This window comes from Colias philodice, chromosome 1 (assembly GCF_061535455.1).
Source record: "Colias philodice isolate Cphi_HAF_F1 chromosome 1, ilColPhil1 Martin Lab GWU primary, whole genome shotgun sequence".
NCBI lineage: Eukaryota > Metazoa > Arthropoda > Insecta > Lepidoptera > Pieridae > Colias > Colias philodice.
Genome location: NC_143086.1, coordinates 12,135,143 through 12,260,000, shown reverse-complemented (window position 1 = coordinate 12,260,000; position 124,858 = coordinate 12,135,143). Strand labels below are relative to the sequence as shown.

The 124,858-nt window shown below is 33.6% G+C and overlaps 6 protein-coding genes, 1 long non-coding RNA gene and 1 pseudogene across 9 annotated transcripts; 4 read left to right on the top strand and 4 right to left on the bottom strand.

The window, feature by feature from the left end:
• Positions 1-20,154: 20,154 nt before the first annotated feature.
• Positions 20,155-21,162, bottom strand: LOC149491396 (lipase 3-like). The gene has a single exon (XM_089700272.1). It carries the CDS (start codon positions 21,160-21,162, stop codon positions 20,155-20,157), a length of 1,008 nt encoding a protein of 335 aa, XP_089556398.1.
• A 3,164-nt stretch (positions 21,163-24,326) lies between these two features.
• On the bottom strand, positions 24,327-25,751 carry LOC149491395 (lipase 3-like). The gene has a single exon (XM_089699575.1). The coding sequence runs from the start codon at positions 25,749-25,751 to the stop codon at positions 24,327-24,329; it is 1,425 nt and encodes a 474-aa protein (XP_089555701.1).
• A 6,127-nt stretch (positions 25,752-31,878) lies between these two features.
• LOC149491394 (ATP synthase subunit beta, mitochondrial pseudogene) lies at positions 31,879-33,125 on the top strand (annotated as a pseudogene).
• Positions 33,126-35,910: 2,785 nt separating this feature from the next.
• LOC149491392 (uncharacterized) lies at positions 35,911-54,787 on the top strand. Its single transcript, XM_089699573.1, has 7 exons — positions 35,911-36,075; positions 37,508-37,669; positions 50,064-50,244; positions 52,991-53,242; positions 53,493-53,567; positions 53,929-54,044; positions 54,593-54,787. The coding sequence occupies exons 1-7, from the start codon at positions 35,911-35,913 to the stop codon at positions 54,785-54,787; spliced, it is 1,146 nt and encodes a 381-aa protein (XP_089555699.1).
• On the bottom strand, positions 43,913-46,402 carry LOC149491393 (uncharacterized). Its single transcript, XR_016315524.1, has 2 exons — positions 44,768-46,402; positions 43,913-44,133 (listed from the first exon to the last, which is right to left on the bottom strand). It is a non-coding gene; the product is annotated as an uncharacterized LOC149491393 (long non-coding RNA).
• Positions 54,788-56,143: 1,356 nt separating the features above from the next.
• On the bottom strand, positions 56,144-79,033 carry LOC149491391 (V-type proton ATPase 116 kDa subunit a 1-like). The gene is made up of 15 exons (XM_089697511.1): positions 78,917-79,033; positions 72,213-72,389; positions 71,252-71,412; positions 69,731-69,896; positions 69,062-69,238; positions 67,723-67,935; positions 66,095-66,245; positions 64,209-64,370; positions 63,822-64,030; positions 62,982-63,091; positions 62,752-62,876; positions 59,765-60,000; positions 59,004-59,211; positions 57,470-57,644; positions 56,144-56,328 (listed from the first exon to the last, which is right to left on the bottom strand). Exons 1-15 carry the CDS (start codon positions 79,031-79,033, stop codon positions 56,190-56,192), a joined length of 2,526 nt encoding a protein of 841 aa, XP_089553637.1. The 3' UTR covers positions 56,144-56,189.
• A 13,483-nt stretch (positions 79,034-92,516) lies between these two features.
• LOC149491390 (uncharacterized) lies at positions 92,517-103,554 on the top strand. The gene is made up of 3 exons (XM_089699572.1): positions 92,517-92,622; positions 94,724-95,018; positions 102,865-103,554. The coding sequence occupies exons 2-3, from the start codon at positions 94,731-94,733 to the stop codon at positions 103,366-103,368; spliced, it is 792 nt and encodes a 263-aa protein (XP_089555698.1). The 5' UTR covers positions 92,517-92,622; positions 94,724-94,730; the 3' UTR covers positions 103,369-103,554.
• A 14,254-nt stretch (positions 103,555-117,808) lies between these two features.
• Positions 117,809-119,501, top strand: fln (flightin). Of its 3 annotated transcripts, XM_089699564.1 has the most exons (4): positions 117,810-117,949; positions 118,034-118,254; positions 118,992-119,260; positions 119,382-119,501. In XM_089699564.1, exons 2-4 carry the CDS (start codon positions 118,055-118,057, stop codon positions 119,393-119,395), a joined length of 483 nt encoding a protein of 160 aa, XP_089555690.1. In that variant the 5' UTR covers positions 117,810-117,949; positions 118,034-118,054; the 3' UTR covers positions 119,396-119,501. The 3 variants fall into 3 exon arrangements, with proteins under 3 accessions (XP_089555681.1, XP_089555690.1, XP_089555673.1); XM_089699555.1 differs by having other exon boundaries at positions 117,809-117,949; positions 118,024-118,254; positions 118,992-119,501; XM_089699547.1 differs by having other exon boundaries at positions 117,811-117,949; positions 118,992-119,501.
• Positions 119,502-124,858: the final 5,357 nt, after the last annotated feature.

Genomic DNA, 124,858 nt, shown 5'->3' with positions numbered 1-124,858 from the left:
AGTTTATGGAGTTAAGCAACGGCATCGTTTTTAACGGACTTCAAAAAAGGAGGTTCAACTTTGCTTAAGGTCTTTTAAGGCCAATAAATATATATTTTAATCGGTTTTTATCGGTTTTATTACTGATAAATTCTGACGTTTCTCCAAATGAGGACCCTTTAAATAAAGGGAGCTAAACAATTTCAGCGCAAGACTGTTTTGAATAGTGGTACTGACTACTGATCTTGTGCGTATATAATAAGTATATCAAACGTCTGGTGCCAACTAAGTAGGAGCGTACCTGCACTCCACTGCTACAAACAATCTACGTATGGGGGTTACTGTGATGTTTTAGAATAATATTATTTCCAGCGTGAGAAAGAATTGGCGCTAGACGATCTATATAGCGCTGTCATGTTTCCACCCTGGAAATAATACTGCTTTAAGATATCATGGTACGGGGGCAGATTAGCTTAGTATATTTTGTTGTTTTATCCAGGCGTTAACGTGAAATAAGTTTTACGAGTGGACAATGATTTAGCTGAATATAAAAAATGTAGGGATGTTCTGACTTTAATTATTATTAAATCATAGTTATCTCTGTTCAATACGATTTCATATTCTTGTTGTACAATCGAAGGCTTATACGTCCCAGGTTAGCATGATGAATAATAGCTATGAAGTATACGGCTTACTGTTTGGTTTCCATTTACTCGATTCAGACGACTTGTATACAAAACAAAACAGTAGGTACGTACTATGCAAACACGATACGAATGCAAAGTTATATTTTGTGCGGATGCTTTTAATGAAATAAATAAGTTTACAATTTGTTCACTGCCGCTTGCCATTTATTCGCGATTTTATGAAGATTCTTCCTCGATCATATTTCAGAACAGTTTACGGTTGTTACAATTCTAAGAGGTCTAAATTGAAACCCGTTTTACTTATTATGAATAGGTAAGTAACTAAAGGTAACTTTTTGTGTTCTTTCAGATGAGAAATGTAGCTGGTTGTGTTATAAACATATTCAAACGAGACAATTTTTTGTGAAAGTAGAGACTAGTTACTTTTACTATTTTGCGTTGAGTTCGGACTTTGAGATGTCGATATTTTAGAAGATTATCAAATTGGCAACGGATGATTATTAATTTTAACTGTTAATTTAATGCAGCGGATTTATACTCGTCGTTAAAGCAAATTCATCACTTAATTAAATTGTGTCTCGTGAAAATAAAAAATAATTAATATTTGATTTTTGAATTACCATTTAACTTTATATTTACACACTGTCATTAAAAAACGTGCTATCTAATATAATAAATAACTCCAATATGTTTATCAAGACATATTGGAGTTATTTATTATATTAGATAGCACGTTTTTTAATGACATTCAAAGCTGGAATTGCTAAATCTTGCAAAAGTTACCTGGACAGGCTCAATTATTTCAGGATAATGAGTTTAAAATCTCGTCGTACAGTGTTGGATGTTGTCTTCTTATTTAAAATACTCAATCACAGCATTGTTTCTCCTGAACTATTGAGTAGAATATGTATCAATGTCCCCGCTAGGATTCCTCGTTATCCCTGCGCTATACTTAGAACTCCTCCATTTCGTACAAACTTAGGGAAACATTCCCCAATGGACTTACCCATGAATACAACGTTATCGCAGCAAAGTCACGTGAAATCGATATATTTCACAATTCACTTGCGGTGTTCAAACGTATTGTTATCAATCATTTTAATAGTATATGTTAATTAAAACATTATAAACTTATATCAGTACCTACCTAGGTTCTAACCTAATATTAGTTTAGAATACATATTAGTAAATACGACCTTTCAAATTCTTTTAAATGTATTTTCAGCAAGACGTACACTAGTCATTTAGTCATTTTTTTCACTATATATACATTTATAAAAGTTCATGTACTTATGAGAAATTTATTATAATAAGAGATACAATCTTTTCTTTTTCTTATTACACTATAATGTCTTAAAATAATATTGTCATCCGTTCAAATAATATTTGTAATATGATCGTTGTAATTTCCTGTAAGTAAAGATACATAAATGATTTTTGTCGTAAGCAATCTTAGAATTAAGAGTTTTCAAACTATGTATTCTTTGTTGGAAATTCAAAATAAAAATAAAAATAAAAAAATAAAAGACACCCTTACTTTTATAGAATAAAATAAAAGCTAATTTACAACTACGATGATTAATAAACGTCGTCATAAGATCTTCATAGAAAATTAAAATGAAATCCAACACTGAATACATTAGATTTTTCGTTCGGAAAGTAAACTATCGTTTAACTGTTTTCTTATAGATTGTCATGCGAAAGGAACACATTCTTTTCCAAATTCCTTTCAAGATAAGTTCAGATCATCTCTGCACGATTTCACACTGATTACACCCTACAAAATGAATTCCTCTGAAGAAAGGGAAACACAAGTCATTTGTACGCCCCTTGACTTTTACACCTCGAGTTTTTATGTAAGGATTAAAAAGTAACTTTTATTTCTTCGTGTATAAAATTGTAATGACATGAATTCTATTATTATTATTCGTGCCAGCTACTGCTTATTGAGTTTATCTGGAGTTTTAAGATTTATTTAGGGCCGATTTTTCAATGCCCAGATAAACAGTTAGATAGACTTTATTCTTCAGTTAACAAAATATTCAATTTTTCAATAGACGAATAGGCCTTATCTATCGAATAACTACGTTATTTGAGGAATAAATCTATTTGCCGCTCCAACGGCCAGATAGCGCGCTATTCGACGGTTAGGCGTTTGAGTTGACAACTGACGCGTCAAATTTGGGATATTTTCGTATGTCATAACATAGAGCGTAGAATTATTAACAATTAAACCTCTTTCTATATAATTATTATCAATTAAAATCATATTTAAATTGATGTTTTTGATAGTACTGATGACCATGCCATTGAAAATTTGCCGAACGCTGCCTTTAAGTATGTCGTTTCTATCGTAAAATATATAAATTGAAACACAAATTTAACCAAACTCTTTACTCGAATCAAAACAACAATCAACAATCATAGAAGACAAGAGCAATACAAGACAAACTAAAATGCACTCCTGACGTGAGTCATAATGACGGTTGTTGACAAATTGCAAGAGTTGACTCTATCCCGCTCTAACCTGACTAATTTAATATTTTTGTTTCGCCACTCCGAGAGCAGAGCTGCCAATATGGAAATATTTGGTCAGATAGTTATTCATCAAATAAATCACGATTGAAAAATAGCCGAGCCGTTATGAGTTAGATAAATGATTGAATAAATCTATTCGAGCGGTAGTTATTAGACTGTTTATCTCGCGATTGAAAAATCGGCCCGTAAAGTAAAAGTAAAAAATTATTTATTCTTTAAGACACGTACATCAGTCATAATATTTGATATTATTGATTAAATTAATTGTATTTTTTAATTTGTAAATAATTATTATCGGACCTTCAATAAAAGAAATTTTGATGAGATAGCAAAAGAACCGCACCAACACGCGTAATAGCATCGATTAATGTACGTTTAGCCACATATATTCTTTGAGGAAGAAGAATTGCTTCGTCCTTAGGAATCGTAAGAATCATGAACAGTCTATGAGAAAAAGTCAATAACATTAATTTACATTACCTCTGACGATTGCGAATAGCGCTTAGAACTCTATGTGTTTACACCTATAAAATATATAAATATTTAATGTGCATTAAAATGGGCTAACAGCAATGTCTGTTATGTGTCCGACCACAAGTAATTAAGGTTAAACGCGACGAAACCTGTTCCATTACCGTCTCTCATTACTAAGTTTCCGTAATTTGACGAAGCTTGTTTACGCCGCAGTACAAATACAAAAAGGTGACCTAATATTATAAACTAGCTGCTCCCCGCGGTTTCACCCCCGTGGCTTCGCTCCTGTTGGTCGTAGCGTGATGAAATATAGCCTTCCTCGATAAATGAGCTTTCTAACACCGAAAGAATTTTAAATCGGACCAGTAGTTCCCGAGATTAGCGCGTTCAAACAAACAAACAAACAAACAAACAATCAATCAAACAAACAAACTCTTCAGCTTTATAATATTAGTATAGATATCTGTCAATAAATGTCGTTCTTATTGGTGTTTATTATAGTAAATTATTTATTTATTTATCAATTTAATACCTATACCACACCAAGTAAAATATTTACAATCATACAAAATGTATTAACATGGTAGGTACATAAGGCGGCCTTATCGCTTACTAGCGATTTCTTCCAGACTGCCCAAGGTAAGACATAAAGAAGGAAATAATATTATTAGCGTTGAACAAGTGGAAAGATATTTTTATTTTTATATGGATTAACTCAATGCGCGCTTAACAGATTCTGGGAATACTAATAATAGTAGAAAGTTCCTTTTGTTTTAAGTAGTTCCTACACGGTGGAGCGTAGTAGCGGAGGATTACCTGGAATATGGAGATTTATTCGATAATTCAGGTTTTGTGTAATACCTATAATGAATTTTATTAATTTCCGTGAAATTCTTGGATTGCACATCAACTAGACCATTAAGTATATCAACATTTCTAATTTAAATTCAATAATATTATAAGAATAAAATATAGTACTGCTGGAAAAAATCTTCTAATAAGAAAGTAAGTACATATATAGTGAAACAAAAATATATATTATGAACAAGAAACATCGTAAAAAATGTCGTCCAACATTTCAACGTCACTTTGGATTCATCGGTCAAAGCACTATGTTCCATGTGCCACAATTCATATAAAAATACACTTGTATGAAGTGTACTTCAATTGAAATAAATTGAATAAGAGATGCATGCAACACGTGCGCCCCTCAGTCATAGCGAGGGTACAAATAATGAACAGAGCCAACGGACATCACACTACTAGGGTGTAGCAATTTTTCACATACTTGCACACGGAAATCTCGACTCTACTGCCTAATCAGGACTGACGTTAATCCTTAAACATATTTGCATTTGGATTTTAAAGCTCATACACTGTATCATGAACGTAAACATTATTGATTTAGGTGGCTGAATAACACTTGATGTAATCTTTATTCGCAGCGGTAATGTAGTCATATTGTTTAAAGTTGATCAAAATTTATGATAAAAACTAAATTATTTTTATTGCGTGCTAAATTTAATTTCCATAATGGCAATGTTGATGGATATTAAAAACGTAATGGGACCGAAAAAAGTTATTCGTTGAATGTAATATTTAGATAGAATAATATAATTCTTAGAAAATAATACGTGATATTATTTATATTGGGTGGTGTTAATTGTGTGAAAGTATGCGTGTGTTGACGAGCCATTACGTATAATAACTAATGAGATAAAAACAACATTAATTATTTGTAATATTATATGAGAAAAGCGATTTCTACTATAAGGTAAAAACTAGAAATAGATGTAGATGGAATCCGTTTTAATTTCTTTTGTAATATGTTTTAAGAAAATTTTTATGATAATAGGTAGGTATATAGATATTGTTATAATTGGTTCATAGAATTTCGAACTTTTAATTCAAATAACATAATATTGTTCATTGTTCCATGGAAAAATGATAATGGCCGTTTCCAAAAACCAAATTAGACTAGTTTAAATATTAATTAGTAATTGACATGTTATTTTAAAATAATTATCTACGCTATATTGTGGCGTCTCTGGTTTGCGGGTTTCTTTGAAATCTCGTGGGTGGTTGATTCACATATGATATATAATATGTACCGTAATTATAATTTGTCGTTAAAATACAAAAACTAATTTTTGTGACTTTTGTTAAAATATACCTTTGTGAATGATGAAAATATTTTCTTCTATATTTACTATATAAAAATAAGTCGGGTTTTCCTTCCTGACGCTATAACTCCAGAACGCACGAACCGATTTCCACGGTTTTGCATTCGTTGGAAAGGTGTCAGGCTCCGTGAGGTTAATAGCAAAGAAAAGGTGTCTCTGGTGGCGAAACGGAATTCGCCGGGTTTGCTAGTTATATCTAAATACAACATCTAATCGAATAATCATCAACGAAAATACAATGTTCATTCAATATTCTCGAAGAAAATTATATCTACAAGATCAATTCCATCTTCAATTTAAAAACAACTGATGTTAAAAAAAACAGGGATATTAAACAGTCAATCACAAGAATTAAATGCGAGTCCAGTCTGTGAATTACTCGTATGTACCAAATTTACCCAACTCAATTCATTACGAGTCAATACTTACCGGTAACCCGTAACATGTCCGCGCTCCCTCTTGTAAAACAAAAATATCAATACGCAGTACCATCTAGCTATCTCCCATGTGTGCAATTCAAACATATTTTTGTTTATAAAACTCACCCTTACCGATATTGTTCAATCATTGGACTCCCCCACAGTCGTAATTGCAATATTTAATGCTTTAGTCCGCAATAAAAACACTGTATGCAGCTGTGTTGCATTATCCACGCTTGTTACATGCCGTACAATTATTATTTATTCATATTCATTTATTTTATTTTCAACAATAACATTACAGAGTTGGGCGGTAAGAGAGTTATGCTGCGATCGTCCGGAATTGTTAATTAACTGATGTAATCCCGCCTACTCTTGTCAATAAATAGATTTATACGTCTTTACCTTGTACTTAACCCGATATAAAGTTTAGTAATTGGTTGAAAGGTGGAGCGGACTATGATAAAGCACGGACGGATTATCAATGCATGGGGGAGATCAAGTTTAAAATTGTAGTGTAAAACTTAAGTTATCTAACAATAATCCATACTAATATTATAAATGCGAAAGTAACTCTGTCTGTCTGTCTGTTACTCAATCATGCCTTAACTACTGAACCAATTTGCATGAAATATATTTTGATACCCGAGAAAGGACATAGGATAGGTTTTATACCTACTTATAAAATACAGTACACAATATGTATTTTTAAGGGAAACAAATAATAAATTTTAAACTTCACATTTTTGTTTATGGCGAAAAGAATCATGGGTGTTAGTGTTAATTATCTCGCAGAGCAAATTACAGCCATAAAAATAACTGCACACAAATAGTACATGCCGTACAATTATTATTTATTCATATTCATTTATTTTATTTTCAACAATAACATTACAGAGTTGGGCGGTAAGAGAGTTATGCTGCGATCGTCCGGAATTGTTAATTAACTGATGTAATCCCGCCTACTCTTGTCAATAAATAGATTTATACGTCTTTACCTTGTACTTTACCCGCTACAAAGTTTAGTATTTGGTTGAAAGGTGGAGCGGACTATGATAAAGCACGGACGGATTATCAATGCATGGGGGAGATCAAGTTTAAAATTTTAGCGTAAAACTTAAGTTATCTAACAATAATATGAAATATAGGATCGATATCGAAATAATACCTGCTATCGAGATTTCTACTACGAGGACGAATTAAAAAACAATATTTGTTGCACTTTTTTTCTTAGATACGTATGTTTTTTTTTTTAACTTTTTAATAAATTTAAATTAGACTGTACCTACTTATAAAATACAGTACACAATATGTATTTTTAAGGGAAACAAATAATAAATTTTAAACTTCACATTTTTGTTTATGGCGAAAAGAATCATAGGTGTTAGTGTTAATTATCTCGCAGAGCAAATTACAGCCATAAAAATAACTGCACACAAATAGGTATGTTTTAATGTTCCACTAGAAGTAGACGTAAAAAATGCACCGGGCAAAGCCTTTCGCTGTATCGACCGGTCCAGTAAGGAATGTTCTACACTACGTTATTATTTGATGCGGTAATATACAGCTATGAAGGCCTGCAGGGGAAGCAGAGGGGACGTCAAAGGAAGCAATATATTGAATTTGGATGGCGGGAGCGCGAGCGTAAACGCTTTGCCAGATAAATGTTCGCGTTAAGATACACTATTATCCGTAACAAATTCGCAATTACGTTTTTCTGGACGTTTGTTATTTTTTGTCAGTTCAGGATTCATTAGGGGTTACTGTTTATTAATAGTCTGTCTGATATGGTTGTGTAAAGTGGCCCGTATCGCTATTTAAATAATCAGTATTTTCATTTAGTAGTTGTGTCTTAAAGTTCCTCAAATCTTTCGCCACCTCTCTCTACAGGACAATAGGTAAATATTTTTTCAAATTATCCAATAATTGTTAATTATACGCTTAAACAGCTTATAAGTATATATTCTGTACAACAGCTACGGAAATACTTGTTATAAGCAAGTGGGATTGATTGGCGAAGAACCGCACACATTAAGAACAATGGAAGTGTAGTCAGTGATGTATTAACTTATAGTTCTAACTTAACTTATGAAACTGGTTTATTTATTTATTGATCTCATTATACTTATACTTTGTTATAATTAAATTTCTTTTTATTTGCGGGAGCGCATAAAGTAAAGATATTAAAATCTTATGGAACAAATTTGTATCTGTTTTTCATGCCTGTCGTCTCCCAAAAGAAATATTTTTCCCATAATTGGATTTATCATAGTCGATTTCCACTTACAAAAAGTTTATTGGTAACAAGACATAATAAACTTTATACAATAACAGTTAAGCCTCTGTAAACTTAAGTTAAAAAAAAGTAATAAATCCACCCTACGTTCAGGCGTTTATCAATAACATTGAACACCTGATCTAAGTCACTTTCTAAGTAATGGCAGTCTTTAAGGGACCAACTATTTCTTTAGATTGAATGGGGAAGAAAAATAACGCCCTAAACGGTACCTACGCAATTCTATGTGGACCCAAATTTTTCTTTATCGATGGTAGCTTTTTAGGCAAGGAGTTTTTAATGCCTTACGTTTGTTTGAAGTTTTAACATTGCGATAAAGGAATTACATACTATATATAATAGAGAAATGCACAATTTCTGAAGCATTATGAACACTATATTGGAAATGAAATATTATATGTTGCCAATTATAAAAAATTAACCCAAAATAAAGTTGCTATTCTCAAGCAAGAAACGGGACAAGATCTAGAGTAGCTTTTAATTAAATTCAATAAGTGAAGCAATCGCAATTAATTCTCTTTCCTTGCCTTTCCTGCAATATCACTGTTCTAAATGAACGAAGTGTCTATTTAAGCTTATTTATTATGAAGGTATTTCAACGATAAAATGTCACCTTCATAGAAAAATGGCGGATGAAATTCTATATTTATCGTGGACATTTTTTAAACTGACTTGTTTGATAAGTTTTCATTTAAACGTTGGAGGAGGTGACGCTCCCGGTGACATGTCGCGCTAACGCCCGTCGCATGAAATGGCCACACGGGAAATCAACATCGTATGTCCAACACACAAAAGGCAACGCTCCTACACGATATGAAGTTATGAGCGAAACTATTCATACTAAACGTTCAGCGTTTATGCTGGAGTAATGCGTTTGATTGTCTAGTCTTGAGCATGGTAGCGGTTTGATAGTTTGAATTTCTGTGAACTCAAGACAATATGTATTGCTTTATATAAATATTGTGGATAGGAATCGGTTTAAGGTGATTGCAACGATCTGTTCCCAGCCAATATCCCGCTAGATGGCGCTGAATTCTACATTTCTAGTTTATTTGAGTTTTTGCGTAATTGGAATAGTCATCAAACCTAGGAATAGTCATGGCGGTTACTGCATATTATATTTTATTGAAATATGTTATATCATTGCCTTAAAATCCACCCAATTCGGTAAAATTATGCGTTTTAACATCTGTCATTGCATACAGGGTCGTTTACACACACAGACGTATACAAAAATGATAAAGATTTAACTCTAGATGGCGTGAATGTAAAGCGCGTCACACACGGTGAAGATATTACCTATAATATTTTATCTAATCTAGTAATATTTTATATTACAGTATCTTAAGGTATCCGGTATCAGCGTTCTGACCATCATTTTTCTTTTTTCGCTGTAGAACCGCCATCCTGTTACAAATGACCCACAAAGGAGAATGACCACGGGTGGTATCGGTAAAATTTTAGTTGTGCCACGTATTCGTTATATTGTTAATTCCTATTTGTATTTATAATGATCATATGTATCAATATTAAGTCTTAATTAAACCGGATAAATTGAAATAATAGTAAAAGTAAAAGTTTTTCTTTTGAAACATGTATGACTACGTATGGAATCGGTAAAATACTAGTTGTGTCACGTGTTCGTGATATTGTTAATTCCTATTTGTATTTATAATGATCATATTTATCACTATTAAGTTGTAATTATACCGAATAAATAGAAATAAAAGTAAAAGTTTTGTTTTGACACATACCTATATCTATCTCTCTTGCAAACGTCATATGTCATAGTTTCTATTTGAAATGTCAAATGAATGTGTTCGACGCATTGTTCGATGTTATTTTGAAATAATGTTTAAATTACGATTTACTTTTCACATTTGTCTTGTAAATTAAAATATTACCTATGTAATAAATGTAAAACTTAACGTTCATCGTTAGTTTAAACTCGATTAAGTAGTTTTTTGAAGTGTTGAATAAAACTATTGTTTTATTTTTATTGTCGCGAACTGCGGCTTATTTACATAAAAACTTTAATCATATCTAAAAGTACTAACATCAAGCTTTAAATTGAGCTATATTTCATCTTGACACAATAAGTTTGATTGCGATACCAAGTGCCATAGTCACTTGGGCAATCTCCTGTGGTTTTCATTTTTCTGTATGGGTAGACAACTTCAAAACGCCACCTGCTACGGTTTATATTATTATGAACGATTAGCTTTCCGCCCGCATTTTCAAAAAAAAACCCGTATAGTTCCCGTTCCCGTGGGGTTTCCGGGATAAAACCTATTCAATGTGTCCAAGTTACGTTCTATATGTGTGCTAAATTTCATTGTAATCGGTTCAGTAGTATTTGCGTGAAACACACACATACACATCCTCACAAACTTTCGCATTAGTAGGAAGTAGGATTGTTATAAAAATAAAAGTTATATTTGTTGGCGTAAACTATTTTATTGTAATTTTGGGAAATAAATAATGTCAAAATTGATTACCTACAATAAAACGCAGTTTTATTTTATTACCTACATTACACTATTGTTTTTTTTTTATCAAAACATGTATTTGAAGTAGCAAATATGATATTATGCTGATCCAAGCATTTTCACTCAAAACTAATATCACTAATGATTTGTAAAAGTAAATTATTTCAAAATACATTTCATAACCAACAAGTAAGAATAATTATTCATACAACAACAAATCAAAAACACTATTTACTATGGAAAAAAAACCAGGAAGGTGAAAAACATATTTACGATTTCGATGCACTCGACTTTTAGTAAAATAATAGGTAAAAATATTATTATGGTTTTGATCACAGACATATCTGTGGTTTTGATTTTAGCTACTAGTATCAGAAAGCTGCGTGTTCAATGTACGTCGGGGTCCCACAACTGTGGAGGAAGGAAGGTAGAATACCTCCATCGAATAAGTGAAGTTTCTCGACATACTCGATTTGCCGGCCGGCCTCAATGAAGATTGTCCGAAAGTTGTATATGTGCTCTGTAACGAAAAAATTTCGCTAGCGCGATTCAGAGTGAGGTGTCGTACAATATACCTAATGAAGTTTTTCATCTTTTTATTTTACTGCAAATACAAAATAAAAATTAAACAATGGTAATGTAAATTCTAAACAAACTACTACCAAAATACAATTAGAACAAAAATCATTTGACTGGTTGATTTCACCCAGAGGCCAGAGGCGGCTCGTGACAAAATTGTATGGGTGTTCACTTGAAATAAAACAACGAAAATACAATAGCGTAGCAGGATAATTTATTACAAAAAAAAATGAGCACCACCTTTTATAAAATGTCTATAACACTAAAAATTACAAAGTACAGGCTATTTCAAAACGAATTCAATGACTAGGTATCAATAATTAGTAAATCACCGAATTTGCATTCGCGAGCGTAGGTATCCATAGTGTTTGTCACTGACGGTCACTGACCTCTATAACTTATAGTTATAGAGGTCAGTGGTGTTTGTTGTGTAAACATGTATGTATTTGAGTAGTTAGTAGCATATTATATTCTGAATTTCTGATCCATGCCTATTCACTCAAAACTAATAACACTAATGATTTGTAACAGTAAATTATTTCAATAGGTAGGTATTTGAACATTTCCCAACAAGACGTAAGAATAATTATTCGTAGGTATACAAGATACAATAACAAATCTAATACACTATTTATTATTTTATTATTTACTAGCGGTCCGCCCCGGCTTCGCCCGTGGTACATGTTTACGTTTTCTCTCCATAAGAAGTAATAGCTAGAGAGCTAGCGCAAAGCTACCTGTATGTATTTGACCAGACCTGGATTTTTGTGTGTTGATTCCCCTATACCTACTATACATGAGATGAGGAGTCACTAAGCCCAGAGTGGTGGACGGGGCGCGCGCTTAGGTAAGACAGGTGGAAATTTTTGGCGAACTTTGAAACCATTTGACCACGTCTGCCATTTTGATATTTGAAAATAGATTATTATTACTATCGGAAAATAACAATGGCAGACCATTATCACGCGGATAACATTCTGGCAGACACTTATGAAAGTGCTGAAAAAAATACAATTTTGAAAGTATTTGACCAGATCTGCCATTCATATATTTTATTTATTAGGGTCTTAAAAACTTATTTTCGAAACGGCAGACATTTTCATTGCGTACAGACTTCAGCAGACAACAAAACTTTACAGACTTCAGCAGTCAACAAGACTTAGCTTCTACATGGTCAGATGTATATATGTATTACGTTCCCTGACCTTACATCAATGATTTACTTTATTAATGTTTTTATGGTCATTTACATTTAATTTTGAAAACTATGGAATAAAATTTATAAATTTGATGATACAAAACTAAATATACATTTGTAAAGAATCTCAAATATAAAGTTGTGTTGCAAATAACAAATCATCATTTAAATATTTAGTTTATTTCTTTATTTAAGAAACAATTAACAATTACAAAACAACATAAAAAAACACGCATGCATTTATTGAAATGTTCATTCATCATCACTATCGTATGGCGTTGTGTGACTCGTCTTCATAATCCATTGAATCGGATTCTGTAAAAGTAAAACGTAAATTATATAATAAAAGAAATGAGTCATTATAAACTTACCTAGTAAGGCAATGCCTTTGATGTCGCACGATGCCGCCGCGCCGCCAGTGTAGGTACTTCTGCTGCTACATGAAAATATGCTAGGGTTGCAACAAATGGGAAATAAAACAATTGTGATTATTACTATTATGATGTAATCATTTATTCATATTATGTACATTCAAAACAATTGCTATTATTAAATCTGATGTAATTATTTTTTCATAAATATATAATTATTATTAATTACATAATATATTGCACTGTGAAATATTTACGTATCACTTTATTTTTGATGTTCTTAATTGTCTTTTATAAAATTTAAGTGACGCATTCGCATTGGGATCAACAATCCGATAAGAAAAGAATGGAGACAACATATACATAGCTTTGATTTCAATTCTACAGATACAAAATATACAATCTATCTAAAATGATACAACGGATGTTTCCTGCGTTTTCTCGTCAAAATACCGAAACAACGTAATTATTGTATAGTAGTTGGGCGTGAAAGTAAAAAAACAAATGAAAAGTGTTTTCCATATGATTATTTATTAAATTTACGCGATTAAGAATAATTTCAACGATACAATTTAGTAACCGAGAATTCAGAGGATTAAAGAAAATACCTGCCTGATCATTTTATCAAACTCTAAAAGAATTATGGTTATTTCGCATCACTCGGTTTATTAGTTTGGTAATAATTATTAAAGGTAGTTACAACCCTAGCCATTGAGTCGAACGGTAGGCAACACAATATCGACTTTGTGCGGGTACATATGGTACATTTCTTCTTGCTGTGAAGCGTAATTATTATTATTAAGATTTTTTAGGCTATTTTGAATCAGCTGTTCTAATTTAATTCTAGAAATTTATTAAAACGTGATTTTTTTAAAAGTATATTATGAGTTTATAAATACCTCAACCAACAGTTATTGTGTCCTATCCTCATTTCTTTATATCTTGGTAGTTAACTAAAGTGTTAAATTTACATAACCTCAACAACAACATTTACACTGCCACTGCACTAAAACTAAACTAACTAGCTCTCTAGCTATAAGAACCATCCTCGTACTTCAAGGGATATAATAAAAAAAGAATTATCGAAATCGGTTCAGCCGTTCTCGAGTTATGCGCTTACCAACACATTTTGCGATTCATTTTTATATATAAGACTAGCGGTCCGCCCCGGCTTCGCCCGTGGTACATGTTTACGTTTTCTCTACATAAGAACCATCCTCGTACTTCAAGGAATATAATAAAAAAAGAATTATCGAAATCGGTTCAGCCGTTCTCGAGTTATGCGCTTACCAACACATTTTGCGATTCATTTATATATATATACTAGCGGTCCGCCCCGGCTTCGCCCGTGGTACATGTTAACGTTTTCTCTACATAAGTACCATCCTCGTTCTTCAAGGAATATAATAAAAAAAGAATTATCGAAATCGGTTCAGCCGTTCTCGAGTTATGCGCTTACCAACACATTTTGCGAATCATTTTTATATATAAGACTAGCGGTCCGCCCCGGCTTCGCCCGTGGTACATAATATTTACGTTTTCTCTACATAAAAACCATCCTCGTACTTCAAGGAATATAATAAAAAAAGAATGATCGAAATCGGTTCAGCCGTTCTCGAGTTATGCGCTTACCAACACATTTTACGATTCATTTTTATATATAAGATAAGATTATGTGAAAATAACCAGGAAGGTGAAAAACATATTTACGAAAACATAGTAAGTAACATAATATGGCTGTCGCTACAATAATTATATTTCAATTTTATCTTTTTATACCTAGTAGAACTGGCCGACGAATAAAAAAAATCGTATTAGAATAAATACAATAAATTACGGAACAAAAAAAGGATTGTAACTGAATTAGGTATGTTTGTTTCTGGGCGCACCGTTTTCGACGACGCGACGCGCGACGTAAGCGTATAGGTATAGGTACCTACTTTGCTAAAACAAACTAATAAAATTGTGTGTCTGTCTGAAAATTCGGAAAAGCATATTTTGCAAGTTTGTAATTACTTTGATAGTTTACCGATTTATAATAATTGTAATTGTAATTGTATAATATATAATTTGCAATGTGGTGAAATTTCATAAAAATCACGGGCCAATTTTTTGTTTTGAATCCCACCGAAAATATAATTGCGTTATTAGAATAATTAATTACTATACCTACCCACGATCAATTATTACAATATAGTCTCAAATGCATACTAGAGAAATATTGCAATTTGATTCAATTAAAATGCATAGCATACAAAAATAAATTCACAACACAAGAAATTCCGCGCGCAAATCATAGCGCGTGTCAATGAAATCAAGAATGTTTTATATCAAGCCGACGCGGACGACGACGCACAGTGGATCCAAATTCAAGTTTCATGGACCTAGGATTCAATATCGGTCTATCGCGCTGATTTTTTTTTTCAAGGCAGATAATTGAACACCGATCAACTTTTTCTAATGGTAAAAATCCCCTAGGCGTATAGTTTTTGAGAAAAAAAATTGTTGAGTTTTTTTTGTATGGAGAAAAATCTTTATTATTTTTTTTCTCGCGTTGCTTTAAATTACGAATGCTTAGATTCATATATTAAGTAAGTCCGGATGATATAGTATCCAGAAAAAAATAAAATACCTGCATCGACTTGCAGCCCCGCGCAGGAATGATCGATAAAAATTTTCCTATGCTCTTTTCTCTTGTATTACCTGCGTTTTGTTGCTCAATACTTGCTTATTCGTACTCCTTACATGACATTAATGAATATTGAGAACATTTCAGCCCACTAAATACGTTAAGTTATATTTTTATATCTTAAAAATTTTCAAAAACAGGCAATTATAAAATAAGTCACAGTACAACGTAACCCGTGCCTAGAAACCAATTAGGTAACGACAACAACCTATCTGGAATGCGGTGTTAGTCCCAGTTAGTTCCGAGTATATAAACAAACTCGTTAGTGCCCAATCGTTAACGAGGTCCAAGTACATAAACAACCTCGTTAGCTTTAACGAGGTTGTTTATATACTTGGAAAGATTAAGAGATGTTAAAACAGCCAAGGATTTGTCTTCAGGAAGGCTTCAGCCAAGGATTTGTCTTCAAATCTTGGAATGGAACTCTAGATATCTTTTCAGTGGATGTACTTGCTTCAGCAGTGGACGTTGATGGAACTGATTCAACTATAAAAGAAGAAAAGTTGGTCTGAGTTTCTTCATCTACATCCGCACAATCACCAAACAAAACATTTAAGTCCACCGAATCACAAGTAGGCCACTGGATGTCAGATTCCAACCACCTTTTATTGTTTTCCCGAGTCAGAAACGTCTTCAGAGATCGGCTTGACTCAGACCATTTTTTCGTTATAATGTGTATAACTACGAGAAAAATCTTTGTGTTTACTGCGATCTTCTTCAGACAGTTCATATGGGATTTTTGAGATGATAACTTCAAACAAATGGTTGAAATTCTTCAAATCACCAAATTTCCTCATAGGTAATCAGGAACATATCCAAATTAGTACTCAAGCCAGCCATTGTATAGTATTCGTAAATGTCGGAAATATAATGGAGCTCAGTTTAATGTGCGGCTTATTTATATAAATTAAGAGTACTCAGGTACTAAGGGCATGCAGGATTAAATGCGACCGAGTATATAAACAACATCGTTAAAGCTAACGAGGTTGTTTATGTACTTGGACCTCGTTAACGATTGGGCACTAACGAGGTTGTTTATATACTCGGAACTAACTGGGACTAACACCGCATTCCAGATAGGTTGTTGTCGTTACCTAAACCTAAACGGGTTACGTTGTACTGTGACTTATTTTATAATTGCCTGTTTTTGAAAATTTTTAAGATATAAAAATATAACTTAACGTATTTAGTGGGCTGAAATGTTCTCAATATTCATTAATGTCATGTAAGGAGTACGAATAAGCAAGTATTGAGCAACAAAACGCAGGTAATACAAGAGAAAAGAGCATAGGAAAATTGAAATTTTTATCGATCATTCCTGCGCGGGGCTGCAAGTCGATGCAGATATTTTATTTTTTTCTGGATACTATATCATCCGGACTTACTTAATATATGAATCTAAGCATTCGTAATTTAAAGCAACGCGAGAAAAAAAATAATAAAGATTTTTCTCCATACAAAAAAAACTCAACAATTTTTTTTTATCAAAAACTATACGCCTAGGGGATTTTTACCATTAGAAAAAGTTGATCGGTGTTCAATTATCTGCCTTGAAAAAAAAAATCAGCGCGATAGACCGATATTGAATCCTAGGTCCATGAAACTTGAATTTGGATCCACTGTGCGACGCGACGCCGAACAAAAGTACCTACGACGGACGACCACGCTTCGAGTTGCCAAACGCAAACAACATGAGTAATAAATTGTTTACAAAAAAAACAAGTTTTCCATTTTTCTGTATGAGTAGACAGAACTTCAAAACGCCACCTGCTACGGTTTATATTATGAACGATTGTTATAAAAATAAAAGTTATATTTGTTGGTGTAAACTATTTTATTGATCAATAATTTTGGAATTTAAAATTGTCAACATTGATTACAATAAAACGCAGTTTTCTTTTATTACACTATTGTTTTTTTTATCAAAACATGTATTTGAAGTACCATATAATATTATGCTGATCCAAGCATTTTCACTCAAAACTTATATCACTAATGATTTGTAAAAGTAAATTATTTCAATATACATTTCATAACCAACATGTAAGAATAATTATTATTATTCCTACCTACAACAACAAACCTAAAACACTATTTACTATGGGAAAATAACCAGGAAGGTGAAAAACATATTATTATTTACGATTTCGACGCACTCGACTTTTAGTAAAATATAGTAGGGAAACATAATATTATGGTTTTGATTTTTGCTACTAGTATAAGAAAACTGCGTGTTCAAACTACTTGTTTGTCTGTCTGAAAATTCGGAAGTACTTTGGTAGTTTACCGATTTATAATAATATTGTATATATCGTTGTTTAAAAAATATTCAAACACAATAAAATATGATATATGTACTGATTTATCACTGGTTTCAGTGATGAACTGATGAGTCAATTATAGCCACTATACTTTCGTCATACGTGTGTATGATTGATGTGATTTGCAACGTGGTGATATTTCAGAAAAATCACGGGTCAAATTGTCCCACCGAAAATATAACTGCGTTATAAGAATAACTATACCTACGATAAATTATACATAATACAATATAGTCTCAAATGCATACTAGTGAAATATTTTATTTGAATCAATAAAATAAAAAAAAAAATAAAAAATAATAATAATACAAAAATAAATTCACAACACAAGAAAATCCGCGCGCAAATCATAGCGCGTGACAATGAAATCAAGAACTTTCGAGCCGACGCGGACGACGAAGGAGCCTAACAAAAGTACCTACAATCATAGGCGGCTCGTGACAAAATTGTATGGCCGTGTTCACTTGAAATAAAACAACGAAAATAGGTACCTACAATAGCGTTAGCAGTACAAAAAAAATGAGCACCACATTATAAATGTCTATTTATACACTAAAAATTATAGAGTATTTCAAAACGAATTCAATTATTATTTAGCAATAATTAGAAAATCCCCGAATTTGCATTCGTGATCGTATTCATAGTGTTTGTCTACACTAATATTATAAAGAGGAAAACTTTGTTTGTTTGTTTGATTGTAATGAATAGGCTCATAAACTACTGGACATTTTACCAATGTTTGCAAGTTTGTGATTACTTTGATAGTTTACCGATTTATAATAATTGTATACTTATATCATTGTTTAAAAATATTCAAACACAATATGATATAGGTACTGATTTATCACTGGTTTCAGTGATGAACTGATGAGTCAATGTTAGCCACAATACTAATCACTTTCGTCATACATGTGTATGAACTATGATTGATGTGATTTGCAATGTGGTGAAATTTCATAAAAATCACGGGCCAATTTTTTGTTTTGAATCCCACCGAAAATACATATATTACTAATTGCGTTATTAGAATAATTAATTACTATACCCACGATCAATTATTACAATTTACAATATAGTCTCAAATGCATACTAGAGAAACATTGCAATTTGAATCAATTAAAATGCATAGCATACAAAAATAAATTCACAACACAAGAAATTCCGCGCGCAAATCATAGCGCGTGTCAATGAAATCAAGAATGTAATTTTATATCAAGCCGACGAGCGACGACGCCGAACTAAAGTAACTACAGTACCATTTACCTTCAGTGTACAATACAGTTTACAGACCTACGACGGACGAACAATAATGAGTAATAAATAAAAAAAAACATAGTTTCTAAGGTCATTAGTTTTATTTTATTTTATTGTTATTTTCTTTGAACGATTGGAAATGAAATTACTCAATTTTTACACAGAACTTTGATTTATTAGAATTATGCTCATTATGCATAAGATAACGAACGCGAATGCACGACATCTAGCGCGTCAATGTCTAAACATCGCCTTTCGTTTAGACATTGACGCGCTAGATCTGTAATAAGTATATAGTCTATGCGCTAGATGTCGTGCTTTATGTCGTGTTTCGCTTGGCAAAAGTCACGCACACTACTGTAGAAGTGTCAAATTTTTCCGGTATTTTACTGTTGTTTTTCTAAGTAAATATTGTAAATTATTGATTAAAAAGGTCGAACGCGCACACATTTCATTATAGAGAAGTGATAAAATGATTAGTTTTAAAGAAATAGTGTCTGTGTTAAGTGTTTAGAGGTAATCAAAAATGTATGGAGGGACGGTCGGAACATCAACCTTAATACAAAATATTCTCGACTATACTTACATAATATCACAAAACAGCTGTTTACGTTAGTACTTGAATAAAAAATGAACAAGGAATGACGCTATAATACTATCAACTAGCTTATCATTAACTTATATTTAATCGCATCATATGAAAAAAAAATTGTCATGTTAGTCTAAAAATTGATTTATTTTATCAAACACTAGTTGAGCTGCATAAGCATCGAAAAGAAAATGAATGTGGGAGAACTCTTTCTTCGTTATAATTGTATGATCAATAACATCAGATAATTTACTGCGTAGTAGAGACACATCTTCTGGTGCCGACAGGAAGTCTTCTGATGAAGAGACGACCACAATCGGAGTAGTGACATCCCTTAAATTGTACCCAGGTGGACGCTGTTGCCCATATTTCCTTAAATTATTTTCGCTTCCGTAATCAAAATTCCTAAAATGCCCGCTTTTCATCATTTGAAAATAGTGAATTAGAAATTTCTCTGATCCTCCCGAAGATGTAGCATCTAAAATAGTTGAAGTAAAATCTTCTTTCATTACGCGCTTTCCACCATACCGCAAACATGTTAAAATGTTACTGTTATTATTACAAAATATCCTCATTACTTGCTCATAAGCTGGACCTTTTGGCACAAGTTCTCTATTTCTGGCTTTGCTCAGTACAGCGGAATTTTTCGTACCGTCCAAATAATGCAAATACTTCAAAGATCCTTGTGCATTCGACACAAATACGAGTGGTGCTAAAAGAACACACAATTTTAACATATTATTGTAACGTAGTGTTGAAGCAAGTAAAACCAGTAATGCTGCACCACCTGAAGAGTGCCCAACTACTATTATCTCAGAGTTTTTTTCACTAATATTAAATATATAATCAATGGTAGCGGATAAATCGTACACTCCTATTTCATGCAGAGAATAATCCCAAAATTCAGAGGAATTAATAGATTTGGTTGCGTGGCTTTTGGAAAATACATTTCCTCTTGAATTAGCTAGCCATACTTCACAGCCAGCCTTTAAAATCATATACGGTAAAGATTTATCTGGGCCAACAAGAAACCAATCTGCTGAACTACCAAACAATCCGTGTTGCAATAAAACACTCGTTTTTCTTCTCTTGCCCAAATACGTTACATCTGGTTTTATTTTATGAACTGTTAACATATACCCATCTACAGACAGAACCGTATGAGTTTCAACATGATATCCATGGTAAAGGATTAGAGTTGATAAAGTCATTCCCACATTTGGAATATTGTTTGAAAATCTTCTTGTTTTACGGCATTCCACTTTTTTATCTCTAAATGCTACATCAATAAAATGATAGAATTCCTTTTTTATTTTGCGTCGTCTTGCTTCCAATTGGCTTATAGATATATTGAAAAATTTTATAATACTTTTAACAAGTTGATTAAATGAGTCGCGGACTTCACCGCGTACTTTGGGCAATTCCTTTAGTTGTTCGTAATTATTAGTATCATCAATATTAAAATCAACTTCGTTTGATTTTGCTTTGTTAATATGAAATATTACAATCAGAATAATCACTTTGTTCTTCATTGTCTGATTCTAGTTCATTAATAGAATTGTCACTAAGAACTACAATAGAAGACCTGTTACAGTTAATATAAATAGTTTCAAGCTATATTAAATATTTATATTGTACTATGTAAACTTCAATGTACTCCTTAACTATGATGGTCACAATATTAAAAATCAAACAATTTATGGGTCAGTGGTTAATCAATTATTATGTCAATAAAATAATATTATACAAACAAATATAGCTGGATTGTCTATGTCGTGATTATTGAAAATAGAAGGTACGAAAATTGCCTCATAAATTTTCTAAATCAAGTAATTTCAGAAAATAGTTAGTTATTTCCATGATATAATTAGAATTCAATGATACAGAACCACTTATCTTGCAACTGTCTGTTCTATAAGGTTCTATTCAAATGCCATTTAAGTTTAACTTGCGTAGGTATTTATCGTGAACTTGTAGGCAGTGGCTTCCTTTACACTTTCCTGTTTCCTTTCTTCTTGTCGTCTTCAATGGACATATTTATTTTATTTCCAATAGAAAAGTTTTATATACTGTATTATTAGATAAAATTTAATGTTGTGTTATACTTATTTTAAGTGAAACAATTCTTGCTTTAGCAAAACTCAAATAGATCTAATCTTGTTACATAAGTAGTTTTAGATTCGTTTTAACTACTATATACTACTAAATACCTATAAATCACTACATATAAAACAAAGTCGCTTTCTCTGTCCCTATGTATGCTTAAATCTTAAAAATTACGCAACGGATTTTGATGCGGTTTTTTTTTAATAGATAGAGTGATTCAAGAGAAAGGTTTTAGTATACAATGTATTATGTTTTAGACAAAGCGGGCGAAGCCGCGGGTGGAAAGATAGTATTATAATACATGCATTTTTTGGTTATTGTGTCAAAATATAAGAATTAATCCCAGGGTTTTGTTTCCCTCGCACGAATATATATATTTTGTAATAGAATGTACTTAAGAGCCGACATCACGTTGCAGACTTTGCACGAGGGATCTTGTATTCACAAACTGGATTATTCGTTAGATTATCATTTACTTCGTTACAAAATCACTTTTAATTTATGGCATGTAGGTACTAAATTGAATTTATTATACCGAACCGTTATCATTAATTACAATATTTTAAGACCCTTGTATTGTACATTGCATTATATTCGTCTACGTAAGTAATTGCTACGAAAATTAAGTATGAAAGAGAAAACATCGCTAACCGAATATTTAATTACAAAATGTAGGTACATTCAACTTTTTTAAACGTGAAGAGGGGATTTTTTACACATTTGCATTAAAATACGTACCTGTTACTATGCGCCGGCAAATAAAAAAAGTTTTCGGATAAACAATGTGGCTTGGTTAATGTGCCCAGACGAGAATAAAGACGAATTTGTTTTGCAAATTAGTTCTGTTTTTATTTGTTGACTTTTCTAAGCCTGTCTGGGCCTGTTCTGACATCGCCTTGCTTTTATTAAACTGCAAAAAATAAACACCCTTAGAGGTGACTGTAATATTTAATTAGATGAGGATGCAGGATGTGTTTCCATTTTATTATCAAGTAACATTAATTACGTGTTTATTTTTTTTTGACATACTTAAATATTTTCACTTATTCAAAATGTAACAGATAAGACTAGAAGGAATAAGTCACAATTACAATAACAATACGTAGTCAGTGAAGTAAATATAAAAATAACTTTGTCCTAAGGCCAGCTGTAGCGGAGGCGGCACTTCACATTTATCATCGAATGAAGTAGTCCACTTTCCCAGATGCCATTTAAAATATGCAAAAAGCTTCCGTTTCCTTTCTCTGTATTTGCTAACAAGAGACGTTAATTAATTTCTTAAAGTTCAATAGAATCAGATAATGTTGAGAACATGTCAACTCTGAAATCGGATCGGAAACTCCCCGAGTTTTAGTACAAAATTAACTAGAGCTCGGGCTGAAACATACGCATCGAAAAGTTTTCTCATCTGACGAGATTACTAATAAAAATGAGGACGTTTCCTTCATTTATAGTAACTGACATCTCAATTAAACTTGGGTGGTTATGCATAATAAGATAGTTGATCCACATTCAATACTATCTACTACGGTAACTATTATAATATTTATAATATAATATTCTAAAAAAAAACCGTATTGCACGCCTCATAAGCGAAGCGTTGAGGTGGGTACTACTGTCACTTCGCGCAAAACATCTGATTTTTCAAACTTAAAATGTCTTTATGTATCATACATTGCACTTGTAAGATAATACATACACACACATATTAAGAAAAAACACTATTTTTAACATTCATGATATTTTTGATGTCATTTTTGTTATTTAAACTAGTTAAAAAACAGTTTAAAAAAGTTCTGTCTTGGACGTCCGTGTGTCTGTATGTGCGGAGGATTTTCTTGTTAACACGATAGCGACCGAAATACTTTACTAATCGAGTCTTTTTTTTCTCTTACGCTTGAGTATGCTCAGGAATAGAACCCTTTCATTTTTCAGGGTCTGATTCGATGTGGTTTAATTGTTATTAAATAAACAAAAATAATAATTAATAAATAATTATTAAAAAAAATTATGAGGCGTGCACTTTTGGATTTTCCAAACTATTTTCAAATTTGAATGATGCATTGTGCGGACGTATAGCGAAATTATTAAATGGGTACCTTGCATTATCTTGATAACTTAGAGGAAAATATGAAATGTTTAAATAAAATATGACGTGCATTTAAATACCTTTATTGTACAATTATAATACCCATTATACTTCATTTGTTTTGAATTGATCTAAGCCATGTGATAAAAAATCAAGCACTTTATCATACACTACATTAGCATCTGTACCCCAAACAAAATCACCATGATGTAACTTCTTGTCACGTATGATATAATGATCAATAGCTCGAGGAATGCTAAAGAAAAGTCTCAAAACATCAGGTCCAGTGGACAGCCAATCGTCACTTGAAGATATCAACGCAATTGGAACAGTCACTTTATTCAATGGATATTCATGTTCTTCGTCACCGAACTTGTGAAACTTTCCGCTTTTTATTAATTGTGCATAATGTAATATGGTCCTCGTTGAACCTCCAGCTGGAACGTGGTAAAGTAACCTTGCAACAAAATCAGTATCCCAAATATCTTCTTCGGGTAACCCTCCAGAAAAAAATAAAAACGGATTTTCGCAATACATTAGAGCGCCTTTACAAAACTTCGTTGCAATCCAATGAGGCACTTTTCTGTTAGCCATAAACTCTCCTTGACCTATTAGTTTGATTAGTTGTTCAGGAGGATAATTACCCATACACTTGAGCATTCGCAAGGGCCCATCCACATTTGTTAAATATGCAAGAGGTGCTAAAAATATAGCCATTTTTATATACCTGTTATATTCTGGCAATGTGGATAAAAACACTAAAAATGTCGTTGCACCCATAGAATGCCCAATATAGTTCATAGGTTGAGTTGCATTTTTTACGCTGTTAATGTAATCAACAACGGCTGGCAAATCATATACACCCATTTCATGCCATGAAAATTTCCAGAAATCAAAATCTTCTACATTTCGTGATATATGGCCACGAGAGTAATAATTACCTCTTGCATTAGTCATCCAGACGTCGTAACCAACATTCGAGAGGATGTATGGTAGTGAGTTATCTGGTCCTGATAAAATCCAATCTGCTGAACTACCGAGAAAACCATGATGAAGCAGCACTGTTTCTTGGATACAATCGCCACTCGTATCATTTTTGAAACACGAACTAATCAGTCTATGTAGAGTAAGAAGATAGCCATCTTTGGTAAGAACAATATGAGATTCTATGCGTTTTACGTGTAAGGTTGCAAGTTGCGGTGTAGACATTAAAGCAGTAGGTTCCGATCTTAAAGTTAAATATTCAGGAGATTCTATTTCACTTTCAGCCGCCGTTTCCTCCACAAAATCACTAAACGCCTTCTTGGTTCTTGGCCTTACTCCGTATTTATCCATATAATCGAGTTCTCTATCAACATATTCACCCGGAAAAAGGAAGTCTCGCATTTTAATTTTAATGACTTTGAAAGCGTCTCTTACGAATTGTGCAAATTCGTTAATTTTATCAGAAAAAGTATCCAAGACTGTAGCAGAACTATCACAACAACTCTGATAAATTATTAAAATCGTAAAGAGACTTGACAACCTCATTATAAAATCGAAACGTTCTCTCTAGCAAGCCTCAAACCCCACTAGACTTCAATTGTTTTAATTGATGACACAATATTATGACAATATACATTTTGTATAATATTAAAGAACAATAGACTGCGCGTAATGTAGGATAGTGACATTATTTACTATTATTCTATTACTGAAACCAGTGTGTAAAAACAAACGATCCACAAGATTACACAATACTATATAGAATAACAATTATATTTAATAAACACAGGTAAAATTCCAGCAAGTAATTCCCAAGCTTACGTTTATTTCCACCTGTATTAATATTAACAATCACGAACATCCCTGATTCCAAAAACAATGTTTACATTCCCACTTCGAGCTTTCGCCTTAAAAGTAAAATTACATAAATTCGACAGTGGCTGAAATAAACAAAAACAAAAGATGTTACCTACTTTTTTCGTAAACATTTTCAGGTGTTCACAATTACGAAATATAAAATATCTGAACATCGCAGCGCGAAAGTTTCCCGCCTCTTCGCAGTTCAGCAAAGTTTCTTTCTTAACGACGTAAACAATTTAAATCTAATGCAATATGCAGACCAAGGTGACTACCCATTTCCTATCTCACGCTTCCTACCTGCGTTCTCATTAAAAATGTATAGAGAAAGCGAAGGAAAAACCTTTTCGAAGTGCTAATTATATCTAACGATTATTGTTTTATTTCGTTACTAATGTAACATGTGAGGTTAGTATGGGACTGTCTGGCTGTTTAATTACGCTAGTTTCATATAAGCACGTTATACCTATTATTAAATATTATTACTGCAATGTCCATACAAAAATGGTTAGCTTTATTAGTATTTCCAGGAAGCTTTAAAGAATTCATTGTGTCACTGTACACAAGTCACATTTTTAACACAATAGACTAACTAGGAACTTCATCCAACATTACTTCTGCACTGTTGAAGTAATTGCACAGTAAAAGCCTGGGGATCTTAATAGAAAGTCCTTTATGGAAATAAAAATTTAATTTTATTCTGAACCTCAAAACAATAAAGAAGGGGAACTCTTATAAGATCACTTCATAGTTAGAGCGTAGTAAAAGCTCTGTCTGTCTTTCCATTCTATGCCGTTATTCTTTTCGCAGAAACAACTAGTAATAAACTTCAATTATTCTCTCGTTAGTTTTCATTCTATTTTTTATGATAATATTCCGTCACCATACGCTTTAAACTCTTCTCAGAACCTAGACTTTATTACCTTTTACAAAATTAAGTACAATTAGTTTAACTTAAAATTAATATTGCAATTGTTGTAAATGAAAATTTCAGTATTAAACAGAGCGTTAGAATTATTTTCCATTATTTATAAAAATGAAAACGAAAAATATCTAATAGATAGGCGGTAATAATTCAATATTTACATCACAACCAAATACTGGATCTTGATTTTATGTAGAAGTATTCAGTCATATATAATTCATCTTTGGATTACTTGATGGAGAGACGAAGCCTCTTACACCAAAAGCCGACGTTTAATCCGCACGCGTTAAGTACAGAATGGAATAATAGACCAATAACACTACATACTATTGTTTGCTATAGAAACAGAGAAATTGGGTGGATTTACCTACGAACACTGCTCATGCAAAATGCAGCGCACACCTTCCCTCCTATTTCACTCCCCATTTTTCCCCCCATTTATAAATGATTCTGGCTCAATTCCGCCGACTCCCGACCTGCGATATTGTTTGACTTGTGGACCTGACTGACCTCACTTTAATTTTATTTATTTTGTACTTTTTTAATGCGTTAACACTGTTATTGATTTCTGTTTAATGCTTTAACGGAAGTAAACACTAAACAACGCAAATATACGTTTAATGAGAAATTCATTGTCCATATTTTTGCGTTTCAAGAATCCAGGACATGTAATCCACGTGCTTGTTAGCAATTTCTTATATAAATAATAGATATACAGTTATATAAATAATAGATATAAAGTATAATAAACTATAAAGTTTATTTTTATATTAACTTCGCCGACTATACAATGCGCCTATTATTCGACTTTTTTTTTAGAATTCCAATCCATAATTACTGTATTATTATAATAAGAATCGTAATGGAAAAGTCCTAACATTTTTAAAGGTTTCTTTCGTCTTTTGTCGTATAATTTTAAATAATATAATTATTTCAAATAACAGCCGGTAATATTTATTTTGTGTGTTAGCTTTGAAACGAGTCAATTCTGTGTTGTGAAGCTTTCCTTGGGGACGCGTGAACGCATATTGGAAAAATGGACCGTCCCGTTTGAAACAGGGCAGGTCATCACGTCGGCCAATATACTCGATAAAATATTAGAATACTGCATAATCTGTTGTGATTTAGTCTGCCTGCTTGTGAGCTGACTGAAAATGACAAAATAATCCAATTGAAAGGCAATTTCACACTTTGACACACTGGATAAACTTGAAGAATAATTTAAGTACGGATAGCATTAACAGTTTATATATTTCCAACATTAACCTGTAAATAATTATTTTAAGCGTATGTCTTTAATGTACACACAACAAGTACAAAGAGCAAAAAAAGCAGTTATAAAAAACACCCTATTCTCGCAAAATTAAACGCCGTGTAAAACACGGTAAATGAGCGTCAAAAATTGAATATAATTTTATATTGTGCATCCGGGGAGTCTATTAAGAATTTTTAATATCACATCTAACATCTCTTCACGTGGATCTTATTAAATACTCTATCGCCATATAGTCCATTATTAAAAACGTTGACGGTTAAAGACTTCCAACACGGTAAATAAAATTAAAATGCAAGATGTCTTTTATATATTGTTTTAATCATAGCCGGGCTTTCCGACGGACATCAAAATAGGTTTCCGACAACGCTGGATTTAATTAAAACGACACCTTTGAGAATCTAATTTAATTAGCGTAAGGCACAATTTTAGGGATCGCCGCTATTACTTCTCTCCATTTTATTTCCTATATACATATTAGGTACAGTTTTTGCTTTCGCGTCACATTATGCAGAAGCTAATGGAATGGTTCAATATAAATATAATTTAAGGTATCTTAATTCCATAACATTTTTTCAAATTTTAATTGGTATGAAGTAGGAACGATTATTTTTTTCTAATTATCATTTTTTAATTCAGAATTATAATAAGTAGGAGTTTTTAAACTAAGTTTAATACGTTATCATAATATCAACTTATATTAATAATTATTTAAAATAAGTATTCTAAAACTCTTCCTTGCAAGTCAAAATATCAACTCATTTTCCTGTTTAGGATCTTGATTTTACTCGTATTCTTATAAGATTCTTCCGAACTAAATACCTTACAATTAAATGACTTTTAATTGTATGTTTCATCGAGGTTTTAATGTCGAGAAAAACATTATAAGTCTGGTATAAAATAATAAATAACTCTAGCGTCCTCATTCTGCTTTCAATCAAAGTTCCGAAGTTCGTGGCGCAACAGCAAATATGCTAATTTGTGTCATAATAGGAATAAGTACGGCAGGGTTTTATAAATAGGTGATGATCATTATATTTACAGTATGAAAATAAGTGAATTGTAAGTCACTACTTGACGTCGTTTTTGTTTCTACATAATAATATTATGTACATAGTACAAAAAAGTCGCTTCCCGCTGCCTGCAGTCCCTAAGTATGCTTATTTCTTTAATTTTTTTTTGCGATTTTTTTCAATTATTAGAGTTGTTCAAGGAGACGGTTTTTGTTTATAATTTGTTAAGTTATTTGTTATTTCCAAAGCAGGTGAAGCCGAGAGCGGAAAGTTAGTACTAAAGAGTTGCGAAAAAATTCGGATACCTATATTGTCGCCAGAGCCTGGCGTAAGATGGCGAAAATCAGTATTTGAAAAAATTTCCTCTTGCTTTGTTTCGTCAAGAAAGTAAAAGCGATGGCCTAATTGGTATTTCCTATTGTTTGAAGAAGTCTGAGATTTCTTGCAATTTTGTAAGAGTTTTGGTTTTAACGAAATTTGAGGTGTTGTCACCTACATTAATCAATTCAGAGTTTATTTTTTTATTTATTACATTCAAAATTAAAATATAAAATACTGTTACTTTTATTTCATCTCATACTACTCTCATATTTATAAATATCTTATGATCTATGCTTATGATATACCTGAAGTGTTTTATTATTGAATAAAACCAACAATATGCAATCTGTTTGACGATATTAGAGATTTCTTTCATAAAGCTTATTTATAGTTTCCAATAAGTAACATAGAAATCATCCAATATAAAGCAATATTGTATCTGCATTTTGCATCTGAATGTATAAAACTACACAGTACAGAAGTTCTATGAAATCGAACTCGAGTTGAGTTCAATAGAAGTCTATTTTTGAACAACATATTAAATCAGATATGTTTATCCCAGGCATTTTTATAAAACGTTATTTTTTCCTATAGTAATTAGAATATACACCAAACAAATGATTAAATCTTGTATCCATATATCAATACGAACATTGGGATTTGGGGTGCATATTAAAAATGAAACTAAGTACAGGGCCGCACGCTGCAGGGCTATATTCGTATAATTGGATCGACACGACCAGCCAAATTAGTTAGTGAAATATGCATAACGTTATAAAGCTTTCTTCGACTTATTATTAGCAACTCTTAATTATTCAAAGGGCTTAGCAAGATTAAAGGGGAAGATTTTAATTCTAGCATAAAAAAGCAAAATTAAATTCATTCGATTAACAGTTTCATGTCCATGGTTCTTTACTGTTTTTGTAAGTGATTGATATCGTAAAATTAAAATCAATATTTGTGTACGATTATAAAAGTCATGCGTGGATGAGTTACACGCACACGGATTCTATGTGATACACCCCTCTCGTATACGCACTACGAAATAGTCCTCATCAAAAATTAAAGGTAAGAACGAACTATTGACCCATTTCGCCCTTCGTGGCTCCTATTGGTCAACAGTATATTGTATGGGACTCCTCTTAGACTTGATAGCTTTGAAAACTAATTTTAAAGGACTTTAATTACTTTAATAGTCTTATGATTCAATAAGTAGTTCTTTGAGTCTCGGTAATTTTTGTTACCAACTATTACGATATTGAATGTATCTTGGTTATTTAGAACACGCTCAGTAATTAATAATAATAATAATTCATTTATTGATAAGACATCATAGGTCCACTTGTTAGTAATTTCTTAATTACTATGTTAGTACATTACATTAATTATTAAACTGTTTTTACATTTAATATGATGACTGTATTTAAGTTGCATGATCTTATTTTTAATGAAACTAATTTTTATTTTACGCTGTGTGATATTATTTTCCGTCTATTATTTTAGGCTTCACTACAGATGAGTTAATATATAAAATTAATAATTTATAAATACCTTTTCAGTATTTTAGCTACCTACCAAAGTAATATTTTTATTTTAATATAATGGCAATTTATACTCGAACCTTATTTAAAATGTGTTAAAACTAGGCAACAATTAAAAAATAAAATGAATGACAGTTGTCATAAAATGATCTCAACTTCAGCTTGGACTAACAATTTATATTTTATACGTTAAAAAAATATGTCTTTACTATTATCTAAACCAATATTTGAGTGTTGTAAAGCGAAAGATGGAATTCAACTACTAAACAATATAAACAAGCGCTTTAAGACGAAATCAATTAAGCAAATTGACTCAGATCTTTCTTCTTCTAATTTGAATAAAGCGAATGCAAGTAAAGAGCTGAAAAAATTAAACTTAAATGGTATAAGTAACAAAAAGGCTACCAGTAACTCCAGAAAAACACTCGCAAAAATTGGCGCATGTGTATATTTAAATAATCCTTACGCAAAATATTCTACAAGCTCCAAAAAACCTGAAGATGATAAGGCCGAAAAACCACCCAAGAAATCATCAGATTCGGCATTTACTGGAATAGCACCCAAATCAGCCTCAGGTGGAGCGAAGGGAAAAATTATAGCAGTTATTGGTGCGGTTGTCGATGTACAATTTGATAAAGAATTGCCACCAATTTTAAACGCTCTTGAGGTTCCCGGTCGGAAACCACGTTTGATTCTTGAGGTGGCACAACATCTAGGAGAAAATTCATGTCGTACAATTGCTATGGATGGCACGGAAGGTTTAGTGCGAGGGCAATCTATCGTAGATACAGGAGCACCCATAACGATTCCCGTCGGTGAGCCTCTTTTAGGTAGAATAATTAACGTTATAGGTGAACCTATAGATGAACGTGGACCAATTCAAACAGATCAATTTGCACCAATTCATGCAGATGCACCACCGTTTGTAGAAATGTCAGTTGAACAAGAAATTCTTGTCACTGGTATAAAAGTAGTCGACTTATTAGCACCATATGTCAAAGGTGGTAAGATTGGACTATTTGGTGGTGCAGGTGTAGGTAAAACAGTGCTTATTATGGAACTTATTAACAACGTTGCCAAAGCACATGGTGGATTTTCTGTATTTGCTGGTGTAGGAGAACGCACGCGTGAAGGTAATGATTTGTATAATGAGATGAAAGTTGGTGGGGTAATTAAAGATGACTATAAACAATCTAAGGTAGCTTTAGTTTATGGGCAGATGAATGAACCGCCTGGAGCAAGGGCTCGTGTTGCTTTAACAGGGTTGACATTAGCTGAACATTTTAGAGACAAAGAGGGTCAAGATGTTTTGTTATTCGTGGACAATATCTTCAGATTTACCCAAGCTGGTTCTGAAGTATCAGCTTTACTTGGGCGTATTCCGTCAGCAGTAGGCTATCAACCAACGCTAGCTACTGATATGGGAACGATGCAAGAGCGAATTACAACTACAACAACGGGCTCTATTACAAGTGTACAGGCTGTTTATGTCCCAGCTGATGATTTAACTGATCCTGCTCCAGCGACTACATTCGCTCATCTGGACGCTACAACAGTACTATCGCGCGCCATTGCTGAATTAGGAGTATATCCAGCTGTTGACCCCTTGGATTCTACATCGAGAGTCATGGACCCGAATATAATCGGCCCTGAACACTATGGAGTTGCGAGAGGAGTCCAAAAAATATTACAAGATTACAAGTCGTTACAAGATATTATTGCTATATTAGGTATGGATGAATTATCTGAAGACGATAAGCTTACAGTAGCTCGTGCTCGTAAAATCCAACGATTTCTTTCTCAGCCTTTCCAAGTAGCTGAGGTTTTTACTGGCCACGTTGGCAAAATGGTTAAATTAGAAGAAACAATTAAAGGGTTTAAAAGAATTTTAGGTGGAGAACTGGATCACATTCCAGAAGCAGCTTTTTACATGGTGGGCACAATTGAAGATGTTATTGCGAAATCGCAATCCTTAGCGAAGTCCTAAAAATCGTGCATAAATTATAACTTTTTCCTATTAATTAATAATAATACAACAATTCCTGTGTGTTCTAATAAAACATTACTTCCTACTCTGATTTCGTTTTCATTTAGCTAACAACTAAAATAGTACGTTTATATGCCTTGTATCCTGTAAATTTAATTTAGTATGAAAGTGGGTTTGCTGATCGAGTTCTTGTTCAGAATGGCCTAAAACTGGCGTAGAATAAGTTACAATTGCTCCACAAAGTTTGAGTGAGGATAAATTTCAGACGCCATAATGAAACGCTCGCTCGAAATCCGGGCCAAGCAGAACTAGCAATAATTTGTTACATTTAACGCTTAGGTATCTTGATGTACTAAGCTTTTATTAAAAAAGAAAACAAATTGCTTCCTTAGAACAAACAAAAAAATATTTTATAAATTTTTGTGTGCAGTTTTATTTTGTTATTCAAGGCACGTCGCTTACCCATTGTGGTGGGTGCTTTTAGCGGACGTTTGTGCCTCACTGCTCGGATTTTTGGTGTTTGTTTGCACTTCAAAAATTATAAAAGTTTTACTTGTAAATATAATACAAAACCAGCTTTCGTCAATAATCCGGTTTTTTTCACATAAACATTAATTACTTTGTTGTTTTGTGTAAACTTTTTTAAAAGTTCAATTAAAAGCGTATGGTATTTGAACAAGATGTATCAAAAAACTAACCATAACTGATTGCAAACGAAATAAAAGTATCATAACAAGATCTAAACAAAACAGTACGTGATTCGGAAGTAAGAAGATAATTAATATCTTGCAACATCACGAGTATATTGATCTCTACAGCGGGGTCGGCCCCTAACCTGCATTATAGTATAAAATAGCAAAAGTATTGCGAAACCACGTTGTTTCTTTTTATTTGTGCAACCCTTATATTATTATATATAAACCTCAGGGACTTGTTACTTGGAATGCAAGCTTGTATGGAATAAATAATACTGACTTAATAAGCATGAACAAACTTTCTGTAAGTATTTCACTTAAATTATTTAATAGTTATATATTTTTTTCATCTAATTGTGGTGTGCATCGTAGCATTGTTGGGCGTAATGTAAAATTGTTATCAAGCTGTTAAGGTTACCTGTTGCAAAGGTCAATAATTAATGAGAAGCATAGAATATAGGTAGAGCTTGTAGATGTTCACGTATTGCACTTTTTTGAGTTTTGTAATTAATAGAACTAAGTAAAAAATCAACAACGTTCTTAAAAATTACAGATCATGCATCATTAAATATAATATTATAGTAACACAGACCGTAGTGTTGTAAAACCTCCTCCTCCTACTCAGAGAACTCGCCACACACCCCTATTCTATGTACCGGCTGTATCAACAAATTATTTTAAAAACACACCGTTTCTAAGACTTCCCAACGATTACAATAAAAAATTCTGTTGACATTTTCCACTTATCTCGCGCTAAATTTATAACTGCGATCCTTGATTTGAATAATTTAGAATATAAAAAATAATTTGCATACTTAGTTACACTATATTATCTACTGTCATAGCTACATTCAATATACTCTCTCATACACACTCTCATTCACCCACCCACACACACACACACACATTTTGGGTTGAAATTTGCTATATAATTTAATAACCAAATCAGATTTGTATAGTTTTAAGTACTTTAAACACTGTTTCTATAATTTCTTTGTTTTTGTCACTTACGTTGAACTGATAATGGTGTACCTTGTTATTGGCGTACTTAATTATTAATTTACTATTTATTGTATTATAAGCTGTAAGGTACCTTTTTATAAATAAAATAAATAAATAAATAAGTATAGGAAACAAGTATAGCCCAGGATACGACTATTATAAATGGCATAAAGGATTACATGTCACTTGTGCTCACACATCATACATTACCAGCGCACAATCAAACGACGATTAATTAAAAGAATTCAAGGGGAGCTGGGGTTGTATCCACAAAATGCAATATTGGATTAGAACTACAAATAATCGGCCAGGGGCTTGGACTGCCAGTATTATACGTTTGTTGGCTTATAAGCTATATTTTATTTGTCACGGTAACCGAATAAATGATCTGTGACTTTAATTAAATGTGTACATGTGCACGTGGGTAGAAGTTTGTTTGTATTTTGGGGTTGATGGTAAAAATGTACATGTGTGTAAACCACGGACTTTTTATTGAATTTTGGTTTATTGTGAACATTCCTTAATATTTCGCATTTGAAAAAGTCGAATTGTAGTTGGAAAACGATGTGATGATTTTAAAATGTGTTTGTTCCACAGTTTCTTCAGTACTACTATGAAATAAATAAATGCTAATCCATACTAATATTATAAATGCGAAAGTAACTCTGTCTGTCTGTCTGTTACTCAATCACGCCTAAACTACTGAACCAATTTTCGTGAAATTTGGTATGGAGATATTTTGATACCCGAGAAAGGACATAGGCTACTTTTTATCCCGGGAAAATGACGCAATCCCGGAAATCCCACGGGAACGGGAACTATGCGGTTTTTCTTTGACTGCGCGGGCGAAGCCGCGGGCGGAAACCTAGTTATATATAACTTCCACAACCTTTTTATATTTTTATGTGATCTGAGGTATAGATTAGAAATAAAATAAAGGATTACGACATCGATTGTCACATAACAATTCGTATTGACAAACATCATAAAGACATAATTCTTCAAAATATCAATTTATATTAACATAAATAAATCACATTATTATCTATATCCTACCTATTCATTTTATAAACACTTTCATATTTAAAAAATGCCGTTAAGGAAAGTGGTGAAAGGAACACCATTGGACTTATTGCCTGAAGGGCTACTGCATCATGACGAAGATGCACTCACGCCTTGTCAGAAGGAATGCACCGCGCGGCTGGGTGTGACAATGCAGCTCGAACAGGAGGCATATTTATCGCAACATCCAGAGGTAGTTCATAAAAGTTGTTTAGATTCAGGTGATAAAGGCTCTAGTACGGTAGAGTAAAGATAGAGATGTAAGTCGTTTATGTTTTGTTATTATATTATTATTTGCATCCAATTTCATAAGAGGAGGAGGTTTGCGATTCGACTTTATTTTTTGGCGGTTTCTTATCTCAGAATTTCGACTATGTGAACCGATTTTGAAGATTATTTTTTAATTTGAAAAAAAAAATTATATTGAAGCACATTATACTCTTACGTACCTAATATTGAAAGAAGAAATAATTTCGCATCCAATATAGCATTCAGAGGAACGCATCGAAGCAAGAGTGCTTCCTTCGATGCGTTCCTCTGAATGCTTTGTAATACTATTACAAGTAAGATGCTTTATGCTCCCGGGTACGAGAAGCTGCATAAAGTCGGATTCACAAGGATCGCAATTCGCAAGTAACTATAGACGGAATCATAGTTGATGGTAATTTGCTGTAGACTTTAAGGTTCAAATATTCTAGCGCTTTGTTCGGTACAATAATTTAATAATTTAAATAAATTTTAATGAATGTTATTTAATTAGAGGAATTTATATTTGAGTTTTTAAAAGTGGTCGATGTACCTACATAATTTGGCAATAAATAAGTACAATAAGTTTTGTACACAGAATTTTGATATTAATTTTAACATAAATAAATGTATTTTAACATAATAAACAAAATATTTTTACAGCCGAACATAAATAATGTTCGGCTGTAAAAGTATTTTGTTATTTGTAATTTTTATTTCCATGAATTAATTTAAATATACTTTCAAAAGACTGATAGGGAATTTTGGTATATATTTATTCTCATAAAAAAATGATTATTTTTTAATCACAAATTATCTGTATGTATAATATTATGTAACAGATAATTCTCTACTAATTGGGGGATCACACACGGCAGGTTTCTGCACCCTAACAAAGGTTCAATGTTAAATTAGTGGAACACTTATATTTTCCCAATTCGTTTAATTGGTAGGGTTCATGGTTCATGTTTCTAGCCCTCAGTTTCAAATTGATCAAAAATTTTGGATTCATACGTACGTACATTTTTACCTATATATTAGTTAAAAATGTAGGTACGTACATTAGTATGTAAATGTACGTAGTAGTTTAGTCATAATAGGTAAAAGATGTTTCGGTTCCAAATACACGCTTTCTCTTCATTTATAATATTAAAATTATAATAATATGAAACGTTCTATTGATCAAGCTTGGCCTTCCCTATAAAGTTTCTCTCAATGTCAGATAGAATCCGTTCTGTAGATACACGTGCCTTCATGGTATTGTGACTTTAAATGCTTACAAGGCAACAGCTGTTATACCAACGTGACAACAACATAAATAAATACCTGATAAAAATAAAATACAATAGATAGAAGTGACTAGAAATTTTCCTCTTCAGATCCGGGCATTGTTGGAAATATTCGTTGGGAAAATATCACGCTCGAATAAAAGAAAAGGTATTCTAAAAGAAGCCGCGGAATACTTCACGAGACCGGTCGAACAACTCGATGCAGAAATACGAAACCACCTCGGCTTGCCGCAAACGGATCAGTATATAAAGGTTAAAGGGTATTTTAATTGCTTATTTAATTTTTCTATTTCAGTACTAGTTGTAGAGCAGTGGGAGGTACGAGCTATCCGTTTTCCTTAAAATATTTTTAACTTCAACAATTTAGCAAACAAACAATGCATTTCTCATATTTCAATCAGAATTATTAATCAGTTTTTCAAGACCATTTATAAATAATAATAATTAATGAACTAATAGAGAAAATTTTATTAAAATAACTCAATAACTCATTTTACAAATCGTATGAGATTTGAAAAGAGCAACTGCAAAGTTTCTTGCCAACTCACCCGTCTAGAAACTGTTTTCCCGACCGTCGGTATCTAATTATTGTTTACATAATATGACGATTAGGAGCGCTTCTAAGAGAAATCTCATAATGAAGAGAAGTTTGAGTCCGAGTTTGAACTAAAAACTTTTGGGGTGCACAACATGATTGCAAGGCAGCGATTGGTAGAGTTTCACCTGAACTAAGTCTAATTCCTTACACTCTATATCTGTTCGGTTGCTAAGATACTAGAAGGGCCTGCGGCACATTCGCTATAGGGTAAAGAAATAATACTAAATGTGGTATTTATTTTTAAAGAAAACTATAAATATTAAATGACAACAAATCCAGAACATCATTACATAAAAGTGTATCCCAAAAAGGGAAAAATATAATATAATGAAACCAATGAGACGCACTCTGACTCGACGAATTTTTATGTTTGTTCTCAAAGGTTGAAACCTCAAAACTAAAATAAAAATATAGAATCAAACTGTCTATATTTCAAACTCCAACTCAAATATTCACTTATTCAATTAGACTACTATTTAGTAGCACTTTTTAATCGTCGTTACTTAAGTATTTTTAACATTTACCACCAATTCTCGGTCAACCAGCAAGTCGTACATGTAGCAAACAATTTAATCTCACATTCTAAGGTCAAACGTGAATACGTAACATAATAGGATGACTAAAATAGGTTTAACTGGAAATTCGAGCTCCCTTTAGCGAGTCCTTTAAGTTTAAAGTTCAAAAGCTGTCTCAAAGGCGCTAATTAACTAGACATCAAACGCTTACTGCTTCCTATTATATTCACTATTCACTCGGTTTCGAAATGCACTCCGTTTAATTATAATATTTTACAATGTAATACAAGCTTTAAAGGAAGTTTGTTTTTACGAACTTTCAAGGCGGAATAACTCGAACGTGCTCATTAATTTCCTTTGTCCATTGTGAATGCATATGTTCGGAATCCGGAGTATGTAATAAATGTATTCAAATAAAAATGGACATCGTCTACCCAATTATTTTTTCATTAGGCGTTTATAATACAAAGACTTTTTTAATAGTACAAAGAGAAAATATTCTTTTATAACTTTCAGTTGTTTTTAATAGAAAAATAATTTATTGTTTTTCTAGGATTATAAATTAACTATAAAAGCTTTAACTCTCCTATCATAGATATCCAATGGATACTTTCATCACTATCAGTCTATATTTTTTCGACTGCACAGTTCGAACCATATTCCATCGCGCTGCACAGTTGGCCAAGCGTATTGTTAGATTCCATGTTGAAGATAATAAACAATACACAAAACGGGACAAAAAAGAGGACATATTATTTACCTTAAAAATGCGTGTTTTTAGTGGTTTTATTTTTTTTTTTTTTTTTTTTTTTTATTCAAAAACTGTTCAGGCATTTGACCGCGATCTCGCCTGATGTTAAGCGCAGATGCGGTCCATTTGGTTAGCATGCCTGATCAGAGAGGTATAGCCTATTCACTCTTTTCTTAAATAAATCCAAATTGTACTCATTGGGAAACACAGCAGGAGGAAGGGAATTCCACTCCTTCGCAGTTTTGATCAGAAAAGTGTTTTGATAACGCTTGGTGCGCACTCGAGGGATGTCAACCACGAAGGGGTGGAAACCGGCCGTTCGTCGCGAAGTTCTTAAGTGGAAAGGAGAAGGCGGTACAAGGCTGTGCAGCTCGGATCCGCATTCGCCGAAGTGAAGCCTATAGAAGACCGATAGGCAAGCTATTTTTCTTCGGTGCTCAAGAGTAAGGAGCTTCTTCTTTAGCAGACTTGGATCTCCTATAAGTTTTTTCGCGCGCTTTTCCATCGAATCTAGGGCCCCTAGATGAGTTTTGGCAGCACCTGCCCATATATGACTGCAGTACTCGACACACGACCGCACTTGGGCTTGGTATAATCTGAGAAGTTGGTCAGGTGTGAAATATCGTCTTACTTTAGCCAAAATGCCGAGCTTTTTTGCAGCCAATTGGGCTTTTGACTCGATGAACTGCTTGAAGTTGAGGTCCGATGATACTGTGACACCAAGCAACTGCAGACTGTCGGACACTTCAATTGGCACACCGCGAAAAGTTGGAGTAAGATGGAGTGAACTCTTTTTCGCTGTGAATAAGCAAGCTTGTGTTTTGGACGCATTGAATTTTACTAGGTTGGCATCACCCCACTCTGATATAACCTGTAATGTATTGTTTAAGCGCTGAATCATCGCACCCCTTTCAGACGTTATCGAATCCTTCGTCGCTGCTGCACTAGATAGGTATCTTTCAACAACGGTACTGTCGTCAGCGTACCCAAAGATGTTAGGCCCAAGCATATCATTAATATGCAATAAGAAAAGCGTTGCAGAAAGAACAGACCCCTGAGGAACACCCGCGTTTATATCCAGGGGATCAGACTTGCATCCGTCGATAACCACTTGGATGTATCGCTCACTCAGGAAGTCGGCCATCCAAGTGCAGAGGGCGGGGGGTATTCCGTATGAAGGAAGCTTACTTAAGAGGCCAGCGTGCCAGACTTTATCGAAAGCCTTCGATATATCAAGGGAGACAGCAAGTGCCTCCCCGTGATTTTCGATGGCTTCTCCCCAAATATGTGTAGCGTGAACCAAGAGATCGCCAGTCGACCTGTTCCTTCGAAAGCCGTATTGCCGGTCATTAAGAACGTCATTGATCTCAAGGTACGCGAGGAGCCGATAATTCAATACACGCTCCATAATCTTGCAGAGTATGGAGGTTATTGAGATCGGTCGATAGTTTGTGGGGTCTGCACGGCTGCCTTTTTTAGGCACAGGTTGCACGTTTGCAAGCTTCCAGGACTTAGGAACTTTTCCTGATTCAAGAGACAGCCGAAATAAGCGCGTTAAAACAGGAGATAGTTCGGGTGCGCACGCCCTTAGGACCACTGCTGGAATACCATCCGGTCCACTTGCTTTGTTCACGTCAAGACCACGCATAACATTCAAAACATCCCTTTGCCTAATTCGTATAGCAGGCATATCTGAGCCACAGTGAGGAATTGAGGGAGGTGTTATATTCGAGGAATCAAGACGTGAATTCTCAGCAAAGAGCGTAGCAAATGTGTCAGCTTTCTCTTTAGCAGTATGAGCAAGTGATCCATCTGGTCTCAACAGTGGTGGGAGTGAGGAACGGGAAAAGTTTGACTCAACTACTTTCGCAAGCGACCAAAAAGCCTTACTACCAGCAGGATAAGATGAGAGTTTGTTTCCAATACTGCGAATGTGTTGGAACCTTGCCTTTCTGAGAGATTTTTTGCATGACTTGGCGGCTTTGTTAAATGCTTTCTTTTTTTCACCTAAATCTGAGGCTTTATGAATTCGAGCATCGACCCAGGCACGATATGCAGTTTGCTTACTCTTTTCAGCTGCGGCACATTCCGCGTTGAACCAGGGTCGAGCTTTTGCATCGATGTTAGCGTCATAAAAGGGGATAAAAAACTCCATACCTTGACGAATAACATCAGTGACACTATTCGCACAGTTTGAGGGATCTTTGGATGCAAAACAAACCTGCCGCCAAGGATAGGAAGAGAAAAAGTTACGCATCTCATCCCAGTCCGCTAATTTGTATCTCCAAACTCGTCTCTTTCCCTTAGTTGTGAAGTCTGGAGGAGAGTAAGTTGAGACAGTTTTTACTAAACAGTGGTCGGAGGTACCGAGCGGAGCTGAAACCTCTACCGTATAGCGGTCTGGGTCAGTAGTAAGTAGCAGATCCAAGCAGTTAGCTGTATGGCCTATAATATCCGGTATACGAGTTGCCTCTTTGACCAACTGGGAGAGGTTATAAGAAGTTGCGAAGTTAAAGGCCTCTCTCCCAGCATGATCTGTCTTCAGGAAGGGGAATAACCATTCGCTATGGCAAGCGTTAAAGTCCCCTAAAACGACGATTTGAGCGCTGGGAAACCGGAATTGGGCCTCGTCTATTGACTCACTCAGATAGTTGAAGAGCCTAGTAGTCTCCACATCACCGCTGTGCGACCGGTAAACACTGGCGTAAATAATTTTTTCCAATTTAGTTTCCACTATGAGCCAAAGAACGGAGAAGTTTGGATCTTCAAGATAAGGAAGACGTTGAGCACAGATATCGTCGCGAACATACACGCAGGTACCGGCTTTAGGTAGGAACTTATGTTCAAGAAGGTATCCAGGATACCCGAGGTATGACGCGTCTGCAGGACATCTAATCTGCGTCTCCGTAAGGAAAAATAAGTGGGGCTTTTCTGTCTCAAGGTGATGGTGGACTGGTAGGATATTAGAGTGCAGACCCCGGATATTAGAAAGGTGCACATTAAGCGAGAGGAAGTGCTGCCGCTGTAAATACTTGTTTCTTTTATGACTTTTTTTCATGGTTGCTATTTGAAGTGTGATTTGTGAATAGGCAGAAACAATTAGCAGATAGACGAGGCTAAGTGTCAAAAGCAACCTAAAAAACATCAGGTGCTACACTAGTGGATGCCTAGTTTGGAGACCGCGGGGACGCCCGAAACCCCCTGGATATCGCCAACGGGTCCTCTCGTCCGGTCGCCAACCGGCACGTTGGAGCCAATCCAGGATTATGCGCAGGCGGCGGGGCAGCCTTTCACGAGTGGCTAACCCGCTACTTGGGCCCCCTACAACCTGCGGTCGGCCAGCGGAGAACCGTTTCTTCGGATCCCGCTACCCTCCAAGACTAGGTGTCCGGTGCAGAAACACTAATGCATAGGGATCTGCTCATTGACACAGGGCAACTGTCTAGACCTAATTGCTTCAATATTTTTATTATTGATAAATTAATATTACTATTTAAAGAATTGTTCATATAGATAGAGTATACCGTAGATAGAATTAAATTCCACTATCCACCCAAAAAAAAATATTTTAGAGGTAAGTACAGTACTCCCAAACTGATAATGTGCATAGAAAAATTCGTCACTGTTCGGCAACTGTCACATTCCCCGAGCATCCGAAGACGATATGTAGTGGTTAAATGTATTTTCTTCATGCATAGTTTATTAGAATTATGAGTTTTATTGTGATTTTATGGTAAAAGAGATAAGTAACGAAATTTGTTTCGATAATTCAATGTAAGTTAATAGCGAGGATAAGCCGCACGATTGCGAATATATTATTATATTTGTTGTATTGATTTACTCGGAAAATTCTATACTTAGAACTATTAAAGTGTCTTACTGAAGCTGGTGTAATGATGGATGTATGGAAGGTTAAAATAAGGCAAAGTTAATATGTGTTTGTTGCCGCAACAAAATCGTGCAGAACGGAGCGTTGCGACTGCGTCATCGCGGCGTCACGTCGCGGCGCCGTGCGATTGGCCGCGGATTGACCCCACTGTCCTCTACGACATCGACTCGCCACGCAACCGCTGAGCAGGACACTCCCTCACTAAAATTAATTCTACCAAACGCATTCTGTAATTTTGATTATTAAACTACTTATATACGCACAAGTTTATTTTCATCTTCTTTCGCCACCTAAAATCTAGAACCAGTCGTCAACATTTTCTGGTCCTTTCTGACTCCGGGACAAGACCTTCGACACCGGATCACATCCTGGATTTTGGAGACGCAATCGGCGAAGAAGTCGCAAAATTACAGTGCAGTTTGGTAAGACGGCCAGCTAATTTATCCAACCCTGTAAAGCTTCATCTGAGTGATACTGTGCTTTGTATATTCCAGAGCTTTCGGTGTTGCTTGCCTCCTCACGTGCTTTTACGCTACCGAAGAATCTGCTTCACGTGGCACGTAAGTACTTGTAGCTTTTTACTTCAGTCATTATGTCTCTTTCTGAGCAAAAGGAGCTTAAGGATTTGAGGAAAAAAAGGGGGTTAATCAAATGCAGGTTAACGAATTTTAAGAAATATGTTTCGTCTTTTGAAAACGTGGATCTTGATACACATCAAAGGGCAGAACTAAAATTACGTATACCAGGTGCACAAAGTTTAATGAACGATTTCAACCAAGTACAAAGTAAAATCGAAGATCTTGTCCCGGAGTCAGAAACGGATAAACTCATAGAATCACGCGTAGAGTTTGAGAGGGAATATTATGTTGTCCTGGCGATGCTGGACTGCATGGTAAACCCAGATAATTCCGAGGATAGATCTAATAAATCCATTGACTGTTCCTTAGCGCACGACCATACGACCTGTAACAATTTTAATAACGATTCAGTAAAATTACCGACTATTTCTGTACCTAGCTTTGACGGTTCACATGAACACTGGGTAGAATTTCGCGATACGTTTTCATCCTTAATTCACAATTCGAAAACAATACCACCGGTTCAAAAATTTCATTATTTAAAGGCGAGTTTAAAAGGCGATGCCAAAATCGTTATAGAAAACGTTGAATTTTCATCCGAAAATTATCTGGTTGCATGGGAGCTTTTATTACACCGTTTTAATAACACGCGATTGATAGTGCAAAGTCACATTAAGGCAATATTTTCACTTCAAAACGTCTCAAGAGAATCGGCTATTCAATTACACAATTTAATTGATACAGTTTTAAAAAATTTACGTATTCTTAAAATCTTAGGAGAACCCACGGAATACTGGGACACTTTGATTATTTATATCGTAGTTTCAAAGTTAGATCCTACCACTGAACGCGAGTGGGAACAATATAAAAACACATTTTATAAATTACATAAGGACAAAATTATTAAACTAAACGATTTATTAGAATTCATTAAAGAAAAAGCCGATTTATTAACTACACTATCCGTAAATCACAATAAACCTAGTATGTCAAATAACTCAAATAAATTTTCTACTTACCAAAATAAAAATTCATCATCCAAAATTCATTGCAACATAGTTTCGGATAACAAACAATCTAAATCGCAATCCAATAAGTCGCGCAGCCATTACAAGTCATGTTTGCTATGTAACGAAAAGCATCAGCTGTATTCATGCCAGAAGTTTCTCGACTTATCCCCGCAACATAGGTTTAGTTTCATAAAGGATAAAGACTTATGCATTAATTGTATGCGTCCAGGTCATTTAGTTGGTACTTGTCTTTTTGGTCCGTGTAGAAAGTGTGAACAAAAGCACAATAGTTTACTTTGTGATGCAATTAAATTATCACCAATTCAACAAAATACAGTGACGTTAACTACGTACGAGCACCCCTCGCTTACTAATACGCATCCCGTTTCAGTGGTTTCAGTAGATAACGCACACATGCAACTTCAATGTATTAATCACGCACAAACCGTTATGCATACAAAGGATGACAATTCTTCGCAACAGATTGTCATATTGTCTACGGCGATAGTTGAAGTATATAATGAATCGGGTGAGTATTATTGCGCACGCGCAGTTCTAGATAGCGGAAGCGAGCGATCCTTTATAACGCAATCGTTTGCAAATAAATTAAATATACGAATATTACAGTCCACTCAACATATTCACGGTGTAGGTAATTCTATTACGCAATGTTCGCAATCTTGTAACATTGAAATTAAATCGCGCGACGGGAGCTTCACTGCCCGTTTTCAATGTTTGATTTTGCCCCAAATTACATCAAAATTGCCTACAACCACGGTTAATTTAAATCAATTTAATATTCCTCACAATTTATTGTTAGCTGATCCCAATTTTTACGAAAGTCAACCTATTGATTTACTGATCGGTGCTGATTTATTTTGGGAATTAATAACCGAAGGAAAAATGCGCCTGAAAAGTGGTCCTTTCCTTCAAAACACCAAATTAGGTTGGATAGTGTCAGGTGCAATTAAATCTTTTCCGTATACTAGTAATAAAAAATTATCACATATTAATTGTAATTATTCGACATTATCCACGGAAGATGATTCACTCGATAAGTTAGTTAGGAATTTCTGGGAATTAGAAGAATTATCCGCGCCTAGCAATAAATTACAGCAATTATCGAGCGAAGATAATATTGCTTGTGAGGAACATTTTATTCGCACAACACGTCGACTTTCCGATGGTCGTTTCTGTGTTTCAATTCCGTTGAAACAATCACCTGAGTTATTAGGTAATACACGCGCACAAGCTGAACGTCGTTTTTACGCGTTAGAGAAACGTCTTCAGCAAAATACTAATTATAAAAAGATGTATTCTGATTTTATACAGGAGTATATTAATTTAGGTCATATGAGTCTCGTCAATACGTATGGGAATCCGCACTATTTCCTACCGCATCATGGTGTGTTTAGGGAGCACGCCACCACAACTAAATTACGCGTAGTTTTTGATGCGAGTATGAAGTCTAGTTCCGGCGTATCATTAAACGACATACAAATGATTGGACCTGCTATTCAAGGTGACTTGATTTCTATTTTATTACGTTTTCGCGAGAATAGGTATGTTGCATGCGCTGACATTGAAAAATTTTACAGGCAATTGAATATTGCTGAAGATCAGCGTGACCTGCAGCTGATCTTGTGGCGGGATGATCCCTCAGAGCCGCCGAGGGTGTACCGACTCAACACCGTGACGTACGGAACGGCATCCGCACCGTATCTAAGTTGTAGATGTTTAAAGGAATTAGCCAAACACTCGAATATTCCGTATGTAGCCGATACTATTAATAATTGTTTTTACGTTGACGATCTCATAGTTTCATCGAATTCTATATCCGAATTAGAAAATATTTGTAAAGAAACTAGTAGTCTTTTAGATTCAGCATGTATTAAATTACGAAAATGGATTTTTAGTCATAATTTAAATTTAATTACGCCTAGCGTAAATGAATCGCAAACACACGATCTATGTTTACTGAATAAAACTTGTAACAATAAAACTTTAGGTATCGGATGGAATAGTCTCGATGATTATATTTATTATTTCACACAAATTATACAAAAGAGTGAAGTAGTGACAAAACGTATTATTTTATCGTGCGCTTCACAAATATACGATCCGCTAGGATTATTAAGTCCGTTTATTACTATCGCAAAGCATTTATTACAAAGATGTTGGTTGTTAAAATTGACGTGGGATGAATCGGTTCCTAACGAAATTTCGCAAATATGGGATACGTTTATAAATGGATTATCTTTTCTTAGCAGTTTACGAATACCGCGTCACGTTATGTGCATTGATCCAGTGCGAACCGAACTACATATATTTACCGATGCTTCACAGGTTGCGTACGGAGCTTGCGCATACGCTCGTACGATCAATGCAACAGCTGATGTCACAGTGCGCTTGATATGTTCGAAGGGTAAGATCGCGCCGACTAAACCTACAACTATACCTAGATTAGAGTTGTGTGGTGCGTTGTTAGGTGCACGATTATATTATAAGCTTATTGGATCACTACGTTCAAACTTTAATAAAATTGTATTTTGGACAGATTCAACTATCGTTTTAGGTTGGTTAGGTATGCCTATTAATTTATTAAAACCTTATGTTCAAAATAGGACGGCAGAGATTCACGAGCTGACCAAGGAACATCCATGGCGTCACGTCGCAGGCAAGGATAATCCAGCCGATTTAGTCTCACGCGGGCAAAGTCTAGAAGCGCTTAGCTCCTCATCTTTATGGTGGGAGGGTCCGTTATTTTTACATAATGTACATTTTGAATTGCCCGATTTAAAACATTCCAAATTAATTAATTCAGATTTACCGGAAATTAAATCTACAAATATTTGTTGTCACATAAGTAATAATTTAAACGATAATTTAATTATTTTTTCTCGATTTTCACAATATAATAGACTTAAACGCGCAGCTGCTTATGTATTACGTTTTATTAATAACGCGCGAAATAAAACTAATAAGTGGACAGGTTTATTATCAGTCGAGGAATTAAATCGTGCTGAATTAACGTTAGCAAAGTTGAGTCAACAGGAATCGTTTCCCGATATTTACTATGCGCTTAAAAATAATAAAAATATAACGAATATATCAGGCTACAATCAAATTTCTAAATTAAATGTATTCTTTGACGCAAATAATAATTTAATTCGTGTAGGTGGGCGTATTCAAAATTCGCCAAATTTTAGTTTTAATAAAAAATTTCCTATTTTAATCGCAGCTAATCATCATTTTTCACTTTTGCTTTTTCGGTTCGAGCATGAACGTTTACTCCACGCCGGGCCACAGCTTCTACTGTTTACGCTCAGAGAGATGTGGTGGCCGGTCGGCGGCAGAAACCTCGGTAGGAAGGTGGTACATTCGTGCATGCGCTGCGCACGACTACAACCGACTACGGTCGCGCCTATTATGGGAAATCTACCGCAGGAGCGTCTGGACCCAGGTTATCCGTTTATACGTTGTGGTGTCGACTACGCTGGCCCAGTGTTCACGTTGAATCGTAAAGGCAGAGGTGCTAAGTTACAAAAATCGTACATATGCTTATTTATATGTTTTGTTACACGCGCGGTTCACTTGGAACTTGTTAGCGATCTATCGTCGGAATCATATCTATTAGCTTTGAAACGTTTTATGTCGCGGCGAGGTAAACCCGTGACTATCTTTTCTGACAATGGGAAGAATTTTGTCGGTCTCATGAATGAGTTCAAAAAATTTTTAGCTACCTGTTCTGATGAAATTAAAGCATATGCAACTTCGCAAAATATTAATTTTAAAATGATACCTTTTTACGCTAGTCATTTCGGGGGATTGTGGGAAGCTGGGGTAAAAAGCTGCAAGCACCATCTCAAACGTGTAGTAGGTAACGCACATCTAACGTTCGAGGAGTTTAGCACAGTATTGACCCAGGTTGAAGCTGTCCTGAACTCCCGTCCTTTGACCCATCTTTCCACAGATCCCAATGATTTCCTTCCACTTAGCCCTGCACATTTCCTGGTTGGTCGTCCGCTGACTGCACCTGTAACGGCTGAGCTGCTATACGACGTGCCTGAGCTTCGTCTCCCGAGGTTCCAGAGGGTGGAACAAATACGCCAGCACTTTTGGAATCGTTGGTCCAAAGAGTATGTCTCCGAGATGCAAACGCGAACCAGATGGCACCAGCACAAGGGGGAGCTCAAGGAGAACACGCTCGTTCTCATTAAGGACGACCGATTGCCGCCGTTGAAGTGGAGCTTGGGGCGCATCCACGCGACATATCCGGGGAAGGATGGAGTAGCACGAGTGGCCGACATTCGTACTGCAGACGGCATCGTGCGTCGGGCGTTCACTAAAATTTGTCCGCTTCCTTCACCAGATAGCTGATTCTTCGCTTCGTGGTCGACAGTTCGTTGGAACCAGCACGTTCCAAGGCCGGGAGCATGTTGCCGCAACAAAATCGTGCAGAACGGAGCGTTGCGACTGCGTCATCGCGGCGTCACGTCGCGGCGCCGTGCGATTGGCCGCGGATTGACCCCACTGTCCTCTACGACATCGACTCGCCACGCAACCGCTGAGCAGGACACTCCCTCACTAAAATTAATTCTACCAAACGCATTCTGTAATTTTGATTATTAAACTACTTATATACGCACAAGTTTATTTTCATCTTCTTTCGCCACCTAAAATCTAGAACCAGTCGTCAACAGTGTTTAAAAAAATGATTTTCTAACACTGGTTTTTATTTAAATTGTAGAAATCTAATCATTAAAATCTCAGTCCAAAGGATTTACAGAATCAGGGATTATCTCTATTTCTGATATCGTAGAATGATCAGAACTTTCATTATGCTCTTTTTAACTTTCACTTTCCCCACTGCTATCTACTACCTGTGTAAATAATCATTTTATCGGAAAATTCAACTTTGAAACAAAACTAAGAAGGGTATGTAACAGCAGCTCTATATAATTCCATACAGAGATAATACGTGCTGTCACCACCAATATATAAAGACGACTGACGGATTTTTGAATTTTTTGACTGACAGGCTACCGTCACCTATCGCCTAAATTGTTTTCGATTGTGTATGACTCTGAATTGACTCCTATTTCTTTTAAACAAGGTGCAAGATGCAAGTGCATTGTTTAGGGCACTTACGATTCAATGATTCGGGGTGATTCGGGTGTTTTTGGAAATACGATAATTAGCGAAGATCTGCATGCGCATTATTAATTTTGGAGTACTGTAGTTCATTATTTATAGAAAATAGGATTACATAATATTAAAAATAATTTTGAATTACTTATTTCAGGACGGCAGTAATACATTTGTTTACAACGACACTTCCCTCATAAATGACTTAATTGGTATAATCAATACGAACTTCCCCCCTGAGCCAATACGAATACCAACGCCAGAAGCTTCGTCCGTCAACACTGCTTCGTCCTCGTTTATTTCAATTATGACTTCTGACACCACACTGCCTACTCCAGGTGAATTCTTATGGTCTAAGATCCGAATATAAGTCGAAATGCAACGGCGTGATAATAGAATGAGACCAATTTTATAATAAACTAGCGGTCCGCCCCGGCTTCGCCCGTGGTACATATTTACGTTTTCTCTACATAAGAACCATCCTCGTACTTCAAGGAATATAAAAAAAAAGAATTATCGAAATCGGTTCAGCCGTTCTCGAGTTATGCGCTTACCAACACATTTTGCGATTCATTTTTATATATAAAGATTTAGTGTATTAAAAAATGTATTAAAAATGGGTTGACTGGGAAAATCCTGGACAGGATATTTTTAATGAATTAAAAAAAAACATTTTTTTTAATTAATTGCAGTATCAACATAATAAAAAAAAATTAAAATAGACTTATAGTACCTACAGAATGTGCAGGCATAGTCGTTTTCTAATATTTACCGGGACAAACGACTAGGTTGAGAGGTTTAAACAGGTATGTCGGTATCAGTTACTTTCACTTGATAGGATGATGAAAAAAAAATTATGTCAGCGCTGTTTTATTAAGTACAAAATTGTTTTATTATCTCGAAACTGCAATTAATAAAAAATGAAAATAAAATATTTTTTAATAATTAATAAAAAAATATCCTGTCCAGGATTTGCCCAGTCAACCCATTTTTAATACATTTTTTAATACACTAAATTTATTATAAAATTGGTCCCATTCTTCTTTTATTTCAATGACCGGTATCTCCACGCCGTTGCATTTCGACTTATATTCGGATCTTAGACAATGGTAGACTGTACATTATAGATTTATAGTATATAACATATTAAACATAATATAACAAGCTGACGCAGCAAACTTTTTTCTGTCTTACCCTTTTCACTAACGGTGCATGCACAGTTAGAGCTATGAAAAATATTTATCTTTTACTGATATACACACAAAATGTCTTAAAAATTAGGACAGGGTTTGGTAACAAACATAGGTATAACCATGTATAACACTCATATGAGATGCCTATTACAGGCCAACAAAATCTACTCTCTATTATTTTAAAATCTGTATTAAAAATTTTCCCTTAATGTAAAACAAGTCGTCAACTTAATATAATAATATGATATCAACTGTTTCGAGTTCTTTAAAAATTATCTACTTATGTTCATTCTGTAAAACATCCTTACCTTCTCTCAATTGTCTGGATTTTTAATGTATCTAAGAACTGAGTCTATCGTATTCTGTTTCATCGAAACCTCTCAAATGGCTGAAGCGGAATAAGGCAATATATTGTTTTTCCTTGTACTTTATAATACTAGTATTGATTTAAGAGTTTTGAATAATATATTGAGCACTCCTGCAGAATATTCATGTACCAAGAACGAAAGGATAATATGTGATTTTCGTGGTAAAGCTCAGAGACATCAAGATGATAAAATACAATATGTATAATATAAATAGTTACGGGAATTTCTCGTTTATTATTACAAGACATAACGAGCTACAAGAAGCTCATTATAAAACGGATTAGTTTGAAAATATTCAATAACTTGAGTATAATAACGTACATTGTTAATGTTGGAGGTGTAACAACATATAGGTATCTACTTTTAATTGGGTGTTATATTTGTAACTTGTTAATTGATAATGATAGTATGAATACTGTATTTATTTATAAATCTTCTTTACTATAATATTATAAAGCTGAAGAGTTTGTTTGTTTCTTTGAATGCGCTAATCTCAGGATTTAATGGTCCGATTTGAAAAATTATTTCGGTGTTAGATAGCCTATTTATCGAGGAAGGCTATATAACATCACGCTAAGACCAACAGGAGGCGGTGCGAATCTTGTCCTATACAGGGTGTCCCACCGTTGGTATACTAAGCTCAAAGGAGGTTATAGTTTTGCATACGCTGAGTACGTAAAAAATACTTAAAAAATTCCAGATGCATTTTTTTTTTCAAATAAAAGAATTCTTAAAACAACTTAAACTTAATGTGTACACCCCTAATAAGCAACCCGCCCAAGTTTTCCACCCGCACGTGAGCTATCGTTTAAGATTATGTTTTCATAGACAAAATGCTCACATTAGCGAAGCGGTATATGCCTGCTGCGCGAAGCTAGAGAAGAAAACATGGATTTTCAGAAAAATTTAGCAAAAATTTTTTGATGTAATTTTGTTGTTACGTATTTTTTACGTGATCAGTGTACGCAAAACTACAAGTCCCTTCGTGCTTAGTATACCCATTGTGGGACACCCTGTATAAATATCTATTTATTAAAAAATGGTTACGTCTTTGCCAATAGATCGTTTGCTAATTGATTTTTTATATTCGTTATCGAAACACGTGTTTCGGATTACATGCTATGAATATTTGTCATCTCTTTTACGAATTATGTTACAATTCTGTTGGCTTCTTACCAATCATTTATACCAAAATATTTTTTATCCTACAAAATTACTTCCTATATTTCATTCATTAGCGTATTATATAATACTAGCTTCCGCCAACGACTTTGTACGTGCATCCACGTTTTTCCCCGTTCCCGCAAGAATTTTGAGAAATCCTTTCTTAGCGGATGCTTATGTCCTAACATCTACCTGCATACCAAATTTCAGCCCGATACGTCCAGTGGTTTGGGCTGCACTATATCAGTCAGAAGATTACATGTTTAAAAATATTCTCTACTTTTTTAATAACTTCTAGCCACCTCTAGCTCGAATCCGTGTATTTCTGCGTAATAACCAGTACATTTAAACCCTCACAGAGCCCATACCAACACCGGAGCCAACATTATCTGAACACTTATTCGGTTTGGTATCCAACACGGTGGACAAAGCTATATTCCTGCACGTGGACGACGGAGCCCTACGCTATGACACCGCTTATGTGGAACTTACCAAAGCAGTGGAAGAAGCCATGGAGATACCGGTCATTGAAATAAAAGAAGATATAGCGGAATTGTATTTTAACGCGTATAAAATGTTCGAAATGGATATTATGGAGAAGGAACGTATAGGTAATGGCGATAATATTTTATGCTTAATTATAAAGTTTAGGTTGCAATGGTATTTTTGAGTTCAATGTTGACGCTACACTGCAAAGCTTTGTGTTATTTATTTATTTATGTATTCTTTATTACAGACATAATAATTATTATATTGTTTTACAAAAGCATGCTTGCGACTTTATTGCTAAATAGCAAAGCCAACTGTGAATCTTGTAACATTACTTATATTATTACTAATTTATACTAATATTATTCGCAGCGGCTGAAATCGCTTGGGAAAAGCGAATGCGTAAGAAAATGAAGAGGACGCTAAGACGCCTGGATAATTTTAAAGGTTATTATTTATTCGTGCGAATCTCAATTTCATAATTATTATCGTATAATTATAAATTGTGTTTATTTGTTTGTTTGTCTTTCCTTCACATTCCATCGCAGCGCACACTTTTTTACCTCGGCTACTGATATAATACCACATAATACCACATACCACATAATTCCAGTACCTCGAAACGTTTTCTTTGAGCACGCGGGTAAGACCGCGGACGGAATGCTAGTATTTTATAACATAAATTTCATCGTATGCACTCTGCTCTGCTGTATAAAGCCCTTTACCCTGTTCCAAGATTTACTCTGAACCTTGTTTCACGATTTTTTTTATTTAAAATGCTAATATACAAATGCTCACGTTTCTATAGGGTATGCTACTCCTCCAACACCAAAAAGCGAGATTTCTTCACACGAGAGCTATAAGAAACCTCCGCCGAAACCGTGTGTGTGTCACCCACAAATCCATTATAATCGCTACCCTAAGGTACTGTGCCTTTATTTAGTGTAGGCTGTATTTAATAGTAAAAGGTTATTAATATTTTAAGTGGATCGCAGGCATAATCGAACATTTTTTTTGAAGTGAAAACTTCTTTAGCGGCGTTGGGTATAAAATCTTAAACTCGCGTCAGGACACGTGGCCTGATCGAAAAAGCGTAAGACGGATGTTTTTTTTTAGCCCTTATATTCCATGCGTAAGACGGATACCATTCCAAAATATCAAACATGCTGAACGTTAATAATCAAGTTTTCACTTCTGCCGGCACTCCCGGAGTGCAACCCGTCTTTTTTTTCTTTTTAATTTTATAATGTCTTCTTAATGTCTTTATATACTTATAGAAAGTAAATTAATTTATCAAAAAATATCCTTTTTGTCATTAATTTTAATTATAAGTATATTTTTAATGCGTATTGCTTTTGCGATTTGATTTTGGTAAAAGCGACTGTATAATTATGAGAATTTGCAATGTTTTTGAATACTCGATGATTTATAAATAAATGCAATGTGTGTTCTACATTAATGCATTTCAACAGGACCGCTTCGGTATATATCTACCACTTGAAACAGAATTCAGCGAAGGCAATGTGACAGTCACTCCAGCAATATCCCTGGAAAATGTGGCCGGCGAGCCAGCCGAAGAAAATGTTGACGCTAAGTCAGTAATGAGCAAAAGGTCCGCTACCTCTGCTAAAAGTGCTGTCAGCAAGAAGACCACTTTTAAGGAATAACGACGCCATTTTTATTTTTAAAGCTGCACTTACAATGTATTTAGGATATTAAAAGTTGTTATGGAGATTCTTATATTTTCAATAAGAGGCGATTTTTCAATCGCTGATTTAAAATTCGTCGAATAACGTATTAAACGACCAATTCAAAAATGCGTTCTATTAGCCGACTATATTATTTATTATTATTTTTTTTATTATTATTACTTTTAACTGAGAATTGAAAACCCGCCGGTAAACCCACTAAATAGTCCCCAAAATAACCACAAGATTACGTATCTTTATCCATCATCGTTAATCATAATAATAATTTATTCGGCTCATTATCTAAAACAGTGAGAGCAAATGTAAATATATTAACGCAGCAATATTCACCGTGACAAAGAGTAATGACAATAATTTATAAAAAAAATATCGCAAATGCGAAACAATGGAAGGGAAGAAATGAAAATAATAATCTGCTTAGCAAATCGTTTAGGATTTTTCTCTGTCTTTGCTAAGTCCCATTGTCTGATATAATTCTTGACTAGTGGAGTAAAATATACCCAAATATCTGTAAATTTATTTGAGGGTAGGTATATTTTTATTTGATTACCTATATGCAATTTCAGTGTTATCTCAAATACAACTAATATTGATAGGGATAAATCCTTTTTTTACAAAAGAAAAAGCACAGAAAACATGTTTTGACTCGAATAGCAGCAGATGCTTTTATACTCCAAAGGCTTTGAAAGAGAAATGGAACATAGGACATAAGATTAGTCGCCGAGTGTAAAATATCTTTGTATGCTTGTACGAAGAAATATATTTCAAAAATATAAAAGATAATAAAAATCATTAAATATTTTAAGTAGGTATAAACTTATTTGGATTAGATATAAATTACCTTTTTTTATCTCAGATTCTAATTTATAATTTTATCCTCAGTAGGTCTTATCAATTGTTAAAATAACAAGAAAAACAAACGTCTTGTTTAAGGATTATTTTTATTAAATAACAGACAAAACACATTTAGCTCTTTTCAATACAAGGAACACAGAAAAACAAAACAAAAATAACTAAGTACATATTTTATTTTGATGTCCTAGGAAACAAAACAAAAATAACTACATTTGATGTCGGACTAAGGAAAGAATAAAAAACAGATTTTAACACAAAGTAAATCATAAATAAAACTACATTTGATGTCGGACTAAGGAAAGAATAAAAAACAGATTTTAACACAAAGTAAATCATAAATAAAACTAACTTAATGTTTAAATTGAACTTACAATTATAAAGAAAAACCAACTAAAATTAAATACCGACAGTGTCGTTAAAACTATCATAAACTAACTGAAGACTCTAAAGAGATTTAAATGCTTAAAAAGTTATTAAGTGATATCTTTGCATCGAAGTATCTAGATTAGCGTTCACTTTTAACCCTTTTCTTGCAAATCGCATCAGGCTTGTCGTCCTTGCTGTCGCCGTAGAGCAAAGCTCTAAATGAGAACGGTTTAAAAGGATATCCGCTTCCAGTATAGAATTTACTCATAAACTCGACCCTGCAACGTGACATTTTCATATTTACACATAATTCCTGCATTGTAAGTACTTATTTTCTAAAGAGCAGCCTTATATCATAAAGCCTAGTATTCACGCTTAACATTTTTAGAGCAACTATTGCTCAACAATGTTGCTGAAACTTTAAGCGTTGACGCATGTCGGGTGAGAACATTTTGAAATGTTCAACATGCGTTATGAACTAACACGCAGTGTTGCCAGCAACATCTCAACGTGTTGATTCAGTGTTGCTAAGCAAACGTTTGCCATGAATACGGCTACACGGCTTAAGGCGGTTATCCATGTATCATGCGTTCATATTTGACAGGCATTAACTATGCCTGCATCTCGAAATACGAAACCATCAAAGTCACTCTATAGCCTATCTGTTAAAACCATCATATTTAGTATACTGTATTCCTCAGACGTACGCTATAGATTTATTGTATTATCAGTCAACATCGAAATTGATACTCAGACGTGACGGGTGATAGGATACATGCTAAAGTGCGTTTCACGAAAGAGTTCCCCTGCCGTTATGTTGGCTTACCTGACTGTCAAAAACGAAAACATTTTTTTTAATCAAAAATGACAGAGAAAATATTCTCCTTTCTAGGCAGCCGACCCCGCAAGATACGGGATAAGGCTAGGAAGAAAGGAGAATATTTTCTCTGTCATTTTTGATTAAAAAAAAAATTATTTTCGTTTTTGACAGTCAGGTATGCCAACATAACGGCAGGGGAACTCTATCGTGAAACGCACTCTACATGCTACGTCAAGATTCTCATAACTCTGGGCTTACAACTTGAGAATAGCTACCTACTGCTATAATATACGATACTCATTAAACATGCATAAATTTAATAATACGATGAAATTCATTAATACTTTCTTGCATTTCCTTTTACATGAGTGCTCTGTAAGGAAGAAAGAAATAAAGGCGAAAGAAAAAATCTATCGCTTTTTTATAAGTTGTGCTGATACGAAAGTATCAGAACAACGTTTGCCCATTAATTATAAAAACTAATAAAGAAATAAATAAATAAATATTAAAGGACATGTTTTTGTGTTTGAGCAAAAAAAAAACAATAAAGAACACATGATTCGTAAAGGTAAGGAAAATTACATCATAATATAACTTACCAATGCAATCGAAGAGTATGTAGGAAAGCCGATAGCCCTTCCATAACCACAAGTATAGAGAGGGTGAAAACCGCCCAGATTGCGAATATAAAGAAAAGTTTTATTCCACCACTGACTGATGTATCCCGTAGTGCCAATTTCGCCAAAATCATTATCCATAACATCTCTGACAACTCTGAAATAAAACATTTTCAATATGATCGTTTTATTTTATTGAATAGCTTCAAATGACGATAATAATATTCTTTCAGCCAAAAATTTGTCGGTAGCGTCTGTGTTAAACGGTTTGTCATCAACTCATCAATCTTATTTTTAAATGTGTTAATTAGTTCTTAGGGTTATTAAAACGTGTAAATTATAGTTGCATCAATAATAGTATAAACCAAATAAAAGTAAATTTTATTTATTTGAAATCATTGTCTCCTAATATCGTATTGGACACAATGTGTCTTTTTAATTAAGTTTTATAATTTACAAAAGGCACCATTAACAAAATTACCAAAGAATGTAGACTACATAGAGCCTAGCCTTACTGTGAAAGAATAATCCTTTTACAATCCTGTCCAATACGTCACAACTACGGCAAACGAAAACAATGCAGACGAGAAAACATGTCCATATTTTCATTTTGCCTTTCATCATAAAGCTCATTCGGACTTTGAGAGCCTCCGTAACGCCCGAAGGTGTAATAAAATCAGCAAAAATTTTGAAGCGATAATTAAATTTCATTTAGCGAGCTACGAACGTTACTGTATTACGATTCTGACGCATCGGAATCGGTCCACCTTTTTTCATAATAGATTTTGCAGAGATTATTCGAGTATTTACGAACTCACTTTGTTATAATCGATAAGTATGAGCTTATAGAACACGAAAATATAGAGGTGGCAACTGGCAACGTTTAAGAGATATAATATAAACTTCTATGATCACGCTATATTGTTTTATGCTTTTCATTATTTAAAATTAAAGGACGACTAAAATAATAAAAAAGTACGAAGATAAAGAGACTGCCGATAGAAGTGAAAATTTATAAGTTAGAATTTTAAGTATTAACTTTTACAACAATAGATCGTCGGCGACGAGAACCCATAAAATTCCTCTACCATAAAGCGCTCAACGAGACTAAATCATTTTGCACTTAAATATATTTATTGATCGCTATTTTTTCCCATCCCATTTCACAATGTTTACAGTTGTCAACTTAGGCTTATTCGGCTTATTAGACTTATTTTGCCTTCAATCGTCAAGCTCGATATGTGTATAAAGGCCCATAAACACTTGTAACACTTCTCCTTTGCTTGCTCTAACATAAAAAAAGCATATTATAATATTATGACATGTATAGCTAACGGATTTTCTTTCGAATTATTTTGAAGTAAACCATTTAAAAATTTTAAGTGTTCCAATATATTATTTAGGCAATACATAATATTATTCTGAATACGAAAAGTCACCAGGATAAATGGGTTTCATTTCACTCCAGCTTGAAAAGTGTCGCGGATTCTTTTTAGTAACGTGAAAAATTACTTACGTTCATGAGCCAACGACAATGCCCACAGTCTGAGGTATGAAGCTGTGTGAGAGATGGTACTGAGTACAAACTCAATTGTATGAACAGCTTGATGTATCATAAGTTCGCCAAACGAGTGTGAATATTTAGCTAATTCAGCTAGAATTAGCGCTTCTTCCTTTTTATCTGAATCCCTTCTTTGGTACCTGCGAAACTGGCTGATTTTTTTCTGCAATGAATGAAAAAAAGCTAGAAGCAGAGAAGACAGCGCAAATATCTTGTAAACATTCACTCAACCGGCTAAGTGGGGTATTACCACGTAAGTCTCAGTTTTACTCATACCGCCTGATCGCTCCCCGGTCGCGTGCGAAAGAGATATTATAGTGCATACAGTGTATAATTACTTTGGTGCAGTTATTTTTTATAACTGGATATGCACGATATTTATGCACGTATTTGGTGCGGATACGTGTAGCATTTCCTAAACATACTTAAATTAGTATAGGAGTTCTTAATCTTTATATTTTAAAGAATCGACATACCACCTATCAAAACGCAAGGCTTATTAAGGTAAATGCTTTAAGAATATTTATTTATTTTTAAATCATATAAGCAGCTGGTCTGTCTTGTTACTCTAATCTCTACAAACTATTGGTCTACTGCGTCATGTCCAACCGCTATCAAACATTCAATAAAAAACGAACATTATCATCAAAGATATTCCAGGTATCGTTCAGGATACTAAGAACTATCTATTCTTTACTTTTAATTGGAATAAATACCAGAGCCTCTTCCCTCTTCTTCTTATTAATTTTATTCAAGTATACAGGTGACCCAAACAGTATAATAGGGACACAGAGCAAGGATATAACAACAAGCATCCTCTGGAAGCCCTCTTGACCTTCAAACATGTAAGCATCACATTCTTCTTCAACTGGCTTCGAAGTGGATATGAGAACCATGTCAATGAATAGAATTAATATCAGTGGAGCGCAACCCGCACCTGTCTTTATGTCAGCTGAAATACATAATTAAGTTGCTAAATTACATGATACAACTCAGTTATATTTATCATTTGAACATGTGTATTTCATTTGCATTGTATTTCGATCATTCGTTATGCACATGACAGATTAAAAAGTATAATAGCCAAATGTCTACAATTAGTCTATTTGGTTATTTTTCGTATCTCACTTATTATAATCAATTGATCACATCTTTATTAAAATAGTTTAAAACTAGGGCAAGAAATATGTACATTGTACAATGCAAAATACATGTAATGTACAATATAGTAAGAAATAACAAATGCTTGACAATCACGCAACCTCAGATGAAATTAAAATCGAAACTAAACGTAGCAAAGTCGTCTAATTAATTATTAATACACGTAATGTTGGCTCACTGTTCTATTTAACGGAGACGTTAAACACAGCAGCACAGAGAAGTGTTCAAATATTACATTTCAATTCACCTCGTAACATTAAACAGTTCATTTCAAAACTAATGTGTCGTTAATTGCTCATTCCACTATTGCTACGTTAGTGATAGAAGCGTTTATGCAAATCAAAGGAAATAATACTACGAAAGCAATCATGTGAGCACAATGTAAAGCAAATCTTGCTCATTTCCTACACCGGCGTCTCGTGGAAATATAATCGACGTCTGCGAGTAAGGAGCGGCGCCCACTTGATACATTTAACGCCAACAAACTCGACGATGAATACTCAATCAAGAGGATAGAAGATAAACTCAATCTTGAGTGCAATCGAAATGAATTAATTACATAAACAAATAGCAAATACCTGGAATTCTTCGCAAACACTTGGAAATAGATATTTTGATTCTATTTTATTTATTAGGATTTGTTCAACTCAATACAGGAGTTATTAAAAAGCAAGGAATATTAGACATGTACAATCTCAAAGGAACAGAACAAGATTATTGGATAATAAATAAAATAACATAAACATATACCTCACAGATTATGCGTCCCTTGTAGGTAATATAATATTTTCCGCTAACCGTATTATAATTCTCAACATAAAATGCACAACATAGTCATGTCCATAATACGAACATTGTCACCACAATAGTGCATGTAATTCGTTTAAAACTGATGAAAGTAACAAAATAACTAATAGCAATAACCTAACCCTGCGCTTCCCGTGGAGGATAACCCAATTACCCGGCGCGCACGTGAAACAGACTTTTAAAAGGACTCATAAATTGACACGATTCTGCACCATTACTCTCATGTTTCACGTGGTAATATTTTTTTCAAAGCTTGCATTTGCATTTTAGAATATTGCTAATTGACTGAATGGAATGATATTTAATTACGACAAATTTAATAAAAATGTTTTTCATTAATACTGTTCTCTTTAATGATATTTATTAGCATGTACATATTATGATGGTTAAACACAAGCTGCATTAAATAAAAGATGGCAACTCCTATTCAGCCTCTATATAGTATCATGTTGGTTATCATGGCGCGAAATTTTGTATTCCGGTTCAAATCTTTCACGATAATATTATTGTAGCCATACACTTTTCTATCTGCTAGATTGGCAATTTAATCCACACTAATATTATAAATGCGAAAGTAACTCTGTCTGTCTGTCTGTCTGTTACTCAATCACGCCTAAACTACTGAACCAATTTGCATGAAATTTGGTATGAAGATAATATTTTGATTCACGAGAAAGGACATAGGCTACCTTTTATTGCGAAATATGTACCACGGGCGAAGCCGGGGCGGACCTCCAGTACTTTATAAATAATTTTACTAGGTATTAACTTAACAACATGCTGAATAATATGAAATCGTTATAAATTAATTGATTTCTCTTTTTTTAGGAGTTTTGTCAGTTATGTGACCGACGAGACAGAGAGATGTGTAATAAGTAAGATCATATTATATCGACGTAGAGATAAACTACGATAACTTGGCGCGCCCCTCCAAAATTCAAAACGTTTGAAAGTATTTGTGAAAGTATTTACAATGCACCACCAAGATTCACAACGCATGTGTGCGTAATGAGACGGCCGTCAAACAAAAACAAATCCACGGATTTGTTGCTCGACTAGTCACGCTCTAATCGCTCATTATTATTAGTAATGGCGCTGCACTGACGTATTCTATGAAAACGACACGTGCGTTGTCTTGGGCGCTCGGCTACTTATGATTAGTTGACCAACAAATCTGGACGTAAAGTACTAAAGACGAATACGTACAACTACATACAAACTCCTTCGTAAGGATGTCACTACACACATTGAAACAGTAATTTGGAGGGGCGCGCCATGTTATCGTAGTTTATCTCTAAATATTTTGACAGCAGCTAATAAACCCTTTACTTAACGAATCCTCATTTGAACCTTCTCGTTGGTGCAGTTTTTGTATGTGCGTGTAGATAATATAAATATAATTACACATAGAGATAAATGCATTCTAAAAAGCTTTTTTCGAATGAATGCGTTCTTAGCTATTTTAGTGCCACATAGTCATTCATTATTAGGTCTTTAGGGTACTTTTCCACCATAATAATGTGCGAGGATGTGTAATTGTGTGTGTGTATGTGTGTATCAATGTGTTTGTAAATAACCAATCATATTGCTGAATTTAGTTTGAAGTTTAAAGCAATACTATTTGTCATTTACTAACACATTCCTCCCTATACATCCTCACACATTATTGGTGGAAAAGTTACCCTAAAAATAAGGAAAGGTAAGAAGGTTGAAATAAATTTATGAATATACTAACTTGACTTTCCACTAAACATATACCACTTCATATACATTAGTACAACCAACCAGAAGAAGAGTCCACATAGAAACATCATTTGTGGTATAAATTGCAAATAAATAGCGTAGTGACGTTTAAAGTATCTAAAATAAAGAGAAAAATGTATAAAAAGCTCTACATAATGTTATATAGTAGGTATATAACAATAGGTATTATGTAAAAATTGTAATATTTAAAAGAAAGCTTACAAGTGATTAAACAGACTTAAAGATAATCCAAATATCATATGAATAATTCCGATAATAATCGACAGCTTCATTTTCAACGAATTCAAGTACATAATTTTATTTTTCGCCAGCTGCAAACAAAAATGACATTTTCATTAGGTACATATAAAAAAAATTTCGTAATGTTTACTCTTTATTATATTTTTTCTTATATAAACGATCCACCAGACAAACATACTAATTTATATATAGGAAAACTTCACTATCACTTCACTACATAATCTAAAACAAAGTCGCTTTCTCTGTCCCTATTTCCCTAAGTCCCTTTGTATGCTTAAATCTTTAAAACTACTTTTTTAATAGATAGAGTGATTCAAGAGGAAGGTTTTAGTATATAATTTATTAGGTTTTAAACAAAGCGGGCGAAGCCGCGGGCGGTAAGCTAGTTAGAATATAAATTACAACGTTGGAAGTAGATACATCGGCCTATCTATCGGCTTACCGGTGCAGGTTGCAAGTCTACAAAGTTTGGTATTCCTCCCAGATTGGTGGTTGCAAAATGCAAGTATTATCGTTGCAAATTATATAATATGACAAATTTCCACTCAATAACATCGGAATGCATTTCAGTTATACTTGCGTCTTTGGATTTGTGTGAACTAACATTATTATAGCTGTTAAAAATCAAAGCCTAGCAAAGAAACTGCGATGTCTGAACTTACCACAGGAACTAACATTAGTAGGTATAGATGTTAAAAATCAAGACCTAACAAAGAAACTGCGTCTAACCGGGCAGAGTCGTAGCGAGCGGCTTGTAAATAATAATTTGTCATTCTATGAAATATAATTTAAACATGTTACCGCCCAGAGGGGATCGACGCCGAAGATGTATGGATGGTTGGTTTCAAACACAGGGTTCAACGTTAAATATTGACTCTGCTCAATATCCTCTTTGCTAAAGGTGTTCTTCCAATATGGCGTCATTAACGTGATGGATTTGGAAAAATATACGTTGTATAGGAATCCCGTGAAAAGTGTAAACATGCCCATTAATAGGATTACATAACGTCCTGAAATTTAGATATAAATAGATAGTTTCTTGTAAAAATCTTTTGTACGCATTTATATATTTTTTGTAATGTGCTGTTAACTGACAAAATAACATATAATGTTACAGTAAAAAATTTATGATATTAATACAAACAACAATCACTAAATATTACCTTTACCAATAAATAATATACGTACCTCCAAAGAATATATTCCAAATTTCGTTAGAAGACGGCCGCCCCATATGCTTCTTCTCCACAGACACCATCCAACCAGCGAATGACAACAATATCACACCGTGGCACACGTCGCCAAACATCACAGAAAACAAGAAGGGGAACGTAACAACAGTGTATAAACCTAAAACATATAACCTCTTTAAGTACCTGTATCAGGAATATTTGCAAACAAAAATATCTTCAGGTAGGACCTGATAGGACCATTTTGTAAGGATCGTCTGATTTGAGGCGAGATGAGCATATAGCTAAGGATCCTTGTAATGAAAATATACTTAACAGCAGCTGTCTTCGTACGTCAGTTAGCAATGTTGCACCCTCAGAGATTGTTGGAAAATAAGGCTGTTAAAAACGTAGACCAACGTGCATCTTTTTGTGCGTTATATTACCTGTATCCTATCTAATTAGTAACGTGATGTTATTTGCAGCTCGAATGTTGCAAGATTTCTTTTGACTTTCTACGATAATGCTATGTTTAAAAATAAATTCCCAAATGAGATAAGTATATTTAATTGAACAAAAGTAAAGCTATTTTAACAGGAGCATGAAGCGAATGCTTTTTCGTGTTAATAGAGTGAAATAAGCATTCAGTAATAATGTGCTGAAAGCGACAATATTATGTTTAAAACAGGATATATAGCATTGTTACCACAATTTGAAGAAAAAAATAGATATCCCTTCTCACTTCATCTTGTCTAATTCATTATTTTATTTTTGGCATGCAAGTTATTTAAATTGTCTTCATAAACCAGACAACAACCGTTCAAGTCATAGCCTCTTATTTTTTACTAGCGGTCCGCCCCAGCTTCGCCCGTGGTACATATTTCACAATAAAAGGTAGCCTATGTTCTTTCTCAGTCTAAAGATTATCTGTGCCAAATTTCATCAAAATCGATCCAGTAGTTTATGCGTGAAAACCATACATACATACAAACCTTTCCTCTTTATAATATTAGTATAGATATCATAATCAGTCGCCGTTCAACAATGTTCGAAACAGACTCAAGTACACTCAGCAGCGGCTTAGAAGGGGAAAAGTTTCGATAGTTATAAAATCATCCCCTCTAAATACTAAACGTGCACCCTTCAATAGACCGGCCAATCCTTTGCCTTAAGCGTCAAATTATTTTCCGATCATTAATACCGTGAGCTTCATCAAAACAATGCTCAAAATTCTAATTAGGTATACACTGAACAACTCTTAACACTTTTTTTATTAGTAGGTACTATGGTTGATTTGAAAAAAAAATGAACAATTTAAAATTAATTACTAAAAAATCTAAAATCTGCGCATTCAATTAAATTATATAATTCAGTTAAACTTAAAATGGTTTAACGTATAACTAAAAACGTTAAAAATAAATTCCAATATTATCTTCCTATTAAATAAACGCGGTACAATATGTTCTAGACGTAACGGGGCGCTGGTTAAACTATTAGTTAACTAATTTAATAGTGGCATTTAGAGCTGATCGATTTCTCTACTAACTGAAGCGCTCTGGGTATTATTAAAGTATTCTCTTGGGAATCAATTAGTTTGCGCTTTGTTGTCATACCAGTGTTTTATTTTTAAACTGATTTTGTATAAAATAACCTTTAAAATAATAAGTTCAATAGACCAAATATTATGGCTGCTAATGTAGCACTTTAAGTATGTTTTTTTTCGTCACAACAGAGCTAATTTATCGCATGATTTTTATTTCATGTCTGGAGATAGTTACGGAATGAAATAGGCTGCTTTTTACCGGGGTCAAGCATCTAATTCCCATGGGAATTTCTTTTGACCACGCAGGAATAGCCAATTGCGAACCGCTAGTTTACCACAATTTTTTTAATCAATTTGGATACCTGGATTAAGTTCGCCATACGTAGAATCACCATATGCGTTAATTAACGCTTGAAAACCTTTAGTGAATTTATTAGTGCGATGAAATGTAGGCGGCTCTTCTTGAGTCTCAGCTACAGATATAAAGGATGACACATTACTCTCCATTTCTTCCTGCAATATTTTTTATCAATTATATTATATTATGTAAAAAATGTAAAAATAGCTTATAAACGCTCCAAGTGGCACGTCGAAATCTGACTAATTTGCCACAATTTACTTCAGTTGAATTATGCCTCATGCTTTGACAACTAATCGTGTTCTAATCGCATTAGTGTGCCGTTTTTGAAGATCTAAAGTTGTGTTGGTAGCCCTTTTCCATATCTTTATTTTTATAATATCATTGTGTATATATAATAACTTTTTTAAATCAGTTATGTAAGCAAAGCATGTTAATACATAAATGTTAATAATAGCATACGTAAAATTATATTTACATATGGTATTATTAATTACGATATTCGAATATGAATCGAGTCGCCCTCGCATTGGGCAGGCTGCACGACAAAAGAGCGTTGCTACGGTGCTAGCATATTTTATTGGTGTGTAATTGGGACTCGAAACATAGTTTCTGTTCTAAAATGTGAAATAACTAGTTTGAAAACAGTATTTCAATGACAAAATATATCCAACATTCACATTTATACCTGCAAGAGTTCCTACATAACGAGTGGACAACACAATTGAATTATGAGAAACACTCGTCCCGTCTCCGAGAAATTTACCTTGTTTGAAGAAATCATATAGTTCCACTTGTAGTTTATAGGTACTCACGTAAACGCAAGCAGATAAAAATTATTCCATGCAAATGATATTGGGTCCTTCATTCGCTTTCAAGTATAATGCGTATTAGAAAATATTTTTATTCTGATGCGATAAAGTTCAATCAAATGAAAACTTTCAAGCGTAGGAAGGTACTCCGGTTACATTTGTTAAGGAGCAATATTTATTTGTGAACTAAACAGTTTTTCCTGCATATGTCTCATGAGGATTATTCTCAGATAACTAGAATCCAACTTCAAAGCACAGCTTTTAATAAGGTGGATGTCATGCGTTAACTAATATAGGGAGATATAAGCGTATAGGTGAGTTTGATCCTTATTATGAGAATACGAGCGATGTTGCTGCCAATTGGAACTTTTAAATGAGCTTTTACAATATTTCCATATTTTACAAGCGTGTTATTCTATTCGAAGAACGATAAGTTTTAGAATTTAAACTACGCGATCGCGTCTATAATTTGTTGTAAATTTAAGTCTTGTTTTGAACATGTAAAATTCTCTTGTCGTGAGTTTGTTACTTGTAGCTCTCTCATAACCATTGTGCCGCGATATTCGTACAATTATTTGAATCACAATCAAGCTAGTCTCGCTTACAAAGTGACACAATAAATACCAATATGACCAATTTGTTATGCTTTCAACCGATAACCTCAGCAGTACATTTCAATGATATTCAATCGATTTTTACAACGATTTATGCTAACTAGCAAATCATCAACAGAACAATTCTTACTATAATCGTATAGGTAGTGAGTAAATAAAATTACCGTGAACGCAAAATTACTAAGAAAAAAACATTAAAATAATACCGAGCACGTTTCCAACATCTCTCGTATGCCAGGCAGATCCATATCGGGAACCCAACATTGACCGATGAGACACTTTCTAGTTATATCGAGGGAAAACATATTCATCGTGTGATAGATCGCTTTGGATTTTTTTATTTGGCACAACCACGCCTGCCATTGTCTGGCGACCGTGCGCAAGGCTTTGCATCTGTGATATTTCGTTTTCTTTATTACCTGCAATTATTTTTAATACACATATTATTGCTATAGGATCATTGTTTTCAGGTGGAACGCTGTTGAATCTGAAGAAATAATAAGAGGATCTATAAGTCGGAAAAATGCGTGTTGTTAGTGAAAAGTGTTTGTGCTGCTAATCTTTCATGGCTGACTTTATAATATTATAATTTATGTGACAAAGTGTACATCATCATTTTTTTCGTTGAATTATAATTAATCGATAGCATTTCAGTATTAAAGTAAAATTTAAGTTCCGTCGCTAAAAACGTAATATATGAAGCCATAAAATCCATATCCATCGAAACATGTTTTAATAAAAACAAGCATAATCTTATTTTGTTTACAAATGTATTTCACTTTGTGTTAAAATAAATAGGCACCTCGCAACACGGCAAAATTGTAACCGCTACCAAATAAACTCCATTTGAAATTACAAATAAAATAGTGATGGAAACCACGTTTTCACAAATAACCGCTAAAATACAAAAATACCTATTGAATATGTTTTCGTCGCCACATTGTGTATTTGTATTTATGCGTGCGTTAAGGGTGTTGAGTGGAAATATCAATATTTATTGAATATCACCATACTACAATTAAAAATATTCCACGTCGACAAATATTAGGGCTCTATTTCAATGGGATATTATTCGCTTTACAAATACGCTACAGGCTACAAATACGAAATGCCAATTAAGTATAAAAACATTATTTAGCCAATTAATTTATATCAATCAACATCATATACATTTAGGGTTTATCATTTATAAATTATCATTATATAAGGAAGAGTGTAATTTATATAATTTTTTTACGTATCATATAATATGCAAACATAACTATTCCTTTTACAATGGTCGACCTCAACAAAGACTAACCAAAGGCACCAAGATTGTATAGCATACGAAAATGTTAACACGCGCTTTTCAAACATCTCACGCTTGAATGGAATGGAAGATAGATCAAGGACAGCTTAACGTGAACTCCAAAGTGTAACATCCACAACTTCACGACTACTGCTATGAATTATCACAAATAATTATTTTTACCTACGAGTTCTTCTGACCTACTTTTTAGCTTAATCTATAGATCATCATTTCTAGCAGATTTATGACTTACGCACCTTCTCTAAATCCCCAATCCTGACATCTAGTTTGTGTAACATATCCAGTCTCTCATCCAGAGTTTCTGGACATGGGTAGATGTTGACTCTGAACCCGCTACAGACCTTTTCCATCCTTGCATTCAATGCTTCCCCTTGAAATATAGCCAGGAATGCAACTTTGCGGATCTCTTGTCCCTTTTGAAGAATATACGATATACATGGTTACATTTCATTAATTAAATGTAAAGTCAATGTGAAACAAAACTACATAATTTGCATTTTGTACCAATATTGTTACAAATGAACTAAACTAAAGTTACGTTTTTCGACGTAATAAAAGGCGTTGTCGATAGGCTTATCCAATACTATACCATTCCTGCCGATCCATTTTTGTTGCAGTGCAAATTTTCAATTACATAAGCCCACGTACGTTCTATTAGTGATGGATTTAATTAATCACAAAATTCAAAAACATTTTGTTCCCGGTGAAATCCTATGACTGCAAAATCCGTAATCCGGTGCATTAAAATAATGGACAAAAGCTTTCAAATTCGAGGCGAATCCCATCATTGGCAGACTATCCCTCAATATTTTTATACACGAGTCAGAGCACAGGTCGGAGTATAAGCCTGTTCGATTGGTCGGACACGTACAAAGCCATTTAAGCCTTGCTAGTACACAACTTACAGTTTGCGGATCGTGCAGGATAGCGTCCTCGGGCGCTTGACGGTAATATATGTTACCGCGCGAGACTCTCCAGAGCATGATTTCGAAAGGAAAACATCTGCTTCTCCGCACGACCCCACACATCACGGTCAATCGACCGGAGAGGACCGCGTCGCCGGCTGCCGCTCTGGTGAATGATACTCGATCTTAGAATAAATCTGTTCAACTATTTTATACTTTAAAATATACCGAGTCATCTGAACGCTGCCTTATATTTTCTATATAGTAGAAGATCCGAACATAGGTCGACCTTCACCAGCGTGATAATAGAATGAGACCAATTTTATAATAAATGTAGTCTATTAAAAATCTATTAAAGATGGGTTTGCTGAAAAAATCCTGGACAGGATATTTTTAGTTAATTATTAAAAAATCTTTTTATTTTTTTAATTATGCAGTGTTGAGACAATAAACAATTTTGTTATAAAACAGCGCTCATGCTGATATATATTTTTTTTCTATCATCCCATCAAGTGAAAGTAACTGGTACGGACATGCCTGTTTATACCTGCCAACCTAGCAGTTTGTCCAGATAAATATTAGAAAATCCTATGACTGCACATTCTGTAGGTTTCATACTTCAAGTCTATTATATCTTATTTATTATCTTGATAAGTACTGCAATTAATAAAAAAAAAATTAAAATTAATTAAAATGGATTTTTCCAGCAAACCCATTCTAATAGACTAAATTTATTATATAATTGGGCTCATTTTATTATCACGCCGGTGAAGGTCGACCTATATTCGGATCTTAGAGACTTAGACCAATAGCTATCTTACTTGGGTACCTATAAGGCTTTCCAATAAAGCAGTTTTACCATGCATTTTTATGGTTCCTCTAAGCAATACTATCACATTATGATACCTTTGATTTGTTGATTCGCAGAATAATGATTAGAGCGTCATAAAGGTCAAAGAAAAATTCATTTAAAGTTAGATATTCTGACATAGGTATTAATTATTATTTTCACTATTTTTGTCGTCTACATTGTCCTACATTGTTGTTGAAAATGATATCGGCGGACAATAATTACCCACAGTCGTATGTATGTAAACAAATTTCCCAGCATTAGATACGATACCGAATCCTATAGATACAATCGCGCATTGTTTAGGACAATTTTTAAATCGATACTATCTATAGGCAAATACAACAGTCAGTCCAACCGCGTACGGCGTAAGCTGACTGTGAATAAGAGATCATAATACGGTATCTGTGCGTTTTTCCATATCAAAGTTTTTACTGACCAAAACAGAAACATAACCAGGACTATTGAAAATTTATAATAATATGTCGGTGTATGGTATTTTCTTAATTCTGATTATTATGTAGGTAAATCTGTAATCGGAATCGATTTCTAAACAATCATCTTTGATTTCATGGCATTATGTATCGGAACAAAGTCACAACTTTCTAAATTGTATCTTCGTCTATAGGACTAGGAAATACCTACAGCATAATGTAGGAGAAAAAACTCACTTTCCAAACAAGGACTCGGTTGTCAGCTCCGCATCACCCAATAAGTTTCCGATATGGCTCAAAACGTAGTACATTTCAGTCAACTCCATATAGTTCTTTAAGAGACTAACTTGATTGTCGGACATATCTTGCACCTCACCTTCCCATTTTTCTAGCAAGTTCTGGAACATTCATGTTTAATAAAATATAACGATCATCATTGAAGTCTCGTGTCCCCAAATGGGATAAGGGGCAGATGCATTTTGCACACATCTGTTTTACTGATCGATTTGCTTTAGGAACATGTAGGTGATCACTTCAGCCTTCTGTGTCCTGCCAGACCGAGACATTTTTTTTTCACAGGGAATCGAACCTTTGGTTCTACGCTCAAGCGTTAACCACTGTACCAAAGAGGCGGTCATAAGGCTTCGGGATATACTATCAAAAGTAATATAATTTTTTATCAATATGCAATATTAATTAAAAAATGCACAGTGCTTAAAGCCTTAAAAAGCCTTAAGCTCACCATGTACGACCATTTCGATAACTCATTTTCCAAACGAAAATACGCGCTTTGTGTTCTTAAAACAATGATACAGCTTCATTTTTACTCTTATTCATTATTAATTTTATTTTACAAGTATTTTTGTTTCAATGAAATATTTTACAATAGGAGGTAAAATATTCCAGAACAGAGATCGATAATTCTAATGGAATCAGTGATTAATAATATATTACTTATTTTATTTATTAACCATTCAGCTCGTTCTTAAGCCTAATCACCTCTAAGTATATTTTTCTCTATCGTGTATTTTCAGCTAAACACCACTACTGAAACACCAAAAACATCCCCCAAAAATTGAGAACAACACAGAAAGTCACATGCGCGCTTTAAATAAACATTACATGCCATTTAATCATTCGAATGCTGTATCTAACAAATCTCAAAGCTATATATAATATCCACGTCTAATCAACGTACCTCCAACGACTTCATTTCATTGAGAGGCAAAGCTTTAGGCTCCCTCTCTATATCCGGTATATTTATCTCATCTTTGAGCATTTCGCCTTCCATATACATTAGTTTTCGTTCCATTTCGACGCATCTACACAGTTCCATTATATAAGATCGATTAAAGGGCTTCACGTCCGGAGTCATCTGAAATTATTGAGAATATTGAAACTGTAAGCTAAAAGCGCTTTGACTTCAATATCAGTGTATCGAAACGTTCTGTAGATATTTTAATTGAATTCCTACCGGTATACTTCAAATAGTTACGTTTTAATAAATACATGTTAATGATTATTTTCAGAATGCATAATTTATGGTAGGACATAATATCGACAACGACAACATATTAAAACATTATCAACAATAACTAAGATTTGAAAAAAATCAATATAAGGGATAAGATTAATATATAAATAATAGAGTAAGATCCCAGAGCGATAAGACATAACTTATTTTCTAAAAGATGAAACTTTAAGTTCTCAGTAGTGTCTCATGTACTTTGTATACCTGCGTGTTTGTGAAGTTTGCCCAGTGACACCTGGGCAGGTACCAGGTGAGAAAGGTGACTAAAAATAAGAGTTACTTTACTTAAATTTAGATGGCTGATTTTTAGATATATTATATAGAATATCATTCTCAAATGGTATCGCAAGTATCAGACACTTTTCATGGACCAAAACTTTTGTCAGACGCTTTAAAGCTCCACTTCCAAAAATAAATAAACTTTACTTATTTTTAAATGTCTGATTTTTTAATATGTTATCAACATAACTATTACAAAATTATATTTAATCAGTCAGACAAATTGGAATGACCAAAAATCCACTAAACACAAAAAATATTCGGCCGTGAGTACGAACGCGAGAGCATTATGCATGCGTTTCAGAGCGAGTGTATATATATGTATGTGTATAGATAGTAACCCGGATCTCCTTCTTTAACTCACATTCTGTTTCAGTCTACTGTGTATGTGCGCGCAATGTATATACCCGGCGCGGCCTAAGATGATCCCTATGACACTGACAGTTATTTAATTAATTACCGTTCGCGTTAATTTACTTACCTATGATAATATAAGTTTTTTAGAAAAATTAAATGGGGGATTCCATTTTCATGATAAAATAATATACACTGTGTTAAACGGGTTAAAGATTACGAGAAAATGATAAGGTGCATTTTTATGTTTTGGAAAACTTTCGTTTTACTTACCGTTTCGTTTACATAATAGACGTTAAAAATTCATTTTATAATATTTGTAAAAACATGTTTACCGACGTGGCTGAATGCAAACCACGTCTTAGCCTATAAAATAGTAAAGTATCGACACGATCCATCATACGAGCAATCACTAAGACGAACTGTCATAGGGATCATCTTAGGCCGCGCCGGGTATAGTATACATTATACCCAGCGCGGCGAATGATGATTCCTATGACACTGACAGTTATTCTCAAGAGACAAACTTGTAATGGCGTCACCATTAAATTAGAAACGTATTGGAGGCGTTTAAAAATGGCATTTATTAATTTTTATGTAGCTTTATGCCATAACAATGATATTCCGTTGGAATTATAACCATTCTTAACATTTACGAGAAATTATATCAATCTGAATTTGCATTTACGTCCTACAAAACTTACATCGTTGGCATTTATCGACTAGTGCGGAAGTATCGATTAACCAATTTCGATAATGGAAACGAGTTCACATTTTTTCCATGCTTAAGCTTCAGTTCATTCACTATTGAATGGAACAGAAGATCGCAGCGTAATTAATTCATTCATTACCGCTCGCGTTAATTTACTTACCTATGATAATATAAGTTTTTTAGACAAATTAAATGGGGGCTTCCATTTTCATGATAAAATAATATACACTGTGTTAACGGGTTAAAAATTACGTGAAAATGATAAGGCGCATTTTTATGCTTTGGAAAACTTTCGTTTTACTTACCTACTTAATCTATGCTAAAAAACTTAAATTAATACAACAACAACATAATAGACGTCAAAAATTTTAGTTAAAATTAATTTTATAATATTTGTAAAAACATGTTTACCAACGTCGCTGAATGCAAATCACGCCTTTGCCTATAAAATAGTAAAGTATCGACACGACCCATCATACGAGCAATCACTAAGACGAACTGTCATAGGAATCATCATTCGCCGCGCCGGGTATAATGTATACTATACATTGCGCGCACATACACAGTAGACTGAAACAGAATGTGAGTTAAAGAAGGAGATCCGGGTTACTATCTATACACATACATATATATACACTCGCTCTGAAACGCATGCATAATGCTCTCGCGTTCGTACTCACGGCCGAATATTTTTTGTGTTTAGTGGATTTTTGGTCATTCCAATTTGTCTGACTGATTAAATATAATTTTGTAATAGTTATGTTGATAACATATTAAAAAATCAGATATTTAAAAATAAGTAAAGTTTATTTATTTTTGGAAGTGGAGCTTTAAAGCGTCTGACAAAAGTTTTGGTCCATGAAAAGTGTGTGATACTTGCGATACCATTTGAGAATGATATTCTATATAATATATCTAAAAATCAGCCATCTAAATTTAAGTAAAGTAACTCTTATTTTTAGTCACCTTTCTCACCTGGTACCTGCCCAGGTGTCACTGGGCAAACTTCACAAACACGCAGGTATACAAAGTACAGGAGACACTACTGAGAACTTAAAGTTTCATCTTTTAGAAAATAAGTTATGTCTTATCGCTCTGGGATCTTGGACTATAAAGGGTAATGAAACCAGCTATTGAAAACCAACTCAAACCCTCAGACATGGAGGGTCAGTCGTAACACCATGCATCAAAGTCCTATAGCATTACCGTGTCACCGATTCAACATAGCTCATGTGCCCCCGGCTTTACCTCCTTTTTTCTATTTAACCTTCGTGACTACGGCCCATTGAACAATCCCAGACGTGTGCAATGTCCGAATAGTTGACTTTATAAACGCAATCGGTACAGCCATGTACGGCGAGGCACGTCTACCACCACACTCTGCACTTACCTTTTAACACGTTTTCCAATAGGACAATACTATTACTTTTTAGCTCAAGATGTTGTAGTGTCGTTTTGTAAACAGTAGTCTGCTGAATTTATATATCCTGTATATTTTGTATACTTCAGGAGGGGTGGTAATAGTGAAGAAAGTAGAATAATTTTTAGTTACATGTTTCATTTCATCAAGTTGTAAAAGTAAAAAATAAATTCGAAAATAAACAAAACGATTCAGTGTTTTATTTTTATTTTACTTTATTACTTAATTTAACAATACTTTTTTAGTGAAAGAACATTACGTGCAATTATTATTTAATCTTACAAAAGTAATGAAAATTATTATAAAATGACGTCCAAGTGAGCTTAAAACACTAGGCATAAGCATACAATAAGAGATTATTTTATGTGACTTCATTTGCTAAATATGAGAGATCTTAAATCTTAATGCATATTTGATAATCTTCCACACGGTAATTCCTAAATCGATTTGGATTATATATCCAAAGTAGACAAACACCTGTATACATTTTATCGTAACGGCAAAAACATCGTAGCAACGCCGAAAATTCCACCGACTGTGCTATGTTGTATGCTTTATTTTTCAATGAAAGAAACGCTACTCAAAATAAGCGCAAAATTCAACACAAGATTGATGATACTTCGAAAATATTATATTAGTTTTATAGAAATATTTTTATTATTTCAATAAAAAAAGAAACATATCAAACAAAAAGCTTCTGCGTAAATTAATCTTCCCGCCCATATTACAAACTTATGTTCGAATAATATTAAATGAAATATTCAAATAACATGATTACTTACCTGATAGAAACTTAATAATAAATATAACCTAAATGATATTATTTTGATACAACGACGTAATTATCGTGAGACGTACAAAAAATGTATCGTGACGACATAGTGTGGACCGACCCTAAGTAATATCCGGGATTACCATAATGAATTTTAATCTGAAACCAACGGTAACTCGAAGCTGGGGAGAGCTGGTACCAAATAAAGAAAAGCTAGACTAAACAAATGGCAAAATTTCGCCGTGTTATTATTAAGCTGCACATCGTTATAAAACAGTATGCGTTATTTCGTACAGAAATATTATTGCATACGTATTTTTGTTTTAAAAATAAACAAACTTATAATTAATGTTTTCAGTTCCAACAATTTCTAATCTAGAATAGTATGGTCCGGGAGCCAGAAACAGATTTTATGACCAAGTTCATCTCAAGCGGTAATTAGTAAAATGCATCAAAGTATAGTATTATGAAGCCTCGTGAACGTCAGCTGCTCGGTTGGGGGGAAGAGCGGTTGTAGCCTCCCACGCACGTAGGAAAAAAAATACATTCATTCTTTTCCTCTCAGCTAAAAATTTGTCAAATTGTAGCTAACCCAATATCTCAACGAAAAAAAATAATCAGCTGGTTACAACATGGTGTATTTATACGTCTCGTAAATGTACCACGGGCGAAGCCGGGGCGGAACGTTAGTTAATAAAAAAAAACGGGTAAATTATCCTATTAAAATTATTTAATAGGATAATTTTTAATAAACGTAGGTATTAACCTACGTTTATTAAACAGAATCCACACAGCACAGGAAAGCTATTTGATTCCAACTAAAGACACATCCTCGAACAGTAAGACGCGACGCTATTTGCAAAAACATTTTATAACAAAGAAAAGACGAGTTCAAAAGTCGCCAAGAATCTTGTGTAACTGGATAGCGGAGAAAATTGCTTATTTCTTAAATATCTCGTTAAGAATATAATCAAATGTCTTCAAAGGTAATTTTAAAACTTACAGATATAAGTACAATCCTTTATCTGGGGGACTTTTGTTCTGGTAATAAGAGATAAAACAATGTTTTTTTATGTTAATTAATGCCGAATTGCGTTTATATTAAGGTTTACATTTCAGAGCTTATGCGATAATCAACTGCTAATGTACTTTAATGTATTTAAGCCAGTTTTTCAATTTGATGCATGAATAAACTGATATGTTTGCAAGGCTAATCAACTTATTATATTGAATCGTAACGCTGCGGTACGGACAGATAGGAGCTTATATACTACACAGTTTAAATTACTTATGATATATTGTGTAAATAAATTGTATTTATTCTACAAATATACAAAGTACTAAGTATATAAATATACCTATGTTTTTTTAACATAGCACTAGCAAAAAATACTAATTTTATGTCATTAATAGTATTGTGTATAATGTACACGACTATTTATTTTCAAAATAAAATGAATGGTGCCTTTTAAGGAACTAAAACACTGTGTATTACTATTACAGTACCTACAGTATAAAATAAGGTTCAACGCAAATGACAAAAATCACCGGTAAAATAGTATCGAAAGCTGTGCACGTATAATAATTATGGTAAATTATAAATAATGGATAATATCAGCTTAACTTGGACATTTTCATCGCCCTGACAAAATAATCTAAAATCAATAACATCAACCAATCAGGTTTATTAATTAATAGTTGCTGTCTGGCGTTGATTGTGCCTAACGTTGTTAACGGAATATGTTTAATTGTATATCAAAGGATACTATTAATTTGTGTGTATCATGTTTAAAATATTCATATTAATTTGAAAAGGAATAGTTTTCAAACAGCGGCTTAATGTGAACCAATCTCATTATCTATATATAGGTGCAGAATTAATGGAAACTCCTCTTTCATAATCAATATCAAACATTATTAATAAAATAACGTAGCACCATTCCCAAAAATAATGAAGACTAACAAATGAACTTAAGACGCCGTGGCCGATTGCCGATGCTCATTACAGAAAACAAGCACATACAGCTTGAATCACAATAGTATATTATAATTAATTACATAAAGACTAGTAGATGTTATACTGAAGAAATGTACCTAAACAAGAGCCGCTCGAGGTAACGACGCCGGCCGGCGCGGTTGCTTTCCTTACAAAAGACGCGTGTCTGCGATACTAATCGCTATACATAATATGTATATCGTCTAAAGTGGCGTGAACTTATTACTTATAAAAGAGCTTTCTTAGAAAACGTATAGAGCCGTTCTAAAAAATATGTAATAATATTGATATATTGGTATGGTATCTAATGATTTCTTAGTATTCGTAACGCCTCCTTGAACGCGTTTTGTTAAATCTATTCAGAGTTCTTCTGGTTATCTCTTTCACAATAAACCATTGTTGGGACAATAATTTAGAGGGTTTCATTATAATATGCCCATTATTTTATGCTTTATATTTATTCCACAACTAGCGGTCCGCCCCGGCTTCGCCCGTGGTACATATTAACGTTTTCTCTACATAAAAACCATCCTCGTACTTCAAGGGATATAATAAAAAAAGAATTATCGAAATCGGTTCAGCCATTCTCGAGTTATGCGCTTACCAACACATTTTGCGATTCATTTTTATATATATATATATGCAGCCTAAGTAACAAATAGTTTTAGAAGTTGAACTTTCTTCCGAATTAATTGACCAACACTTACATAAATATATTTTCTATCTTTTTATCGATGTATAGACGATATCCCGATTGGCTACGGTGACCGAATTTTGATTAAGAAGGCTAGGTACATATCAAAAATCAATAATGATAATCTTTTACTTTCTTACTTACATCCAAAAACTGTACATTGCCGGATTCTCCCAGCCTGGATAGAATTTCGAATGCGGTTTCTGGCTGCAGAAATATTTCGCAAAATGACATCGGATCGCTTCTTAACATGCACCCCATTCTTTAAAAGTAGAATACATATTCTAAAGCAGATATTATACAAATAAATGGATTTAAAACTAAATTTATACTAACCTGCATAAATATATTATTTATTCTGTAATATAAATTAATTGACACTCGTATGCTTCCACGAAAATTCTGACATTAACAATAATATTATATTCTTCTTTTATGCAAATTAAATCAAATGTTCGAAAGAGTATTTATGTATATTTATATTTACAAGATGGAGAAGAGATAGAGTAAGAGAAAGAGAGAGAACATTTTTAATAGATTCTTAGCTGAATTTTTTTAACTGTACCAATTATTATATGTAGTATGTCAAGAAGCTTATAAACATGATAAAGGAACTTTAAATAAACCTGCACAACATTACCAATCAATATAACAAAACAAGAAACTCCGCTTCCCAATGAAGAACGTAGCGAATGAAAATTGAAACTTATTTAAATGCAACCGATAGAAGATTAACTGTCAACTCAATTTATATCGCTTATACTTCAAAGCTACTAGATACTCGTACTAACTCGATTAAAGTCAGGTACTTCGTTTAATTAAAGTGTAGTGCGCTGTAACTAGTTTTTTGTATCGTTAGTGGTAAATCAACAAGCCCTCGTTGAAACGAGTTCGATTTCCCTTCTGAACGTACCTTCTTGTGTTATTCTTCAGGTCCCAGGGGTCCGCAACGGAATAATTTACTGTTTCCAACTAACTTGGAGTTGGCCCGTATCCCTAGAGCTACCGTAGTTTGTTTTATCCTCACGCGCGATACTCAATTAAATGCGTTTAAATACCCCCACACCTTTACGACATACATACGTGTCAGTGGCGACCCTTTTTTATCATGTACTAGCGGTCCGCCCCGGCTTCGCCCGTGGTACATATTTACGTTATCTCTACATAAGAACCATCGTCGTCGACATTATGGAATTCTAGCTATTTATGTTCCATAATTTTAGTCTTACATTATATTATATCAAAACTATAACCGCATAGTATTACGAAATACGAATAAACTTTTATGCATTATTTATGTTAATGTAAACTAAAAATAAAATGGAAATCCATTAGCAAAGGCTAAAATATATTACTACGCAAAAGGTAGACGTAATGCCATTGTGCATTTTACAATACATACGAAAAACCTTTAACACAAGCTTAACTCGTTTTGTTAAAAGGATCTGGCTGCAAAATACGTTATGAAAAGTTTTCACTCATGTTTTTTTAAAATAATTATATCCGGAAAGTTAAAAAGTTACATTAAAAGCTTACTCACACTCCTTTGTTTTATTTTCCGACGAAATCTACTGTTATTTCAATGTATGCTATTTTTAATATTAAAATATAAAAAATATAATTATTTTTAAATTAGTTTAAATTGGTTACACTATCTCACAATAGAAACATCAAATAAATTATTTATTAAATATCAAAATACAAACAAGGAAACCGACCTAATCGCGTACAATTGATTAAACTCGTTTTATTCCAACCATTTTCATATTAAACGTTATAATTTTATAGCATTGTGTTAAAAAATGGAAAAACCTACATGGCGCCTTCCCTGATAGCATGCAATAACTACGACTATGTGTACCTACGTTGATTTTATCAAAAGATTATACGCTGCTCCTGTTGGTCGTAGCTTAATAATATAATATATTATAGCCTTCCTCGATAAATAGGCTATCTAACACCGAAATAATTTTTCAAATCGGACCCGTAATTCCTGAGATTAGCGCGTTCAAACAAACATACAAACCTAGCAGCTTTATAATATTAGTATCTAAGATGATTTAAACAATCTTCTTAGCTGTAGAGAAACTTGCTGGGGCGTTATAAAATATTAAGCAGCTAGAACATTTATGGTAAAAATAAAATTGATGATTTTTAATATCCCTTTCCCTGTGTTACGGGGAAAAAAAGGGAAAAGGGATATTAAAAATAAAACTTTTTCATCATAAGTTTAAAGAGTGAAATAAAATAGCATCTTTACCTATAATATAGAGCAGAATATTTCATCCAACTTATCGATGGAGATAAAAATAGAAACGCGCGCAATGGTATATTTTTAAAAGTTGCATTAAAATTGCTAATAAATGGGAAAGCTGAAAAGAAAATAAGACATTAATTATTCAACCATTGTTGTCAACGTAGCAACTTCTTAATGCTGGTATTTAACATTCCCACCGTCCCCCTGAAACCTCAGGGAAATTGTATTTAAATAAAATTTAAATGCGGTTTTAGAACTTTTAAATGTACAAGCCAGCCTCAATCTTGTAAATGGTAAACAGTGTCATTTAATGTTATAATTTGAATCATAGCTTTCTAAATAAGTTACGGTCAAAAGCTTTTATATTATTATTTATAACCTATTGGTTATTGATTGAATAATAAACTCAAACATTCATTTATTCAATTAGACTACTATTTAGTAGCACTTTCGAATCGTCATTACATAGTATTTTTAACATTTACCACCGATTCGGAAAGCAGTATCTATGGAGAAGAATCGGCAAGAAACTCCATAGTTGCTCTTTTAAATAATGTCAATAAATTTACATAATATGTAACTTATATCTACCTAACTACATAATATGCCAAAGAACTGTCCTGTGGTTTTTACGCGACAACCCTCCATGGGTCTTTATCGTCCATATATTCCTGAATACTGTAGTACGCTCTCTGAACTAGTACATTTTTTATGTAAGTTTTAAATTTAGAACTACTAAACTCTTTAATATTGTGAGGAATTCTATTGTATAAGCGTATACCTTGACCACACCCCGGACACTCCATACAAAATGATCGTTTTGACAGTCACACTGTAGAGACTGCAAATGTGTGTGTTAACGCTTTATGGTTGGCACATTTGTGACTAGCGTAAAAAAAAATTCGCGTTTTTCTGATGAAATACATCCGTAAACAGCACAATATCTAACAATTTTCTACGAAAAACGATAATCCCAAATCCAAAATAATAAAATTACTTTAAGTCAATTTGATTAATGTTGTCAATCTTCGTTGCGTATCGTCCTTGCAGAAAAATATGGCCCATTTTATGTCTGATCGCGCGGGGGTGAGGTAAGTTTAATTTTGGCGGGAGGCGGAGAGTGTCCGTTCTGTAGCGTTTAGCTACTATTATGTATTCTGTGCCTTGACCCATAAATGAATTTTTAACTTTAGCTAATCGGAAAAATGGCATTTCAATTCTATTCTTGTTCCTTGTGCCATAATCGTGTCTATCTCCTACTCTTGTGTGTAAGTCAGAGCTTTTGTGTACATGCAAAATATTATTAAATATATACTGTGATAGTACAGTAAGGATACCAGTATTCTTAAAATGATCTCTTAGTGAGTCCCGAGCACGTAAATTATATATAGTTATATAATAAAATAAATAAAAGTATAATTATTTTCTTCCATTGAGTTACTATGAACTAAGTACTAGAGAGGACATCGCTACTACACTATTTGTAACACAAGTTAGAGTCAATCGTCTCTAACCATTTTTTTTGTTACATTGATTGGTTTTAATTTTATAAGTAATAAGAGGCAGAATATCTACAAAGTGTATAACTCACTAGCCGCCCCGCGCCGCGCCGCCGCGCTTGACGCACAGATTTTGTTCGTGGTGTCCTCTCTATGCGTAGTAATAATACCTTAATGTTTTCTTCGGCGAAATTGGCTCTTTGAATAACACATATAATTAAAAAATAAGTCTTTAATTATGGATCCATTTCATTGGATTCCAAAGAACTCTGAGGCACTGAATGTAATAAAATAATTACGATAGATTTTTATTACCGAAATAGCTCTAATTTTCCGTATTTTAAAAATTAAAAATAAAAAATTTTACCCACACAACCGTTACAGTTAAATATAGATACAGCAATATCAGAACCTGGATGGTCTGCCTACAATCGTTTACCAAAGTTTCGACTAAAATTAACTGCTCGCGAATATTTTATGAATCTGTTAAAACTAACGTTAGAGTTCTGAGCTGAGTGTATCTTCAACCTAGAATACTAAACAAGACTATGTTTCATGAACTTAAATATTAATAATGAAAGTTGAGGTAAGCCATTACTCCTAATTTTGATGTGACAGGTTGATTCATTTCCAGTGTTATAAATAGAATCGACTATTGTCGAAGTGTGCAAAAATTATCTATAATTTCAAATAAAACTCGTTTTTCGTTTTCATTAAAATAATGACAGTAAATAATTCGACTAAACAAGCCCAAGCGCGAGTCTATACTGCACCAAACCTACTGTGGACGGTATGAAGTAACAAATGCACACCTAGTAGCTCTTATATCCAGTTAATTATTTTACAGATATTTCTTAGCATTAATTCATTCAGACAACTTTATGCTGTGTTACAACTTTGAGCATAAGCATACCCTCTTTAAAAATTAAGTAGGTACCACATTTATGTCGTCGGTATAATAGCGTAATTAACACTAAAATTACTTTAGATTATATTATAAGATTATAACGTACTTTTGGACCTGTAGACGTTGGATTGAAAAATAACATATTTATAAACAGTGTGTTATGTACGCGTCCTTAGGAACGGAGCCTAAACAGAAACACCCCTTATCGTCTTCAATTTCCGACCGGAACTATCGGCTCTATGAATTTCCAGTATCTTATGAACGTGAATTAAACTTCACGCGTAAATTCCCTTTCTGTATGCATCATTGTTAATATTATTGTGGCGGGTTTCGTTATAATACAATATTGTTTAGCTATTTTTGTGAAACCTTGTTTTTAATAAGATTACAGTACCCTTCGCTCTTATGAAAATTATACAAATGTTTCATAGTAACAAAGATGTTGAAAACATAATATTTTAATATGATTTACAGCCTTTTGTTTTATCATAAAATAATTATATTGTTTGCTGTGCTAAACTTATGTTGTAAAATATAATATTATTTTGAAGGAATATCAACATGTTATTCAATCCTCTCTACCTATTATACATTTTATAGCTAGCGCTAAGCCTTTACATTTTGACAATTGAACATTGAAGGGCTGAACAGTGAACACGAACTGAACGAGAAATCTAATTTTTATCACTGATAACGCTGGCAGAAGCAATTACTTGAGTGACGTTGAGCGACTGTATGCAAATTGCAAGCATTTAATTTTACCGAAGGGTTATTTTTATCTTGTAATTTCTCATTTTAAAAGTGTGCACGGAATCTGCCTTCTCTAATGCTTTAACTTGAATAAAGCGACAAGAAGAGATGAATAAGAATTACAAGCGCTCGAATGCTAGCAATATTTAGGGTATTAACAAGTTCCTAACGCAAACAAAGTTATACCCTGTGTGTTATAATAGAATTGGTATTAGCATCGTAGTTACAAACTGTCTCTGCTTTGGTAATGAGCTCCTTAGTGCAAAGTTGAACCCTGAACTGAATTCTAAGTTTATAATTAATGTATCCCTGCTTGTACTGACTCATCTTGAGGCGAATTTCAAATTAGACCTGTTAGTGATAGCCCGTTAGCATATTCAACAGGTTAAGAGATTTTCGACGCATAAAGTGTATGGGAGTTTAAGTTTTGACCATAAACCTAACTTTCTTGGAATAAAATCTATGAGAGTCTGGTAGCTTCTAACGACTTTAAAGTAGTTTAGTTGAACTTCGATAAAATGGTATCGTTACGCAAATTGAGCGCAAAAAACGGACACAGTTAAAGTTTATAACGAACTAGCTGTTGCCCGCAGCTTCGCCTGCGTGGAAAAGATAAATTTTCATCGTACACACTTTCATCCCCTATTTTACCCCCTTAGGGGATGAATTTTCTAAAATCCTTTCTTAGAGGACGCCTACGTTACGACATCTACCTGCATGCCAAATTTCAGCCCGATACGTCCAGTGGTTTGGGCTGTGCGTTGATAGATCACTATATCAGTCACCTTTGAATTTTATATACAATATAGATATAGATATAGATGTCAACTAAGTTATCGTAAATATTTTTACTTGATTAAATTTCTTAAATATTATTCATACACCTGACACTATTGATGATGCTTGTGTCTGATCTCCCATCTCATTAGATAAGCAATAGTTGTAGATTATATTAAGTGGAAGGTAGATTTATCGATCTTGTATTGGCGCTCAACCAGGATATTCTATGAGTATTGAAATTTATAAATATGATTTTTAGAAGTAAGTTGTCCGATAATAACACTATATCATATTAGTTAATAATAGTTTATCAATCGATTTCAAACGAGTCTATAACCACTATAAAAAGCACTTAGTCTCGTCAAAAGCGACCCCTTGCATATGAATTAAAAAGAAAAACACATGAAACCTTCAACAACGGATGTTTCTGTTAACGATAAATTCGCTTGGAAGTGGACATCAAAGGAACTATATTCCTATTCATGGACACATGACAAAGTGCCGTATGTGATACTTTACCTGATTCTTGTGAACCTTTGGCGCGAAAATGTAACTACCCTGTCTGTGAAACACAATTTTAGTGTTTAATTAGGGCTTCCGAGGACTTTTACAAACACGATTCAATTATTAAGTCATATCAACAAAATTTTGCCATGTACTTTTTTGTGAAATGTTTATTACACTCTTATATTACTTTAGTATATCTATTAGTTATCCAGTTTAGATCTGGTGTCGTATGTGACTAGACATTCTCCTGATTGTTGTTTGAAGTGTTTAAAATTTTTAAAATTAAAGTTTTTGCTCACCGCGCCCGTGTGGATTAGAACTCGGATTTCTAATTCGATAGTCCGACCCTACGACAGCGCAGCTATTTATGCTAAGAGACTCCGCGCGAAATACGTGAACGCTTATCTACGTACGTCGTATAAGATTTGTGTGGTATCCTCAACCTTCGGTATGAATAATTGTAAGCGCTGCAACGAAAAAGTATCTGATGGCGCTCTTTGTTCGAGCTGCCGTAACACTTACCACTTCCACTGTGCGACGTTATCTGAAATTGGCTGGCGGAGACTTGGCACTGAACGACAAAATTCTTGGTGCTGTCCTGACTGTAGAAACTCTGTCTCATCCGGTGACGCCGTTAAACCTAGTACTGAGCCTAATTCCTATCAGTCATCTTTGAATAGGATTGAGGAAATGCTATCACCGCTCTCTACTCTGCCGGAAAAGGTTGAAAAGTTAAGGAGTGATTTGAACGACTTAACGAGCAAAATAAATGCAAATGTGATTGAAGATTTATACAAAAGACTGGAAGATATAGACTGCAAGTTATCCATAGTTGACAGACTAAACGAAGATATGAAGAAGTTAAAGTCAGATATGAAGGGATTTGGAGAACGCTTTCAAAGGTCAGAAGTTGAAGCAGCTAAGAGTCGTAACACTATAAATACTCTTCTAGCGAAAATCTCTGCCCTGGAACTTGAACAAGGTCGCACAGAACAAAAGAATAGATTTTTAAATGTGGAAATTATCGGTGTGCCTGAAGAATCTAATGAAAACTTACAGAAAGTATTCCTTCGTCTAGCCTCCGCTATTAGCTGTAACCTCAACCAGGAAGATGTTGAATTCATTACAAGGGTTCAATCATTCAGAGACAAGAAGGACAGCCCACGAAAGATAATAGTCAAACTGAAAGACAAAGCCACAAAGGATACTTTGATCAATAACTTTAAAAAGTCTAACAAAGTAAAAGGCATAACATCACATGACCTTGGTTTCACGGGTAACTCCCTGAAGATATTTATTAATGAACATCTTACAATCGCTAATAAATTATTACTTAACAACTGCAAGCAACGTGCCAAAGAAAGAAACATTAAGTTCGTTTGGATCAGAAATTGCACCATATATTTACGCGCACATGAGAAAGCGCCGGCGAAGGTCATAGCTTCGGATGAAGACCTGAAGAATTTTTTAGAAACCTGCCCTTAACCATTTATTTCAATAGCAATTTACTTCTTTTAGTTATGTTATTAATTTTAAGTTTTGATCATGCCCTACATATTACATACGCTTTTATATCTTCAGTATCCACCACTTACAATTTTTTAACACACTTAAACACTACACAATATAAAAACATTTTAATTTACATTATACGTGAGCTCTCAATAAATTATTTTACGTCAACTTCATATATAAATAATTATTATTACGACTTCATTATAAAAGGTTCCGCTCCCCTGTACTGCATTACTTTTTTCAGAACTGCCCGCAATATTTTTAACAATTTTTGTCGTGTTCCGATAGTTTTATTCTATAATTATCGTTATGATATTCATGTGAATAGTGTAATATTAATAAAAATACTTAAGATAGGTATATGTTTTGCCGCGATAATACTTTATATAACTTGTAAGTTAATTTTATTTCGATTTAATCGATTACTTTGCTATTGTACTTTACTTAACATTTAAATTGTTTTATACTTGTTCTCAATGACTTCCAAACGTAATTTTATTAACATTTACTACCAAAACACTCGCGGCTTGCGAACTAAGTTACCGGAACTGCATAAAAATATCGTACTAAGCAATTATGATATTATTATTTTAACGGAAAGTTGGTTGTGTGATGGAATTCTTGACTCAGAGATTTGTGATTCACGCTATGACGTTTTCAGATTTGATAGGAAACATAAAATGAAAGGCGGAGGCGTTGTTATATGCGTTAAAAAAGCGTTTTGTGGTTACTTAACTCAAAATATTACGTGCGGTAACGTGGAAAGTGCCTGGCTAACTATACCTGGTAAGTCTTTTAACTGTCAATTTGGTAAAAGTCAAGGTGACCTTCACATTGTTGCTGTGTACTTGCCTCCTAATTCTGATTTGCCTGGTAATATAAGATCTTTAAACGCAGCGTTACTGTCCTTGTATGAATGCTACCCTAATAACAAATATTTGATAGTGGGCGATTTTAATTTGCCGTTTATTACTTGGTTGAAGGATCACTCTTTTATTATTACAGATACCTGTACTAATGATCTTTTAGATGCCTCTCTGGACCTAATGAATTTAACAACCTTAATGGGGACTAATCAGTACAACTTATCACCTAACTGTTGTGGTAATATTTTAGATCTCGTGTTCTCTAATTTATCTATTGATTGTAATGATATTATATCCTCTGATTCCCTTGTCAACATTGATCGATACCATCAACCATTTGTAATTACAATAAAAGATGTTTATATACAACCGTTACGTTCCCAGTTTTCTAAAATAAAAAAATTCTATAAGGCTGATTATACTACAATAAATCGTGAAATTAGTAAAATAAATTGGACTGACGTTTTAAATTCCGCATCAATTAATATTTCCATCGATAAATTTTATAATGTTTTAAATTCTCTAATAGAGAAATACGTACCGTCTGTTAGGATTTCATCTCGTCGTCAATATCCGAAATGGTATACGCCTGCATTAATTAATTTAATAAAAGAAAAATATAAGCTTCACTTTCGTTGGAAGAAATACAAAAATCCAAACGATTACGCATCTTTTTCACTGCTTAGAACTAGAGTAAAAAAACTCCAGGACGAAGCGTACTTAAAATACATTTTACGTTGTCAAAAATCTATTAAAACCACGCCTAAAGAATTCTGGACGTATATTAAAGACAAACGAAATAACTCTAGTTACCCATGCAGTATGATTTTCCGTGAACGCAACCTTACTGATGGTAACGACATTTGTTCAGCGTTTAGTGAATTTTTCTTATCCGTTTTTCAATCCGATGATAATACTACTGACCCAATTACTACTGTAGACGATTTTGAGCTTGCTGATAGCCTTTGCTCAATCACAATTAAAGATCAGGAGATTATTAAGCTAATTCGGGATTTGGACTATAGAAAGGGAGCCGGGTCGGATGGCATACCGGCTGTCTTCATTAAAAACTGTGGAACTAGTCTTAGAACACCTTTACGCATACTCTTCCAACGTTCCATAACCGAAGGAATTTTCCCAGACTTATGGAAAAAGGCTTTAATTGTGCCCATACATAAAAAAGACTCGAAGAAAGATATAACTAACTATAGGGGCATATCACTACTTAATATATTTGCTAAAATGCTGGAAAAAGTAGTATACCAAAAAATCTACACTCATACACTTAAATGTATTCCTACTCAACAACACGGTTTTATTAAATCACGGAACGTTACTACTAACTTATTAGACTTAACACACTACACAAATAAGATCATGAGTGAAGGAGCACAGGTCGATGTAATTTACACAGATTTCGAGAAGGCATTTGATAGAGTAAGTCATAATGTTCTTATCCGTAAGCTTTATGCGGTGGGTATCAGGGGTGATCTTCTCAGATGGATAGAGTCTTATATCAGGAACCGCAGTCAATCGGTGATTCTAGGAGGGTTTAAATCAGATTTTGTTGATATTACTTCGGGCGTCCCGCAGGGATCGCATCTCGGTCCCTTATTGTATAACATTTATTTATTCGACATTGGTAACTGCTTTGTAAATTCTAATTTCTTACTTTATGCTGATGATAAAAAAATATTCAGAAAAGTCACTTCCTCTTACGATTGTCAATGTCTTCAGGATGATCTTAATAGATTAAGTGACTATTATAAATTAAATAAAATATCAATTAATATAAAAAAATGCCAAAAAATAAGTTTTACCCGTAATAGAAATAATAATATTATTTGTTTTGATTATAAAATTAATAGTGAATCTATACCTGCTGTTACTTCAGTAAGGGACCTAGGTGTGATTCTGGACGTCAAACTTGCATATCGTACACACGTGGATTTTATTGTTCATAAAGCCTACAAAAATCTTGGTTTCATCTTGCGACAAGCTGATCCATTTAACGACATTACTTGCTTGAAAGTTCTTTATTTTGCCTACGTACGTAGTGTTCTCGAATTTGCAAGTGTGATCTGGCGACCGCAATATAAATGTCACATTAAAAGATTGGAAGCAATACAAAAAATATTTGTGAACAAAATGAATTATAAAACAAAACATTATTCGTTGAATTATGAACAGGCTTGCTCACATTATGGGTTAAATACTTTGGAGGATAGGAGAGATATAATAGACATTATGTTGTTATACGATATCGTGAACAACAAGTTTGACTATTCCACAGCGTTGGAAAATATAAAGTATCTTGTACCCACACAGCGTACTCGCCATACACGCCTATTCCACGTGCCGGCTACATCAACTAATTATCTAAAAATGTCATCGCTCCATAGGCTCCCGGACATTTATAATAAAAAATTTTCTTGTGTGGATCCCTTCTGTTTATCGCGTACTAGTTTTAAAAAACAAATTTTACAATTAATCAATACTGAAGCTCAGCTCACATAATAATATAATACATTAGCTTTTTACACTCACTGCTATTACACTCACACATTCTTATACACGCACTTTCACACACACACACACACACACACACTCACACTCACAATCACATCCTACTTACCAGGTTTTACTTAATATTAAATTAAGTTGGTTTTAATTTATTATGAATTCGTAGATATTTAAAACATTTCCTTTCTTTATAAATACTTATTGGGCTTGATCAATGCTTACTTTACCTACATGAAATTAAAATATTTTCTCTTATCATTTGTAAAATTCTTATACTAGTCTTTGTTCACATACGTATATTATTTTTACTACCTATTGGTGTACCTTTTAATTGGCGTAGCTTAGTATTTATTCATCTCAAAAATTGTATCACTAGCTGTAAGGTACCTTATCATAAATAAATAAATATAAATAAATAAATAAATAAATTATACGCTTGAAGCCTATTTTAATGAAAACTTAGATCGTGCATCGTGAATGAACCGCCAACTTTTAGTGTGTCACAATTTTTTTTATGAAATAATGCTTTCTCCAAAACTTCCGTGTTGCACTATAATACCCTCTACTATTTTCTAGAACATTTTGAGGCCGTAGTTGTTAAAATGTTTATATAGCTAGCGAGAATTCTATAGAAATCAGGTCATTCGTTACTCATTTATGGTGTATATGAATAAATAATGAGTACGATTGCAGTCTTATTTATAGGATATTCTAAAATTAAAACTAAATCTGCTTAGCGCCTTTGCTATGTACAAAAAATAGGTTAACGAGCTGGCACAAACAATTTCTTCCAATCTTAGTTGGTAAACAACAGTTCTTTGGTATCCCTAAAGGAAAACATTTTACATTTTTAATATGCCGGCCTTATTTTTACTGTACAGCAAATTTTACAGTCGTTTTTCATTATTACCAACCTGACTTTTAAACACTTTTAACATAGCTAGGAAAAAGTTACGATCCACCACCAAAAATAATTACCTACCTAATACCTTGTTACAGGTGATCAACGGTTATATTGCTCTAATCACAACTCTTGTCTTTTTAAATGGATTGCCATGTGTTATGTATCCTGAAAATGGACTATGAATAAGCCCCAGAGTTCACCCCATTGCATGTTACGCAGGAAGATAAAGCACCCACACCAAGCTGCATCAGAGATGATTAATAAGTCAATTGTCGAAGATTTTAGTATGCAGCATCTGCTTACGATACATCGTCCACACGAATCGCAATGATTTGTAGAATCTACAATAAGTAATGCTCATTTGTTCTAAAAATAACGAATAATTTGTACTATGATGAAGTCGAAATTTCACCTTTACTTCTACTTTTGACCTACGTTCCAATGCATGTATCGTAACGCATAATAAATTTAACAAGTCTGGATTGTAATACGAAATGTGAAATAATGAATGTATTGCCAAATAAAATATACTAAAAGGCATGTGTTTTACTAATAATAAAGGATAATGCGAAGCGTACGTGAGACGCAGGCCTAAAGCTAGTTTCCTATAAAAAAGATCGGATTATTATATTAGGATTTAAAAAAATATATTATATAACAAGGATATTCTGTAAAATTATTTTACCGATGAAGATTTTTCACATGCACTGTACGTTTAAAGCGTGGTCGCTAATAATTTAAGAAATAAAATAAATATATTTTTTCAGTGAAAGAAGCTTTTCACGTTTTGTAATAGATATAAGAAACCTTTAATAGAAGTGTAAACTTAGTTTTTAATATTAAACTATTTATTTAATCTACGAACTGAGGTTAATTATATTACTATTGATATTTAACTCTTATAATGGAGTCGTGATTATACGAAGGAAATAAATTAATATTAATATAATTAATAATATAATATTATGAATTATGACCGCATTATGTTTTTAGTGCTTATTTTATTTTTAACGCAACGCAAAGTAAAACAATACTCCGTCTAGACATTACTAGGTCAAGCAACTAATTGAAGAGAAATGACTGCAATATCGAAAATATTTTACTAATGTAGGTACGTAGTTTTCACAACAACGGGACAAGGTTAAAGTCGTGAAGAATGATTTCGGAAATCGATGACGGGCGTCCGCGCTTCAGATTTTCGTGTAGGAAATCAGATGAAACAAAAGTCAGTATATTTCGGTGTGGCTCACGGTTAAACATAGTATCGCCCACGCCGCTCCGCCATCCTCTCAACCAGAATATTCAGTTCCATCTTCCTTCTCGACGCAAATACACGCTCCAGGTTAGTCTTTATATTTTTATTTGTCGGTATTTACCGCTGCGAATTTTCTTTTTTTATTAAACGCTGTGCGATTTTTTATCATGCTTCTCCAAATAAACCTCAATGCTTTTTCAAAAGTATGGAACGTATCACTGCTCTGTTATACATGATCAGTGATATCGGGCTATATTTACTATAGTTTACTCCCAAACATTCAATTACTTATAACAATAGTGTTCGGACAGAAACCGGGTTTCGCTACTATAAATATCCCCATATCGAATGTTTGCGATATCTATTTTGAAATTGTACCAATGTTCGGCGCACGCGTCAGTGCTTGAGAATGAAAGGGAAAATGATCGATAGTACTCTCAAAGAGATATTTACGTAATGTTTTTGTATGGTTTCAAAAATTTATATAGTGATGATTGTATGTATACATTCAGTTTCATTCATAATAACCGGGATTCATTCAAATATTACGACGCCAGTAAGATTTTATCGCACGTAGGCGTTGTTTTCGTAAGAATATTAACATACGTGTTCACTGTTCATATTTAAAAGTTTTAAACATTCAGCGCGATTATTATACATAAAAACATAATTAAACGGGTGCCGTACGTTGCTGTCATGTGATCACACTTTTATTGTTACAAAACATCAGTTTACGAGACTCGTTAAAACAGTTTAAAAGCATTCCTCGGAAGCGAGAATAAATAGAAAAAATATATTTGAGGATTTTTGTAATACTGCTTATATAAGCGAAATATAAACTCGGTAGTGTTTACTTTAATTTATCGAATACTTTTTAGTGTACAATCATTCTCTGGTGAAACAAAAATCCATTACTTTCATGCAACTATCATTTCCCGAATATAGACGCGGCTGGGATTCAGTTTAGATAAAAACTATTAACAAGAAAATACAGATTGTGTTTCCGTGTGAGCTTCATTCGTTACCATTTGAGTACAAAACTTGAACAAATCAAATTCAAAACCAATCTCAATTTTAGCATAACAACGAAATTGAAATGCCAAGCTATCAGATAGGAAGCAGTTAAAACAGCTGAATAAAGAACACAATAACATGTGTCGGAGCAGGCAAAATAAAAAGAGATTGGATTAATTATTTTGTCAAATACAAATGCTGGCTAACATATTAGATACTAGATTTCCGCCCGCGGCTTCGCCCGCGTTTGCAAAGGAAAACCCGCATAGTTCCCGTTCCCGTGGGATTTCCGGGATAAAAACTTATCTTATCTTTTGTGTTAATCCAAGTTACCCTCTATATGTGTGCTAAATTTCATTGTAATCGGTTCAGTAGTTTTTACGTGAAAGAGTAACAAACATCCATACATCCATACATCCTTACAAACTTTCGCCTTTATAATATATATATTAGATTATACATACACAATTTGCATAAATTTCTCAAAGTTATTTTGTATCCATATAAAAGAATGTTCTGAAATTCTTAAAACTACTTTTGATAATACGAATCTATGCAAGCAGAGACACAGTTTCAGTTACGAACAATAATATCTAGCTATTGTTCAAAATAAGATAGTTTTATTTAAACTTCATTTAAAAATACTTTTTCTTTAAAAAATCCGTAAATTGCACTGAATCCAAACGTTTCTTTATACTATTAAAAATATAACGAGAAAATAATTGGATCCTGTTACAGATGAAAAATTACATTCCATTTCCTAGATAAACGTTTGTTTACATTAACCTTTTACCTTAGCCTTTTACAATAAAAAGAATTAGAGAGAGACAAAAGCATACGAAGCTCGGTTAATTTTGCGTATGACCCACATTTCGTAAAGTGCATCTATTCGCTTGCTTCCCACTTCAAAAATATGCAGGTGGGCACAATTGTGCTTTGTCTATCTCCCGGATATTAAAGTTTGAAGAGTTATTCAATTTTAGCATATGTTTTGTTTGTTTTTTTGTGTTAATGGAATGCAGCATATGAAAATACTGAAATATATTTTCGACATCAACGTTTAACTATGATTATGTCCGTACATTACGTTATACGAGACATTTAAATTGCGTGATGTTTATTTGTGAACGTTATTTTGGGAATGTAACACGCTACAATGAAACTTTTGATACAGGTAAACAATGAGTCGTCTTGGAAGAACAAGACGCACACGCGTCTATGACTGCAACTACAACAAGGGTGAGAGCTACTACCGCCCGGTACTGGACCGTTTGGATGGCAAGGTCCCAGTGGCCCGTGAGCCCGAGAAGGAGACCATCAGGTCTGAAGTGCAGAACCGCATCAGGAGCGCTCTAGAGGACATCGAGACACCCGCAGCTGCTGATGATTTCTTCGACTCGAGGGGAGCACGTGCCCAACGCGGCAGACCTCTGTCTTCTGCTTTTGAAGATGACGAACTCAATGAGGATGTAAGCATTCTTGAGTTTTAATTTGACACTAATCATCAATATGTATATTATATATATATGCAGATATATACATATATGTATTTTTACTTACAGCAAACATATTCACAAGACTTATTTTTAACGTAATTTTCCAATATTCAATTTCCCACCGTTAATAAAGACGGCAGAACTACAATTTCAATATCTATTAACATCCACTCCTACCTCGGAAAAGTATGTCGAGTGAAACTATTCGAGTGAAAAATTAAATTAAGATATCGTTAAAACAAGCCAATACTTTCAAGATCTAAATATCCCAATCAACGGAAAATAATTCAAAGTAAATATTGTAAACACTCATATTTTTCAATTAACCTCTTCCGTGGAAGCCCTTCGGGATTAACAACTCAATTTCATGAAATATCAGAAGTGCTTTCGATTCGCTAATTATCATTTTCCCATCAAATTAACTCATCGTCAGATTTTGGCAGCACTCCCTATCATCTTGAAATAGTTGACTGACAGCGCGACGCTGTGAACTCACATTTCAATTTTCCAACAAGCGGACCCGTCTATTTTCTCACAAAAATGTCAAGTTATTGAGCTTGAATTTAAATTCTATAAATGGAATTCGTGTTGAAAAATTTTATTTAATTTACAATAATATCATATTTTTCCATTGCTATTCTATTTCACTGCGTTATAATAGAGTTTTTAGTAACCAAGTTTTGTTAAGATTGGACCTTCTTCTTGAGACAAGACGTATTTCAAGTTCCTAGCACTTTATATATATAATATCATTGAGATTAGGCTAACACAGATTAGAATATATTAATATAGTAACATTAACAATATAACATATTAAACCAATAGGTGCAACTTTTAAGAGCTCCATTTCTCTCTATTTAATGAAAATTTCAAATAATAAATATTTTTGATCAATTTAGACTAACCTTATCAAAGTTAAAATGGTGGAATCGAGTTATATCCAAAATCCTAATACATAATATTCAATATTGAAACATTAGCCGCAAAACATAATTAAATACAAACATATTAATTAGAAAATTTTTGTGGTATGTTATATAGGTAATTAATATTTAATCCTCTAATTATACCACTGAATCGTAAACGAAAATCGCATGTTAAATCAAACCAAATCCATTAATTACCGAATGAGATTACATTAAAAGCTAATATCAATTAATTCAGTAGATACCACTGCATTTACAAATTTTACAAGTGTAGGTATTCCGTTGGTAATATCGCGCTTTCGAGTCCACAACGGATTCAATAACATTATTTAAATTATAAGAGGCGGGTATATTGCATTGCCCCAAGGTATTTTCAACATTGAAACAGGGTGAATCTGTTTGATACAAAAACCAATATCCGTCTCCGTGTTGATTTTTGACCATTGGACTATGTGTGACGTATTTATTAAGTTGCAATATAGTCTATAATTAAAAGCGGAACATGTGTGTACTCGATGTAGGTACACAGTGCTTGCAAATATTATGATGTTCGGTCTGTAATAAGCCGTTTTCGGGGAAATACATTAATGTCATTTCTGTGCGGTTTACTCAGGGGCGCTGTGAAAGGGTGAATCCACGTTAGAGCTATAATTGCTATGGCATAATATAATATCTGTTGGTTATATAATTGATATAAGGTTAGGGAACATGCGTGTGAGGTGATCCGGGTTGACTTTAATTAGTTCAGAAATCGCATCACAGTATTAAAGACTTTTTTCTAGACACCGCGAACAATTCAATGTGAGTTTATTCAATCACTCGCCAAATGGCTTACTTCGCATTTGCTTTTTATAAGGGTGACATAAGCCAATTTCGAACGAAATGAAAGGTATTTTAAATAACGGATAAAACATTAAAACAACATCTAAATGTTGTTTTCACACATCTAAGTTCTATGGATAAATAATATTCAGCACAATATACAACTTCTAGCAGAAACGCGACAGTGCAGCGTATTTCGTTACAAATTACAATTTCATGCCATTATAAAGTGAAATGCAACGGCTTGCTTTATGAACACGTCTTACTGATTAAGGCGCTTTTTGTCTTAAGCTGCATATTCGCGGACGACGGTCGAGGATTAGCGGCAGCGATACGCTTTCCAAAGAATTACATTTTAGAAGCTAAAAACACGGTGGGTGTTACTGTTAATGTTTCTCCGGCCACTATTTTGTTTTTCGCTCGGATCTTTAACGCTTATTTCGAAGTTTATTTATTAACATTACCTGTTTTAAGATCTGTAATACAATTTTGCACAACACGATTCTTATTATACCAATGTGATTACAGTTTTTTGGAAACTGGAAAGTCTGTATATTCAGTACATCTAAAGTAATTGATCTACAAACGTATTTCATTTCGCCCCGCTTCCCGCTGTCCGCAGTCCGCATGCTTCCACGTTGAGCCCCCCGCAGATTGACTCAGCCTCGCATCTGATACGACAGGCTCTCTTGGACGACATATTACTTTAAAATATCCCAGAGAAAATACTGATTTTATCGTATATGAAAAGACGCGCTTACGACTCAGACAAACCACTAAAAGGTCCATAATAAAACACATTATAAAATCATCATCCCATACACAAAGCCATGGTAATTGCACATTTATCACGCTTCATGTGTTGAAAGGGATACAAATTTGCAATCAGTGATTGTAACTGTAGGTAATTAAATTCTAATAAAAGCCTTTGTAACGAATTGTCAAGCCCTCGTCAAACGAAACTTCATCAACAGGTCAAACGTTGATGTTGAGTCGAAAACGTCAATAAAAATAATGAATATTTTTTTTCTTATTCACACGACATTAGGCACCTAATTGATATTAAGACAACTAGTCACTTTTAAATAGAAAGTGAATTCCTTGGAGCATAGTATTAATAAAATTGCACTAAGGTTCTAAACCTTCTGGGCACAATACTTATAACAAACTCTATTATAGATTAGGATCCAGAAACCTATTTCTTGAGAACACACACAGCTTGAAAATAAAATTGTTTTCTTAAACAGGTGCTCATTCTTCACTATGGAACAGATTTAATGATCAGCCTTGTTAAAAATAATTGAAATTCTTAACAATTAAATTCCTCTCCACCCACACGCATGCACTGTCTATTTGCAGCTATATGTACGTAGGTGGGTCCCTCGGCTCCCGAGTCCCATAAATGCATAAAAGGGATGATTAATACGTGCGTATTTTGATCACGAAAATAGATGTGATGTGAAAGAAACCATAAATAGCCGAATGACCGAATGTAATGCCAATTCCGATTAATCCTTTTGAATCAGCACGGGCATAATGAGCGTTGGATGTATTCCATGAATACACATATAGTAATTAATGGAGGCTAGTTTTGTTACGGCGACACTAATTTGTGGTGTATGTGAAATTGCGATTGATGGTTTTAATGCAAACAATATATTGTTCGCCCTTTGTTTAATACGATACAGGCACGGCGGATCATTTTACTGATTGATTAGGTATTCATGGGCAAAACGTATTGCTTTATGACGCGTGCTTTAGATGTAAAGAAGCGGTATCTTTTACTAATTTTACATACATTTATTAGGCTGGTATTGTATGTCGTCAAAATTTAAAATTTAACTGATCATAAAGTTTTTATAACGATGGAACAATGATATAAAATAAACATTAATTCTTGGCAAATAGCGGTAATGATAATAAAAATCTAATTAATAAAATAGTTTGCGTCCGTGAGTGAGCTTTGAAGATAATTTTTGATATTTTATTTTTGATAAATCAGAATGTTTTATTTATTGTCGTACCTATTGTATCACTATAAGTGATACAGTATACCTCAATACATCTCAAAACGAAATACATTTCAAAGCAAAACAAACAACAGTAAGCATGATACACGAGTGAAAAGGTAATGCTTCGGAAACACACAATATCTTTCATTTCATAGACTCTAATTATGGAAGTGCATTACAATACTTTAACGAGAAAAAAAACAAAAAAAAAAACATACAGCAACACGATCACAAAACCTTCACTCAGTGTTATAAATAAATCCCGAGCAAGCCGTCTGTCTGCTAATGAATTGATGATTGATTTTTATATTATAATAATGTAATGGCTAGGTAATACCGGGATGGAGTATCGCCTGGGGGTATGATGAAACGTATGGCAATATTAAAACCATTTCATTCCATTACTCAGACTTCCTTTGTGGTATTATAGGATAAGCTCTGTCATTGGTACTGCTGTATTTATTATGCTTTGTTTATTTATATTTACTGTGATTCTGCATGTATTTAGTATATTGTGATTATTTTAACCCCTGTTAAAGTATTATGTCTACCGATATTAGTTATAGTAAGTATAAAGGTGAATGAAAAGTAAAATAATAAAAACACGTTTCTTCAACCATGATTCATTTTATCAATTTATAATCTAATTCTCAGAAACAACTCCAACGATTTTCAAGAAATTAAATATTCAAGGGGTTTCAGTTGCGATAAATCGATCTAGCAAAGGCCAAGGATTCATTTAATAAATATAGAGCAAGGTTTGGTCAGCCTGTAGATAAAAATTTAAAACAAATATTTACTAAATACATATTAGCTGTTATTCACAATCCTTGCATATCTTTCGTTTCATCTACAAGTGTATATGAAAGGCACCTCATTGTAATTGCTGATGCGCTGGAACAATATGGTAGGAGTTTTTTGATATTGAGCCAAAAGTGTAGCCCCAACGTCATACTAGCACTCTGTTGCAGTAATAATAGTAGTTCAATATTAAGAATAAAAGCATTTTTGCATCCAGACATATCTCATACATGATACATGCACGATCGTCTGCATTAAAACCTAGGTTTGTTCAAACATTTAACGCAATCAATTTAATTTCAAATTTCAATGTTGAAACGATGTCAAAACAAACATAATAACACGAATCCGATTTTATTAATGCGTATATTTAATTTCTCAAACATTCATTATTAATTTATTTTATGTACAATTAAAACTTGTTTTTCATAGCGGGCAACACGAAAGTTTTCTGAATAACAATTATAAACTAAAGGCATGCCCCGCGGGCGCGAAGTTACTTCTTATGTATTTCGGGTTTCTGTTTCACGACTAACTTCTTGATTATTTGATTTATACGCATTACCACCACCACATATGTACCGAAATAAACTATTAAATCACATACGAGTATAACATGGAATATGTTTTAAATTATGTACATAAAGCTACAGACACATTTAATTTTGTAGAGTTTTAATGATATTGCGTTAGAATAATGCAGATGATTTCTTACAATAAAAAAAAGATACTTTAATAACGTGAGTCTAAAATAACACCCGATTAGTATAATATAGAGATAGATGAAAAAAGTTTTAAGTACCTACCCGACTCATATTGCTAATTGAACATAATTATATACGTATAAATAAGTATTTTATTCAATTGTTAAATTCAAATATCGAGTCGACGAGTTATTTAATTATTTAATTTTAAAGAATTCTTCAATAAATTCTCCCAATTTAACAGAAAATATTATGAAGTCATAAAAATAGTTTATAAATAATTTTACAAACATATTAATAACTGTAGGTTGGCTGATAGTGTAGAGATGTTATAGATGACTATGCCATACACGCGACGACTCCCCACTCTTTCTTACTCATTCAACTGAAGAATCTGTCTTGATGTTTACGTTGTATGCACAGTATGGCTATGTGTTAGTAATTTGTATTTAAATAATTCGTCAACATAGTTTACTAATAATTTATTACGAAGAATATCTTATATATAAAATTCTCGTGTCACAATGTTAGTCTGAATACTCCTCCGAAACGGGTGGACCGATTCTCATGAAATTTTCTGTGCATATCGGGTAAGTCTGAGAATCGGCCAACATCTATTTTTCATATGTACCACGGGCGAAGCCGGGGCGGACCGCTAGTAATTGTATAAATATATTGTGTACATAGAGTATGTTTAGATTCTTTTAAAATAGCATTATGTTTTGAGGAGAAAACGTTTAATGTGGTTTGGTCTGCATCATACATCAATTTGTGCTTCAACTAACGAATAATAACTAACTATAAACTATAAGATACCTTAAAAGTAAATACTTACGACTTGTTCTTTTGATAAAACTAAACCATGCTTATTGCTTAAGCGATAAAAAATAATGTTTATTTTAAACTTTACTCAATGAGTACGTTTTGACCAAAAACAAATCTAAAAACATTGTGGTTTCTGTAAAGGTATTTTGATGTATAGAAATGCGAATACCAATTTATTTTCAATGTTTCTCGTATACCTCGTCAAAATGCCCTTTTGTGTAGAAAAATTGCAAATCTCAGAACCATTCAGTCTATTAATAAAAATTGAGCAGAATTTCGACATTTTGTTAATAAGTAAAAATATGTAACGTACAATTTAAATAAAGGTCTGTAAAGCTGGCGATGAAAAATTAGCGAAATTAAAAAAATCAACGCCAGAATTTGTTGCTTTTTTGTTGCTGCAAAAAAAAGTGTAGATTTTGATTTATTTTTCAATAGCGCCAAAAATAACACTGGCCACGTCAGCTTAACTGTCGATTTTTGTTAGTTAAGCATAATAAAAATAATTTGTTGCTGCTCACATCGTTGACTGTCATAGTGTACAGAGCCAGCAACAAAATTTAATTCTCGTGATTGATGGTGAGTTTTATGTGACACGCGCCGCTCCGTTGGTTGATCTTTAACAATTGGATGATAAAATTAACTATCAAACGCAAGACACCATTACCTACATGTCGTCCGTGTCAGCCAAAACAGAAATAGATAAAAGGAACTAGGTACCTATGTGTTACGGTATTCCGATTTGTATTACATAATCTGTATTTATAACTCCACAACATGCATTGTCATAATATTTTCATGTTCTAGCTTACAATATTACATGTTTATAAGCAAATGTGATATCCGATCTATTGTTTTGAAATTGTATTGGCACTCGTAAACGCAGGTTGGAATATGAAATTACAAATAGTTGCGGTACTATGCAATTATAGTTTTATTTTTCAAATAGTCGCTTCAATTATTATAAATTGAAATCCAATTTCTAAGTAATTTAGACAAAATAATATTGCTGCGAAAGTATTATGCAATACCAGCTTTCCGCCCGCGGCTTCGCCCACGTTTTAAAAAAAACCCGCATAGTTCCCGTTCCCGTGGGAGTTCTGGGATAAAACCTATCCTATATTTTAATCCAAGTTACCCTCTATAATATGTGTGCTATATTTCATTGTAATCGGTTGAGTAGTTTTTTCGTGCTAGAGTAATAAACATACACACCTACACATACAAATACACCCACCGTCACAAACTTTCGCATTTATAATATTATACTAGGATAGGATATTAAAAGTTTAAACGTACCGCTATTAGATCTCCTCACCGCAAACTGCGGTATACTGCAAACCGAATATAAATACTGGCCATAGGTCATTACGTTAACGTTAACTGCTTTTCTAAGAGACAGTCACTGAAACCACTGAATTATCTTATTTCAGGTGCATGCCAATTATAGATCCACTCGTAAAAGTAAACCATAAATACGTCTTCACCTTCTTTTAACTAAAGTAAACTTATCGTATTTTTTGTGAAATGCACTATACATTTTTGTGTATTGATAATATTTTTCGCAATTAGATAATATTATGCTAAACTATAATTGATTATAATTTTGAGAGGATAGTTTTGGGTATAAAATTATTTTAGAGAGAAATATATCTATTGATTCATGACAATTTATTATGAATCCATCAAAATAAAATTATGTATTAAAATATTCTTATTAAACTTTCAGATTTCGGAATCACTGAAACGCCTCCGCGCCAGCAAGAAGGTATCTCGCTTCTCTGACGACATCGACTTCGAAAACAGCGTCGCGAGCATCGAAAACCGCATGAAGATTTCCGACAAGATACTTGAGAGCGTAGGTCTCGGACAATCAGAAGTATCCGGTGCTCGAAGGGCCTTGCAGGAAAACGAAGATCGCACAGAGAAACGTATCGCGAGACGATTGAACGAACGATTGAACGAGGACAACTCGCTGACTAAATGGACAGCCGTCAAGGACATCGATGACGAATCAGCTGCAGTACAAAGAGCGAGGGCGACGAGGGCCCGCTTGTCTGACTTAGAAGACGAAATGTCAGAACTGAGCGAAAGGACCGCGGCCAGGGAGAAGAGAGCCGCCCGCCTCAGAGCCCTCGTGGCTGACGCCGAATCCAGCGACACCACCACCAGCGTCACCTCCTCCAAGGTCACCATCCGTTCTGAACGAGAGAAGAAGCAAGTCACCTTTTAAACAAATTAGTAAACATAACATACGACCGAACTCTATACTGTAAACTCGTAGAGCTCAGTTAGGTTACACGATGTTTTGCATTTGTCAATGTTAAATGTTGAAGTTGGTGTCTATTTTATACTTCTATATAGAATAAAATTATAATTTTTCATTGGTTTTATTGAAGTGTACAGAATATTATTATAATACTAAATTTCAAGTAGTAAATTTCAGGTAGTCGACCGGCGCCTTGAACCTTCTGAAGTTTCTATGTAGGCGTTAAAGTCGAATGAAATCTCGAGGTCTTAACAGGTTAATCCCTAACCTTACTTACCTTTGAACGCCGCCTTGCTAATAATATTAGTGCGTTTCCAGAGTGGAAAACTGGGTTCTATCCTAATGTAGATTAGTTAAACAATGAAACTGTCTTGTACTTTAGGAAGTAAACTTTTTATTAAACAGATTTGACATTATAACTGTCCAATTACATAATATGGTATTGATATATTTTTTTTTATTATCTTTGCTTGGTTATCGTAGAAGCAATATACATCTGTACAAATAGAAAATTTTAATGAAAATAACAATGTTTTTTCTTACGTGCTATTCAACTCAATAATTCCTTACTGTATCCAGACATTCAAACACTAATGAGTGTTTCATAAATAGAATTTAAGCCTGAGTAATGCTACTCATGAACCACTTATCAGTCTTAAAATAAGTACATTGATATTGAACACACATTAAATATATTACGAAAAGGATAGAATTGGAGAGGATTGTTAAGAAACTCGTATTGGAAAAATCTTACTTGTTACACCCGATCTTCTGTGAGTGTCCTCCAGTCCCGTCTGAGCCGGCACGTTCGTACCTCAGTGGAGCATGGCTACCACATAATTAATTATATTGTATGACATATTTTGAGAAAATATAACTGTTCTTCTTAACTAATATTAGAGGAAATATTTGTGTCTTTGTAAGTATGTTTGTAATGTTTTCAAGCAAAAACTACTTACTAGATCGAATTCAAAAGTTTTTTTACCAGCAGATAGTTATTTTTTTTCTAAGTTACATAGGCTATATTATACTATTATTTCATTTTATCCCCAAGTAGAATGGTTTATTGAAAAAAGGAAAACATAGAAAGAAAATAGTTTTACTATTTTATTGTACTTATACAATACTAGCGACCCGCCCCGGCTTCGCACGGGTGCAATGCTGATACTAAATACACTACAGAAAAACTTTTAACGTTGTATATAAAAACATAGCGGCCCGGCCGGCCGGTACCGCCTCAAACGGTACGCCGTACGTCCCGCAATTTTTAAATCTGTAATATCTTCGAAAATATTCACTTAAATCATACGGTGTAAAGGGCCATATAGATCTATATTAAATGAACAATGTATTCAAGGTATTTAATTGGTTATGGATTAATGCTGTATTGGTTTAAATCGCTTTGAAAATTAGCCATTATTTGACGTAAAAAGTAAATGACCAAAAAAAAGTTATTGTGGGTAATCCATAAGAGATAGACATATGCCATCGCGGACTTTTCTGTAGACCTTTTCAATGTGTACAATAATAATTGATAAAACTCGCCTGCGTTTGCAATGTAAGCGGAAAAAATGTAATTATTTACGACATCACATTAGAAACCTCAAAAATAACAGTACTTCTCCACTATTTAATGGATGTTATTATACATATAAACCTTCCTCTTGAATCACTCTATCTATTAAAAAAAACCGCATCAAAATCCGTTGTGTAGTTTCAAAGATTTAAGCGTACAAAGGGACATAGGGACATAGGGACATAGTTAAATAGGGACAGAGAATGCGACTTTGTTTTATACTATGTAGTGATACATAGTTGAGCCTAAGAAACATAATACATGCACCGTTCAACAAAGTCTCTTTCTCTGACCCTATATCCCTATGTATGCTTAAATCTTTAAAACTACACAACGGATTTTGATGCGGTTTTTTAATAGAAAGAGTGATTGAAGAGGAAGGATGGAGTCTAGTTGGTATTCTTATAAATGTAAGGAAAATTAATATGATGTAGATAATATCAACTGTTAGTTTAATGATTTAAATGAGATTTGAAGAAAATAGTATTTCAGTTTAAAGAAAAGCTCAACTTCGCTATACTTAATCGGAAAAGTGTTTTTAACCAACATATCGTCCATAAATACTGATGTTTTATGAGTTTGTAATTAATTCCGAAGCGAGAGCATATTATTTTAATTAATTTACTACAATCTACAATAGATCTTGACAGACTTTAATAGAAGTAGGTATAAAGAATACCAAACCTCGCATTTTTTTTTAAATCATGAGGATTGAATTATACGCCATCTTTTGGATTTTATCTAAACAAGTGGAGAGATTTTCAATATACCCAGGGTAATTTTAGTTTTTCTAAACAGTGCTTACTAAGAATATATTGCCAACATTAGGTACTAGATGTCATTAGAGGTAAAGATGAAATCAAAAGATAGGTAAGTATATGCTTAGTAAAAGTAAATTAAAAATAATATTTTGTTGTTATTTTTGTGATCGGTACTATACTTTATTTCAATCTACGAATATCAGCTAGTGATCATAACTTATATTGGAACCTCTATTGATTTTATAAAGTAATTTATAACTAATTCGGTAGATGACTCTACTACATACCATTTGCACATGAATCAGAAAATAATAAATTATAAGACATCGTTCATGTACTCATAGACCGGGAGATATTGACACAAAATTTCGAGTCATTTGTAACAGGATGACGGTTCTACAGGGGTCTTAGTACGCAATGACTAAAAGAAAAATGATGGTGTGAACGCTGGTACCGGCGGCTTAGTCGCGTGGGCGTAAGTCGAACTCGTCGGAAAAATAGCGAAAGTCAAACGATTTGTAACACAAAAATTTTGGAATTTACCGATAGTCCGTAAAAAAAAGTAGGCGGTAGTTTCATGCCATACTTTTCCGATGTGATTTACAGCCCACCATACCGACGCGAATGTGTTAATTAAAAAAAAAAACAATTCAACCATTTGTACCAGGCTAACTTTTGCACAGGTAACCATCGTCGTTCGCGTCGGTATGGCGGGCTGTAAGTCACACCGGAAAAGTATGGCATGACACTACCGCCTACTTCTTTTTTATGGGCTATCGGTAAATTCTAAAATTTTTGTGTTACAAATCGTTATCTTTCGCTTTTTTTCCGAAGAGTTCGACTAACGCCCACGCGACTAAGCCGCCGGTACCAGCGTTCACACCATCATTTTTCTTTTTGTCATTGCGTACTAAGACCCCTGTAGAACCGCCATCCTGTTACAAATGACTCGAAATTTTGTGTCAATATCTCCCGGTCTATCATGCAGAGTTAACAAAATAACTCAAACTGTACTCATCACATTTATGTTACCTTTTTTCACGTTTAAATAAATTTTTTGCGAAAATATAATATCACCACACCATTCTATATTTTAGCAGTAGGTTGTTATACCCCGAAACTATCACTGAAGGTGGCTCGACAGAACACAATGGAGTTTAGTTGGTGGTCGACTGTTGCTGTAGAAGTCCAATATAACTCAGGGTGATTTCACAGAGAGCCTTAGCAAGATTTCTCTACAAAAGAAAACTGAGTAATATTAAAATAAATACCCATGCTTTGAAACTTAAACTCAAACATTTCATTATTTAATTCAATAGAATCATCATAGGGTTCTGGTTTGTTTTACCATTTACCACTTTAAAATATATAAGAGACACAATCTAAAAAGTAATTAAACTTATCACAAAATAAGTACAGCATCATCTACTTCAAAGAGTGAAAGATATTAAATTACATACAAAACACACAGAACTGCATAATAAATATACGTTAGATATATTTATACGTTAAATGTTTTTGGAATTTACATGATACACTGTTAAATCTAAAATTTTGCTCTCTTAATATTTACACAGCAAATTTCTCATTAAAAGTTTCTCTTTGGAAATTAATGCAGCATGTTAATAAGTACCCAAATAGCCATTTCACGATACAAACTTCACGCAAGAAGCGATCTGAAACTGAATATAACTTTTGTACTCAAATTATATTATGACTATTCAAGGATTTTTACTATAAATACCTTTGACGAAAAAAAAAATGATTGAAAACGCATTCGGCTTGTTTCTGAAGTTTAAATTAAATATCTATATCTATAAACTTAAAAATCAGTTTCATATCTATGAATAGTTTCAAATATTATGTTTATAAAAGAATGAAGCTGGCGAATCAATCCATTCGCATGTTTAAGACACTAGATGGCGTTGCAGTAGTGAAAATTACACAAGATATAAATGCAAGGAAACAAAAATCTTAATATATATAAATCTCGTGTCACAATGTTTGTCCTCAATGGCCTCCTAAACCACTTAACCGATTATAATAAAATTCGCACACCATGTGCAGTTCGATCCAACTTGAAAGATAGGATAGTTTGAACATGTAGGTACCACGGGCGAAGCCGGGGCGGACCGCTAGTATATCTATAACGATTTTCCATTTCCATTGAATTGAATAAATAAACTACGATACAACACTAAAGAAGATTACAAAACGAGGAACACGTCCTTACAACCACTTTACAATGATATTTCATTTAGCTGCCCTGATGGCTTGTAAGCATCGCTTCTACGAAACCTTCCATTCGTATAGAAGTGGCTTTCTACAATTTGCAAATAATAATCATATTACAGGATTCTCGCAACTGCGCGAGGGAGCATTTGTTTCGATGAAATGAGCTATATCTCCTCAAGTCCTCATCTAGTCCTTGAGACAACAATATCAATCACTGAGCGTACGTAGGTATTACAAATTGTAGCACGGTGTAAAATATCTTCCATTGTCTCAAATATACTAGAAGGCGCTTGTATATTAGAACCCTGTGAGAACGGAGACTAATTAGTAGGGTATTAAATCGTCTCACATTATACACAAATTAATTTGATGGTACTTGTCGAATAAATACCGGCACTAGTGTGTGTTAAGCGACTTATAACTTCATAGACGTTCCGGTTAACCTAGGAACACTTGGAAGGGAAATGGTTCTTGGTAGGACTCTACAATTTTACGTATTTATGCTCGTTAGTTAGTATGTATTCGAAGAATAGTATTCAGTACTGCATAATTTATATGTTTTATTTAAGTAATAATAGATAGGTATTTTTCTAGGTCTTCTTTTTAATACGTAGTCTCGTAATTATAAGTTGGATATAAACTCAAACTCAAAGCATAGCTACTTTAGACTTTTTTTAGAAGCACTTTCGAATCGTTATAACATATTTTTAACAAAAGAATTACCACCGATTCGGAAAGCATTATATGAATATTAATCATAAAATTGTTCTCTATAATAAAATATTACCAAGGCAATCATATAAACCAGCATCAGCGACGTCTTAAGGATATGACGTAAACGCTCATTCGAATGACCTACAAAGTACCTGCCATATCCTTTTATCAGGATAAAATTTTATAGCAATAACAGGAAACACTCATTGTAACATATCCTATTTATAAACTGATCCTACACTCAGTATATCACTAGAACTCAAACAATTCTCAGAGAGCTATTTTATAAATATTAACTCTCAACAAATAAGCTTGCAAAGGGTACGATTATAATGAAACCTGAATCTAGAAAGGAATTTAATTTTTCTGCAAGCTTATTTGCTATTTAAAGTTCATTTGATATCACGATAATAGAGATACATTTTCTGTTATGGTAAATACCATTGCAGTAATTGTGAATAATATGAAACTAACAATCTACCTAAAGTAATTGGTACACAGAGCACAAACTAAAAAAATTAAATAGTCGAGGCAATAACATTTTACCCAAATTTAGTTAGCAGTACCTAGTAATAACTTATTATGTTTTAATAAATTAAAACTTTTTCGAAAGGGACTTTGGATGTTTAACAAAATGAGCGCACTTTTACCACATGCTTTAACGGTATATTATTCCAATACATATCTTCTAATTATAAAGTAGATAATCTACACATTCCTTACACCTACATCCCATTCCACGTTACAAAATAAATGAACTCAAATTTCAAACAGACGTCACTATAATTTATATCAAAGGTGTAAGGTCATGGATACACGTTACAATAGAAATAAAATTCGCATGTGAATTGGCGCGTAGAGCGAGGCAATCTAATTGAAGCCAAATACATCAATATTTTTGTTTCAGTGACACCGATCAGCTGACGGCTAAATTGACGATTATATTTATTTAATAGGGGTTTATAAAAGAATTTTACTCGTAAACACACAGCGTAAACATAATAAAAAATAGAATGAACATTCATAAAATTAATTATAATTAAGTACTAAGTTTTGTAGTGTCATAAAAAGTATTTCAATGAATTGTAACTTTAATTATATATTATTTTATTACAAAGATTTTGAAAACAAGTATTCCTACTGTATCTGCTTCACCTTTATAAACTCAATATTCAAGCAAGACTGGACTTAATAGCGTCGAAAAGATAAAAATTCATAATAATTGCAAAAGTTTTATGATAATTATCACTGCAAGTACTTTAAACAGTAATGCCTCGTTAATAAACGATTATTCCGACTTGTTAAAAATATTGCAGGCTCAGACTTCTAGAAATCAGTTAATATGCACTAATTGACTATTACTTCCCTCTCAAATGTTGAATGTGTTTGAATAATCCCACTTCTCTTATAACAGAAATGGGGAATGATTTTCTGAACAGCTTTTCGCTCATTATAAATTTTATTACATCGAATATAAAATACACAACGATTTGATATTATATTCGCAAAACATATTTTCGCATACGTATTGAAAATAAGAATACAAACTTTTTTATTTTATAACAAACAGAAAAATCGGTATGGAAAATAAACAAGCTTTTTTCAATAACATTACATATTATTATTAAGAAAATTTCGAATATTTTTTGTCTATTAATAATTTAAGTACTATATAAAATAATTGATTATTTCTAACATATAAAATAACGATCTAGGAGCTGCATCAAGACAACATACTTTAATTACTGCGAATCTGTGTTGTTCAATAAAATTAAAATAGGTATAGAAAAAAAAATATAAAAAGTATAATGCACGTTGATACAAAATATTGCCTATTAAATAATAAATTATTGTTTAGTATTAATTAGATAATTATGAATTATTATGACTATGTGCATAATAATTGTAACATAAGAAAGTTTCTCCATTGAATCTCTCTAATACCTATTTAGCAAACATTGAGATAATATTAATAGGAGACGACACCGCCTACATCACTTATGTTCCACTCAACATACGTCATGTGACGTATGTTGAGCGGTATTTTTTAATGGTTTTAAAGTGAAACGCATCAAACATGCCTTCGTGTGTGTTACGATATTGCACAAATAATACAAATAATACGGAAAAGTGCAAAGGAATAACTTTCATCGTTAAGTACCTAACTAAATAATAATTTTTAAAACTTAGTTAGAGCAAAAAAGTGGCGCACAGATTTTGTTCGTGGTGTCTCCTCCATACGTAGTAATATTATCTCAATGTTAGCAAATGACATTGTACGTAACTAAGTGGTATAACATAATTGTTAATTCACTGTACATTAGTCATACTGAATCAATAAGTAATAGACCCATTTGTACTAATTGCTGGAGCATAAGAGAATATCGACATAAGTATAATATCTAGTATAAGTAACCAATTGTCTCCGCATATTGACTATAATATGATTCGGTTGATTATATGGTACTAGCTAATACCTACAATATAATAGCATCGATGTAATTTAATTGACGCTTTAGTTGAGACTTGTATATGTATATGTATTATGACGCTATAATTTGAGTTATGTAGATGGTTGAATGTTGATTCATTTTATTGTGGTCAACTAACAAATAATCACAAAGCTTAAAATCATTACTTTGTTTAAAATTTAACTTAAAATGTATGATTAACTAGAGGTCCGCCCCGGCTTCGCCCGTGGTACATATTTCGTGATAAAAGGTAGCCTATGTCCTTTCTCGGGTATCAAAATATCTCCATACCAAATTTCATGCAAATTGGTTCAGTAGTTTAGGCGTGATTGAGTAACAGACAGACAGACAGAGTTACTTTCGCATTTATAATATTAGGATGGATGTATCACCAAACTTGTCTAAAATCATGTCATGTTTTATCAGACGCGTACGTTATATACTTTAGCGGCCACCTATCAAAAGCTTCGCTGATTTAACACACCCTTCTTTATCGATAGGATTGAATTCCATTAGAACGATACAGTACATCCTCGCTAACTTACACCTCTATAGACTATACCTATGTAATAATTAGAATGAACATTTTCCTATTAAGGAATATGTTCAGTATATTATTATAGCTTCTGTAGATGGCCACTTACCTTCCAAAGCACGTACATTGTCAGTCCTGTGCAGGATCTGTGTGTCATATTTCCGTCCCATTAGACAATAAGAGCGAGGGATTGGTGCACCTGCGTTTTTAAACAAAAATAACAACACTTACGTACCTATATTATGATATGCCGACTAGCCATTGTTGTAGTAATTTGCCAAAAAATCATTTGAGACTACGTTAAACGTACAAATCTGAAAGATTTGTCGGACAAAGTACTGTATCTCATTTTAGTCACAAAAATTGTCATTAAAGATTTTTATTGTTATAATATATTTACATCTACACATAAGTATAAGTATAAGCGTGTCAATTAAAATAATGACTTTGAATTAATTAAATTTTTAAAGTAATAATAATGATACCTTTCTGAAATAATAAGAATACCTAATAACAAACGTTTAAACTTAAAAAGATTCTTAATAAAGATAAACTGGTTCATAATTAAAAATATAATTTACAAGATAATTACTTCTGAGAAAATTGCTATAAAAGTTTAAAAAGAGTGGAGATGACAGAGACTGACTGCGTAATATTACGTTCAGTTAGAGCATGGAATAAAATTACAATAATAAATTGAGCATTTTAATTTTAACACTTTTTATAAATTCGTACAAACGGGTACTATTACACGCCACACGTCATCAAAGATATTGTTATAAATATTACGTTACATGGGTACATAATATAATTAAAAAACCCTTAAACTGTATAAAGCCTATGACATTGTGCTTTGAGGTTTTAGGGCAAAGAGTTCTATACAAAATGAGTTTATCCGTAAATCTAAATTTTTCTACACCGCCTTAAATGTTTTTTTTTTTTCCTGTATATGATATTATGATATTACGTTCTAGAGAAATGTTCAGTTCTAAGAACGCATCGTGTACCACCTTGAAAAGCTTATATAAGAGAATTCTATAATATTATATTTCTTGGAACTGATGGAAGTACATATAATATGTCTTTAGACTCGTAAATGCATTCATTTTCAGTACAATCTAAAGTGTGATACTGCAATTAGTAAACTGGCGAATAGCTTAAAATAACATGTAAAAACATACTCAGAAATGAGAAAAACTCAACAAGTCTGCGTAAACAAATACTCCGATACAAGTACCCTTTTCGCAACATAAACTGAGAGGGTGCAACGTTTTTACTTAGTCAAGGTAAATTAATTTAATATGAGCCTCCGAATGTATTAGGGGAAGTACAGCCAGACACCGAATGCTTTCAAAGAGACCCTTAAATACTAAGAGTATTAGCACGTCTGAACACTTATTAGCGTGCACGTCATTTGTTTTCGTAGTTTGAATAGCATTCATGGTAACTAGTGTGTAGGTAGGTAAAGTAAAATTTTGTTACAAAAAACCTATAACGTCTGCGAGTGGTGTTTTATAGACTTTGAAACAAACAAGTACTTGATATTAAACTGTAATCAATGAAAGTATATTTAATATCAATATAAAAAAATGGGAATCATATTTTTTATTGTTTGCCTTACTGTTAAAAAGTGGGCACTGCATTTGCAGTGGCCCTAAATCTGAAAAAATTCATGGGCGGCGATGGTCGCTACCATCAGGCGACCAAGCCCGCCCTACCTACTTAAAAATAATATGTAGGACCCTATTCTTGAATTTCGGAATCCGAAGACTTTATTCAAACCCAACATACATATTAACTCACCACTCACTAACTATTTAAAAATATTGAACGATATAACTAAAATTAAATCCCACAAATCTTACATAAGTCACAAAAGCTCTTTCTACACCAAAAAATTCGTATAAGGGAAATTTCTTACAACAAAAATGTTAAAGTCTCGTCTAACAAATACGACTCGGTTGGACAACAACGCTGCCAGTTTTCAACAATGTATCAAGTTTTCACGCTCAGCATTGAATACCTGTTTTGGTTTACGTAACAACAATATGTGCTTTAGATTAGCTCCATCAAATTTTAGCGTGGGCGTCCTTAGCGGGTGGTATGGGCTGGCGTGTTTATGTAACCAATTCGCTAATTAGAATTATTGAAGTGTATAGTTTCGAATATGAGGATGACATATTTAATGCTTTATCGGTTTTGGATAGTACGTTTCGTCTGTTCGTTTTTGTTTTCTTCTAGTATTAATATAGGTATCTAAAATTAATATTATATAGACGTGATCTGCAAATTACTATCGCAATGGAAAGGTAGGGCAGACCACTTTTGGAAAGATTATTATTTTTTCCCATTTTGAAATATACAACACATTGATTTGCGCTTGTCGCAGTAACATTACCAATTAAAGCAAAATGCATTACAAAATTACCTGTACCTAATACAATATGACTAAGCCCAGTTCCCTCAACAATATCCTACGCTATGCAAACGTTTACGTAGACAATTCTCCATGAATCTTATCGTCTACAGTCAACATGGTGTATTACATAATACAAAATACAACTTCAAACTTGACGTCCAGCGGTTATGTTTGCGCGGATCAAGGGCGTCTTCACATTAGGAGTTAAGCGCGTCACACACGGTGAAGATTTTATCTTAAGATACTGTTATATTTTATATTACAGTATCTTAACGCATCCGGTATCAGCGTTCGGACCATCATTTTTCTTTTTGTCATTGCGTACTAAGACTCCTGTAGAATCGCCATCCTGTTACAAATGACCCACAAAATTTCGCGTCATGACGCGGCCAGAACAGCCACGCGTTAGTAGGGCGGCAGCCGCGCTGCAATTTTGGAAAGTGACGCACTTCATTTGAATACATTTCAACAACAAAACAGGAAATAATGCACATAGTTCATTCCAGTTTTTTTAGGGTCCTGTTGTTGTAATAGACTGACAACAATGCCAATGAATTTACAAAATAATCGTTCGTTATAAAATTCATTTAACAGTACTATTATACTTACGTGCACTTACAACTCATCTCACACGTGGTGGCCCGATTCTACAATGAAATTTTGACACCTTAACAGTCGCGATACTGCAGCGCTGCTGCTGCACTGCTAAAGTGGCCATGTGAAGGCGCTCTTATTATGTCTGCACAAACACGATGCGCAGGAAAATAATGCTCTAGTACTAGCTTGCTTAGGGATTTTGGTCAAACTCTAGCCTTGCTAATCACTCATTTAATTCATTAGAGTACCATAATGGTAGGTAATCTCCAAGTTTGAAAACAACTTATACTTATTTATTTACTCTTTATTGTACATTTGTTGGCCTTGTAAAACTAAACTTAAATAATAAAAGTAAAACTAAACTTATGCGAAAGTTAATCCACAAATGGCCATCTTAGGGTTCATCTTAGGGTTAGGTTCTTAGGGGCGATAGGGTGATACTTGATTTCAATTTAATAACATTCTAAAATATTAATTATTCATTACGCTGTTGCCTAATAACCTATGTACCTACAATAAACCATGTTCATGCTGGTGTAATATTAATTAAATAAGTAATTAAATTCCCTCAACAAATTTTCTCATCAGTTTAGTATATCAAAGTAAATGAGTGCTAGTGCTCATTTTCAGTATTACAGGTTCCAAGTATTCGTGGCGATTATTCAGTGTACAGACTACATATAATTTAAACTCAAGTATGTATCATATAAATTATTCCTGCGTGTTATAAACGCTTTGTAGTTTCAAACTATAATAAACATTGAGTAATATTATGTTGATAGTACGAGAAAGTATGTTAAAGATTTATTATTATTACTCTTTGGCTAACATTATAATTAGTGTGACACCAAACATAATATTATAGTTTTCAAGTTATGATAAATACATTATTTCTGTTAAACCTAACCTAGACCTGGTTCACCACAAATCTAGGCAAAAGAATTATTTCCATAAATGAAAGTTAATAAAGGCTGGAGAGAAGAAAATTGTACAGTAACCGACATAAACCGCTATAATAAGGCTACGGTTAAATGCAGCTCTAGAATTATAAATATTTGTAGGTCTGAGGTTTAAGTATAAGATTCTACATTTTTCCTTTTTTATGATGTGTTGTAAACAGTACGATAATAAAATAAATTCGCGTTCGCGTTCGCGTTCGCGTTCGCGTTCGCGTTCGCGTTCGCGTTCGCGTTCGCGTTCGTGTTCGCGTTCGTGTTCGCGTTCGTCTTCGTGTTCGTGTTCGTGTATGTTTGTGTTTGTTTGTGTATGTGTGTGTTCGTGTTCGTGTTCGTGTTCGTGTTCGTGTTCGTGTTCGTGTTCGTGTTCGTGTTCGTGTTCGTGTTCGTGTTCGTGTTCGTGTTCGTGTTCGTGTTCGTGTTCGTGTTCGTGTTCGTGTTCGTGTTCGTGTTCGTGTTCGTGTTCGTGTTCGTGTTCGTGTTCGTGTTCGTGTTCGTGTTCGTGTTCATGTTCGCGTGTAAAATTTTAACAGCGGCTTTAGTGCGGTTTATAGAGTTTTAAAACGTTCTAATTATACGAACATTTGATTAAAATATGTATAGACATTCAACCATTCTATAAAAAAAAGTTACAATATTGCGGTGTTTTATATTCAATTTAATATTTCATCCCACGGAATTTTTACTCAAGATAATATTATTTATTTAGTTTATTTTAGAATGTGGGACACGCGTAACTATTTATGTTCTTAAATTATAGGCATGATTAGATAAATTACTTAATAAAATGGACGCTTTACGCACCTATCAAATGGTTGAATATTTATAATGTTTCTGTATGCCGGCGATAATTTGACAAACTCAAGGGTTTTAAAAATAAATAAAACTAAACATCAACTTATATAATAACATTAAAATGTTTAAAATAGAGTCCAGCTGTAATCTATGAGCGACGGTAGACATAGCGGACATACCACTAGTGCCAAAAAGCAAAAAACTTTTAAACCACGGAAAAATTAGACGAAAGATCACGATGTTTATAAATTTACTGAGATGCGCATGCATCATTTCCGAGAATAATTGTGAATAGATAATAGAGAATCTTTAATTTATTATTTCAGAGTGCATGCACTATTATTTAATTCTGGCTTTCAATCACAGTTTATATAATTATAAATTATACTTATAATTAATTAATTAATTAATTATCGAGTTATATAGATAGTTAATACTAAAATTATACAAGAAAAAAAAATATAATGGTTCATATAACAGTTTCATTAATTTAAAATTTGTGGGTGCGAGAGGTGGCTTTCTTAATTGCGATGAAAAATAAGAAATTGCCTATTTCTTATTCGTAATTTTCTGCCAATTTGCTCTCTATTGAGCACAAATAGTATTCACCATAATTATTAGTGATTTTGTATCTGATATCTATTTTTAATATTCCAGTTTCGTGCAGATTTCGTATTTATAACATGGCACGTGTGTAACGTAAACGTAGGTATAAAAAATAATACCATAAAAAGGGAATATATTTTGCAATGTACACATTAAATTGTGATCTTTATTTAATTAATTTGTATAAAAATTAACAGTGTTATAAATGAGTAGACGACATAATGTTAATACTCTAAGCTTTCAGACAAGATGCAACTTAGAACCAGGTGGAAATGCTGTCAAAATGTCTCAGTGCTTTCATTTATTTAGACATCGACATTATAATGCACGATGTCCACATCATTATAGGGTTCACAATAGAAGATTAATCCTAACTAATCCAGCACTGTCGCTTAATTAACGAACACCTGTTGCACATAACGTGACGCCAGTCTATTGTGTGACATAAAAATAGATGGAGCGCAAATTACGATATTGAACTGTTATTTAAGATCTCATGACAAAACCTGGCTCTTTTCCACGCAATACTCATCCGAAATTTTCGTAACAAGTTTTCTGTTAATTGCAATTTTTAGGGAGACAAAACGGGTGTCAAATGATAAACATTTTTCTAACCGCTCTCTATGTTCGAGTACTTCAAAGTGAGGAATGAAAATTGGCACTGAAATTAGTACGAATATTTTGATGAACGGTTGTGTATTGACAGAGCATCATTGGCAAACGATAGGACCGTTTGCCAATGAAGCTAACATCGCTTGCGACAGCCAGGTGGGGTCGAAGGGAGATAAATCGAGAGGCTGCCTATGTCTCTGGGGGACAGCGGCTTCAGTCGCAAACGAACGATACACCAGTCCACACGCACTTCTTAATCCATTAAAAGGTTGGTGACAGTGCGGTGATCGTAAATGGTGAATGCATATCAAGTGTTCAACAACAACAGTTAATAATATGAAGTGGTTTTTAGTCTTAAAGATAAAGCATCGAGATGTGGGATGACGTGGTAGAGGAAGAAAAGCCGAAGGAGGCGCCAGCCGCTGATGCTGCTGCCCCTGCCGCTGATGGTGCACCGGCCGCCGAAGGAGCTGCCCCTGCTGAGGGCCAAACTGAAGTAGCCGACACTCCTGCGCCACAGAAACCCGATGATGCTGATAAGCCTAAGAGGCTTGTTTGCAAACATTGGGTCAGGTAAACATATTTTTTTACTACGGTAAATAATAGAGAAGTACTAATGACGAGTATTAAAAATATCATCCCTGTTTTTAAAGAAAATAAAAACATAATTTGTCGTTTATTTACATTGAGATAATATTACTACGTATGGAGGAGACACCACGAACAAAATCTGTGCGCCATTTTTTTGCTCTAACTAAGTTTTAAAAATTATTATCTAGTTAGGTACTTACCGATAAAAGTTATTCCTTTGCACTTTTCCGTATTATTTGTATTATTTGTGCAATATCGTAACACACACGAAGGCATATTTGATGCGTTTCACTTTAAAACAAATAAAAAATGAGCGTGCCGTTACGCCATATGGCGTATGTTGAGCGGAACATAAGTGATGTAGGCGGTGTCGTCTCCATATGTATATCTCAATGTTTATCTTAATACTATTATAAAGGCGAAAGTTTGTATGGATGTATGGATGTATGGATGTATGGATGTATGGATGTTTGTTACTCTTTCACGTAAAAATTACTGAACCGATTACAATGAAATTTAGCACACATATATAGGGTAACTTGGATTAACACATAGGATAGGTTTTATCCCGGAAATCCCACGGGAACGGGAACTATGCGGGTTTTCCTTTGAAAACGCGGGCGAAGCCGCGGGCGGAAATCTAGTTTACAATAATTTTATTTAATGACAGTTACTTGGGATGATTTATTTTAATATTTTGAATGTCGTTTGCATCGCAGGCCGAAATTCTCCACATACAACTACCTCTACGAGTTCCAAAAGAATTACTACGATGACCTCATCAACTACATAGACAGACGCAACAGAGGGCTACCGGTGGAGAGGCCGAAGCCCCAGACGTGGGGTGAGAGGGCCCTCCGCAGCTACTACTCGCAAGGATACAACTATGACATCGCCAGATCGACGAAAGAGGATAGATACCTTCTCCATCACATCTCCGTAGGCGCCAAGTTCCACCGGGCTCACACCAAGTCCCTTATCTCTAGGAAGTATTCCAACCTCGGATTTAACACCGTATACCTCTAGCTTCGCTTTTACAACCCCGCTTGACGTTGCTTCGCGGACCCCACACGAACACTCTTCGTGACCTTACTATTCATGTTACAGGATTTCGTTGTCGTGATTCCACGCGCCGTTACCATAAGCGGTCCTACAATATTGTTGTGATGTCCGCATTCCTCTGTCAATGTCTATCGATTTTGGAGAAGACAATAAACACTAACTTAAAATGAGGCTTTTTATTGCTTGCGTTACGACTGACATGGCTCTTTATTTTTTAATATGTTTTTATTTGTACCATACTTAAACGTTTTATGTGCAGTGCGAAGTGTAAAAATGCAAAGCGATGTCAGTTGTTACGACGGTCATTCTATATATTTATAAGGTTCAAATTTAGTATATAATAAGAACACATAAGACAACTAGAGAAAAAAATAACTAATATGGACCCATAAAAAATCAAGTACATCATCATAATTTACTATGTAACATAGCAATGACGTTAACCCTGGTAATGAATAATTGAGACAAGCAATCTATGAGCCAAGTTCACTCTCAATTAAATAATTACGTTTAATTAATTATCTAATTGATGATTAACACTGTCATGTACGAACACAAATTATTATCCATCAAATTTTGTTGTTTTAAATATTTATAATTTAATTAATTTTGAATGCAATTAATTTGATTAAAATAGTAGTAGCACTGAAATCAGGGTTGTATCATCAATTTATTAAAATCTCAATAACAAAACGATTACTTTACACTCAATCAATCAAAACAGACGATGAATAATATCAAAGATTAAACATGTCCGTTTTCAGGCTCGTTAGTACGGCGATAACAATTAAAAAGCACTTAAATCATATCTCACATCTCATATTGTGTAGCCAACGTACGAAAATTTTCAATGTCGAGATATCTAAAATAACTTATCTTTGACAGTTCAGTGAATGTAATCATTTGGAACTCGGCCAAAATGCTAGGCTACCTAGCAGGTACAATCGGCAGTACGCCAAACGCTGCATAATTAAATGTTACAATGACTAAGGGTCCCCCAATGTTGATTTCGGATTGTGATAAAAATAGATTATTTTACGATACATTTTGTTAACCACCTTGGATTTTGAAACCAATTAATTTGGATGCTTTCGCTTTTCATTAGCCTGTTGGACAGCCATAACAATGCACACTAAGTGAAGTGTGCGAAAATAATGCGTTTCAACGTTAGTTATTCCCGTATTATCGCAGAATTGTAAACTTATTTGATTTTCAAATATATTTCAGTATAAGGCTTAAATAGCAGCAATATTAAAATGAAAAATACTGAAATCTGGACAAAAGAAGCTAACTTATTTCACACGTAAAAACCTTCCATTCCACAACTACCTTTTCAAATCTATTTCACTGTCTACAATCGTATTTCTAGTGCGTAGCATTGACCTATTAACATCATTAATATTTTCTAAGATGAGGGCAGATATTTCAACGCAATATAATTAGTATTTTCAGCAGTACGTATGTACTGACTGCAATAAATCGTAGAGTGTACAGATACCTTCTAGGGAAGCGCGTACGATCGTAGGCCACATCTCAGCTTAACATCAGGCGTGATTGTGGTCAAGCGCTTCCCTATCGACCATAAATTAAATAAAATAAAATCTTGTGGACAGTAATATCACAATAATATGTCTCAGGAGGCAATTTTCCCCAACATCAGATCATTTAGGTAATCATACGTAGGTACCATGTAGGTACCTATGCTTAGTTATATTAAAAGTTAAGTATGCTTAAAAGTAATACACAAAATATTTGAATTAATCAACGAAATATACTTCGAAATATACTTTTCCCGTTGATTCTTGAAAGCACGAGGTCTAAATCACTTCCACCACCATTCCACAGCGACATTGCAATTTCCATCTCCATAATTTACTTACAGATTGACAACATTCAAACGATGTTATGTGGCAACCGTATATGGTGTCGGTTATTGAAAAAACAAACCTACATTCATAATAACAAAAGAAATAATTCCTTAGTTACATTCTTCATAAATAATTATTAATTATTAAGATGCGTTGTTTATATATTTTTAAATAACAATTGACTGAGCAAAACTGAATATGACCACACAATTATCATATAGCTTAGGTTGTCCAATCCACAGCTAATTTAAGTTTTCTTCTCGTATAAGAATTAGGCATAATTCACATATATCTCAACGATAGCGAAATTAGTACATTAAAGTTATACGTAGGTAGATTCAACATAGAATGTAAATATAATATAGTACATAAAATATACTTTTCCATGTTTTTTGGCAATGAATCTACATGGCACTTTCTCCATAAACAGTCATAGGAGCCGACCGTATGCGCTGATAGGAAATTTTCCAATCTTGGCAATTATCGAATTTTACTTGGCACCATGAATGGGAATGCAATAAATAATGATGAATTATTAGGACACAGGTATCTCGGCACTTACGGCACTGTCAATAGATAGCACGATGTGTCAGAAACAATTCATTTGTATCATTGTGTACGAATACTGGCTGTTCAATGTAACCCTGATGAGGTGAAACATGGGTGAAACTTAAGATCCCATTGTCTCTTATTGCTTCTGTATACTTAATTCAATCTCTATCATATAAGATTTTTAGCTATGGTCAAGAACCTTAATATTTAAAAGGGTATTTGTATGTAGAGATAACCCCTTTAAATATTAAGGTTATACATATGGTATCTATACATGACAATCAATAAATAATAAACAACATATCGTGTCTCGTTTATATGTCTAAAATTTGGAATTGCTAATTTAGAAAATATAAATTCAATTCCCCGAGCCAGAAGCAAATTTATCCACTTTATTGAGGAAATTTAAAAAAATAAATCAGTCAGATGTAGGTATTGTGGTGTCTTTCATACAAAGATGTGAAAAAATAATTGTGAGTATTTAAGTGCCTCAAGGTGCATCAAATTTTTACCTCGGAGGAAATGCATGAAAATGTTGTTTACGTGTTACTTCCAAGGTCGACACTAATCAACCTGCATGTGACACTTAAGGTCATCAGGCTTAATTATTAATCACATGCTTAACTTAACAATAATACAAGTTTACAGTCCGCAAGAAATGATTGACCAAATTGCACTTACGTCGCGCGCGGTTCGTGTAATAACAATTTTAATGTCTTTCGGTATCTATTACCAGTTCGAAATTATAACATAAGTTGTTTGCTGAGCCGTTTCTTGAGATTATATCTAGTATAATATTAAAGAGCGGCTAATAAATGACGTTTCACTAATGTACATAATTCGGGTTTTGCTATGTTTGAAAATCATTTCATCATTTCATTTCAACAAAACACAGAAACCGATCAATTTTGCTATTGTTACAGATAGCGTTTAGCTATTATTATCTTTATTATGTATTCTGTGTTACAGATGAACTTGTATCAAAATATCACACCGTCAAAACAGTGAGCCTTTGAAAACAATGTCAACAAATTCATATAAAATCTATTTTATTGTTTGAAACATCCACGGGCGTTATAACAACATGATACAAAATCCATTACTGCTTTATAGCATTTGGCCTGTCCGTCGCAGTTAATATCTCTCTGTTACGCCTATATAGACTGGGGTAGAAGCCTTTAAAAATAATGAAAAGATAAAAAAATCGCAGTCGGATGAAACCCATTAGAAAAGGAGGGGAATATGATAAAAATGTAAGGAAAAATAAATTACGGTCAATCTGAGTTCGGGAAGTGGGAGGGGGGAGCTTTTAAGAGAAAAAAATGGTCTCTCTCGATTTCCGACAAAACTACAAGTCCTACGGAAAAAAGTTCAATGGCAAAGTTGTAGGTAATAAAAGGATCTACAACTTTTGTATTGACAATTTTTTCACATAACCTCAAAATTTAGGTGAAAAATTCAAAAAACCAAGTTTTTGGTTTTTTATTTTTATCTACTTCAAAATTTATTGCTTTTCTACGAAATTTGGTGAAAACTTACTTTATTATGTCCCAAATACACTGTAATTTATTTGATTGAAAATATTTATGTTTTCGCCTTATTTTGAATTAATACCAAAAATACAACCTAATTTTCAATCGAAAAGTCACCCGTCAAAATATCAGCTTTTTTCAAAAACTTGGGGTGCCTTTTATTCATTGAAATCTCTACTTTCATATGGTGTAAAAAAAATAAACACCACCATAGTAAATATTCTCAGGAAATGCATACAAACAGTGTGATAATGAGCTTTTACTAAATCAGGCACACTTCTCGAACTCTATATCTTCTCTTGTATCGGCTTTTCGGTAGTATTTCGAAAGAAAAATAATTATCTGTTCTAAGTTTAATATTTTACAGCATATTCAAAAGCAAAATGATGTCGATATAAACATTTCAGGTAGTTCGAGAAGTGTGCCTGATTTAGTAAAAGCTAATTTTCACACTGTTTGTATGCATTTCCTGAGAACATTTACTATGGTGGTGTTTATTTTTTTTACACTATATGAAAGTAGAGATTTCAATGAATAAAAGGCACCCCAAGTTTTTGAAAAAAGCTGATATTTTGACGGGTGAGTTTTCGATTGAAAATTAGGTTGTTTTTTTGGTATTAATTCAAAATAAGGCGAAAAAATAAATATTTTCAATCAAATAAATTACAGTGTATTTGGGACATAATAAAGTAAGTTTTCACCAAATTTCGTAGAAAAACAATAAATTTTGAAGTAGATAAAAATAAAAAAACAAAAACTTGGTTTTTTGAATTTTTCACCTAAATTTTGAGGTTATGTGAAAAAATTGTGAATACAAAAGTTGTAGATCCTTTTATTACCTACAACTTTGCCATTGAACTTTTTTCCGTAGGACTTGTAGTTTTGTCGGAAATCGAGAGAAACAATTTTTTTCTCTTAAAAGCTCCCCCCTCCCTCTTCCCGAACTCGGATTGACCGTAATTTATTTTTCCTTTAATTTTCATCATATTCCCCTCCTTTTCTAATGGGTTTCATCCGACTGCGATTTTTTTTTGTTTCAAAAATTATCTACTCTAGTCTAATACAAAACTGTTGAAATTAAAAACACAGCAAAACAAACAAGCTTTGTAGAGCTGACACGGTTGACATTTCGCTTTACTTTGAAAAATTCAATTCGTAGATTTGCTATAAACACGACCGTATTTACCTACGTCATGACAAACGCTGACAAACGTTTATTTATGAACATTTCCTCATACTGGGTGATTATAAGCTCGCACTGTAACAATAGAAGAACTCTTTCGCCAATTGGAAACGTTTGGGTTTTAGTGACAGTTATAAATTGATACAAATAAATACAAGAGTAGCACCGGTAGGAAGCGCCAAAATGATTGACCGGTGCTCGGAGATAAAGCCACGGGCTGTGCCATTTTTTATCGCAGTCGCGTGTTAGAAATAGTTTTCTCAAACACAATGTGTTTTAAATAATTCTTTGGAAGTGTCACATGGTTATATAACATGCTTGTAAAGTTACAGTGACTCTTATATTTTTTGAAATTGAAAACTAAATTATTTGTTTAAGAATATATTGTA

Excerpts from the sequence above, each read along its gene's own strand:
- LOC149491396 (XM_089700272.1), bottom strand. The coding sequence starts at position 21,162 with ATGTTAACAGTTCATAAAATAAAACCAGATGTAACGTATTTGGGCAAG.
- LOC149491395 (XM_089699575.1), bottom strand. The coding sequence starts at position 25,751 with ATGAGGTTGTCAAGTCTCTTTACGATTTTAATAATTTATCAGAGTTGT.
- LOC149491392 (XM_089699573.1), top strand. The coding sequence starts at position 35,911 with ATGCCGTTAAGGAAAGTGGTGAAAGGAACACCATTGGACTTATTGCCT. Across the intron at positions 37,670-50,063 it reads AAACGGATCAGTATATAAAG|GACGGCAGTAATACATTTGT; the intron begins GTTAAAGGGTAT and ends TACTTATTTCAG. Across the intron at positions 53,243-53,492 it reads TATGGAGAAGGAACGTATAG|CGGCTGAAATCGCTTGGGAA; the intron begins GTAATGGCGATA and ends TATTATTCGCAG.
- LOC149491391 (XM_089697511.1), bottom strand. The coding sequence starts at position 79,033 with ATGGGGTGCATGTTAAGAAGCGATCCGATGTCATTTTGCGAAATATTT. Across the intron at positions 67,936-69,061 it reads GGATTGGGGATTTAGAGAAG|GTAATAAAGAAAACGAAATA; the intron begins GTGCGTAAGTCA and ends AAATAATTGCAG. Across the intron at positions 59,212-59,764 it reads AGAAGAGGGAAGAGGCTCTG|AAAAAAATCAGCCAGTTTCG; the intron begins GTATTTATTCCA and ends CATTCATTGCAG.
- LOC149491390 (XM_089699572.1), top strand. The coding sequence starts at position 94,731 with ATGAGTCGTCTTGGAAGAACAAGACGCACACGCGTCTATGACTGCAAC. Across the intron at positions 95,019-102,864 it reads ATGACGAACTCAATGAGGAT|ATTTCGGAATCACTGAAACG; the intron begins GTAAGCATTCTT and ends TTAAACTTTCAG.
- fln (XM_089699555.1), top strand. The coding sequence starts at position 118,055 with ATGTGGGATGACGTGGTAGAGGAAGAAAAGCCGAAGGAGGCGCCAGCC. Across the intron at positions 118,255-118,991 it reads GTTTGCAAACATTGGGTCAG|GCCGAAATTCTCCACATACA; the intron begins GTAAACATATTT and ends TTTGCATCGCAG.